The sequence below is a fragment of the Daucus carota genome, chromosome 5 (genome assembly GCF_001625215.2).
Source record: "Daucus carota subsp. sativus chromosome 5, DH1 v3.0, whole genome shotgun sequence".
Lineage (NCBI taxonomy): Eukaryota > Viridiplantae > Streptophyta > Magnoliopsida > Apiales > Apiaceae > Daucus > Daucus carota.
In genome coordinates, this window is record NC_030385.2 from 28,513,123 (window position 1) to 28,619,689 (window position 106,567).

General features: G+C 34.6%; 15 protein-coding genes across 23 annotated transcripts; 6 read left to right on the forward strand and 9 right to left on the reverse strand.

The window, feature by feature from the left end:
- Positions 1–4,250: 4,250 nt before the first annotated feature.
- LOC108219901 (uncharacterized) lies at positions 4,251–8,790 on the reverse strand. The gene is made up of 6 exons (XM_017393485.2): positions 8,541–8,790; positions 8,092–8,227; positions 7,851–7,935; positions 7,717–7,764; positions 4,657–4,757; positions 4,251–4,564 (listed from the first exon to the last, which is right to left on the reverse strand). Exons 1-6 carry the CDS (start codon positions 8,719–8,721, stop codon positions 4,432–4,434), a joined length of 684 nt encoding a protein of 227 aa, XP_017248974.2. The 5' UTR covers positions 8,722–8,790; the 3' UTR covers positions 4,251–4,431.
- Positions 8,791–11,562: 2,772 nt separating this feature from the next.
- LOC108222603 (pathogenesis-related protein 1) lies at positions 11,563–12,117 on the reverse strand. Its single transcript, XM_017396499.2, has one exon. It carries the CDS (start codon positions 12,115–12,117, stop codon positions 11,563–11,565), a length of 555 nt encoding a protein of 184 aa, XP_017251988.1.
- Positions 12,118–26,359: 14,242 nt separating this feature from the next.
- Positions 26,360–29,010, forward strand: LOC108220778 (uncharacterized). Its single transcript, XM_017394635.2, has 4 exons — positions 26,360–26,677; positions 27,069–27,244; positions 27,813–28,017; positions 28,664–29,010. The coding sequence occupies exons 1-4, from the start codon at positions 26,611–26,613 to the stop codon at positions 28,894–28,896; spliced, it is 681 nt and encodes a 226-aa protein (XP_017250124.1). The 5' UTR covers positions 26,360–26,610; the 3' UTR covers positions 28,897–29,010.
- A 1,049-nt stretch (positions 29,011–30,059) lies between these two features.
- LOC108220993 (uncharacterized) lies at positions 30,060–31,850 on the reverse strand. Its single transcript, XM_017394897.2, has 5 exons — positions 31,471–31,850; positions 31,220–31,298; positions 31,048–31,135; positions 30,369–30,500; positions 30,060–30,289 (listed from the first exon to the last, which is right to left on the reverse strand). Exons 1-4 carry the CDS (start codon positions 31,768–31,770, stop codon positions 30,407–30,409), a joined length of 561 nt encoding a protein of 186 aa, XP_017250386.1. The 5' UTR covers positions 31,771–31,850; the 3' UTR covers positions 30,060–30,289; positions 30,369–30,406.
- Positions 31,851–34,334: 2,484 nt separating this feature from the next.
- On the reverse strand, positions 34,335–38,069 carry LOC108223632 (serine/arginine-rich splicing factor RS2Z32). Of its 3 annotated transcripts, none has more exons than XM_017397976.2 (7): positions 37,940–38,069; positions 37,369–37,500; positions 36,325–36,364; positions 36,099–36,194; positions 35,361–35,557; positions 35,153–35,257; positions 34,335–34,921 (listed from the first exon to the last, which is right to left on the reverse strand). In XM_017397976.2, exons 2-7 carry the CDS (start codon positions 37,491–37,493, stop codon positions 34,489–34,491), a joined length of 996 nt encoding a protein of 331 aa, XP_017253465.1. In that variant the 5' UTR covers positions 37,494–37,500; positions 37,940–38,069; the 3' UTR covers positions 34,335–34,488. The 3 variants fall into 3 exon arrangements, with proteins under 3 accessions (XP_017253465.1, XP_017253466.1, XP_017253467.1); XM_017397977.2 differs by having other exon boundaries at positions 36,325–36,597; positions 37,940–37,978; XM_017397978.2 differs by lacking the exons at positions 37,369–37,500; positions 37,940–38,069 and adding an exon at positions 36,458–36,585.
- A 2,540-nt stretch (positions 38,070–40,609) lies between these two features.
- Positions 40,610–41,094, forward strand: LOC108222519 (uncharacterized). The gene is made up of 2 exons (XM_064093967.1): positions 40,610–40,940; positions 41,057–41,094. Exons 1-2 carry the CDS (start codon positions 40,610–40,612, stop codon positions 41,092–41,094), a joined length of 369 nt encoding a protein of 122 aa, XP_063950037.1.
- A 96-nt stretch (positions 41,095–41,190) lies between these two features.
- On the reverse strand, positions 41,191–50,518 carry LOC108220899 (probable leucine-rich repeat receptor-like serine/threonine-protein kinase At3g14840). 2 transcript variants are annotated; one of them, XM_017394783.2, is made up of 25 exons: positions 50,417–50,518; positions 49,124–49,177; positions 48,696–48,861; positions 48,023–48,094; positions 47,855–47,923; positions 47,670–47,741; positions 47,516–47,587; positions 47,307–47,378; positions 47,129–47,197; positions 46,937–47,008; positions 46,766–46,837; positions 46,607–46,678; positions 46,429–46,500; positions 46,166–46,231; positions 45,140–45,199; positions 45,021–45,056; positions 44,878–44,912; positions 44,197–44,573; positions 43,918–44,113; positions 43,612–43,761; positions 43,226–43,344; positions 42,881–43,091; positions 42,498–42,735; positions 42,058–42,208; positions 41,191–41,942 (listed from the first exon to the last, which is right to left on the reverse strand). In XM_017394783.2, exons 1-25 carry the CDS (start codon positions 50,457–50,459, stop codon positions 41,562–41,564), a joined length of 2,997 nt encoding a protein of 998 aa, XP_017250272.1. In that variant the 5' UTR covers positions 50,460–50,518; the 3' UTR covers positions 41,191–41,561. The 2 variants fall into 2 exon arrangements, with proteins under 2 accessions (XP_017250272.1, XP_017250274.1); XM_017394785.2 differs by lacking the exons at positions 46,607–46,678; positions 46,766–46,837; positions 46,937–47,008.
- A 3,649-nt stretch (positions 50,519–54,167) lies between these two features.
- Positions 54,168–55,562, forward strand: LOC108222314 (probable membrane-associated kinase regulator 4). The gene has a single exon (XM_017396232.2). The coding sequence runs from the start codon at positions 54,244–54,246 to the stop codon at positions 55,279–55,281; it is 1,038 nt and encodes a 345-aa protein (XP_017251721.1). The 5' UTR covers positions 54,168–54,243; the 3' UTR covers positions 55,282–55,562.
- A 1,542-nt stretch (positions 55,563–57,104) lies between these two features.
- Positions 57,105–59,838, reverse strand: LOC108223465 (ankyrin repeat-containing protein At5g02620). Of its 5 annotated transcripts, none has more exons than XM_064093502.1 (4): positions 59,647–59,838; positions 58,897–59,235; positions 58,252–58,661; positions 57,105–58,136 (listed from the first exon to the last, which is right to left on the reverse strand). In XM_064093502.1, the coding sequence occupies exons 2-4, from the start codon at positions 59,195–59,197 to the stop codon at positions 57,249–57,251; spliced, it is 1,599 nt and encodes a 532-aa protein (XP_063949572.1). In that variant the 5' UTR covers positions 59,198–59,235; positions 59,647–59,838; the 3' UTR covers positions 57,105–57,248. The 5 variants fall into 5 exon arrangements, with proteins under 5 accessions (XP_063949572.1, XP_063949571.1, XP_063949570.1 ...); XM_064093501.1 differs by having other exon boundaries at positions 58,897–59,287; XM_064093500.1 differs by having other exon boundaries at positions 58,897–59,271; positions 59,647–59,837.
- Positions 59,839–60,028: 190 nt separating this feature from the next.
- Positions 60,029–63,549, reverse strand: LOC108223468 (ankyrin repeat-containing protein ITN1). Its single transcript, XM_017397753.2, has 3 exons — positions 62,409–63,549; positions 61,749–62,158; positions 60,029–61,662 (listed from the first exon to the last, which is right to left on the reverse strand). The coding sequence occupies exons 1-3, from the start codon at positions 63,184–63,186 to the stop codon at positions 60,835–60,837; spliced, it is 2,016 nt and encodes a 671-aa protein (XP_017253242.1). The 5' UTR covers positions 63,187–63,549; the 3' UTR covers positions 60,029–60,834.
- Positions 63,550–64,605: 1,056 nt separating this feature from the next.
- On the forward strand, positions 64,606–68,071 carry LOC108223466 (probable pectate lyase 4). The gene is made up of 5 exons (XM_017397752.2): positions 64,606–64,808; positions 65,165–65,516; positions 65,601–65,811; positions 65,901–65,969; positions 67,608–68,071. The coding sequence occupies exons 1-5, from the start codon at positions 64,646–64,648 to the stop codon at positions 67,851–67,853; spliced, it is 1,041 nt and encodes a 346-aa protein (XP_017253241.2). The 5' UTR covers positions 64,606–64,645; the 3' UTR covers positions 67,854–68,071.
- A 7,464-nt stretch (positions 68,072–75,535) lies between these two features.
- On the forward strand, positions 75,536–76,259 carry LOC108222174 (multiprotein-bridging factor 1c). The gene has a single exon (XM_017396078.2). It carries the CDS (start codon positions 75,674–75,676, stop codon positions 76,112–76,114), a length of 441 nt encoding a protein of 146 aa, XP_017251567.1. The 5' UTR covers positions 75,536–75,673; the 3' UTR covers positions 76,115–76,259.
- A 1,407-nt stretch (positions 76,260–77,666) lies between these two features.
- On the reverse strand, positions 77,667–84,030 carry LOC108221076 (probable LRR receptor-like serine/threonine-protein kinase At1g05700). 2 transcript variants are annotated; one of them, XM_017394976.2, is made up of 13 exons: positions 83,851–84,029; positions 83,091–83,643; positions 82,523–83,001; positions 81,329–81,470; positions 81,167–81,238; positions 81,023–81,094; positions 80,694–80,774; positions 80,333–80,496; positions 80,056–80,258; positions 79,632–79,758; positions 78,896–78,958; positions 78,592–78,781; positions 77,667–78,399 (listed from the first exon to the last, which is right to left on the reverse strand). In XM_017394976.2, the coding sequence occupies exons 1-13, from the start codon at positions 84,002–84,004 to the stop codon at positions 78,000–78,002; spliced, it is 2,700 nt and encodes an 899-aa protein (XP_017250465.2). In that variant the 5' UTR covers positions 84,005–84,029; the 3' UTR covers positions 77,667–77,999. The 2 variants fall into 2 exon arrangements, with proteins under 2 accessions (XP_017250465.2, XP_063950713.1); XM_064094643.1 differs by lacking the exon at positions 80,694–80,774 and having other exon boundaries at positions 83,851–84,030.
- Positions 84,031–92,444: 8,414 nt separating this feature from the next.
- LOC108223029 (protein SODIUM POTASSIUM ROOT DEFECTIVE 1) lies at positions 92,445–94,227 on the forward strand. The gene is made up of 3 exons (XM_017397074.2): positions 92,445–93,256; positions 93,728–93,806; positions 93,922–94,227. Exons 1-3 carry the CDS (start codon positions 92,639–92,641, stop codon positions 94,104–94,106), a joined length of 882 nt encoding a protein of 293 aa, XP_017252563.1. The 5' UTR covers positions 92,445–92,638; the 3' UTR covers positions 94,107–94,227.
- Positions 94,228–94,441: 214 nt separating this feature from the next.
- On the reverse strand, positions 94,442–102,633 carry LOC108223028 (uncharacterized). Its single transcript, XM_017397073.2, has 8 exons — positions 102,380–102,633; positions 102,015–102,187; positions 98,744–99,677; positions 98,266–98,357; positions 97,017–97,091; positions 96,008–96,069; positions 95,548–95,617; positions 94,442–95,395 (listed from the first exon to the last, which is right to left on the reverse strand). Exons 1-8 carry the CDS (start codon positions 102,492–102,494, stop codon positions 94,637–94,639), a joined length of 2,280 nt encoding a protein of 759 aa, XP_017252562.1. The 5' UTR covers positions 102,495–102,633; the 3' UTR covers positions 94,442–94,636.
- Positions 102,634–106,567: the final 3,934 nt, after the last annotated feature.

Sequence of the window (106,567 nt, forward strand, 5' to 3'; positions counted from 1 at the left end):
CGTAATAAATGAACCCTTGTATTAAAAATAAAACTTAACTCTCTTAAATTAAGCAGCTTAAAAGATGAAAGGAACGTGTAATAAATGTCTCAAAATGTGAACTATGGGACCCTTTAAGAAAATTTGAAACCTAAACTGCGGTAACATTAACTTAAAAATAAACTTAAAAATTCAATGAAATATTATCACGTTTGACATGAGTTTCAACCCTTGTATTGAAATTTGGAACTTAAATTCCTGGTAAAATCAACTTAAAAATTGCAAGACATATGTTCATGTTTCACCTTAAAAAATCATTTTATTAGAGAACTAATTATTAACTGGAAATTATATAAATACTCACACATCAATATAGGACATGATAAAGTATTGGTGTTTCCTAGAATCCGTGAATCATGTAACTAGTGCACGCGACCTCTTCGTTGCATTACCACATACAATGGAACCAATTATGCTCGGATTTTGTGAAAGATGTTAGTCAACTTATTATTTTCATAATCATCTAAGAAACTACGTTTAAGCAGTATTGAGTAAATATTCTCATTTCAATTCCACGACTATCTACGCAAAAATAAAAAAAAAAGATTTGGTTAAATTTAACTTACTGAATATAAAGGCAAATGGCTGACCCTGCCATTTCCTCATCAGAGCGGCTGCATGTGTATTTGATAAGAAGATTATTTTCTTCTAGTAAAGCCAAAGGCTTCTTTGCTCAAAACAAATAAAATTAGCTGACAATTAGTAAGGGGATCATTTGCCCATGTCCACAAACGATTCAATGCAGATAAATAATATGCACCCATCTTATCAACAAGCTCTTGTTCAACACTTCAATTACTTTAAATGTCTTTTTTTTTTCTTGGCAGAAGCTTTTTTGGCTCTCTAAACAAATGCACATACTAAACACATACTAGATATACTGAACATAGGGAGAACCCTTCTAAACCTTTGGAGCAAACAAAACCTGGATAGTTTCAGCAATCATAGTCCTTGCAGCTTCAATCAGTGTACGATTCTTTCTTTTGACGACTATATTCTGCTGAGGAGTCCTTGGTGCTGAATACTGCCTTCGAATTCCCTTTTCAGAGTAAAAGTTGATTAGAGTTTGATTCTTGAATTCCGTGCCATTATCTGACCTTACTGCTTTCACTGGCACACCCTTATCCAATTCAACTATATTTATATGATCAATCACTGTCATCGGGGTCTCATCCTTAGAAGCCAGGAAGTAAACCCAAGAAAATTTCGAGAAGTCATCCACAATTACCAAGGCATATCTTCCTCCATCAATTGATGCAACATTCACAGGGCCAAACAAATCCATATGCAGTAAATGAAGTGGATTTGTAATGGTACCATTGTTTCCTACATCGATCAAGTCTCTTGGCCATGTAATAATGTTCCCAAGTCTTGTTGCATAGTCACAATCTCATCACCGATTGGAAATAAAATATTTGCATTCATTACAAGAAAATTGAATAAAAGCCATCGACTAAATATGGCGTTTAGATAGCTAATTATAAGAGGGTCACTTTTATTAATTTTGGTGGCTTTTATATAAAAGCGACCGTCTTGTTGGTCTCAAATTTTATAATTCTTCAATTTACTTCACATTTTTGGTGAAATTTTGAATATCCTGCCAAGACTGAATAAATTCTACCAAAATCAGTGGAATTTAATAAGTCACCATAATTTCTTTCGGTCACTTTTATATGGTAAATTCATAACAAAAGCCTGCCTATTTTTTGTTCTACCCTGTTTAAGAACAATTCACATAGTACATCACCAACATCAACATACCAGGGAGGATGAGGTATGGACAAAATCTAAAATGGTAAATATGCTACCGCAAAAATATGTTAACATAGAACATAAGTTCAAGTCTATCCCTTGTTTGATTTCATATAGTTAATAAAAAATTATTAAATAAGATTTATGCTAATATATAATTATCCAAGAGATTATAACTAGTACCAAATACTACATCATATTGTAATGGATCAAAAAGAATGGGGGTGAGCATCATACTTTTGTCTACTCACGTGCTTCAAAACTCAACAATCCTTACGAGATACTTTAGTATTTTTCGGTAGGAGCATCTAGGACACATAGAGATAGAATTCTACAAGTTTCTTGAGGTTGTATAGTAGTTTTGTGCTACCCTAAATGGGTTGTCCACAATCATATATAGGTTTTGGACGTCCATGATGCACGATACCGGATCGTGGATCTTGTCATTCTATCAAACTCAATACTTGAAAATATAAACAAGTGTTTTTTATATAAAATGGTATGAATTCAACCTCGTTTGAGGTCGAATTAAACCTCGAAGTTTCGTCCAAGTCAATCCAATTTTGACTGAGACCTGGATTTGTTATCGACTTGAATTAAGATCATTTGATCCTCAGGGGTTTTTAAAATTATTCAAATAAATTTTATTATACGAACTCATTTGATGTCGAATAAAACTTCAAAGCTTTGTTCAAGTAAAATAACTTTCGACTTTGACCTGGCTTGTAGTCTCGACTTGAAATGAAGTCGAATGAATCCATCGAGATTTATTTTAATATTCATATTTTTGTTTAAGTTTAATTCGAATCGACTGGTGGAATAAAAATATTTATTTAATGAGATTTTAAGGCCCAACTTATAGATTTGTGAATAAAACTGGGACCATAGACCTTTTTGTAGAGGAAACTCCACTACAAAACAGATTGACGATGCAAAAAGCACCTTTGACGAACTAGAACAAAGACCGAAAATATCACTGACGGTTGTAGGATGCAAAATCAACGAGTATCTCGTAAGGATCGTAAGATCAACGAGTGGAACACTACTCCCGAGGAAGATAGTGGGAAGCTCAAGAGAGCGAGGACTGAGACTGAATCCTGGGGACAACAACAGCTCCCTGAGTTTTTTCATCACCGTGTCTCGGAGGACGGTTCAAGTTTCGGAGAGGTCCTGAATAGTCCTAAGACAAGCTCCTTCAAGCTTGGTTGGCCCTGAAAGGTCCTAAGACAAACTCCTTCAAGCATTGACTCTTCGACCCGGCTACAAACTTTTCTTATTCGAGTCTTTCAGACTTGGAGATGGATGTTCCTATCGAGGAGGAGGCCCTTTGTTGAAGAAGAGAGGATCTTTGACCGTCCTAACTCTCCTTTACGTTGTCTAAGTGATGAGTCTTCCTCGACTAATGAGATGGAGGAGGAGGATTCTTTTATGAAATCAAGCAGTATAAATAAAAGTAATAAGTAATCTTTGAGATTTTATTGAAACTATAAAAAAAGGATAAATATCGATCAAAATCAACTAAGTTTAAAAATGACTATAACGAAGTGGTTGTAGTATGTCAAATCTTATTCAGTGATCAACTAGTAGCTAAGATACTTAATAAATTTTTAAGTTAGTGACGTGCCAACTTTTTAGAACTTCAACTCCCTCCACGGTCTGGAATTTGTACGATCCATGTTATATAACATTTTTCACTTGATACAATCATTCCCTGATAAGGGTCATCTTGCCTTTAGGAGCAATTCCCGATATTTCAGCTTTAATAGATACCGAATCTCCTTCTATAAAAATCTTTCATTTATTCAGAAATTTTAGTAATAGAAAGCTCGTTTTTGGTTTTCCACGAGCTTGTGGTTGTCCTCATCTCGGACTCATCTATTATTAATAATTCATAATTGGATTATATCCGCAGTAAAAAAATATCTATAAACAGAGAACTTGTCCAGTTAGCAAATATTGTTGTTCAATAAAAATCAATTCATTTTTTCTTTCCTCTTCACTTTACAAAAATTTACAAAAATCATAAGCTCCTTCTATTAATAATACATAACTAGAATATTACTAACATTCTCAATATCTAGTATATTTACTTGCGAGTATATCTAAATATACTGAACGAAAATGCTTCTAGGATTCACTGTAATCATTGATTTTTCACCTTTTTCAGAGATTTCGTTTTCTTTGTAGCTCTGTCCTTGGGTCCTGCGTAATTGACTATATTATTCCCAGTTAAACAGACCGACTACATCTGACGAACAAAAAAAATTACTTCATATTGAACCATGCAATACATCGCCACCACATGAAATTAATTCAAATTCAATCCATGCATTATATAGCCACAGCTAAGACGCCTCTAACACTATCCATTATCCAATAATGGAGGCGACTACAATTTCTTTTTCCTTTTTTATGAACAATCACATCTAGAAAGGTGCTGAGAATTTATGACAAAAGCAGAAAACAAACATCAATCTGCATTTTGGTAAAAAGTAAATTCAAAATATGATAAGTTGAAATGTGACAATCAATGCAGCTAGAATGGTTATTGAATGAATAGCAACACCATTTCAAATCCTTAAGCAGAACCCTTGCTGAGATACACTTCAAGTCCAAAGGAAACAAAGTGCAACCAAGATATTAGTAAAGAACCTGGGCCAAAACTTGATTGTTGAGACAAAATTTTCTAATTGTTGTAAGGAATGCAAGTCTTGCCAAAATTGCTGATGGAAACTCAACAATTGCCATTCTAGTGGGTACCTTTTCAATTACCCTAAAACAGTTTGCAAGAAAAAAAAATCAGGATTCAATGGTACAATAGACAATAACAGCAGTACAAAGAGTTGCACTCATTTCAGTATTGACCTGGTAAATAATTTCACAGAGGTTCCATCTTGGTGACAACCTGAGATAAAACGGTCTATATCATCTTGAAGTGCGTTGCGAGGGATATCTTGGAGTAGCAACTACAAACGAAGCAGGTATTACCACTGTAATTAGCCCCAGAAATTCAGCAACAAAGAGCAAATGGGTTTTCTTTCAAATCATGCCTTGGTTTCAGCTTTTAATAACTAAACTCTTGGTATCTGGTTGGGACAGCTGGAGCACCATTCATCTTGGCTTTGAATTAATCCCATCTCCCCATCTATACTCACTACAAATCAATACTTCTATACTATACTACATAATCAAAGTCAAGGTATTAAATTTTTTGGACGGTCAGTATTTAGGTCATTGAGCTTGTTTCCTTAAATAATAATATAGATTATTCACGTTTCAAACCAGATCATTATAACAAGTATAAGAGCTTGTTCACATAATACTATGAACTGTTATCTTATAATATTTATATTTTATCATATATATTTTAATATTTTTTTTAGGATAAACTATTTCAAACTAATATGCATTTTTGAATTAAAATTTATTATTTAATAATTAATAAATGTGTTTGAGTTAATCTATTTTTATCGAGTATATTATATAAGTCTATTTATTGACATGTTATATAAGTAGTTCTTAGTAGTTACTTCCATCAAAAAGGCTAATTAAATATTGGCCCGAAGCCATATATTTTAATAAAAAAAGGAGGCTCATTGGCCCAAATACCGACCAAAACTTTTAATGTTTCGACTTTAATTGTATAGGTAACATAAATTATACATATATCATTTATATGTACGACTTAATTAGTTAATCATATTAAAATGAAACCAAGATAAATTATTAACTCAAAATAATTTAATATGGGTCCAGGCCCCAGCATGGGGAGTCCTTATCCAACTCCCACTTCTCTGGCCGTTCGATCAGATTACGGACAGTCCAGATTTAAAATTTTCCCACACATACAGCAATTTTAACCGCTGTACGTGTAATTTTTAGCGCTTAAAAACCGTTGGACGTCTAGCATACAGCGTTTTCTAAGCATTGTAAGCACATGTGCTGAAATACATATAGAGTTCGGTAAAATGAGAATAGTGAGGCGGTCATAGTCAGCGTGGGGCTTTGTGTGTTCCAAAGTGTTTAAAAGTACGAAGAAGTTGTAAGAGAAACCAAACCCACAATCCGATGTCACCGTCCTCTCCGTATAGCACATAGCAAAGGCACAACACGCCCTATTTTGAGAGAGTGAGAGAGAGAGAGAGATATGGCAGTGAACTTGGAAGACGTGGCTACTGGAGATCTCTTGACTGAGACTCTTCGTCGCTTCAGGTGCTCTACCAAAACTGACAAGCACCTCATTCTTGTTGGTGCTAACCCCCCGCCATCTCTTTCTCTCTGTATATACATGTATCTGTTTTCTCTATTTCAGCACATGTGCTTACAGCACTTAAAAAGCAATGTACGCTAAGCGTACAGTGGTTTTTAAGAGCTATACGCGTAAAAAATATTTACATATACAGCGGTTAAAAAGCATTATACACTAGACTTATAGTGGTTTTTAAGCGTTGTACGTGTGGGAAAAATTTTAAATCTGGACCGTCCGTGATCTGATCGAACGGCCAGAAAAGTGGGAGTTGGATAAGGGCTCCCCAGCACTGGGGGCCTGGACCCATTTAATATTTCTCATTTGTTTTTTGTGGACCAACATAACAGAGATAGTCAGTTTTTAAACTCATAGAACCTCAATTAAATTAATAATCAATAGTTCAATAATCTCAATCTATTTTTACGTAACAGAGATTATGTATCCGTGATCTCAATACATTAAAAAAATTTCCAATCCCAATGTTACTTTTTATAGAGGTATAACTCTATAAAATTCAAAATTTATATATGTTATTTTTATTTAATCATCAGTAAATGGGTCTTACAATATAAGTATTTTCATTATTCAGTTATCTAATATATCTTGATTTTAAAATGAATTGGCTATTTAATATATAAATCTCTGCTAGAATTGTAAACTATAACTCATAAAAGAATCCTATAAGAATTAGTTGGTCGATACTATGATCTCACAAACTTTAAATTAATAGCATACATATATATTACTAATGTAAAATATTTCAAACTTCTATATTAATGGGATTGTCGATATTCAGTTCAATCTCTGTTAGGATTACAAACTATCACTAAGATAAAGTTTTATTAGAATTATAATATATAAAAGAGGATCTCATTATAATTTGTTCTTTAATCTGTAGTTATTAATCACAGTATTACTGGAACTACAAAGAATATATAACTTCAATAATTATCAGGGAACAATGTCATCAAATAACATAATTTAATTATTCATGTCCATGCTTTGCACAGGCCTACATGTGCTTGTATAATACTCCCTCTGTCCCCCTCATTTGTTTACAGTGTGAACTGCTCGACACGCATTTTAAGGCGCATATAAAACATAGTTCTAGAGCTTATTTTTAATTTTTTGTATAAAAATTTAAACATCAAATTTTTATTCAGAAGAAAAAAAAATTCAAAATAAATTATCAAACTACGTTTTACGATAGCATTAGAATGCGTGCCGAGCCCCCGTCCCCCAATGTAAACAAATGAGGGGGACGGAGGGAGTACTATAATATAATATCTAATAGTTAAAATAATCATCCTTCTCTCATTAAGACCATTATATATGCAAGTATGAATAGAATAATATTACTTTCTCTACTCTTGAAATGAAGAAACTCATTAGATTAAGTGAAAATAATCATTTATTCCCTCCATTCCAGTTTTCAAATCCCCAGTTCCTTGTTTATTTGTCCCAAATATTTGTCCATATTAAGTCAATATGGTAAATTATATGTTTAGTTTGTTAATTTTTCTAAAAAACAATACAAATTTTTCATAACATACAGCTTATTTATTATGATTGAATAAAAGATGGATTTTAACAGGGGGACAAGAAAAACAGGACTGAGGGAGTAAAATGATTTAACTGAAACTGAAGCAAAAAAAAAAAAAAAAACTTTTACTTACAGCCTTTCCATTGTAAGATGTTATGTTTTCCCAAATTTCAGGTCTTGTCTGCAAATACATAAAATACACATGAGCTTTTTCCCAGAGTAATAGATCTATAGCCACTATCCCGTATTTGTACAATAATGCCTTACCATGGACAGTCTATACCCGCGACCCTTCCTACCAAGTGTCTTTGCAGCAGTATCAAAGACATTCATAGAAGGAAACTGGATCAGCCTGCTTAACAAAAGGTAACTGGTAAAATATCACACAGATAACTATGCATCACATAAGCCATAAAGCGTGCAGAAAGGACCACCAGAAGGAAAAAAACGTAACAATATTAACATAGTAGAGGCTTAAAACAAAGTATTAAAAGAGAACATTTATTACATTCCAATTGGGGAAAAAAAAGGAGTGTATCGAACTTTAAGATCTTCAGGAGTCAAATTACAGTCCTCTAGCAAATTAAGTATATCATTCTTGGTCGTATGCTTTGTAATGCCAATCACCGTGCCATACATTAAACCTGAAAAATCACAACACAGACCAGCTGTCAAAAAGAGTTTCTTTATATTTGTTTAACAGACATTTTTTTTCCAAAACTTATTTTTTTCCAATGTTTATATACAAAAGGGATATAACTAAATTAAAAGAATTTTCGAAACCCTATAATCACAAACAAAATAACATAACAGAAGTGACATCTAAACCCTAGCACATTATAAACAGGGCTTTTGTGGAGATTCATATATATTCATATCGGAAAAGACACAATTATTTATATATATACACACACATACAAACACAAAAATTACATATTTATATATGTATGAACGGACCTGTATTGGGATTGCGAATAAATGGGTCAAGTGAAGGAGAGTTCTGAGTTGTGGTTCCTCCAGCAGTTGAGAAAGCCCTTGGAGAATCGCCAAGGAGTGAGCTGATTCGTGGGTTTTGATACCCGACCCGAATGAGATGACCCGATTTCAGAACGTTTCGGAGCAGACCTAGTTTCTGCATTTCGAATGTGTGTGAGTAAGAAGAGCAGAAATCGATTTCGTTAGTGTGAGTCGATGGTAAAATATGAAGTAGCTACTGTAAGCTGAGTGATGTCGTTTTGATGTACGGACTAAGTTTGGGATAATTGAATTGGGCTTGGACTTGGGTTTAGTAGTTTAGTGGTCTTCAGCTAGGCTGAGGCCCAACAGTAGATAAGAATCGTTGCGCGTGTTTAAATTTTTGAAATCTCAAAATTATGTTCCAACGACGGTTGAGCATGTTGGACAAGTTCTTAAATCATTTTCTAAAACATATATAAAACAAGCTTTTAAATTATTATTTAATAAAGCACGATTGGATAGTCCAATGAGCTTATTCTCTGTTGTCTCGAGATATCCGGGTTCGACTATGACTCACCCCCAGAATATACTAATATTTGTAAGGTATATAAGTCTGCATTGTCAAAAAAAAAAAAAATCATTACTTACTACAATAGTATTATAGTATTATATATTGATTATTAGCGAGTTAATATATTGAATAACATGATAATTCTGACACTATCTTTATACTTACACTTCATCTATATTTTATTGTTGTTTGAAGAAAAAGTTGGAAATAACTTGGAATTGAGTGGAGAAAATTAGAGCCAAGTAAATATTATATTCATGGATAAAAGTTAAGAGCACCTAACTACTCTTTAAAAGAGATGTTTCAATATCTGTTTACAAATAATGAGGATGTCGATGCTGGAATGCACTAGCACTTGATATTGAATCTGTAGACAATTTATAAACCCTGAAACATCTTGAACTATATTCTTCACTGAGGCACAAGAATTAATGAGTTTCTTTCAGTGGTCTTGTGATTATTGCTTCTGTTTACTTGATTCTCTAATTCTGTATATATTAATTCTTCAATCTGTTGATTCATGTATCATATTTATATATTATTTCCTATCTTTTCACTATGTTGAGTGATAACTAATTCACTATTACATTTGAAATTACATTATGCCTTACAACTCCCTCTTTATATTATAATTTTTACTTAATTGAACTCCACTATAACACAAATTTAAATTCAAAATGGAGGGGGGGAATATTTTATTATAAAAAATAAGTTAAAATACATGTTGTGGCTCTTAAAATAGATGAGAGTTGTAAAAGCCACTTAGATTCTCTTGGAGCTTAATTTTTTCTCATACTCTTTATTTTTAGATATAAGAGCTTGTTTAAGAGTCACTTGGAGATGCTCTTTTGCCCTAAACTTCCTACCACCAATTATTGCCAAACAATTAAGAGTCACTTGGAGATGCTCTTTTGCCCTAAACTTCCTACCACCAATTATTGCCAAACAATTTATAGAAGACGCGAAGCTTATTATACAATTATTTGGGTCTCATAATCATTGAATATTAGGTGCTTGAAAAGCTGATGAGTCAACTTAGTCGTGTAGGAAAATAATTTTATACCGGAGGCGTTATTAAATTCTAATCAGGAAATTGAAAAAAAAAAATTAGTAGTTCATGCAATAGTGATACAAGTTGTTGTGAGTGATAACAGAAAACGATCCATAAATCTATGTGGGGATTGTTTCATGTCTCTGGGCACTTGAAATTGTAAACAAAATATTTTTATAATCATATTATTGTCATTTGAATAAGTATGCATTTGGTGGAAGGAGAGAATGTCCACAATTTTTTTTTTTTGGGAGTATTTAGGGAAAAAAAGAACTCAATATAGCCTAAACAAGCAACTTTATAAATATTTTATTGTCAAGAATTTGTTATGAATTGCGGACTTGATCGTTGTAACCAACAATTGCAATATAATCTGAATTTTATTATGGAAGATGAATTTAATAAATATATGACATGTATATTATTATTGTTGATTAGGAGATGATTTGTGTTAACTCTTAATTATATTTATATAATTGATCATGAATTTAGATCCATTTATTCTTTCAATTATGTCTTTGTCAATGTTGCAGGATCTAAATTATAAAAGTTTAGAGTGTGAAATAGACAAAAATATATTTTGTGAACGTGCATAATAATATACATATGCATAATGGTCAAATCATCATACACCTCCTAATATATGTCAATTATATAACATATAGTCCAGGCTTGACAATTGGCAACATTAAAACATTATAATTATGTCATGTTACACGCTTACACTTGTTAATTGATCAGCTAAATGTGAAATATGAATATGAATGCAAAGATCTACATGTTCTTAAACCTACAACATTTTCTCTAGAGGATCGTAAAAACAGACAATATATGCATGTCATGGCTCAGCTGACATGTCATGTCGAATTCCTTTTTGTTGAAATTGTACATGTATAAAAATTTTATATACATTTTTTGTCAAGTGTGTGAAATCAATTACCAACTTGATACTTGTAACCCGTTCCTGCAATATTTGAAATATATAGATAGAAAATGTACTAGAATACTATGAGCCATGCATATTATTTTAATTGGGACACAATTTATTTGTCGTCTGAAGACTCTATTGTTCATTGTGAATTTGAATTTGAATCTGGTCATTCTATTAAGACATGCCCTTGCAAAATTTGAAAGTATGAAATAAATCAAAATATTTTAGAAAATGTGCATAATAGTATACATATGCACACATGGCCAGAGATCAACATACATATCCTGTAATATGTAATTTATATAGTATATAGTGGACTTGGCACCATCAAGAAGTTTTGATGATGCTATGTTACACTTTTTAATTCTTTAATTACATAGACACGAACAAATATGAATGTATTGACCCACAAAAACCTTCCTTCAGAATACCAATCATTATTCCCTAAGAAAATTTTTCAGCTGAGTCCTTAAACAAGGGGATTAAGAGGGTTTTCTCCTACGACATTGCCTCGTGGATCATAAGAACAAACAACAAGTCTTCCCAAATCACCCTTGCAGGCAACATCCGCACACCCAACCTTCTCAGTAGTCTTCCAAATGACTTGAGTAAAATGGCCACACATGCAATCGGGTTCAGTAGGCGGGCAATTGCAAACACCTGTAGAAAGATCATAATTTGCTTGCTCATCGATAAATTTTTGCACAATATCATGTGGTGAAGCTTCATCGTATAGTTCCCATAAAAGATTTTCTCCAAAGGGACCATGAGAATGTATTAAATGGCAAATATGAGCTTGGCTGTTTGCATATTTTCTTGAACGTCTTTCAAGGGACTTATCCCATCGTAAGGGAGGCACACCCATTACTAATCTGATTGCATTATGAGCATCTAGATATTGTTGAGGCTTAGCGTTATTTATGTCTGCATACATCTCTTTCAGGGTTTTAGGATGCTTGTGAGCATCCACGTAAAATGCATCAAGAAATGCGAAGATGATAAGTGCTCTTATCATCTTCGCCATTGTGATGGACCTACGTGGTGGAGGTGTTTCCTGAATGGATTCCTAGGGGTAACTCTTGTTTCTGAGAGCCTAATGCTTGATATTTGAAAGATAATGTGTGATAGGAATGAAACTTTTCATTACGTTTGTCTTAAAATATCATCTTCATTGCTTAAATTTAGAATGTACCAACAAAAAAAATAGTAAATAATTTGATATAATTCTAAATACAACCAAACTTCTTAACAAAATTTAAGGAAAGAAGGAATGATCCTGATGTCATATCTAAGATATTTTGTTTCCACAATAATTTTACAAATATTGGTGGTGGAGGATTAAAAACACAATATTTCTTCTTAATCATAATTAATATTAAATATATGTACCTTGTAAGATACGTTGTTGCTTGCAATTTTTTATCAGTAGAATTAGCTTCTCTCTTTTTTCTAAAAATAAAGAATGTGAATTGTCTTACGAAAATCTACACACACACACACACACAAAGAAGTTTCTCGAAGAGTTAATGTTTTTCTTCTGCAATTTGTTATTTTCGAGTTTTCAAATTTTTAGCTCGTCTTTTCTTTTGATATCTTGTATTATTTTTCGCTTCGGGTAGGTATATGAGAAACACGAAAAGCCACTACATAAGAAATGCCAAAAGCCACTTCACTTGGGAGTAAAATGCATGGATTATACTATATATTGTATATGCAGATATAAGAATCGTTGGGTGAGAATGATTCTCGTCAAATTTACAACAAAAGTATGATTAACTTCAATCTAGGTTTCAATGTTTATTTCTGCTCTTGACTCACAATATTTTTAATTAATCATTTAAATTTTCTATTAATCTTTTTATTTTGCAGACATTGTCATACTCGACACTCTCCCTCACCGACATATTGTATCACTTTTAATTTTTCATTGAAATTTGACTCGTGTTTGATTGTGGGCTATCTGTCCCGTAATTGTGTTTACTTTGAAAATTTTTGATCCGGGAGGATTCAGATGTATTTTTTTATTCAGACCTTAAAGTTTGTCTATGTAATATGTATCGATATTATTAATGTGTACTTTCTACTTTTTTTAAAGGTACATACAGTAGAAACTCTTTAAATTAATACTCGGTAAATTAATAAACTCTCTAAAATAATAAATTTGTCCGGTCCCGACTTGGGCCAATGTAAAAAATTGAAAAACTCGATAAAATAATAAGATAATAATTTTTCGGGAGATCCCTTTATAATTTTCGGTCCCAATAAAATCATAAATTAATAATTCACAGAAACTGAAAAAAATATATTATACTCTATTAAAATATATTACATTTACTATACAGTACTTCAAAAGTCATTATTGATTTTTTATACATTTGAACACAGTAGTTGCTAATTTAAGTTGTCATTATTGATTTCCAATAAATATGAACAGAGTAGTTACTAATTTACATTGAGTCTCAAGGTTCGCTGTAAGTTACTCCCTCCGTCCCATTTTATGTGACCCTTATTCCTTTTTGGGACGTCCCAAAAAGAATGAACCTACTATACTTACTATTTTTGAACACTACTTTTTACTATTACACCCACTACATTCTTCCACTATCTCCATTCTATAATAATATAAACACTATTACACCCACTATCTTCCTCCACTATCTCAAATCTATTATTAAATATTGGTAGGTCCCACCACTTTACCCACTTTTCAACTAAACTTACTACATTTTTCTTAATCTCCGTGAAAGTCAAACCAGCTCACTCTTTTTGGGACGGAGGGAGTAATTCTAAGAGGTATAGACTAATTTGTCTTTTTGTTTGGTATGTGCGGTGTAATCGGTTAAAAACTCTTTAAATTAATAATTATTAATTTATCGATAAATTAATAACTCTCTAAATTAATAAATTTTTCCGGTCCCGACATTATTAATTTATAGAGTTTTTACTGTAATATGTTTTGAATGCTTTTCTACTAAAAAATATGCAAGATCAATGCAACAATTAAAGAAGCACTTAAATGTTTAGATACCAAATCAAAGTGTCGAGGAGAATGATGTGGTGAATGTTATACAAAAAGTCAAGAGCCCTAGTACAACATATCAAGAAGGTCATTTCTTCGATCAACTGTTAAGTTATAAATTGATCTTGCAATTATTTTGCTAGCTATAAACTATGTTCAATGTTTACTTATGTATGCTGCTTTATTCATTGCATTTTTCGCCAGGCACGAAAATAGATGTTTGCATGTGTATGCCTCATTCAGACTCTCATGAATACTGTTATGCCCAAAATTCAACATGAACTTCATTGATGGGCTAGGCCCGTATAAAAGATGAAGATATGGACTTACACACTGAAGATTGGGCTCTACAATATGTAGGCGCGCCCACATATCTGACCACGTCCAGAAGAATCTCTAATAAGGGCGCGCATTAGGTGGAAAACTATTTTGGGCCGACATATTCAAGATTGGGCTGGATCACATGATAGGCCGCGCCCACTTGCTAGGGCGCGTCCACATGCTAGGCTGCGCCCACTTGCCAGGGCGCGTCCACATGCTAGGCCGCTTTAATGCCAGGGCGCGTCTACATGCCAGGTCGCGCCCACATGCCAGGCCGCGACCACTTGCCAGGCCGCGACCACATGTCATGCCGCTCCCACATGTCTGGCTACGCCCATATCCCAGGCCGCGGTCACATATCAGGCCGCGCCCACATGTTTGGCTGCGCCCACATCCCAGGCCGCGTCCACATGATGTCAGGCCGCGCCCACATGCCAGGCCGTGGCCACATGCCAGGCCGCGTCCACATGATGTCAAGCCGCGCCCACATGCCACGCCGCGTCCACATGCCAGGCCGCGTCCACATATCAGGCCGTGTCCACATATTTGACAGCAACTACATATCTGACCGTACCCAGAAAGACCTCCATGAGGGCGCGCCCTGATTGGAGGGAGAAAACACATCTCAGCTTTATAAGAAAATGATTTATATGAAGACCGACTTCATGGGCCAGGCCCACAAAAGAAGACTTGGTTGGGCCAGAAGAATCAAGATCAACCCGATTTAGAAGTGACCCTGCCGAAGACAGTTCAGTTAGCAATGGTTCAGAAGGACAGAAGGAGATGCTTTTGTTTAGGGGGACGCCCTTAAACATAAGTAAATCCAACTGTTGAATTGTAGAAGCCTACCTTGTAGTCTGAGGAGTTGTCCTCCTTGGGAGGTGGAGGTAGAATAGAAGACGCGCCCTGAAAGGCTCTACCTCTGTAGTCTGGCGGGTTGTCCCTGTCGGGGAGTGGAGTAGTGTCCATGCATTTGGGGTAAGCCTTGGGTGCTCGAGAGTCTACAAGGCCCAAGGCTAGGCCTCATCGTATTGGGCCCCTTTCGGGAGGAAGATTCTAGAAGGGGAGGCCCAGTCCACATAGGTCTCTTAGAAGAAAGAAATACGTGCCGGCTTGATCCTCTATAAATAGGGGTACGTAGGCAGATTGTAAGCATCGATCATTCTTGAGAGCTATTCCAGTTAGCAATCTCGAACCCTTTGCTTACAATTGCAGCCGCCTCCATAACAAACAACCAACCACTTCCTACATTCTCGCCAACAAGAATCTTGATCCACGCTGCGAACCTCATCTTTGTTAACCTACCAGTTTTCTCCGTTAACAAATTGGCGGTAGAAGGAGGGGTAGTTCAAGATTTTCCATCAAGGAGAAAGATGTCGAACCACGGCGAGAGAACGCCCGACGGGAACCAGCACCCCGATCCTAGATCCAGTGGAGACAACATTGAAAAGACAAGCAACACCGATGGACGGACGACATCACGGTCGGGGACACCTCCCAGGAACAGGCAATTGTGATAACAGATGGAGACAACGTCAGTCTACGACCGCCGATCGCCTGGTCGCCGCCAATCATGGTGAGTACCGATGAATTATCTAAGAAGTCTGTTCGGAAGGGATAGATAATGGGATCGAAGGAGAAGTACGTTATGAAGGAGAAGAAGACAAGATCGAAGGAGAATTCCGTTATGAAGGAGAAGAAGACGGGATCGAAGGAGAAGTCCGTCTTGAAGGAGAAGAAGACGGGATCGAAAGAGAAGCCTGTTATGAAGGAAAAGAAGACGGGTTCGATGGAGAAGCATGTTCAGAAGGGGAAGACAACGGTAAGCATTGTTGTTTGTTATCGATATTGAACAAGGCACGGTTGTGAGGGCGAAAGATGAAGGCAAGATCGGAGTGAAGGTTCCAGAAGCCAACACATGAGGGAAGCGTGATTCTCGGATCTGGAGACTTTCTCAGGGTTTCGGAAGGAAGCAAGTCCCACGGCTGGCACAATGTATCGATGAGCGCGCCTCCCCCTGACTGGGCGCGCCTAAGGTAAATATTCTTCTTGTACTTGTGTACGGTATATTGTGTTAGTCGGGTCCTTTGCAAGGAGGAAGAATGTTAGTTTAGGCGCGCCTTCCCCTGACTGGGAGCGCCCTGAGGTAAATACTCTTCCTAACACTTGTATACGATATGTTGTATTGGTTGTATCCCTTGCAGGGAAAAAGTATGTTGGAAGGTGCACCTCCTTCTAACATGGCACACCTTAGGCACAGACACACTCCACTTCAATCTCATAGATGCTCAAGTCAACCACATAACTCGACAACAGACATCGGCAATCTTCTCGTTCCACCATCAACTCATCATCAAATCTCCTTGCTCCATCAAATCTTGCCATGTCATCGAATCTCCTTGCTCCGCCGCCAAGCGACCTCATAGCTACAGGGAGAATCCCATCTACGACGCGTGTCCAACCTAATGTCCAGAACATTCCAGGGATCGAGGCTATCAGCATCAACACCCTCAGGATTATCTCGACACCACTTTGATGGAGGAAAAACGTCACTTCTAGTCAAGAATCACTCTTTGCCGAAGTCATCAAGGATCCTTCGCCCGTCAACTACAAGAACACAACCTCGGGAGACGAGAACAATCTTCCAGCCCGGAACATAGAAGCATACGTCAATATCCAAGCAGAGACAATATCACCTATAGAAGAAACTACACACCACCTCGGGACTATGATGAAAGATCTAATCATTAGACACATTTGGTTGCGTCAATAGAACGCATCTTTAAAGCCAACCAACAAAGGACTCTTCCGAAGCCCAGCTCCATTATCATCCTGGTAGATGATGGAAGTTCATGAAGAAATGTGTGACAATCACTCGGGGGGTAGTTCACTTGCTCTAAAGATCCTGAGGCAATGGTTCCAGTCAAGGTTGAAGCAGGTTCTTTAAGGAGAGACAACTTCGAGTAGGAGGCAAACGAAGTTAATCAGAGGCTTCACCCCGAATACGATGGAAGAAGTCAGAAGCGAGTCACAGCTCAGGAAGCGGCATATTAACAGAGAACAACTCGATTCTACAATAGCAAGGTCAAGGCCAGTCCTTTGAATAGGGGAGACCTAGTGCAGGATGATGTCAGGGATGAAAGTGCCAAAATCATGGAGTGTTCGATGCTAACTAGGAAGGACCCTATCGAATCAGATGTGGACTCTTTGTAGAGACACATTGCTTGGAGCACTTACAGGGAAAGCTCGTCTTGGAGGTATATATTGTGGAGGATTGTGAGAAAAGACTTAGGGCAAGCTCCATGTTACAGGTTGAAGGCTGAAGTCCCCGAACACACTCCGGGGTATAGGTCGGAGACTCAGGACAAGCTCCGAGTATAGGCAAGAGATCCAGGACAGGCTCCGAGTGCAGGTCGGAGACACAAGATAAGTTCCGAGTTCGGGTCGGAAACCCTGGACATGCTCTTAGATACAGGTTGAAGTTGCAAGACAAGCCCAAGGATACAGGTCGAAGACCGAAGATTTAGAACAAGACCGAGAATGCAAGCCGAAGCCCAAAGACCTAGAACAAAACGCAGGATGTAAGTTGAAGACCGAGGACAAATACCAACATATAAGTTGTTGACCTGGACAAAACTATGAAACCTGAGACGAGCTATGAGTAAAATATTGGAGGCCAGAGGTATAATTTGAGCTTAATATCTTGGAGACGACATTTGTTCTAGGCGCGCCTTCAGAAATGATCAAAACTTCAAAATACCATTACAAGGCATTCAACTAGCCGGGAGAGAAAGTTACCAAAAAATCAACAAGCACTTGATGGAGGCCGCTTAGAATGTGGTCGCGCCCACTTATTTGGCTCCTCCAAGAAGACCCAAAATCTGGGAGCGCCTTGATGGAAGGAAGACATGAGATTGCCTAATGAGACAAATCCACTAGAAAACCGGAGATATGTTGTTTGGGCCCTGACATGGTCAGAATTAGGCTGCTCAGTAAGTGGGCGCGCCCACTTAACTGGCGCCGCCAACTTAACAGGCGCCTCCATGAAAGACCTCCAATCACTCGGTTGTTAGGCCTCCAATCATATGTAGGCGCGCCCACATATCTGGCCACGTCCAGAAGAACCTCTAGTAAGGGCGCGCTTTAGGTGGAAAACTATTTTGGGCTGACATTTTCAAGATTGGGCTGGATCACATGACAGGCCGCGCCCACTTGCCAGGGCGCGCCCACATTACATGCCGCGTCCACTTGATGTCAGGCCATGCCCACTTGTCAGGGTGCGTCCACATTACATGCCGCGTCCACTTGATGTCAGGCCATGGCCACATGCCAGGCCGCGTCCACATGTCAGGCCTCGGTCACCTGTCAAGTCACGCCCGCATGTCAGGCCGCGCCCACATGTCAGGCCTCGGTCACCTGTCAGGCCTCGGCCACCTGTCAGGCTGCGCCCACATTTCAAGCCTCGGCCACCTGTCAGGCCGCGCCCATCTGTCCGACCGCGTCCAGAGGGACCCTTGTTGAGGGCGCGCCCTGTTGTAGGAAGAAGACATATTTGACTGATTCTACATAAATATGGTTTACATGAAGATTAGAAGAGCGGGAGGGAACATGAGGCGCCCCCAATTAGCCTATAACTCAAACGTCTGCAGAGTTGAGATCCTTGTTCAACAACAATTGGAAGAATTATCTTCACCATCAGGGTGCGCCTCATCCTCATCTAAGGCGTGGTAGAAGGTACGAGCATCAGCTTCAGCAGCATCATCTTCCTCGACTCAACCACTTCAGCATCGGCTTTACCATCATCGTCTTCCTCGACTCAGCCTCTTCGACATCATCTTCCGCGACTCAGCCTCTTCAGCATCGGCTTCGGCAGAATCTTCTTCGTCAACTTAACTCATTCTTCTCAGTGGAATCTTACTCAATTTGACTCGGCTACATTACTCAAAACTCAGTCATACTACATCAAGAAAGTTCTAACAGTCGGCGCCACACGGCGCGCCGAGTAAGGAAACTTCTACGTCTTTTACACATGCGAAGGACAGTCGTAACAGAGGAATAAACAAGATGGAACGTCGTAGGGAGTAAAGATTATTAAGATCTCATCGACATCTTCAATGCCACCAAGATCTGGGGGGTAGTTGTTATGCCCAAAATTCAACATGAACTTCATTGATGAGCTAGGCCCGTATAAAAGATGAAGATATGGACTTACGCACTGAAGATTGGGCTCGACAATATGTAGGCGCGCCCACATATCTGACCACGTCCAGAAGAATCTCTAATAAGGGCGCGCTTTAGGTGGAAAACTATTTTGGGCCGACATATTCAAGATTGGGTTGGATCACATGATAGGCCGCGCCCACTTGCTAGGGTGCGTCCACATGCTAGGCCGCGCCCACTTGCCAGGGCGCGTCCACATGCTAGGCCGCGCCCACTTGCTAGGGCGCGTCCACATGCCAGGTCGCGCCCACTTGCCAGGGCGCGTCCACATGCCAGGCCGCGCCCACTTGCCAGGCCGCGACCACATGTCATGCCGCGACCACATGTCTAGCTACGCCCATATCCCAGGCCGCGGTCACATACCAGGCCGCGCCCACATGTCTGGCTGCGCCCACATCCCAGGCCGCGTCCACATGATGTCAGCCGCGCCCACATGCCAGGCCGTGGCCACATGCCAGGCCGCGTCCACATGATGTCAGGCCGCGCCCACATGCCAAGCCGCGTCCACATGCCAGGCCGCGTCCACATATCAGGCTGTGTCCACATATCTGACAGCAACTACATATCTGACCGTACCCAGAAGGACCTCCATGAGGGCGCGCCCTGATTGGAGGGAGAAGACACATCTCAGCTTTATAAGAAAATGATTTATATGAAGACCGACTTCATGGGTCAGGCCCACAAAAGAAGACTTGGTTGGGCCAGAAGAATCAAGATCAACCCGATTTAGAAGTGACCCTGTATAAAGATAGGGCGCGCCCTATCTTTGGGCGCGCCATCTTGCCGAAGACAGTTCAGTTAGCAATGGTTCAGATTGACAGAAGGAGATGCTTTTATTTAGGGGGACGCCCTTAAACATAAGTAAATCCAACTGTTGAATTGTAGAAGGCCCTACCTTGTAGTCTGAGGAGTTGTCCTCCTTGGGAGGTGGAGGTAGAATAGACGACGCGCCCTGAAAGGCTCTACCTCTGTAGTCTGGCGGGTTGTCCCTGTCGGGGAGTGGAGTAGTGTCCATGCATTTGGGGTAAGCCTTGGGTGTTCGAGAGTCTGCAAGGCCCAAGGGTAGGCCTCATCGTATTGGGCCCCTTTCAATGAGATTATGATCATCAAGTGGTCAAGAGTCGCCTCTGGCAATATTTAAAGAAGTCTACATATAATTTGATCCTGAATTTGGTTTTTGATTTTAATTTTTAATTGATTCCATGTTATAGTTTAATATTGTTAGCCAATCTGTAAAAAACAAGTAATTAAACGATAGTCGTGTTCATCTGTGTGTGTCCGTAATAACAGAATAAATTTTAGTAGACTAGAAAATAAAAGATATGAATAAATCCAAGTCGAGTATAAAAATGTTTTCTTAAAGTGTATTTGGTATGTGTAGAACGATCATTCTCGTTATAAAATATTATAAATTGAATTATGATATCGTTGTAGAGGATCGACACCACCAGGCACCAGCTATCTAGAAACCAGAAACCAAACAACGAATCAATCAATCAATATATATATATATATATATAGGAGGATGCAGGAGGATGCGAGCGTCTCCAGAATTGTTCGATTCAGTATTCTGATTTTCTTAAATTTCGGAAGGAAGATAAATATAATTATAATTCAAAAAATCAGGTTCAAGAATTCTAAAGGTAATACAATTCTTTTTTTATCGGATTCTAAAGGTAATACAATTCTTTTCTTATTTAGTATTTTTTTTATTCAATTCTAATGATGATACAATTCTTTTCTTATTTAGTAATCCTAAAAGAAATAGGATTATATTCCTATTCCTAACGGTTAAGGAAAAGGAATTTTAAAAGAAATATAATAGCTAAAATCTATGAAATTCTAAGTAGTTAAGAAAAAGAAATTTTTTAAAAAAAGAAGACAATTCTCAACAATTAAAAAATAGGAATCTTAAAAGAAAATATAATAGCTAAAATCGATAATTCTCAACAATTAAAAAATAGGAATCTTGAAGAAAAATATAATAGCTAAAATGTATAAATTGAATATATTTATCAAATTATAATTATAATTATATCATAATGTCAATGATTCTTGATTAGTATTGTGTTTGAGGGAGGGCGGCCCAAATTAATTTTTATCTAAATAATAATAATTTTTCTATGAGTATTATGTTTGACGGGAAAATAACTAAAATAATATTTTATCTAAGTTATAATATATATTTTTTATTAAAACGGGACCATAGCTCAAAATAATTTTTATCCAATTATATTTTTTAACTTTATCATAATTATAATAATTTTTATTAGTATTGTGTTTGACGATAGGGCGACTCAAACTAATATCTATATTATAATATTTTGTTATTAGTATTGTGTTTGACAAGAGAGTGGCTCAAACTAATTTTTATCTGTATTATTATATTTAATTTTATCATAATTATAATAATTATTGATTAATATTGTCTTTTATGGGAGGGGGGCAAAAAAAATTTTAATTTCTTTTCTTAAATTTTTTTAATATTGTCTTTAATGATTTTTCTTAAATTTCGGGTAGAAATCTACTTATATATATAGTAGCCCAACAGGTTCGTGTCAAGCCTCCCTCCTGAGCAAATAAATTACCTAGCTCCGAACCCGAGCCTAACTCCGAACCTAACTCTTTCTCATACATATAAAAAAAATGTTATTAATGGGACTTGAACCCAAGACCTCTTCATTACAAGTACACCTTTCAAACCACTTGAGCTACACAGACAATTAATTTTTTTGTTCAAAAGCATTAAACTCATACATTAAAACTGTTGTATTTATATTTTTTTCAATATCTTATTTATTTGAAATAAGTTATTATTTCAGGTAAGTCTCATATGTTTTTTACATGATAGATTAATATCCATAAATTAATTACTTACGTAATGAATTTAAATTTGAAATTTTTTTTGAACAATTGGGCTCGAGCCATGTTTCAGACTTCAAATAATGGATATAATTCATATTTGAATAAAATTGGACGAATTCAAATCTAACTTAATACTTTAAACGAGTACTGATACAATATTAGAAAATTTTAAGCCATGAATGTGAGAAATAAGCACAAAAACTAAGATTTCGGTGAGCATCTTTGAAAGGAAAAATTGATGGACTTTCAACATGGATTATGTCATATTTTTCTTTTAATTATAAAAAGTGACTTATAAAAAAATTACAATATTTTGAAGAACATAAAATAAGATAACTGAGAGAATATTTTTATTTGGATTACTTTTTTATTTTAAACTTATGATGAATCCAGAATTCGACGTGTAACCAAATCTTTTCAAATTTTTTTTTTATAGATATAAGAATACTGACAAATACATCAAATTTGGTGTTAGAAAATACGTCTAAATGATGTGATTTTGGTGATATATGAATTTGAAATATTATAACTTGTGATACAAAGGTGAATTTAGGGAATTTCTATATTGTTAATCAAAAGTCAACCAAATAATAATAAAACGCGTTTACGAGACCTACTAAAAAGAGTTGAGTTATAAATTTTACTTGCTTAAAATAAAATAATACAGAGAAATAAGTTATATATATATATATATATTAAAGTCTTAAAACTATAATTTTAATATGCCATCCATCAATGTATAACATACGAGTTAAATAAAATGATTCGAAGTATAATTAAATTAATTAATCAACTACAAATTAAACTAATAAAATATAATTAATTCTGAAATGGATAATCCGACGCGATAAGGTGAAAACTAATATCTGATTAAACGGGAATAGAACAAGAATAGTTTTTCATAAGCCATAATATCGAACACCTGATTTGATCTTTATGATATGCTACATTGCTCACCCCTAAGAAATAAGAGTATCAAAATATTTAAAAATATGAGTTTGCACAAAGCTAAAAAAGTAACTATACGGCTAATTAAACTAAATATTTTTTATTTTTATGAACTTCATGGTGCCTAACTGACATCTACTCTATTTTTGCTATTTGAGATCTGGTTTATAACAATTACATGAAAAATCATTAAAAGCCTAAATCAACAAGCTCAGAAAACTAATGATAAAAAACAAAATTTTATAGCAAGACAATATTATAACACGCGGTATTAAAGTAATAATCATCTAATATTTTAAATTAACAAAAAAATATAAGACATTGAAATACTATATAATTGATATGAAAATTAAAAGGGTAAGTCAAATCAAACGTGTCGAAATATTTCGGGTACAATTATAAGGTTAGTAGTTCAATGGATGCTTTTATAATAAAGTAAGGTAGGGTCTTTTACATACAATATATGTTTCAATTATTATTTATACAAGGTGTGTGCAACATATGATAAAAAGAATGTGTTGATGGTATGTCCATCATATATCACTTAACTATTACACAAACGTACGCTCAAAAAAAGAGAAATAAATATAAAACAACGCGGACCACACATCTTCATCTAATCATGATTTAAGATATCGTAATTCACATATCAAGAACAAGTTTTCATATTGGATGAAATAATTTGATAATTTTCAACAATAAATTACAGATCTTTTTAATGAGGTATAATATATTTAGATTCTAAAAGTTTCAGTATTAGTTTCGAGTATAATTTTGAACATGTTGCTAATATGGTAGTGGCCTCTATATCCTAACAAAATTGAATATAGAAAAATCAGTTCAAATGTTGTTTTTGATCCATAATTTTTTACTATCAATGCTATTAGATTGCAAATGTTACATTTCATATTTACATATTCTGTTAAAAAATATGACGTAATAGTTATGCTCGAAATAATATGATGACACACGAATATTATTTAAAGTACAACAAAATCTAGAGTCCCGTGCCTCGCACGGGTTTTTATGCTAGTTATAATTATAATCCAAAAAATCAGGTTCAAGAATTCTAAAAATAATACAATTCTTTTCTTATTGAATTCTAAAGATGATACAACTCTAATAATCTTAATTAAGATTCCGATAAAGAATATGTTAATATTTATTTTATTTCTTCTTAATTTGACTATGACTATTACACGGGTAATTTGCCATCAATTCTTTTAACAGCAAGAAAGTCTTAAGTCGAAGCAGGAGGACTCAAATATATTTTTCTTTCATAATTGTCGGTTACAAAAACGCATATATAATAGGAATTATGTATTGATTTTATGATAATATAAATGATTCTTGAGTAATATTGTGTTTGACGGGCACAGGAAGCGGCCTAAACTAATTTTAATCTAAATAATAATAATTTATTTATTAGTATTATGTTTGACGGGAAAGTGGCTAAAATAATTTTTTATCTATGTTATAATATATATTTTTGTTAAAACGGACTTTGGTTCAAAATAATTTTTATCCAATTATAATCTTTAATTTTATCATAATGAGAATAATTTTTGTTAGTATTGTGTTTGACCGGAAAACGACTCAAACTAATATCTAAATTATAATGTTTTGTTATTAGTATTGTGTTTGGCAAGAGAGTGGCTCAAACTAATTTTGATCTAAATTATAATATTTAATTTTATCATAAAAATAATAATCATGGATTAATATTGTCTTTGACGGGGGCGGTTCGAACAAATTTTATTGATCTTAAAAGTAATACAATTTTTCTTATTGGATTGTAAAAATAATAAAAAAAAATTCTTATAATTTTCTTAAATTTCAGATAGAAAATATATTTATAATTCAAAAAATCAGGTTCAAGAATTCCAAAAATTAATACAATATTTTCTTTTGGAACTCTAAACGTAATACAATTAGTTTCTTATTTAGGAATTCTAAAAGGAATGAGATTATATTTATTTAAACTAATAATCATAGATAAAATATAATTTATATTTAATATTTGTAAGGTAGTATGTACAATTTTTATCTTCGATTTAGTCTTATAATTTTATTAAATTTCGAATAAAAAAATAAAGGATTGTAAAGATATCAATCATTAAAAAAAGTAATAGTAAAAAAATTAGAACCATAAAATAATAATAAATTTTAACTAATGAATAGGAATCATAAAATAAAAATAATTAATAAATAAAATAAGATATATAAAATAGGAATCATATATTGATTTTATGATAATGTAAATTATTCTTGATTAGTATTGTGTTTGACGGGCACGGGAGGCGGCCCAAACTAATTTTTATCTAAATAATAATAATTTTTCTATTAGTATTATGTTTGACGGGAAAGTGGCTAAAATAAATTTTTGACTATGTTATAATATTTTTTTTGTTAAAATGGGACCACGGTTCAAAATATTTTTTATCCAATTATAATCTTTAATTTTATCATAATTAGAATAATTTTCATTAGTATTGTGTTTGACAGTAAGGCAACACAAACTAATATCTAAATTATAATGTTTTCTTATTAGTATTATGTTTGACAAGATAGCGGCTCAAACTAATTTTGATCTAAATTATAATATTTAATTCTATCATAAAAATTATAATTATGGATTAATATTGTTTTTACAGGAGGGCGGTTCGAACTAATTTTATTATTAGTATTGTGTTTGACAAGATGTCCACCCAAACAAATTTTTATACTAATTATAATATTTTTTTTATTAGTGATATGTTTAACGGGAATATGACTTAAAATAATTTTTATACTATTACAAATTTACAATATTAATTTGTATCAAAATAAAATTTATTTTCACTTATTATAAGAGGAAAGAGTACAGAATGAGCGTAACGACTCTGTACATGGAAGACCCCAAAGATCTACGGGAGAGATTGGTGCGCTAATCTTTTCCATAATATCATAATCAACTGGACTGGACGACTGGTTAGCAAAACTTAGTAGCTGCTCAAATTTATTACACGTTTTCTTCCTTGTCCGACCAAGAAACGACAGCTGGTCCACCTTTGATCTCCCCCGATCAAACACTTGGCGAGTCTCGACGAGATCGCTGCTTCTTCTCTATCTCCAAGGATCTGCAATCAGACATACATATATTCGATGCGGCGTGGATTCAATTATAGGGTTTCACTTTTGTTATTTCTCTCTTACATCACCTGCTTTCGTGGTAATTTCTCATTTCCTTTAACACTTTTATTTTTTATCTTCTGGTTTCTCTAATATAATGCATTTCTTGATTACCATTCTTGTAATTGCAGAATTATATGCAGATTTAGATGATAATTGTGTTACTATTTGATCAATATAATTAGTCACACACCTCAATGTTTAAACAAAATTTTTTAAGATGGTTTTGACTTCGCCGAGACTCGATCACTTAACCACTTTGCTGGACATGATTTCTTAGATTCTGATATTTATGTTTTGGATATCAAAAATTACTGTGGGCACAACATGTGCTGCTTAACAACTAAGGATAAATGTTTTCGCTGCTTATGATTTTGATCTATTGATGATATGCTTGTGTTTTCACTTTTTTTGCTATACTATATTGGCAGAAGTTGTGTCGACAGCGGTTGTTACACTTCAGTCAGTCGAAATTTTTACCACACATGAGTTTATAGGATCAGACCCGACAGTTTACTTTAATTGTAAAGGGGAGGAGAAGATAATTTTGCCTGATTTGAAGAAAGCACATGTCTTATATGCTTATAAGGGTCAGGAATCTTGGCAGGTTTGTTAATTTTTCTTTTTTCATTTATGTATAGAGAGAGAGTAGACATTTCTGCTTGGTTCTTGATTCTCGATTGTAATTCCTCTTATGTTATTTCCTTGGTCATTTTAATTTATATCAACTCTCTAATGGTTTGCTTTAAAGTTAATCATTACCCTTCATCCTGTGTCTTAAGTGATTATGGTGACTTCTCAAATCTTATTTTAATGGTTTGCAGCATCATGTAAAATAATTTTCCAAACTACTATTTGATGTTACATGTCAGCAACAAGGTTGAATGCTTGTTAACCATTTGACAGGAATTTAGCTATGATTCCGTCAAGTATTTTGGAACCTTTTTTCACATGATGCGCAGTGAAATACTTCATGTGCACTGTTTAGTGTTTGTATGATTTTCCTCAAGAATAAGTTCTGGCATGTCTAAAATATTTCAAAAGCAGGCAGCAACCTCTGTGCATTAATTCCACAGCTCATTTTATGGAAAATTAACTAAAACTTAGATGTTGTGAGAACTGAGAGACGTATACCTTTCTGAACTAATGTTTAGTTTGCCTGTCACATTTTTCAGCCACTGACAGAATTTCCAAGTAATAAATGCAAGCGATGTGGATTTTATGCAAAGCACACCATAAAATCTGATGATGTGTTTAGTGAGTGGGAATTCTGTCCTAGTGACTTTACAAGACCTGATGGCAAGTATATCTACTCGATTGACAATGAAGTGAATGCCACATTCATATGCGAAGAATGTGTGCCACATCCACATATAGCTGGTGAGTTCTTTTATAGTCTATCCTTGGTAAATAATGCTTTCATCAAAAAGCGTCAGCTTAAGCTTCTTTTTTTTTGCTGCCTCAGAGAGTAGCAAAATTTCCCATTTTGGTGGATTTATGCATATGCAAAACTGTTAGATGGCTGTTCTTTGTTCTTTGATTTCCTCAGCTTTCACAGTGATTTCTTACCTCTAACTTAGGTGTAGTTGATCTCTTTGCCTACCATTCATAGACCCTGCACAAATCTGTGTCAGTCTGTTGGACCATTTGACAGGGACATCGAGATGTTTTTTTTGGATATATTGTTGCATTAAGGGGAAAAAACACTATAGAAGTGTGGAACCAGCCCCAGAGATAGCGAGAGGATTCCTTAGTCAAACTATTTGCAAAAATCCAAACCTATATCATATCAAAAGTATCTAACTGCTGAAGGGCCCTTGTCCAGCATGAAAGAGACTCAACCATTTTGCATCCTTCACTAAACCGATTAACGAAACGACACTAATTGTTTTGCATGCCTGTGTTGTGTATGTGACCATCATGTCTATCTATGCAACATCAGTACCTACTATCATTTGTAATAATGTAAATTTGGCTTTAGTTGACCAATACTTGGTAATTAGTCTTTGTTTGTACCATGTTCTAGATCCAGACCAAGCTTCAAAATCAAAGGATGGAGGACATGGACTGCACTGGGTCATCGTGGCACTGATTAGTATTTTAGCATCAATACTCGTGATTTTTGGGCTAGCTGCGGCATACAAATTTTGGCAGAAAAAGAAGAGGCAAAAAGAGCAGGCACGATTTCTCAAATTGTTTGAAGATACTGATGATATTGAAGACGAATTAGGCATTGGGCCCCTTGGTGGCTCTGTTTGATAATTTTTTCTGTCATCATTAACATCAACAATCTAACAAAACAACTACATATGGTACATTTATATGTGTAACTTCTTGTTTGAAAGAGATAAATATATAAAGGTTTTCATGGAAGCTTTCTCTTGTTTCTGCTCATTATGTAGTGCCACTTAGCAAGCTATCGTGAGACTTAACACTATCTATATGTTGAGCTCTTTATGAAGAATGTATTTAGAAATTACATTAAAACTTTTCTGGTACCAGTAGCTAGAGTTATTCTTTGGCCTTTCTAAAGTGTTAAATCCTGCTGAATTTTGCTTAGGTTCAGTGACGCACAACATCTTTACCCTGAAGTTACTGAAGCTCATTTTTTTCAGTTTAAAGATAGATTTTCTCTCGAAGTTCCATCTCTTCACATTCATGGCTACATGTTGACTTCTCAAATTTATAATCACCAGAAAGCCAATAATCATGGCCACTAACATACTGCAATTCTATAACATGTCTAAACTCTTCTCAAATCTGAAGTCACAAGTCGAATCCCCCCCTCCCCCTGATATGAACTCACTGTTATTCCAACCGGTCTTATAACCATAGTTTATCAGGCAAACCCTGGCAAGTATGATCAGTTGATTCATGTCTTTTTCTCAGCTAAAACTTTCAGAATTTTACTCATGAAAGAACCAGTCTTAATTTCAATTGTACTAACTACATGCATTGATATGAAGTGAGATGTGTTTCTTAATTTCAATTGTACTAACTACATGCATTGATATGAAGTGAGATGTGTTTTAACGTCAGATATTTGAATTGCAATTCGAAGTGAGAGTATGAAGCCCTCAGAAGTTAATATACCCGATGCAAATTCTCTCCCAGACCTTTTATATGAACCTGGCTGAATGCAGCATGTCAACCCAAATCCGTACATCATGGTGCTAATGATGTGTTAATTCAAACTATATAGTAAGGGGATATAAGTTCATTCAGCATAATCTGCAGAGGCAAATTGGGGTCTTATAGAGTACAACTTTGGTGTCATGGCTTATCTACAATAGCAAACGTATCCCAACTCTTGAGTTACTTTGATTAGGAAGGAAATACCACTTGATGAGGAATCAATTTGTTCCAGGAAAAAAAAATCTCAGTTACTTACCCATAATATGAGAAATATAGACGTATGAGAATGAGATAATGGACCAAAGCTCTTGATAAATTTGATACCATTCACATAAGTACATTAAGCGCAGAGCAATACAGCGGCCATTACATTCTGCTTCTATAATCTCACGAATGAAAATACACAGTTATGTGCGTATAGCACTATAGCTTATACACTTTTTCCGTTTTCTTACAGCTCAGTTGTGCCTAGAATTCTGATAGCACAAGGATGCAAATTTGTCGACACATTTATATCCTGCAACAAAATTTAATTTCTCATTTCATTCTAGCTCACAAATCAAGATGAGAGGACACATTGAATAGAAAAGGATAACCTTTGTACTTCACATCAGACTTGATTAAGCCCGGTGAATCATCCTTCAGGTTTGCCTCTTATTGCATGATTAAAGTTGTCCAACTCTTTAGATTGAGAACCATAAATAGCTTTGATTGTATCTACACAGGAACTGCAAGGAAATGCAACTATGCATAAAATCAATCCAATAGCTAGGCACTGACCAAATGTTGGCTTCTCTATTACTCCCTCCGTCTCAATTTATAGGTCCCTTTTAGGAAAAAAATTTGTCCCAAAATATTTGTCCCTCTCTTCTTTCAATACAAATTTATCTAGATATTAATTGTGATTTTTTTGAAACTCAACATTATTCTCATTTCTCAATGCACTAAATCGCTATATTTATTGTGATTTTTTTGAAACTCAACTATATTCACACTTATCAATCCACTAAATAATGATACATGAGATAAGATTCTATCTAACCAACTTTTTTCTTAATATATGTGTTTATTCCAAAATGGACCTATAAATTGAGACGTAGGGAGTAACAATTAATCATAGACAAGAACAAAACCTAGTAATCTACAATTATGCTAGTGCACAAGCCCCTTCAATCAAGATAATGTATACACAGTTACGCTTGCATAATTGTTTTATATTGACCATCAAGTTAACTATAGAATAGTTGAGGCCAAAATAATGAATGTAGTAAGGACCTGCAAGCTTCCTTGTTGAATTTCTTCTTCTCAATACCGTATAATTGTTCAAAAATATCTGGCTCCACCCGACAGAAATACGGACGATCTACAACAACAAAGAAAAACAAATCAAACTACCCACCAAGTAAAAAAAAAAAATGTTCCCACATTAATCCAAATTAAAGCTCACCCTCATAGATCGAGCAGGTTCTTGTACTTGTCTCGAAATGCACACACCATCCTTCCGGACCTATCAAACTTTTAAATAACTAAAATATAATCAACAATCAATTCGTGCAACAATCCTCACCATCACAAAATAAAATTAACAACATCCAAAAGAGCCTAAAGCAATGGAAAACAACACAATTTTAAAATACAGTACAAGAAAAAGAAAACGCAAGACTTTAAAAAAAGAGCAGAAATGGTGGGGAAATAAACCTCGAGATCAGAAGGGTCATCAAAAATCTCATCAGGGGAAGGAAAAGAAGGGCCTTTATCGAGTTTACAGCATGCTCCGCAACTCTTTACACATTGCCAAACAGGTTCTTTCTTCACAGTGGTGAAGCCGAGGCTACTGCTGCTGCTGCTTTTGTTTCTAGTGCTGGCTTTACTCTTTTTGCTTTGCTTTTTATTTAACTGGGGGCTTAAGTTGGACCTGAGTTTCAGCTGCCGCTGATTTTCCGGCGAGCGCACGGTAAAACCTGGCGGAGACACCGCCAGGAAGTGGGATAATATCATAGCTCTTTCTTATTAGGCCGGGAATGAAGAAGAAGATAAAGAATGAATTTACAATATCGGCCCAAAATGCCTCAATTTTTTTGACTCCTTTGTGATTAGAAATGTTACATTTCTATTCTAATTTTTATTTTAGGGTCCAATATTTTTTTAAATTTTCTCATATTTTAATAATATTTTTACCTATATTTTCTTATTTTCTAATATTTTTCTTTAAAATCGAATTTTTTTTATTTCTTCACTAAATTTATTACAAAATTTTTGATAACATTTTTTTCTAATTTCTTGTCTAAATTTGATTATTCTTTTTCTCCTTAATTCTAATTTTCAACGTTTTGAGAATTGGATTGTCTAATTTCCTACATTATAAACAAAAAATTTCTTTAATATGAATATTCTAATTTTTGGTAGTTCAAAAAATCATGATATAACAGTAGTCAACAGATATATGTTGAAGAAAATTTAGTCAATTTTATCATAAAAATTTAAAAAAAACAAAAAAATTAGGACGGAAGAAATATAATATTATCACTAAATGTAGTCTTCGTCCCACTCATTTTTTTATGGTTTTCTCCCATTACGTGACACGCGTTTTAAACCTTTTGTAAAGTATAATTCAATAATTTATTTCTAAAATTTTCTTTTTTTGTAAAAATTGAAATATTTTACTTTTATTCAGAAGAAAAAAATTATAATTCATGAACTTATACTTTATAAGAATTTTAAAATACATATGAAACCCTCCATCTCCCGTATAAAGAAAGGATGGAAGCAGTATAGTATAAAATAAAATCATAAATAATCATTTTAATCGATCACTTCAATTATTAGCATCGAAAATGCTCTTAGTTTGGAGTTTTGTCCGGCTCCTAATCAGTTGGTGTTAACCGATTAAGCAAAATGCACTATTCGTCGCGTCTTAAGTTTGATTTTTTACAAGGGCACCTGAACCTTCAAAAACAGATTGTCTTTCAAGTTTTGAATTGTGCAAGGTTAATTACGTGGCCCCAGTAATTGGTTACTTCTGCTACTGGTGAGAGGTTCTAAATGGAATGATAGAATAAAACATAAGTGGATGATCTGAATCCGATAAAATTAAACGGATTAGGATATGGATTTATGTTGGGTCCGTTTCACTTTGTGAGCTTGGGCCAGTAAACGGGTAATAAGCCCAGTTTAAGAGTAATAAACAAAAGGCATAAGACGGTTCATTTTCTCTCATTCGACTGAGAAAGAAAATATACACAAGCAGAAGGAAAGTAAAGTGAGACTAGCAGCTAGAGAAAGAGGTAGAGTTCTTGGTTCCGGTTGTCTTCTCTAAAGTACACTCTCATTACACTTCCATTTGGTGAGTTCTCTGATTTTATTTTGTGTAACCATCTTGATAGATGATGAGCTTCATATTGTATATCCAAGAGTGTACTCTTGATGATGTTGTGAGCCTCTAGATAAGTAGAGAAGATCATTGTAATCCCATTTATAAACGTTGATTATAGTGGAGATTTAAGAGGACTAAGGTCCCCGTGGTTTTTCCCGATTTGGGTTTTCCACGCAAAAATTCTTGTGTCTGCTATATTTCTTGTTATTAGTTTTTATATTGTTTCTGTGCTTAGTGATACTTGGCCAGATTTATTGTTGCATTGTAGTGCTTGTTAAATAACTCTGTTTTTGACACACATAGAGGGAAAGTACTGGAGATTGCTGCAGAAAGGTAGATTTCCCTACAATTTAGATAGATCCGATCAAAATCGGATCCGTTTAAAAGCCTAAGTGGGTCTAATCAAAACAATGTGTTTGATTGCAGAGCTTTAGGAATTTTTGACAACCTGTAACATACTCAGAAAAGATAAGTCGATTGTGAATGCAGCGGTGCAACAAACATCTCCCATGTCCTCGACAAGGATGTCATCTCACCTTTCTAATAGCTTAGTTTTGAAATATAAGTTTGATCTGTTTTGAAATATAAGTTTGATCTTTTAGCATACACTTCTAAATCTTTTGACCGCATAGTTAAAATCATTATTTTTGAAATTTTATTTTTTTGAATAAAAATATATGATTAACACTATAATACAAAAAAAGAAAATTTGAAAAATAATAATTTTAGCTATGCGGTCAAAAGACCTAGAAGTGTGTGTCAAAAAATCAAGCGACTTATATTTCAAAATGAAAGGAGTATTTCCCTTTGTAAAGACATGTTATTCAAGTTGATCACAGTGGCCAACTAAAGGTAGTCTTTAAAAACTTGAGTTGCACAAATGCTTTCTTCATGTTCATGACATACTTCATAGAGAAGTCAAGTACTGTATATGGTACCTCGTAACTTCCACAATTCCTACCATTTTCCTTCTCTATGTATATACTGCAGTACATTGTATTCAAGAAAATAGATGATATAAATTACAAACATAATATATTTTGATCTTTAAAATCTCTCCAAAATGCAATAACAGCGGAGGTACTTTATTTTCCCATATGCAACTCCAACTATAAGTTAGCAGGGCGCCAGGGCCTCAGGGACATCCAACTGACAAATTAAACTAGCTTTTAAATAAGTAACACGATAATTAAATAGTAAAAATATTCAGCATTACCAAACTGCCACGGCACAGGTAGAACATCTAACAATATCACAGGAAAAAGTTCTTAAATCTCGAAAAAAAAGTACACAGTTTAAGATTTGCCAACGGAACAGACATGCGAAGACAAAGCAAAGCAAATCTAGGATGACTCGCTGCCGCCTCTGAATGATTGAGGCTTTTCATCATCAACATCATCCATTGGACTTCTGTCCTCTCTAGGACTAGGACTGCGACTCATCCCATTGGCTCCTCCATTAGCTTCCAACGGACTCTCATCCCTGTTGGCAACAGGACTCCCTCTAATGGGACTCACAGGACTCGCACTTCTAGGAGTCCTAGCTCTAGGACTTTCACCATAGTCAGACCCATCTTGTTCAGTAGCTATTTTATCCATCCCTGGGGAAAGGCTACCTCTCCCAAATGGGCTGGCATCTTCTGGAGTTGGGCTCCGCTTCCTGGCCTTGGGGGGTGGAGAGTTTTTTATATCAGGGCTCCTGCTGCTATAGCGAGGACTCCTGGATCCCTTCACACGGTCTGTCTTCCTTTCCCTCTTTTGGGGAGACCTTGATCGACTGTCAGAACATATTATTTCAGTTAGCCCAAAATTTAACATGCTAATTAATATCCAGAAGAAAAAACAAAATTATAAGTTTAGAAAATACGGGAATATATATGGAATATTTATTCTGACAAGGACAAGAATGTCCTGATCTATAAGATATGGGAAAGCTACAAAATCTCCAGTAGTATCAAAACTTCAAAGTGGGCCGGCCATCAGTAATAATAGATATTAAAGACCTAACCTGTAGCTGCGACTCCGGCTGAAACTTCTACTACGGCTTCTTCCACGGCGAGGTGAACGTGATCTTGATCTCACCGGTGACCTTGAGTAACTTCTACCACGTCGACTGCAAATAAATAGGAAGTAAATTCATGACACCTCAGACAAAGCACTGATAAAGGACGTGATTTATTAGCAAGTTAACTAGAGAAACCTCGACAGTAAATTACCTTAGCTTTTTAGGACTGTTAGTACAGTTCCTTTCTATATGACCTCTCTCACCACAACGGTAGCATTTGTTCTTCCAGTCACCTGATTTGCAATCCCTAGCCCAGTGACCATCAAGGCCACAATTGAAGCAGCGTCCAGATCCAGGAGGAGGACCTCTGCCCATATATTCTCTGGTACCACCTGGCCCACGGGGCACCTGTTCCAACCCATTCATAAGATATATGTTAAATTGTCCATTTGCTAAGAACACATGGCCAGAATCAAACCTGAGAATATAGAAAACTCAGATTCGCTAGACCGAAGTATTAAAGTACAAAGATGCGACAATTATCAAAAAAAAAAAGACTCAGGTGCCATTGAATTTCTATTGTATACTTGAATAGGGAAGCAAAGAAAAGATGTGAATTATTTTCTTCTCTCTTCTAATCTTTCCAGAGGTGGGAACAAAATTTTGGGAACAATTATTTGAAGATTTTCTTTCCTATTGTCCAGTTCTCTTTTCCAGAACAAGCAGCAGAAAATAATTCTTTCACTTTCTTCTCGTTCACATAAAACTTTCGGTAACACAGTGCTACAGGCTTTAATGAAATTGGAAATGACATTCGAAAGATAAAAATGTACTCCCTCCATCCCAACTAGTATAAATACTACATAATTAAGTACTCTAGAAACAGCCTACTTCATCTCTGAAATCTCTGCACCATCTAGTATAGCAACTCATGCACTAAGAAACATACCCCTTTAGCAAACTCCACTATAAGACGACTGCCATCAATGTCACGACCATTGAGGCTATATCTTGCATCATCAGCATCTCTCGGATCACTGAACTCCTGCCAATTGTTGTTCAAAACAAAAAACCAAAAGGGAAACCATAGTGACTCATATAATAAGCACATCTACTAATAATCCAAGCAACGATGATGTGAAGAGAAAAATGAGGCAAAGGAAAGTAATACATACAACAAAGGCATAGTCGTGCTTCATATCCACATCCCGTACTCTGCGCAAACGGTTTCCAGAAACAGTAAGGCCATCATAACTTTACGTACTGGGAGTGCATCATACATCGTCCCACAAATCGAACTAAACACACCAGTATGAGATTGTTGCTTGGATTAAAAACGCAATACAACTACAGATAGAATCGCCAAAGTCTCCTAACACTCGTCAAGACACTCCACCATGGTCACACACCCACCTTTGACCTCCAGGACAGGCAAAAATCCCAGAAACCTTCAATGATATTATTAAGTCAAATAGACAGACACCTAGGGTAAAAAGTTCCTCAAGATATTAACAATAGGTTAATTACCACATATGCTGCTTCTCATTCTGTTTGTTTCATTTACACAAACCCTGATTTCTTTGGCAGGACCATGAAAGTGTTGCAGTAAACTCTAAAAGTAAGTATGTTACATACAACAAACAAAATCCCTTGACAAGATGGAGCCAGCCAGGGACAACCTTCAAATGTTAATTCAAATTTCCTATATGAACCTAGATAACATACCACAGAACCCACATTTATGGATCTGTGCTTTAGATATTGTTAAGCTACACCCAAGATGATAAGACTGTATGACTTTAAATTTTAATAAGATCAAATTCTCAGCCTCCAAAGTCCAAAAAGATACACATCTTCTCTAAAAATAACATAAATAAATTACTGTCCTACATTCCTATAGGACCTCACACATGTCCATTACATGTTATCTTAAAGAAACTTAACATGGCATTATTCATAAAAGAGAACAAAAGAGCATAGACAACTCGCACGAGGTGAACAATAAAGATAAGACGGCATCATAATTCATAATAAGGAAATCACATTTCTGGTTGGCTAAAGAAAATCTTTAACCCCCATATAATTCTCAAAAATTTTCAATCAAACAACAAAAGGGTAAACAAAACCAAATCAAACACAAGATAAAGTTTCAACATAAATATGATGTTCCGCTGTGAAACAAACCAGAAAGGTAAACAAAAGCCAATATCAATATTTACCTCCCATATCTGCTAAAGATGTGCTCCAGATCACGTGATCGTGTCCGTGAGGACAAATGGCCAACATACAGCCGTGTTGTTGTACCATATCGGTCACCCCCATATCGATCATCATATCGAGGCATCTTCCAGCTGGACAAAAATAACAAATCAACAATTACCAACTTTTACATAGCAAAACCATCTAACTGCTCTTTGATTCACAAAGTCTATAGCCACACTCCAATAACAAAACATAGTTTTTGAATTAAAGATCATATCATACAATTCAACCATCCATATAATTGATGCAAACGAAATAATTGTTTAAATCATCCATATAATCGTAAAGAACACCACAAAACTTGTTTTTATGATGCATAAATTGTCTAAAATCGTGAATTTGAGTGTGTATGATATAAGAATTATCTAAATTGTTTCTTGCAGTCTTGGTAATTTATCAATTATCAACATATGTGTAGTCTTTTAATCAAAACCGCACTGTATGTATAGATTTGTTAATGTAATTAACAAATAGATCGAAATTAATATGAGAGCAAGAAAACCAAATCCACAGCGAGAAAGAGCGTACCTTGCAAGTGAAACCCTAATTTCTGATGTTGCAGAAAATGGGTATAATTTGGTTGGGCTTCGTTTTAAGATAAACACCGACGTTTTTGGACGGTGGAGATGTGCTTAATATATTTAACGGCTACGATTTGATTAACATGGACTTTTGTGTACAATAACGGGCCTCCATTGGTAACAAGCCCAAATATATCTTCTTCTTTTTTAGCACTAAATTTTAGATTAATAATATTCATTTTTCAACTTTTCTTCTTTTAATTTTAATCAAGTTATTAATCATATAAAATTAATCATGAATCAATCAATATAATTTTTAATATATGATGTAGTTAATCTATTAATATAATTTAATTATTATATCATGTAATATTCAAACATTATTCAACTAATAAATTATGAAAGTAATATTCAAACAATGAATCATCAATCACTTCTGTTTTTCCTTGAAATTATGTGTTTGTATAATTTTATTTGAATATATTTTTTATATCACTAATAAATTTTTATTATCGCAATTTATACTTATATTCATTTTTTAAAACTCAACTATAATTTAATTAAAAAATTATTACTCATATTGCAATATCTACCGGGTGATTCTAAGCCTGACAATTAAACGTCCCATATTTTCAATTTCACATCACAATACAGGGTTAGATTCAGATTGAACCGCTTAGACTTAGAATTTTAGAACCATATTTAATAATCATTAAATGAAAGTAATTTGAATGTGTGAAATTAATTAACGTATGAATGTGTTTTAATATAATACATATTTAAATATACATGTCTCAATCAATGCACATTCTTAATTTATATTTGATCATTTAACCAATAAAAATACCTTTTATATTTAATTCAAATATCTCCGTAGTGTGATTTAACAAAACTCCAAAATACGAAGAACTGGAGTGTGTTTGTTTTGATATTTTATTATTGTCTATATGTACTTCAACAGAATTTCGTGTTTTTTAATATTATATGAGCTAGATATCTACTGCATCAGAATCTCGTGTTGTATAATATTATATGAGCTAGATATGTACTGCAGTAGAATCTCGTGTTTTGTATTATTATATGAGATAGATATGTACTGCAGCAGAATCTCGTGTTTTGTAATATTATATGAGCTAGATATGTACTGCACATAATCTCATTTTTTGTAATATTTATATGCACTGCAGCAGAATATCGTATTTTGTAATATTATATTATTAAAATTGATTGAGATTCACATGTTGTAAGTTTGATTTGCATTTATAACAAAGTGCATATATATTAACTTATTATTATGATGATTAGGTAGTAGTTAATGATTATTATGATTTGTATTAATTAATGATTTACATATAAAGATAAGGTATTTTAAATAGCTTTAAGTTGTAATTTATATTAATATAGCTAGGCAGATCATGACCATTGAATTCAAATTCATCTGATGGATGTGTGTAGTCTTAAGTTCTAATTTTAATATTGGTTCTAATCTGAATCTCACCCTCATAGTATATACAATAGTTGAGATACTTGGATATCATAAAGATTGTTAATAGTATTACATGAATCATGTTGTAATAGGCAATGGTTGATGGTACAAAATTTTTTTATTATATTGACATCCAAAATTTTTATCATTTGTTTTAGGATAATAAGTCTTAAAGAGTATGTTATGTATGAATGGTGTTCCGAAATTTAGTGTTTCTTTGAGATATTTAGGATCACATATCTTAATCCGTATTCAGGTTAATTATCCTCACCGAGTAAGGATGATCATGTGTTTTGATAGTCCAAATGGGATATGATAGATTATTCTCACTCGAGATAAGAACTTGTCCATATATATTAGAGGACGATCGCGGCTATATCATATGTCTTCCTTCGAAATACACTTAGCAGTGGTCAGTGACTCAGTGTTATTTGTGATGATTAACAATAATGTTGTATCCGTGACGTTATTGGGCACTTCTTAAAATTTCAAAAGACTCTCCACAAGAACCTAAGTCTAATATATTTAGGTTTCTCAACCTTTAAGAATATGTATAGATTGATTCTTATAAATTTATAGGATATTTAGCCACATTTTAAGAGATTGAAAGTTAAGAAGAAGGAAGTAACTTACAAATTACAATCACTTTGATCTCATACATCCCTAAACTTATAATCACTTTGATCTCAGACCCCCTTAAACACACGGTGATCATATTTGGACGGAAATCAACCATTATAATACACATTAGTCTTCATAACGAACCTCATCTTTATTGATTATAAAATTTCTCTATCAATATTATACTCCTCAACAAAATGGCCAGACCGGTCTCCAAAGACACCCATTTCATGTTCGTTGCTGGTGCACGTACCAAAAAAGTTTGGAGTCGATTATATTCCACTACAACGGTTTGGACTGTGTCTTGACAAAACAAAAAATTAAGTTATGTTAAATTGCAGTCCTAGTTAATGATGCAAAATTATGCCTCACACCACATAATAATCATGAAGACAAGTCCCAGTCCCCACGCACTTGATACCTATTATGTCTTTCTGTTAGTGTGCTTTCTTGCGATCTAAGCGTTACCTTCTTTCCTTCTTCTTTTACTATGCCTTGGAAACCTATCACATATTCACATTAGACAAATCAACTTTGATCTGACCAACTAAAATCCACTCTCATTTAAAAATGAGCTCAGTTTGCATATCAAACTGTGTGGATGACACCAGAGTTCCAGTGAGAGCCACTTATGTCAACCTCTACAAGTGGCCCGAATCCGACGCAGAGTTTGTCAAGACGGTGAAAACGAGCAGGGGTGATCAAGGGCGGCGACACCCTCATCTGCCTCATCCCAGGGTGGTGGACAGTGTGTCATGCAGACAAATGTACCTTAGAAGCTACACATTTTCTAGAAAAGAGAGTGTGCCAGAGATGACTAAGAAATGTTTTGCAAAAGTGAGAGATAGAGTAGCAGTTGGAGGGAGTGGATCGGAGAAAGCATCAAAAGGTGGCCGTGGAGGTAAGAAGAGACGTACCATGTGTTCAGTTTTCCGACGGCTTCTGTCTTGCACAACCAGTATAGATGTGGTTGCTAACTAAGACCAGTGAGTTTCCTCAGTTTATTATTTGTTGTAGCTTATATCTTAGACTTCTGCACTGAATTTCCACAATAATGATTTACGAGACTTATTATGCATAAACACATTACAAGCCATGGACAATAGTACATATAATAGTTTGTTTTTATTTTTGTTAATGGGAGTTACATATAATTAAGGCTGGGATTCTTTACACTCTACAGTGGAACTAATGATACTTTTGCCAGATATATGTTGTATATTTGCAAGCAAAGGAGAGAGCAAAGTGAAAGTAAAAGTAGAGGGCTGTAGTAATAGCGGTTAGCATAATCAATGGGACACGTTAAACCTACAGGTGTTATTCTTTAGGTAAAATCATAATTTAGGACTATTACAGCTGAACTTTTGGTATCAAGCATTAACACCAAGTTTAAATTCATAAGATAGATATGGCCACTATATGAGGTTATAGAGATTACAAATCTATAGTACATAATACTCCAACTAGAAAACAGAAAACGTTGACAAGCTCTGAAATACGCAAAAGTTTAGGACTTTCCTTGTTACTCGGATTGAAGGCTTACTGTATTGAGGTCATAAGCAGATGTGGATGAACCATTATTGATAACATCAGATACATCACCAAAGGTTTCTGAGTAATTTCCCGAGCTTCTGCTTTTGGTCTGGCTATACTTGTCTCTCAGCCCTCTGAACTTGCAAAAATCATCCCCATACATATCCGAATTGAGGTTTAGCTCATGTATACTGATATCACCTTTTAGCATGCTCACTACAGAAGACATAGTTGGCCTAAGTGCTGGAGATGAATTAGTGCACAGTAGAGCTACTCTAATCATTCTCATTGCCTCTTCCTTGTTGTAATTTGAACACAACTGTGGGTCGACTAGCTCCATCAAATTCCCATTTTGATGAACATTAAGAGCCTGAAAAACATGTAAGTGGTTGGAGAGAGGAATTTATGTATAGAACATTTTATAGTAAAATTAGTTCACTGCAAATTAGAAGTTCAAGGCATGCTATGAATGTATAGAGTATTACCCAATCAAGAAGACAGACGTAATTTTCGTTTGGACGATATCTCATGTTGTTCTTTCCAGCAACAATTTCAAGTGCAACAATCCCAAAACTGTAAACATCTGCTTTGTCTGTCAAATAACCCCACAGTGCATATTCCGGTGCCATATACCCGCTGAGAAACAAAATCAATTATCAGAAATTCTTTACTTTCTTTATTGGCAAATTTCTCACTAGATCTTTCGTCATCTCTGAACACTTTATCTATCTTGGAGATCTAGTTATAATTAGTAGTACTTAACCATAAACATAGAAAAGAGTAAAATAAGCCAGACCCATAAAAACTCAACTAGTTGGAGCTAGACTATACGAGTAATTACACAGAGAACTCAATTTGACAGTATAGCATCTAATTTTTTCGTTTTACTCCTAAATTACTTTTAGAACTGAAAAGGCGCTCTCACATAGTTCCAGCAACTCTAGTTGTAATATGGGTGTTTTCCTCTTCATCAAGCTTGGCCAGACCAAAGTCCGAGATTTTCGGGTTCAGATCATTGTCCAGAAGAATGTTATTAGCTTTGATGTCTCTATGGACAATTTTAAGAATCGACTCCTCATGCAGATACACCAGGCCCTTTGCTATACCAATGCAAATCTTTTGTCTAGTAGGCCAGTCCAGATTCAGTCGTAATTCCTCTGGACCTGCAAGTAACATTGTTAGACCACTTAATTTGAGAGAAACTGCATATGAAATAGAGATAAGATGGAAAAATATGATACAGACAGAAATAATGTACAATAAGAGTGATCAACATATTTAAGTACCATATTTATATATTGAACTCACCAAATAGAGCCCTGGCTAGACTGTTATTTTCCATGAACTCATACACTAGCAGCATTTGTTTACGCTCAGTACAACATCCATGCAGTTTTACTAGATTTGAGTGTCTTAAACCAGAAATCATGCCTATTTCATTTACAAATTCACGAGACCCTTGATTTGATTTCGATGAAAGCTGCTTGACAGCAATTGTAGTACCATCCAATAGAATTCCCTGCAAGGTAGTAATATTAAACAATAGATAGCCATTGTACGAGTTGAAAGCCAAAAGCAAATGAGATAGAAAAAACATCTAATTCAATTCTCGGAAAGTACAATTTGGGTGTGAGAAGTTATATTGCTGGTCACCTTGTAAACAGATCCAAAACCACCCTCTCCAATCTTGTTTGCAGCAGCAAAATCATCAGTGGCAGCTTTAATTTGTTGAAAGGTAAATACTCCAGTCTGCAGATCCAATCCTTTCAACACTGCAGTAACACATTGTTGAAAATGTTAACTGAATCTTGCGAATCAAGTAGATATTCTACATATTTTAGAGTTCATCCCCATCTGTATAAAGTTCTTTCTTTGAGTTGGAGAATTTTTTCCTAATTGACATCGTTGTTGCATGACTAAATTTAATACCATGCAACACACAACAATTACTTCTCAACTCATGACCATATATTTATATCATAAAATAATAACATTTGGTTCCTTGATTGATGAAAAAAGACCATATTGAACTACACCACCTTCTTCCCGTGATGTTCGATATCCCAGATTGCCCTTCCACCAAGAAATACCAAAAAAGGTAAGAAAAATCCATAAACCTAAAGCCACAACTACAACCGCAATGATAATCTTTCCTTTCCAATTAGGACTTGAATCTTGCGGAGGATTATCTGAAAAACAAGAGAAGTATGGAAAAGTTGTGGAAAAGCACTGCACAAGATATTCAGCAGCAGAACTGCCTGTTCACCTAAATTTATCAGAAATATTTTAATTTCGTATACTGGCTCAGAAAATATATTAAGGATTTTAAGCTGACTAAAACTTACCAGATTCCATAGAAATAGCTGATATTAAAGGGCCATATATTCCTCTAACAGGTACACCTGTTGTCCCTTTCCCTGTGTAAACAAAGCGAATTTGTAAAGTTTTATCCTTAACAAATGCTTTCAGTTCAGGTTTTACTGCCTTGTCAACTCCTAGTGCTTCATGTTCAATATCATAATCCTTGAGTTTCAATTCATCCTGTAACAAGGTGATTAGATTAATGCAACACAGTACTTCACTATGTATGAATCTATATAGCTGTATACAATGTTATAGAGAACCTGGACATAAACGTCAAAAATTCGTCTTCCAAGACTCTGATAAGAACGATTGTCTCTGAACATTATCTCAGCAAAATAAAGTGTTACAGTATAGTTTCCATTTGCCAAACAGCGGGCATAGTAAGTGAGTGACAAAGGAGACAGACGAGCAGTCGTGTACAATTCGGAGTCATTCATTCTAAGAATAGATGTATTGTGTGCTGTATAGTTATATCTCGAAAACCTTCTAGGATTAAAGACTCCTGTAATACTACTTCCCCAGTATCCTGTTATAATATGATAATTTTCTGGATCTGCTGATTCTTCATCGTCTTCAAAAGTTCTATCACCAATTGTAACTTGTTTCCCCCCACAATTAATATGCAGCGAATACCGATCTATAAAATACCAGCATATTGTCAGATGTGACAATTTATATGTTAAATTACATTTATTTATTTTCGGCAGCCTCAAGTGCATGCAGTACCGTCGGAAAATGTGTTGGAGGAAAAAGAAATTGAGAACAATGTTTAGCCTACATTAATTTTTTAAAAGAAAAGATGATGAGAAATCACAATAATAGTTTGGATTTAGGCATAATTGTACTCTACGGGGGTGAGGGGTGGGGAGTCATGTAAATTTGGTAAAAGTTGGAGAACGAAAGGTTAAGCACTAAAAGTAAATTCTTAATGAGATACTTACCCTTAGGACATGAAAAGCTACTGCTGCGGCAATTGCTGGTGTAAATCATATGAAGCAGATTATCAAAAGTCTCAGTACAACATGAAAACCGAAACTTATATGTCATTATCTCATACACAATACCAATTAATGTAAAAGCTTACAAATTTCTCCCAAAGCTCCTAAACAAGTTGAAGGTTCTATTTAGAAGAAAACAATGAAGTCTTAGCATTTGATTGCGATGTTAATGAAGGAAATAAAATATGTGGACTTCGAAGCTTACAATGAATTCCAGCAAGTTCCTGAATCATTAGAAAATTCATTGTATGATAGATCTATATGACTGCATAAGAGCGTGCATATGAAATCAATTTGAGGTCATAGTATATCTTTGCAGATACTAATGTAAAAATAAGATGCGAACTAATATTAAAAAACCCAAACATAATGCAGCAAGAAACACTAGTATATGCGAATTTGCAGCAGGAAAAACTACCATATGCGAATTTGCAGCCTACCAGATCAGACATGTAAGCAGTTTTCAGTGCCTCTATGCTACGGGAAAGAAATATTGCATCCCAACATTACATGTGCATATTACATTAACATTAACAGGGCCTATTGTTAAATCTGGCACTTGTAGAATAAAACCTACCCATCATATTACGATGTTTTCTCCCCTTTCAAGCTAAGGTAAGTAATTTTTAAGCCCAATGAGCATGAAGCAGCTAGCACTTATTCTTTACAAGTCAATGTTCAGATCCAAACTTCTCACAATTATTTATTATCCATCATTCTAACCAACAATTCACTAGAATTTTCTAAGAAATAGAACTACTGTCTCCTATTTTCCAGTACAGAAATTTATAACCCTTAAGGTAAATTTGACTAGAAAACTCAGTGTAACCTTCTTTGTAGGCAAGCTTTTAGAAACTACCATGTTATACTGCAAGTCTATCAGTCACATAAAGAGAATTCTCGGTCAGTAAAATATTATATCCTATGATTGCTTAACACTATCGTAGTCCATAAGAAATGACAATTTTATGCTTATACTTTATTTAAGCATGCAAGAATTTTCTTGTGGTTGATATAGCCACAGCTCATCATGTACAAACATCTTCTTACATTTATACAATATATTTACCCTTTTCGAACAACAATTTTCTACAGTAAAGGCAAGGAAATCCTCTTGTGCAAAATGTTACAAGGGATCATTTTTGAGTTTATACTTTATAGTATCAATATGCTAGAACATCAACAGTAAGTATGAACATGATAAGAACTAAAGCAGTACTAAAATGCATACCCATTGGAACTAATTTTTTTCATCCACTCCGGTATATGTCCAGTAAGAGAATTGTTTGTGAGAAACCTAAGAAGCACATAATTATATAAACAGTAACATGCATTTGTAATCATTGTCAAAAATAATTTACAAGAGTAAATACATGCATTGTGCCATGAAACTATTCGCCAAGTTCAACATGGACTCCACCTCAAACACTTAATTCTGTTAACTATTCATATTAATTATTACTGTACTCCTTTTAGCTGAAGTTGATTGCTTACATTTGCTGGAGCCCTGTTAGGGCACTAAAATTGCTGGGTATTTCTCCTTTCAACTTGTTGAAGCTTAGGTCTCTGCAACAAACGGAATACAGTGACGCTTCAAGGGAGGACTAACAGAGTTAGTAAAATACACATTTATGTATCAAATGACAGGAAAACTGAATGGGAGTAGTATTACAGTTTGTTTAAATTTGTTAATTTGGAAAGATACTTGGGTATTTCCCCAGATATATTACAGCTCCTCAACATTCTGTAACACATCAAATAGTACCAATGTTATTTCTGAAGCATGGAGTGCAAATATATATTAAATCAAATCTTAGTATGTCTGACTCACAAATTATTCAGTTGTGTCATGTTTTCTAGTTGAGGAAACTCTGTGGCTCCTCCATTTAAATTGCTGATCAATCTACATAGAGGCAAGAAATCATTTGAACAGTATCTAGATTGATCGGAAAGTATAACGTGTCCGACAACCTTTAAAAAGAATAGTTAAGTAGTTTCTCACAGCTCAGTTAAATTTTTCAGGATAGAAATGCTAGAAGGTATAGGTCCCTCAAAACCACTAGCTTGAATATCTCTGTCATTGACATATCCAATGGATTTAGCTTTCATTTGAAGTGTGACATGATTGACTATCATTTTGGATATAAATAAAAAATAAATAAATATAAAATGTTAAAAGAAAAACCAAGCTTACAATTTAGATAGTTGCTTCCAACTTTGGAAATCTGGAAGTTTTCCAGTAAAGTTGTTGCTACCTAGTCGACTGCATTACCCAAACAAACAGTAAATTATTTTCAAAAGAAAAGGAAGGACATGAAGAATACGGAATCCAAATTAGACAATAGGACTGAAATTATCCACTGTATACTCACATATCTGTCAAGTGGATTAGGTGATTAAGCTCCAGAGGTAATTGTCCAGTTAGATAGTTAGCATCGATATGGCTTCATCGACAAATGTTGAAGAAGAAATTCTGAGTGTAAGTCATTTTTAATTTTTATACAGTAACATATATTTATAATTGAATCAAAATGTAAATTAAAAAAGTTTATCATATAAAAAGACATGAAGGTGGTCTGACAGTGTCTGTAAGTTTACTAGTTTCCCAAGCTCTGGTGGAACACTTCCAGTAAACATGTTGCTGTCAAGACTCCTGAAAGTATTTATTCTTATCCAAGTTATATATGTAAGAGGAATGTGGTATGCATGTGCGTTTGAGAGAAAAGAAAGCATACAAATTTCTGAGAGTGGAAATGTTTCCCAAGTAATCTGGAATCGGCCCCGATAAATTATTTACTGTGACAGCCCTGGAACGTATTATATCGTCACACTGTTAATTCTAGTAACTGAATTTAGTATTACTGATTATAAAAGATTCGTAATAATGTAAATTGTAAGGTAATAACTGCTATATACTCACATATGTTCCAACTTTGTTGAAGTCCATTCACGGGGTATCGTGCCACCAAGGTAGTTGCGAGTAAAATCACTGTAAAACTAGTATTGACTTAGGGATGGAAGCATTGAAAATCAAATTGAAATTTTTAGGAACTAAAAACCAAGTGTAATTAAGCACAAATATTCTCACATCTGTTTTATGAATGGCAACTTTGCCAAGGATGGTGGAAGTATACCATCAAAATCCTGCCCTTTGAGAGACCTATTATATGAAGAATTAAAAGTTGCTCATTGTCACAATATATATGGTCTCCGCATAAGGGTTTAAGAGCAAGGCCAATCGTGATGTAAAATTTGTTCTATAGCTATATTCTAGAACAATAATAAAAAAACCCAATTCCAGTTGTGATGTATAATTTGCTCTAAAGTAGAGTAATGCTATACTTTGTTCTATATTAGGAGCAAGATATAGAGTGCTCTATGATTGCCACATCATCAATAAGTTAAAAAGAGAGGAAAATGGGAGTGTGCTATTTTAGAGCTAGTGAAAAATTGATCAAGTTAGGTATGAAAACTAAAGAGTTAAAGTTTAAACAAAGTTAGGTAAATATAGAACAAATCATTGGAGGGGTGTGCTATTTTAGAACCAAAACCACTTTTTTGTTCTAAATTATAGAGATAGCCACACTTATTTTAACATCACGATTTGCCTTGCTCTAACATGTAGCAGTTAAATACTGTAATAAACAGATGGTAGTATATTGCCACCGCTAATCATACCATGGGCGTTTAGTTAGTAAAACAAGATTTAATGGGATTTAAACCTAAATAGTGCAGAAACACTTAACAAGTCAAAGACATACATGGCTTGAACGCGGCATATGTCACCAGGGAAGGAGCAATTGTAGAAGACATAATTAGCATACTCTGGCTTCCGTGTAGTGTCCCAGTTTGTCAAGTTTAGCTCAATATAATTGAACTTGTGGTTCTTTCTTCCCAGTTGATCAGCTATCTCACGAAGTGCACTTACTGCATACATCAAACTCATCATGTCTCAGTAAACCAGTTGGGTTTAAGTCAAACTCATACGTTAAAAGCATAAAATAACTTGTTAATCATTTAGTATACAAATACTAAAACAGAATATATATGCCAATCAATTGGTGCCTTGAACGGTTAATTTTAAACTGGAGGAGCAACTTAAAGGTTAACGGTTTTGAGAAAGAATTATAAGAGACCACAGATTATCAACTTGATGTGTCAAGAAACTCATTCAGTAGACGTTGTTTACCATCCTCTGGTGCAAGATTCACACACTGTACTTCAACAAAACCTGCTACCAGCCCTGCCAAGACAACAAATGCAAGCGTTAAAATATTAGGAGACATCGAAGTATCAAAATATTTTGCCATCTCTTTGCACTGACAATCCTTGAGCTAACGCAGGCCAATCTTATACAGGAGTACCATTATATATATCAAAAAATGAACAGTATGAAGTTCCAAACAAGGGGTAAAGTTCCTTCATTTGGTGAGTACCCCCATGTGATATAGATGACTGCATCAAGTTATTATAGAAGGCCAGTTTAGAGATGCAGAAGTTCTTAACTAGTATGGAGCTATGTTCCCTTTTCTAGAATGTGAGATGTTGAGACATGATATATGTCCACACATTGAACATGAACTTCATCAAACAGCACTAATCTTGATTTTGTTGTAAAAGAAATCGGATCAAAACTAGATATTACTCCTGTATATAATCTAGGTAAGGACAATCCTTGACTTTTGTATGCATATCTTTTCGATTTGGTTTATGTTTTCTGGTATAAAGCAATCATACCAACCCAGAATAATATCAGACTTTTGGACACTCTCAAGTAATAACTTTAAAGGGGCAAGCAACATCCAAAATTAGCAAATACTCAAATCTCTTGTCAAATAATGTTGGATGAAAATTAATTTGCTCACATGTTGCCTTGAATTGTTAACATACCAAGTTAGGTCCATTAGCCAGCCTAGGCTTACTAACTGGATTTCGAGACCTCAACCTCAAGATTATGTATTTTTCTTAACGAATTGTGTAAGTTGTACGACGGCACAAATTTTACAATGTTCACGAACACGAAAAACATTCAAAATTCAAATTGCTGCCCCTAATTTTAAGAAAAAGTTGCAAAGATCGTCATCCTCTTACAATAACTCAAGTAATTCTGGTAAAATTAAAAAGCCAAACATAAGTAAATATATGAGTAATTCACCCTCAACTTATTTCTTGCATGAATAGTAAAATAATAGCAAGTCAGCTAACAAGGACTCTTCACAAAATAAAGACAATTCTTCTTCTTCACGAGAATCAATTGTTGCTAGTTAAATCAATTACCGGAACAAATTTTTAACTTTATTTATGACTTGTTTGCGCCGTTCCGTAAATATATCTCTAAATTGAAAAGATGCACAACCAGATGGCCAAAATATTTTTATTACAATTCACATGCAAATCTAGACTATAATCAAAATACAAAAATTTGATTAATTCAAAGAAGAATAGTTTATATAGGTGTAAATAATATAGGCTTGTTAGGTACCTGCTGCGAGAGGGCAGGGCTTTACTTCTTCCTGCTTCTCCATAGCTCTTTGCTGGATAGTAAGCCAAGAATGTACTAGTTGGAGCCCTAAATATAATATAAAAAATTATGTATTAGTAGTTTAGGACATATTCAACTACCTTCAACTCCAACAATGTGTCTTATTTTCACTATATGTTTAATATTTTATTATTAAAAGTTCACTTTCATCATTAAAACATAATATAAAATAAAGAAAGAAAGAGAGTATCAGTAAGAATTTATTATAAAATCATCAATATACTTATATAAAGGAGAAGCGAGGGGCGTGTAGGTGGCGCCTCTCAGATAGCTCCGTTCTATTTTTCTAATTTTCTGGAATTTTTGGGTGAATGATATAAAAAAAATTGTTTCAGATTCATTGATATGGTATATATCTTGGCATAAATTAATCTGATTCTGTTTCAGATTATTTATGGAATATAATAAATTGAAAGTATTAGTCTGATTTTATTTCAGATTATTTATGTAATATAGTAACTTGCAAGTTTTTTAATCTGATTCTATTTCAGATTATTTGGTATATATCTTGGCATAAATTAATCTGATTCTGTTTCAGATTATTTATGGAATATAATAAATTGAAAGTATTAGTCTGATTTTATTTCAGATTATTTATGGAATATAGTAACTTGCAAGTTTTTTAATCTGGTTCTATTTCAGATTATTTAATTATGGAAAAGAGTAGCGCACAAGTTTCTCGGCACCTATAAATACCCTTATAGGTTGTACGGTTTTGGATCATCTAAACACAACCTACACTGTCTCTCAATATCACAGTTAAGGGTGTGCATTCGGTTCAGTTAACCGAAAACCGAACCGAATAACCAAAATAATTTCGGTTCGGTTAATCGAAATTTATATTTCGGTTTTCGGTAGCCAAATTTTCATTTTTCGGTTATCCGGTTTTTTAACCGCGGTTTCATAGAATTTCAGTTTCGGTTAACCGAAATAAATTTCGGTTTCGGTTAACCGAATGCACACCCCTAATTACAATGATATATTTTTGTTGGTGATTCTTTTATAATATTTGTTTTGATCGTCGGACGTATTTGTTGTTGTTTGCAAGCTTACAGTATGTTTTATTGATGTCATCAGTCAGTATAGTCGTATGCTTTTTATATGCAGGTAGTGGTGTATGTGTCTAAGAAGTAGTGTTTGGAAAAGTTAATGACAATGTTAGTCAAGAACATGATTATTTTTCAAAAAGAAAAACACAATTAAAATTAAGATTCGTCGTACTTTAAATCGTTAATTACATGTAGAAACTTATTATCATTTTTTCACATATGAATTATAGTCCAATTTTTCAATTTTAAAAATTAATATTGGTATTGCATCGAGATGTTTATAATATAAAATTTATTTTATTTTATAAATATTAATTTTGAATCATTAATATAATTTTTATAAGTCGCCGCAAATTGATTTTATTCTATAAATATTAATTTTGAATCATTAATGTAATTTTTATAGGCCGCCGCAACGCGCGGATTCTCAACTAGTATGAGATAATGTCAGGAGAGAGAGCCTCAAAAATAGTGCTCGAATGGGTTGTCTTAATGTTATAGGGCATCACTAGGAGGAGCAAATTTTTTCATCAAATGCTCTATATTATGACCTAGACACTAAATAGGACAGCTGTTGGACTTGCTCTAATGCACCCATATTTGCACTACTTCGGGTTAAGATTTATTTAATTAAATATCAAATTAGGGTTGTGAATTATGAAGTAGCTAATAAATCATCGACGACAATAGGAATGCTCACGGCCTTCCAACGATCGGCAACAATATTTATGCTTGGACTTTTAGAATTTGAACGATCATTGATCATAGGAAATAATCTCTTTGTTTTTTTTGCCATATAGCCTTTTTGCGCATAACTTTATGAGTTTAATTGTCTACGATTATCATTTTGTGAATAAAAATAGATAATTAATATTATAATTCACATCAGAGTAATTATTAGCTGAAAAATCAAATGATTATTAACAATTAAAAAATGGAGGAGTATTGTTCATCACAACAAAAAAGGTCATTTTTAAGGTTGCATTTATTTGGACGAGATGGAAAGAGAGGAGAATGAAATGAAAAATTGAAAGAAAAAAAATTATGAAAAAAAAAAATGTATAAAAAAATAGTGACAATATATGACTAAAATTGCAAAGAAACATGATCAAGAATTAAAATGATCATTCATTTCAAATCATGTGGGTTGGATTTATAATTTAAATTATTTGGAATTGATTGATTGAAAGAATCAAAATTATGTTCACGTACTTCAAATTATTTTCCCAAAAAATGTTGTCAGATACAATTCTACAAACAAGATAATTTATTACATAAAAATGTCTATATATATGTTAATCAAACTACTCAGTACTCAGTAGTCACACATATTTTCCATGATCGTCTATTGAATGTGTATAAACTTCTTCTGCGACTGGTGAATCTGATGCAGCATTCCCAGTTCTAACCAATAAAGTATACATTAGTAATTATTTTAGGATAAAAAAATGAGATACCCTCTCGGAAACCAAAAGGATAGAGGGGAGGGGAGACAATCTTGATATTGTTTCCAAGAAGCAGGCAAAGCATGGGCATGCAGATAAAATATGTTAAGTTTTGTTACACTGCTAGGGGAAAATGGAAGCTTACATTTGAAAAGAGGCTCTCTTAATGCGCAAGTCAAGCGTGGAGACCCATACCAGATTAAGCATCCTTTTTCGGTTACAGAGCTTAGAATGGGAAGGGTGCGAAATTTCAGGGTACCGGGAATGGGCTGTTTTGAAGCTTACATTCTTCTGCAGAGAAGAATGGGTGTTGCAGTCATGTATTTCACTTATACTTTAGATCATGTCGGTACTAAAGAAACTTCATTACTACCAGAAGCCGATTATTTCATCTATACTTCACCAATTAGGAGACGTTTGGTTCATGGTTAATGAGTTGGTTAACGGGAATGGGAACCTGAAACCCATGTGTACTAGTGTTTGGATTAGCCATTTTGTGGTATGGAATGGAAAACTCGTAACCACTTGGTGGGTAAATCATTTCTTCTGTACCCCTTGGGATAACCATTCTCATACCCCCCGTTCCCATTCCCGACTCTCATTCCAATCTACCATCCAAACACCCTTTTAATTCTTCTCGGGATGTTTGACAGTGAGAGTTCAATGCTGAATCATAAACAGACTACTGATGTTTCTGGTTAAGTCCGAATTGTTAGATCTATTAGGTGGAAGAAACATTTGTTGAGCGAGATAGGGAGAGAATGAATATAAATTTCACTTGCATTTCATAGTAAGAGTAACTTTTAAGGTAGCATCTACCGGCCATTCATGCAACACTGTTGTCACATTCTGATACACCAATAACATACACAATCATTCAAATATGCATTATTGAATAATTTGAACTCACTCCTTTTCTGGAAAATTATGATAATTTTTTGATATAGTAATTTGGGAGGACTGGAGAATAGCTAGAAAATAAATAAGTAAATTGGATAATGCAAAATAATACTCTTAGCAATTGAGTCATCAGGTTTTAAGAAGATGGATAGAAACCACATGAAACTCCCTATCCATGAACAGCATTATGTTATTATTTGGTACCTCGAGATATTTTGAATTTTTTTGAAAAAAGAGATATTTTTAAAAAATTTAAATGCTTTTGTCCCTTAGCAGCATCTCTGCTTTAAAGGATGCCCTGCCCAGTGCCCTCCCTCCATCTCCACTTACTACTCTAAGCTCAGCCCCCCATAAGCATCTCTGAAAAAGAAAGATGAAGCTAATGGCCTCGAGTAATCTTCCATTTTATAATCATGCAGAAGATATGTACATAGATATGGAACTAAGCTGTTCTTCCACCAGTGTGTTCTTTTCTTGCCCACAAGCCAGAGATTTTGAATTTCAAATGTGTGATTCTACTCATCTTGAAAAAGAAACTATCAGCTCTCCTGCTGATGAACTCTTCTACAAAGGAAACCTCCTTCCTCTTCACCTTCCACCGCGCTTAGAAATGGTCGAAAAGCTTCTCCAAAACTCAACCACCAAAAATTTTAGTGATGATCAAGAATGCAGCATTGTACTTCCTTCTACCACCGATACCACTCCACTGGATCAATCGTGCAACATTTCTCCATCGGAGTCTTATCGTGTCAGTTGTGAACTTAATCCAGCTGACTACATTGAATGGTCCAGTGAATTGAGTGGTTTTATAAGCGGGACTGATCAGCCTAAAAAATCCTGGTCCAGGTATAAGCTCAAGCTCATTAAGAAATCTTGTTTAGGCCAAAAGCTTAAGGCCTCGCGAGCGTATTTGAAATCTTTATTTTCAAAATCTGGTTCTGATGAACCATCTGCCAAAACAACATGCAAAGATGAAGAATCTGAAGGTAACAAAGATTATTTCAGCAGGTACATTAAGGTTGCTAAAAAGACCCCCTATGGGCAACTTATGAAAGGAATGAAAATTCCAACATTAGTGTCTGTCATGAGTAGTATTGAGAAAAATGGCTTTGATCAGGATAACAATATTACTTCTCACAGAAAATCATTTTCTGCAACAAAACAGCGACCATCCACCATAAAATCCTCAACTTCATGTTCATCAGGCTCTTCATCTTTATCATCTTCATTTTCGTTATACTCGAATGGGGTATATGATCCACAGCTACTCAAGAGAAGCAACAGTGCAACTTCAGAGATAGAGAGTTCTATTGAAGCAGCCATTGCATACTGTAAAAAATCTCAGCAACTCTTTACCACAAGAAACACAGCAAGTGAAGCTGGTTTTTGCTCATTTTCTGTTGTAGCTTAAAGTATCCAATGTTTCATTTTTACCCATTTCCATTGTATTTACTGATTTCTTTCAGTTCCCATGTGATCTTCAGGCATTTGATCATAATTCACCTGTACAAATATGTGTATTTACCCTGCAGACAAAACTACTACTGTAACATTCTGGTTTTTTACTGTGTGGACATGAGTATTATTGCTACATTGTCAGAGTAGGTTAAATAATTTCAAAGACATTTCAGCAGAGATTTCTGACTTGCATTCTGCACTCAGTAGTCTGTTCTTCCCTGCTGTTTCCTTGCACTTCATCCATATGGTAATTTCTTAATTTCAACAACATGGTATAATATACAGCAACTTACAGTCTTTTTAAGTAATAATCATATAAGACATGAATGCATTTGAAGATTGCATTTCCTAACCTTAGTAAACTTTTATTGGACATCATGCTGTATCACCCCTCTGAGTAAACCATGAGTCAGCCCCCCACTTGTAAATTTCAGTGAGGGGTCTGCTAAACAGTTAAAAGGCATTCTCTTTTCAGAAACGTGGGAGTCACAGATTCATTTATAGGCATATAATTACACTAGCTTTATTGCAATTTTCATGAGTAAGGACAACCGAAAAAACAAGTCATCCCGGTGCACAAGACCCCGCATCAGTAGACACTTGACTGGTGTTAGAAATGGCATTTGGCAACTCTAACAAGTTCAAACCATTTAAAAGCTTCTGCTTCAGGAACTATAATCACTAGTAATATCCATTATTCTGTAACTATAACTTGGAAGAGAATATAGAAATGTACTAGCAACAATGAAAGTCTCTTTTCAAATAAGGAAAAGGTAAGAAAGAAGAAGAGCTCAAGGGTTACACACATACCAAGTTTAACTTGACAATATGTTAAAAGTTACCTCAAAGTCCCAAACTTCTGTTCTTTAGGATCACTGCAAGGACAAACAGCCTTTTCCTCAGTCCTCACTAACTAGATTCCAGAGCCACTACTTGAGGCTTCCATCTTCAAATTTAAAAGCAACAAGTTTTAAAGTACTGCATGAAAGTAATGTATAGTCTTTTCCCAGAATAAAAGCAACGGCAGAGCTTTATTCTTAAACCTTTTCTCTTCTTTTATGTTATGAGTGAAATTTTCCACTATTGACAGTTAGCACCATAGCTTTGACAAATAAGAAATATTGGAATTTTTGAAAAGACTTGTGGAAGAGCCAAAGTTTAAACACCTGAAGTCAAAGAGTAAGCTGTTGATAATAGTAGTATCACCTTACCTAACAGATTTACACGAGTAATTATTTAATAGTATAGTTGATATTTCAGTTCTATAGTTCTGTTTCGACCTTTTTCTGGTGATATATCAACTGTTATTGCACGAAAACTAGAGTTAGTATATATAACTTATATCAGAGAGATTTTTGCCATCGCAAGAGGGCTGTGTCGGTAGCTAAATGCAGCATCACACTCAACAAAATGTATAACGAGAAGATCCCCAATGCATAAGAAGGGGGAAAGAAAGAGAATTTGAATATGATCCAATTAATCCCATGCACTCTTTACTTCTGATATCGACGTGAAAGGATTTATCAATAAAGTCTAAATAAAAAGGAAAAGAGAAACACATGTACATTATCAAACATATTATGCTAAGCAAGTGCAACTAGACAAAAATCAAGGTCCACCTTATAATTCATGTAAACACAAATGGAGATATGTTGCTAGTTCAAATATCTACTTGCTCTTTAGATTGAGTTTGCCTACAAAGATTCAGAGTGGACCACGCGAAACCTCTTGCTTCCACGTTACACCTCACCTCATAAACCAGTAAACTCAATGGTGTAAAGCCAAATGCCGATTCCATAAAATTGATATACAAAAGCTAAATGACAATTTCAGTACAAAAATTTCCAGCAATCTTCGTCAAGATATGCATGTATGATTTTGCAAAAGAAAAACGGAACTGGCCTGTAAGCTGTGGCATAATTATATTGCATAAAGATTCTTGTAATCGTTGTTTTCTGAATCCGATAGAGTGTAATGTTGTGAAAATGATTGAGACTTGCTACTCCTTGCAGATCTGCGAATACTCCTCAAGTTGGAAGCCTCAATGCGATTTAAAATAACCCAGTAAATCATCGTCCCCAGCGTTGTGGCCAGGATCAATGTGCCTATTACTGTTACTGCCACTGCTAGCCACCGTTGATCCTCTCCTACAACAATAAAAGAAAGCGCAAGAAATGCCACTGATATAGAGACACAAGCCAACCACATGAGCTTGTTGATAATTGCCATCATTTGCTTTTTCCCCTTCTTTTCGACGACTACAATGGAAGTCTGAACCACCACAACAGCCAAGGATATAAATAGTGCAAGGGAGTCGGATATAAGGAAAATTGTGAACTGGGGTTTTGGAGCAATATTCGCCTCCCCAAGAATTTTTTCTTGAGTGGCTTCTTTAGGGTCATCAACATACTGGCCAGGGACCGTAAATATAGCAGCAAATGCAACAGTGGCTATTAAAACAGCAACAACTGTGGTGGAGTTTATCGCGTTGTTGAGCCCTTCTAACTGCATTTTGTTGATCTGCTTGCCGATTCCTTTCATCTGTTTCCTTGTTTGTCGCGTGTGCTCAATCTGATAGTGAACCTCATGTTTAATATCACTTACTGTTTGTTTCAATTCCTTGGCAGTAGTTGGTGCTGGTGCTGGTTTTAACTTCATAGTTTTCGCACTTTGGACCCCATACTCTCGTAGGATACTTGCAATCTCTGAATTACTGGTTTTTTCAGCAGTATCAAAAGCACTTTCTCCAGATTTATTCAAGGCTTTTTTGTCCAAGATTTCTTTGTGACTTAATAGTGCGCGGATAATCTGCACAACAAGATGAGCCTGTTAATCATTTAATCAACAGTTTTTTACTTTAAAGCAAATATCTATATGCTAAACACAACTACCTGCAACTGAGACAAATCAAATATAAATTTACCTTTGTCCGACCTTTCCGGGTTGCCATATGCAATGGGGTGTTTCCCTTGTTATCAGCCATATTGATCAGATCAGGTTTCGAAGATATAAGCTCATTAACCACCTCAACACTCTGTCCCTTGACAGCCATATGTAAAGCTGTCTGTCCCTTCTTGTCAGTCATCAAAGCAATCTCAGTTTCTTTGCTCAGCAGGACTTTTACTACCTCCAAGTGTTCATTTCTCGCGGCTGAATGCAAGGCTGTCTTCTTGTTGCTTTTTCCTACGGTGACCAAGTTGCTATTTTTCTCCATAAGAAATTTAACAACTTCAGTGTGACCTTGTGCTGCAGCACTGTGCAGTGCGGTGGTGTTGGATTGATCAAAAGTCATAGAAAGCTCCGGAAGAGCGTCCATCAGAATCTTTACCACCTCTACAAGTAAAAATCAAATTACAAAATTTGTAAAAAAAAAACTAACATCCATGTTTGGAAGATTGCACATAGTAAATATTGATCCAAGAGTCGACGATTTCATATAACTTTGACAGATCATAAAATCAGTAATTATGTCTGTTATTATCTGATTTCATAAGATAAACAAGCTCTATATAACCAATAGTATGAGTTCATCAATTAAAAAAAGAAAATTATACTGCAGAAGAAATACCTAGATTTCCTTGTTTAGCAGCTATATGGAAAGCGTCAGAGCCATTCCTAGCTTTGATACTGGCATCCGCAATATCATAATACTTGATCATCTCTTTCACAAAATCGACATATCCATACTCAGCGGCAACATAAAGGGCAGTTTCACCGGAATAATTTTGCTTGCACATCAACTCCTTCAATTCTATATCTTCACTCTTAGCCAGTATCTCCAAAGCCAATTCCAGATTTTGAGTCCTAACCGCAAAATGCAAAGGCGTGTCATCTCGTTTCTGTATCGACTGCTTCATAGTCCTATTCATTAGCTTAGCTGATTTTCTGGAGTGCCCATCCAACAGAACTACAGGCAAAAGAACAAAATCTCATAAAAAGATACCTGAAAACCATAAACCCTGAATCAAAAGTCAATCATCACACAAACAAATTGTGATTTAAAAAATCATTTCATTGTAAATAACTAACATGAGAAACATGCTGGTGGCTAATTCAATTATGACAGATAACGCATGGACGTGCATATTCTTTTCACATTAACACGCTCAGGATTTTATTTTATTCTTTTTCAAAAAGTAAAATAAAATATATCTTTTGGGAATTTTAAACAGTATCTAGAAATAAATGTCAGCATATAACAGATTTGCATAAATATCAGTAGGAACCACAAAAAGATCCCAAGTGGCCAATCTGTTATGTAGCTTTTATTCATTAAGCAAACAAATGATACAATGCTTCTACTTTCATCATTCTTTACCTGGGATCCGAGATGCATTGGCTTTTTAATCAACCAAACCAAATATACGCGGTATATCCAGCTTGTAGACCAGAGTCCAACGAGGGTAACACGAACAAGAAGCTAAATTATTCAGCAATATTGGAAGAAAGCGGATGAAAACAGTTAGTTAGTTTCAGGTTTCAGTTTTGCAGAAGTGAATAAAAGTACATGTTTTATTATGAAAAGTAGAAGAAAATAGGAACTTATAGTAGCATTTGTCAATTAGTATGTGCAGAAGAAGATCAGAAGTCATGTTATGATGTTCTGTATTATTGGCCACAAGGCCAATGAGACAAGGACCACTTGCATCAATCAATCATACAATACATTTGTGTAATGCTGCTGCTCTCTTTTCTGGTCTTCCATTACTAGTCAACTTATAACTCCACACAAATTTTCACTAAAAATTAAAGAAAAACTTCAAGAAAAGCTCGGGATTCTTCAAGAAAACACACGCGTTTGAGGAAATCATTAGACCAGCTCGGGATCAAAATCAGTTGCATTTTTAATCTGTAAAATTATAGCTCAAGAACACTTCTTTTGAAGAAGAGAATGATGTTTAGTGAAAAAACAAGCGAATATTTCTTAAACGACTAAAATTTGAAAAGAGAAGGAGTAACAAAATTCTGTTTGACGGAGAGAAATTTGCTGTCTTAAAATTTTTAAAGCAAAGTCAAGCCGCCCCTAGTCTAACTGCAAAGCCCTCCCCTCCTTTCCACCGTTTATTGTGAAACATGTGTCTGTTCTCATTGCTTAAATACAAGAGAAATAACATATATGTAACTAACTACACTTTGTCTTCACCCCAGCTTCAGATTTGATCAAGAGTTGCCAGACTAACTAATTTTATACGGGAGACAAAAAAATGTTAGTGATCTTCTTGTAAACTCACGGGCACCACCATATATATTAAGAGATGAGATCAATATTTGTCCAGTCCATGTATTTTCGACATCCTATGTCAGAATCTGTAATTTTTATGCAGTATTACACCGTTTCAGTGTGATTGCGCTCTTGTGCAAGAATATGCTTGCCTTTCAAGGCGATCTTTCCAGCTCCGCGGAGTTCAGTTGTGGCTTTTGCACCATGTTGCACTTCAATTTTGACCCGTCCTGCTCCGTGTTTGCATAGTTGCTTGTAAACAATAAACAATCTCTCCTGGAGACATCAAATTGCATAAATTGGATTTATATCAGAATCAGACAAGTCGTCGTGCCAGTAGTTTGAACGATTCCTATAGACCTTTGCTCTCTTTCTCACTCTCCGCAACCTTTTATACTTCACCACATAATATGTCATCCCTCCCAAGACTCCTATCATTGTGACGCTCCCTATGACTGTCACAAGGATTGCAGCCCATTGATTGCGCCGCCCCACAACTATGTAGGACGAAGAAATAAATGACACGGAGGTGCACACAGAGGCTAACCACATCAACTTATTGATCACCTCAATAACTCGTCTCTCAGATTTTATCTCGCCTCTGACAACCGTTATCTGCACCACCACCACGGCTAATGATGTAAAGAGGGCAATTGCATTAGAGATAAAGAATATCTTGAAGGGCGTAGAGTGAACCATGACAGCCATTCCAGAATCATAATTACCACCAGGAACTGTGAAAATAGCTGCAAATGCAACGGTTGCAAACAGGACTGCAACGACAGTGACTGAGTTAGCAGCATTGAGGATCCCTGCTCTGTGCAGCTTCTGGAGCTCCTTGGCAATGCCAGTCATATTTCTGTTGGTCTTTCGTGCTTGTTCAAGTTGTGAGTGCACTTCTTTTCTGATTTCTGTTACAGTTTGCCTAAGTTCATCTCGCGGTTGGTTGTTCAGATCACTGGCTGTCATACCCCCAAAACGCATCAAGCAGTCCTTCATTTCCGCGGCTTCTTCAGACAGAGGGAGTGCTATTACAATGTCAAGGGCTGTTTTGTTGTCTCTTGTCAATGCATTGACATCAGTATCTCTGATGATTAAAAGCTCATTGACTATCTGCAACAAATTGATACAATTTTTAATCCCTTAAATTCAGCCCAAGAATATGTTTTAGGAGATTGACAGGGAAAATTCAGAAATACCTCAGTTCGCTTTTTTCTGGCAGCAACGTGTAAAGCTATGTTGCCGAATTTGTCTGGTAGCATCACGATAGCTGGATCTGCCTGTAGAAGCAACCTGACTACTTCAGAGCTAACACCTTTGACAGCCATATGTAATGGAGTTTGCCCTTTTTTATCCGTTCTTCTTGGCAACTGCCGTTCTGTCTGAAGCAATGCCTCAACAATTTCTACATAACCCTGACGTGCTGCTAAATGCAGCGCATTCTTCCCATTAGACCTCGGGATATCTATCAAACTCGGATCCTTTTCTAGCAGCACTTTGACAACAGCTGTATGCCCTCTCGAAGCTGCAGACACAAGAGGAGTCGAATTTGATTGGGCAATTGTTTTGCTTAGCTCCGGGTCACATTCCAACAACATCCGCACAATGGCTGCATTCAGGAATACCCTAAATTAGCTTATAAAGAAGTGATTTCTTACTTAAATTAAAGAAGTGGAGTAGATGTGAAAAGTAAATAAGTTAATAAAGTGTTTAGAAAAGAAGTAGAAGCTCCGAGAGAAAAGTTAGCATTCTCAGCTTCCTAGCTAAGAATGTTTCTGCTTATTTACACAAACGGGTCAAGAAAAGCAGAAACCAGAAGTAAACCAAACAGCCACAATTTTCATTAAATTTGACATTACCTTCGTGACCTTGCCTCGCGGCAATATGCAATGCATCAAAACCAGTCTTGTTCTTCATAGCAAGGCCTTCCTTTGTCATGTACGGCAACAGCTCCTTGACCACATTCATATGCCCTCTTTCCGCAGCAGTAAACATCGCAGTCTCCCCCAACTCATTCACTTCATGCACCACTGCAGACCTAATCTCCGCCACCTCCTCATCAAACTCCGCCCCACTCGACGTCTGCAGCATCTGCGCATCAATCTCCCCTAAAATCTCCTTCACAGCACTCGCTTCCCCACGCTGCGCTGCCAAATGCAGCTCCGTGTCATTATTCTTCCCAGTCACCTGTTTCACATACTTCTTCTTCTGGTCCATCCTCTTCCCTGAACTCGACATGCCTAATGCCTTACCCGAATTGGAAACCGCCAATGACTTGCTCGAATTCGAGCCCAACAAGGACTTGCTAGAACTCGAAACCACCAATGACTTGCTCGAACTCGAACCCCCCAACAACGACTTGCTCGAATTCGAACCCAACAAGGCCTTCCCCGAGGCAGAGCACGCCAAGGCCTTGCTCGAATTCGACACCACCACAGCTGGCGCTCTCGGAGTCACGGAAGGCGAACCAGGCTGCTCATGCAAATCATTGAAAGAATTCGAGGGCCTCATTTTTAAATTACTTTTCAACTTGGGTGAATTAGCATTCTGATCATGCAGATCATTATAAGAATTCACGGCCTTCATTTTCAACTGATCCATTTTCAAACCCCCCGAACCTTCTTCAGAACTTTTCATTTTCCCTCACCAAAAATGACTCCCAACTCATTATAATTTCACAAACTCTAGCTTTTCTCAAATTTACTAAAACCAACACAGATAATTATACGTAGACACAAAAAATGTACATTAATATATTATGTACTTGTGAATATTACGAGGCACGTCTATGTATAATTACCTGCATCATAGCATCATCTTTTGACTGATTGGATGGGCATGCATGCATGCAAGCATGCATGTGCAGAGAGAATAGAAGGATTTGTATGTATAGGTGGAGGAATAGGGTTTTTCTTTTTCGGTGGCGTAAGAGGGCGACGTCGGGGGGAAATGGCGATCGGTGGTTTAATCGCGGAGATTTTATAAATGCGAGCTTGTCATAAATAGACGCGCGGACCTTCCACTTGTATAATATATTTAGATATATATTTTTTTGCTTTATTAGTGTTAGATATCACCATGTCCTCTTCCTTCTTTTTCTATTTAATATTTATTAAATTTATTAAAATACTAGTTATAATAATAGACCTATATAATTAATTATTTTCTCATATATATTTTAATATTTAGGCTGTGAGAATTCGAATAGTGCTATAGAAGTATTAAGGAGAAAAAAGAAAGTATGAGATAATCGTGAGAAAATATAAATGTATTTAAATTTGTTGTGAGAAATATTGTAACGAAACATGACGTAGAAATAGATAGAGCATTCTTTTCGAACATGTGGGTTAGAATTGTAGTTTAAATAGTGGGAATGAAATGATTAAAGGAATGAAAATATATACATTTTCTTTGATTAACATCATTTTTAGAGTACAAAATTCATTTTATTCTCCCACCATTCCATTCAATAAGTTAACACAACAGAGTTTTAGTAAATGTGTTTTCACTTTGCAAATATTCCCTCGCCCTCATTTCTTTACCCACGCTTTTTAAATTTTAAAATTTTGTTTTTCCCGATTAAAAGTTTGATGTTTAAACTTTTACTTAAAAAAATTTAAAAAAAATTATGGAACTATATTTTATAGGAGCCTCAAAATGCGTGCAAACAGTGAGCGTAAACAACCTGGAGGGATGGTGGGAGTAATTCCCATCAAATTTTATTTTATTTTTATAATATTTATTTTAGTTTATAATATAATTATAAATATCTTATTATTATTTAACTTAAACAAAAATATTCTTATGAAAACATATTTCTTCATACTAATTTATAATAAATTTATTGATAAATTTAATTATTAAAAATTTATTTAAAATATTAATTAAACATATACTAATTTGTAAGGCAGGCCTCGTGAAGAAGAAAAAAGCCAATTTAAATGGACTTGGGCTCTCCTGATGCTCTAAGCCCACTGTCGGCCAGTTTCGTTCTTTAATGTGTACCCCATAAATGTGTCGGTTGAATAAAAGGTGAATTTATTTGGGGATGATCAGTTTCGACTTGTTTCATATAAATATCACTGCATTTCCTGTTATGTCTGAACCCACTTTACCACTATCTCAGTTGGCAATGTTGTCTCTCCCATATGCTCAAGTTGACTCCACCTTACGAGCTCTTGCCGGCCAAGCTGAAGGCTTTGGTCGCTGCGCCATCGGTGGCCTTCATGGTCCCCTTTATCACGTTACCACCCTCGCAGGTATCATCTCTGTTCCGTGTTAGATAACCAAGAACCAACTCTTTGAATAAAGATCCTCTTATACTCATTTGTGCTCTGCAACTTCCTTATTTTGCTAATATATAAACATTTTCCATTTTTTGTTTACAGCGTCAATTTGTTCTGCATTTTGTGTAATGCTTGATTAATCTTTAATCCTGTCTTTCCTTCAATTCATATTTTGGGAGAAGATTGAGTGGTACTAATTCGGATAAATATATAGGAATTGATGCAAACCATCACTAGAATTTGGTGCTTGGTAAATTGGTGATACTTTTTGCAGTCAATTACCCCAACAGCAGTTATATGATCAGAACTTGTTATGTATTCTGTGTCAGATGATGGGCCCGGATCACTTCGTTATGGTTGCCGCAAAGAAGATCCTCTCTGGATTGTTTTCGAAGTTTCAGGCACCATTGAACTCTCCTCTTACTTGAATGTGTCATCACATAAGACCATAGATGGGCGGGGCCAAAGGATCAAGCTCACTGGAAAGGGCTTGAGGCTAAAGGAATGTGAACATGTCATCATATGCAACCTAGAGTTTGAAGGGGGTAGAGGACACGATGTGGATGCTATTCAAATTAAACCTCACTCAAAGCATATATGGATTGATCGCTGCAGCCTTCGTGATTATGCAGATGCCCTGATTGATATCACACGAGAAAGCACAGATATTACTATTTCACGGTGAACTGATCAAAACTATGAAGTTAATCTCACCTTTTTCCTTGTGTATATAAATTTAACCATCTGTCTATACATTGCTTTCAGATGTCACTTCTCACAGCACGACAAGACAATGCTCATTGGAGCAGACGCTTCTCATACTGGTGACAGATGCATTCGTATTACCATACACCACTGTTTCTTTGATGGGACTAGACAGCGGCATCCTCGTGTCAGATTTGCGAAAGTACATCTGTACAATAATTACACAAGAAACTGGGGAATCTATGCCATTTGTGCTAGTGTAGAATCACAGGTTCTACTCCCTGCAGGATCTGAATTTTTCTTCTTCAACGTTCAGTCACTAAATTTGACTTACAACTTACAAGATATATTTTGCTTCAGATATACTCGCAATGCAATATTTATGAAGCAGGACAGAAGAAGGTAGCATTTAAATATCTTACAGAGAAGGTAAACGATTTCGCACTTGCTTCTGTAGCAATCACTATTGGATAATCTGACTATTTATGTAATTTATTTTACCAGCTTTTAATAATAAGAAGCAGTTCACGCTGAGAATAAAATAATTGTGCCCCCTAAAATTCAGTTAGGAATATAATATGTATTTTTTAATTGGCGCATTGTATTATGTGCTTTGATAGTTCTCTTCATGGGAGTCACTGCAATCTGTATTAGATTTAGAGAGAATAATAGCATGCATGGTTCATTTCGTTAAATTTTGGTCATATGGATCTGATGAGAATATGTAGGAGATGAATTGGAAGGTAATATAAGAAATAATTACCATTTTAATTTTGGTGAGAAGCCTAGGAAAATAACTTAAATTTAGGCTTATTAACACTTTGACTCTTCAAGTATGTCTATTGTATACATCCTATATAAACCCTTATGTGGTGTTTGGTTGGGGTGAATGAATATGAGACGAATGAAATGAAATTTGCATTATGTGATGGGCAAAAATTTCATTCCTTCCTCCATTCAATTCCTTACACCCTATGCTAAAGATCACGCCCCCAATTTGAGGAATGCTCCATTCCTTCTTACACACATTTTCTTCTCAAATCTCATCATAACAATTTTGTAGTCACTCAATTTATTTTTAAACTCCCAATTTGAGGAATGCTCCATTCCTTCTTACACACATTTTCTTCTCAAATCTCATCATAACAATTTTGTAGTCACTCAATTTATTTTTAAACTTTCCTCGTCCTCCTACCTCTGCTATTTTTATTTGTTTTTAGTCATTCCATTCCATTCTCCCCAACGAAACACAACATTAGGTTCCGTTTACTTGGATAGTATGGAATGAGGAGAGAATGGTATGTAAAATTATAAAGAGTTTTTATGGATAAAAAAGAAAGTATGAGACAATAGTGACTAAATATGAGTGAGTCTAAATTTCTAATGATGAAGATTGTAGGGAAATATGATGAAGAAGTGGAATGAGCATTCCTTCTGAAACATATGATTTAGATTTCTATTCCGAATAGTTGGAATGGAATAATTAAAGGATTGAAAATTATAGACATTTTCTATAATCATTCCCAATTTAGAGTACAAATTTCATTCTATTATCCCTCCATTCCATTACATGCAAGTAAACGTAACCTTAGAGACTTAAGAGTAAAAATTAAAAGTGTACTATTTTATACCCTACCCTTTATACAATTCAGTCCTTTGTACAATTCAGTCCTTTATGTTGGTACTTTGTGCAATCCAACCATTTTTTAAAGACTAATACCCATTATAGCTTCACCAGATTTACGAATTTCGGTTGAATTTGTAATCATTGTGTTGGAAACCACTGAGAAATTTTATTAATTCGGATTGACAATTGTGTGAAGCCACTGTAAAACATATAAACTGAAAATTTTCTCAGTTTTCCAACCAAATTCAACTGGATTTCTTCACTCTGGTGAGGTCAAAACTGGAATAAACTGAAAAAAGGGTCCATAAAATAAGGACAAACTTAACAGGCTCAAAGGTAAGAAATTCTCAAAGAGTAACCCTCTGCATTTGGGTTTATTATTAATGCTTGTATATTAGGTTTGGATTTCTCTTTCACTCTTCTTGTTGGTTGCTTTCTAGGCTGGTGACAAGGAAGAAGCAAGTTCTGGCTGCATCATATCGGAAGGAGACTTGTTCATCACAGGAACCCAGGCCGGCCTATTAAACATTGCAGACCAGCAGACCACATTTCATCCATCAGAATTTTATAAAATCTGTACAGTGGAACCTTCAAATGATTCTCTCAAGCAAGTTCTTCAGCACTGCACTGGATGGCAATCTGTACCGCGACCAGCTGATCAGTTACCAGCTGCTGTACAATCCTAAAAAGACAGCCCTCCTAAATTCAGACGCCTTAATTGTGTCCCTTTCAAACCAATTTTCAAGTTCTATAGTACTGTTTTAAGAATACACATGTATGATTTTATCTTCAGTAGTAAAAGGATCCTGAGTCAGCTTTTCATTGTGTTAAGAGGCAAAGTTGCTATTGTTAACATATAAAAAGTTATTATATCAGTATTATATTATGAGTTAGTTTATTATTATATCAGTTGTTGGTTTTTCTTAAATGTTGGTTACACTGGACTCTATTTTTTGTGATCATAACAGTGAACAAGTTGATTATAATAAAATTTTATTTTATATTATTTCTTTATATGATTGTTCAATCCTGAAAACGTGCACAAGATTGCTGTTGGGTCTTCTAGACTTAATATTTTTTTAGAATTTTTATTTGTTCTTTTTTTCTAAACATTAAAGTGGTTTGGGTTTTGGTTCTAATTGTGATTAGAATGTTTTTCCTTTGAAATACTTACTTTTTGGTTTGATTGTATTTCATTTGGAATTGTCAATTTTTCTCGGCCTCTTCAATGAGATCGGCTCCTTGCCTAGTTTTTATTTTATTTTCAGGTGCCAAGCATATTGATATATTGTTAGGCACATGGATCTTTTGTGATATTGTTTGTTTTTCTTTGGACACAATAGACAAATTGACTCTTCATGGGATTTTATCTTTTCTTTCTTTTATGTTCTCAAATTGGCCTTTCATGGTATTATTTCCTTTTTTCTCCAGAGTGCTCTAGCCAGATTGACATGTTTCTTTCCTAACTTTAGCTACATTGGTCCTTCATGGGTTTGTTTGGAATTATTTCTTTTCTCTTTAGATCCAGTTATATTTGAATTCAGATTTCATTTGATTTAGGATTGGATTCAATTTGATTTTGAGGGCGATTTTGTTTTAATTAATGTTTAGTTTGTAGTTTTGAAATTCATTCGGATTCGGTTTTAGTTGAATTTTGTTTGCATGTTTGTTGGTTGAAGATTTTTATAATTGTTTTAATTGTTTCATGAATGAAAAGGTTGCATATTTTTCTCTAAACATGACTATTTAGTTATTGACCTAATGATTAAAAATCAGATGATTGTTTATAATGGCCCGAGACTTGTTTGCAATGGCCCGAGATTGAGACCATTTTTGATATTGACATTTTAAACCGTATGCACATTATAAATCGACTATTGTTATATTATTCGTATAAAGTTCTAACATATGGAGATTCACATCAAGTAAAAATTATCTTACACAAACCGCATGAATGACAACCATACTACATACTACACACTTAACTTATTCTAAAATATTGTAACACACTTTTTACGAGTATAGTTGCGCTTTTGTAAATGTTAGTTTATAAGTCTCTTTTCTATTATAATCGAGAATAAGTTGATTATAATAAAATCTTATTTTATATAGTTTCTCTCTACTATATTATTGATCAAATTTTAACTTTCAACTTCTCTTAATACTGGTAATTTTTTCATCTAAACATGATTATTCAATTGTTTATCCATAAATTAAAAATTGATTGTTGTCTAAATACTCCTTAGTCATGGCCCAGAAACATGACCTTTCTGTATATTGGCATTTCACGCTATTTACACATTATAATTCACCTTGATTATTGTCATATTACCCACATAAATTTGACGAAATCATTGATGATATTGCAAAGGGATATTGTTTATCTGGTGGAAGTTGGACACACGATAGAAGTCTGCAAAGAGAAGCTTGGTCAGAGAACTGATATTGCTGTAGGTCATGTCAAAAAGCAAGCAAATAGGCTGCGCATTTACTAGCCAGAATTCCTTGTTTGTTAAATAGCTTTAATCATTTTGCGTCTCCTCCAAATGTATTGTTGGAGATGTTATCTTCTGAATTTAATTAATGAGAAGTCTCAATCTCAAAAAAAAAAAAAAAAAGATCACATCAAGTGCAGTATGATGATTCCCTTTTTTGGATAGGTATCGAGATTATAATTTAAACATAGAGTTCGCATAAATATAAAAGACTAGGATAAATAAAAGGACAATGCAAATAACAGTAACTATGTTGGGGTCCAAGTTTACAGTTTCCATATCTAGTAACCAACAAATATATTTTTCAATATATATATATATATATATATATATCTGTGTGTGTGTGTGTGTGTGAATCTATAAAGACCAGTTCTAAGTCAAATAAAAATTAATATCTTGTTCAGTCAAAAAATAAATAAATTAATATCTTGTTAGTTGGTTGTTGCAATAAATTTTATAATATTTAATAACATCATTGAGATATATGTTTATGATTAAACTTATATCTAGGAAGTTGTACAGCTATATTCAATTCTAGAGATAAGTTGTACAGCTATATTCAGTTCTAGAGATAGGTCTAACTATGAGCATATCTTTCAAGTCAATCCTAGAGATAAGTTTAACTATAAAAAAATATATATATCACAATGATATTATTAAATATATTCAATTTATTGCAACGGCCAACTAATAAGATATTATTTTTTATTTGGCTGAAAACAGGTCTTTATGAATTCATCTACATATCACAGCATCTATAAATAGGTGATGAATCTTATAAGAAACACACTCATAAGCATTTCATAATATAGTTCATAGATATACAATTACAGGCCATCTTTCAGCAACTATTGAAATGGCACAACCCAACCATAAGAAATCTTCCTCAAATGTTGAACATGAGCCTTATACTGAAGATGGTTGGTCCTTTGAAGATGTTAAGAAATTCGAAACTATTTTATATAAGTTTGATACCCCTCCACCTCCAGCATTCTTTGAAGAAGTTGCTCATGAGATGCCTTGGAAGACCATGAAAGCCATCAAACTTCATTATGAACTTTTGCTTAAAGATTTAGGAAAAATAAAAAATTTAGAGTTTGAAATGATATGTGTTGAGGATGAAGGTCAGGCTTGTTCAATTTGTGGTGAACAGTCTGCTGATTCACAATCTGACTAAGGAAATGAGTATGTACTTGAGTGAGGAAAAGAAGTAATGCATGATCCTTGTGCTCTGGCTTCTAAATAATATATATTTTCATTTGAACTTTCTAAAATTCAATGTATGCATGTTTGTGGTACTCAAGTTTAAGCATAAACTAAAATTTCATTTAATTTGTTAATTTTATATCTAATTTTATAAATAATTTTTCTCAGAATTTTCATGACCTATAAAGATACATGTATAATAGTGATTGTCGTGTATATTTTCATTTAACAAAAAAGTATATGGACTATTTAATTACTTTCACGATGGAAAAATTTAATAAGCACTAAAAACGTCCCTTCACAGAAACAAAAATGCCGAACACAACAAGTTGCTTAATTTTTTTTACTAAATAAGATCATATCCTTTTGATGGATAAGAATTCTTTATGCCTCACATAACCAACATCATATACCCAAACCCACTCCATTCAAAATGAGAAACATTTGAGATTTTAAAAAAAAACATATCAAGGATTATGTTGATTCATGAAATTTATTTTTATTTTTTCTTCCCCGATTCCTGTAAAGAACAATAATATATTTGTATATAATTGTTAAAAAATTATTAAAAATCAATACAAGTAACTATAATATATTTATATATAATTATTAAAAAAATTATTGAAAATTTATACAACTAATAAGTATCGTAATCTTATGATAATAAATTGATTTTTTTACGTATCAAATTTAATTTTATATGAAACTTAATTTGGATATGTGCCGGAACAAGTACAAGATATACCTTATATCATTTCCTAAGTTATAATTTAGTAAAAAGGTTGATCCAATTTTAGTGATGACTTATATAACTAGGACAACTTTTTCAAGACGCTCTCCTTTCCGGTCTTATATCTTATAATAAATTTTTATTAACAATCTCTTACTCACTATATATTTTCCTTTGATGATTAAAGAGAACCTTTAATATCTTATATTTTATAATAAATTCTTATTAAGATTCTCTTTCTCTCTCCTTTATATTTTCCTTTAATGATTAAAGAGAACTCTTAATAATAAATAGTAAACATATAATGAGACTAAAACATCAACGGTTAGAGTCGAAGTTAGTAAAACAGGTCCTAACTTTCAGGGACATAACATTTTAAATTATACTAGTCTTTAACCTTGCGGGCGGTTATATAATTCGTAATTTATTTTTTATAATTTAAATTTTAACATCATTTTATTAGTATCTTAATATTAATGAACTGAATTTTAATTAAATTAAATTAACCAACAGATTACATTTTGTCACGAAAATTTAGTTTTTACAATTTATTATCTATTTAAAGATATTTTTTGTTATTTATATGGGATTATTTATTATTCAGTTAATTTTAAATTATATTTTTCAGATTTCGTATATTTTCTTTTTTTTAACGTCGGAACCCGCAGCCGCTACCCTTTTGGTGCGCACTGGGTAAACCCACGAGCTCACGTAATAGTCTATATCTTCATATGTATGAAAAAAAGATATTTACCATGTAACAGATTAGAGTTAGAAAAAATTATGTAATTATTTGTGTTTGTATTGATATAAAACATGTTAGAATTCGAAAGAGTTATATGAAGGTTCTTGTTTTAAAAAATATTCAAAATTATATATTTATAATTTCATTTTAGCGTCATTATAATTTTTTTAATGAAATAATAAAGCAAGTCGAAGGTTCGAAAGTTATATGTATGTGGTAAGCCGAAGGCTCGGAAGTTATATGCGTGTGGTGTTTTGGATCGGTTTAAGACTTGTATTTATTATGAGATAGATTTTAAGTGTTGTAATTTATTTAAAACTTGTACTCAATTTCAAAAAAAAAACTTGTACTTATAAGAGATAGATTTTTAGTCTTATAATTGTTTAAGGAGCTATTAACCAAAAAACCCAACTAACTTGTCATTTTTTTTACCAAAAAACCTTTAAACCTTTTTTTCACTAATAACCTCAATAAACTTTACTAAATCTTTGAAAAAAATTAACTAGAGTTACTTACAGCTGACGTGGACTAACCATGATCATATTATATCTTGCGTGAAAAATTAATTACAATTAATCAAAAAATAATAAAAAAAATTAAAAAAATATATCAGCACCACTAAAATCAGCTTTAAGATGGGTTGATCAGCATCAGTGCTACCTTTCCCCTTCTTGTTACAGCAAGCATTGCTCTGGTAATTCACTATGATGCAGTTCCTTAATACACACAGTAACTTCACTGTTATGCACTACTATAGTGAATGCTTAAAATTTGACTGGATAAATGAATTCAAGAATAACAAAGTTCAAGAAAAATTATGATAATACTGGCTTGCGTTGTAAGTTCAACATGTCAAATTTTTATATCTATTGATTTTCAATCTTTAAAATCTAATTTCAGAACGTTCTCACTAAAAGACATGATTAAATACAAAGGTCTACTCTAATTCTCTGTGAATACTATCTCCAGTACGCGTGCATAACTCTTTCAAAATCACATACATGCCTTGCAGATTGCTCGTGACTATAATCTTGAACATCAAAGTCACCGAGAAGTTCTAATCATTTCCGGGATTTAGCAATTATATAAAATCAAATTTGTTTGTATAAGCGTAATTTTGATAAAGATGATGAAACTCAGATATTCAATGGGTTTATGAAATTAGAATATAATGGGGCCGTTTGGGTGAGTTTAAAATAAGTGCTTCTTGCTTAAAATAAAAAAGTGGAGTAGAAGTTAGAAGCAAGTTAAAACTTATAAGTGATTAAAGTGTTTGGGAAATAAGTAGAAGTCCTGAAACAAAAGCTAGCATTCTGTTAGAATATAAGATCCTGGAAAAGCCCTCCTCCTAACACCTTGAGATTTTAGGAGAATTGGTCACTTAACATGGTATCAGAGCTTGGTCTCGCGGGAGACTCGAGTTCGACTCCCTGTGACCTCCAATATTCTCAGAATTTATTAAGGACACGAAGGCAAGTTATGCCCCAAAAAGATGGGCGCCCGTGATCCACTCTCGACCCATAAATGGGCTTTCGAGTGAGAGGGAATGTTAGAATATGATCCTGGTAAGCCCTCCTCCTAACACCTTGAGGTTTTAGGAGAATTGGTCACTTAACACATTCCTAGCTTTTTATAAGTGCTTCTTGACTTTTTACACAAACGGTACGAATTAAGTGCTTCTAACTTATAAACTAGAAGCTGTGCTTTTAAGCCCTACACAAACACCCACATTATAAATTATTAAAGGATAAATTATTATTATTAATGAATAGACACGACATGGCACACACATGTATAAAAAGATATAAATCTGGGAAAGATATTTGACAAGTCAGATCGGCAGATTTAACCATGGTTTATTTTGTATTTTTTTAATATATTTTAATAAAGTTTATTGGGGGTTGTTAATGAAAAAAGAAGTTTAAAGGTTTTTTGGCAAAAAAATGACAAGTTGATTGGCTTTTTTGGTCAATAGCTCTTGTTTAAGACTTGTATCTATTAAGAGATAAATTTCTAGTGTGATTCTTTTTATTTTTAGCAAGATAATAATATAAGAATGACTAAAGGAACATTACCAAACCAAAAAACATTAACAAAATTTAGGACTAAAAATTATACCCATGTTTGGCTTATTATAGTACAGTACTCCCTCCGTCCCATCCAATTCTTTACATTTGGTTTGGGCACGGAGGTTAAGAAATATGTATAAAATAGTGAAAAAGATAAAAAAAAAAGTGGGGGAAATGGTGGAACCCATTAATTTTTAATGTATAATAAAAAGGAGATAGTAGAGTAAAAGTAGTGTGAAAAGAAAGTAAAAGTAATGTGGAAAGGAGGAAAAGTTGGGTAATGATGGGACCCATCAACTATTTAGTAAATTTTGAAATGTAAAAAATTGAATTGGATATTTGAAAAAGGAAACTGTGTGATGCGATGGAGGGAGTATAGATTTAGTAGGGCGGTGAAGTTTGGATACTACCGCTATTCTGGTAAGAGCAAGTCCAAGAAGCACTCTATTAGTGCTCTTAAGTCAAATATTAAGGAAGTTGTACTATAATCACACTCCAACAGGCTCCTTGCTCCTCCCCACAAGTTTAGGAGTGTTAAATGTTTCCTCAGTAGTGAGGAGGATATGTAGCCTCCTAAACGAATTTTATATTATTAAATATAGTGTTGCTGTGAAGGACAGCTACATTCATTACAATATTAAGTAAATTAAAAAGTAAAGAGATGACATTGAGGAGAGTTGTTGGAGATTGGCTAAATGTTTACCTTTCAAATGACTTAAGAGTTAATATACTCCTTCTGTCCCATTTTAACTGATGTTTGACTTTTTAACACGTATATTGAGGTGTAAAAAAACAATATCTACATTCAATAAAAAATTTCAATTCTTATATCAAATAAAAGTTTACACTCTAAACTTTTATTTGATATAAATTTATAAAAAATAATCATGTTTAGATGTAATTTTTTTAACATCTTAAAATACGTATAAAAAAGTCAAAAGCAGTTAAAATGGGACGGAGGGAGTAATAATCATTTTAATAGAGAGGGTGTCAAACAACTCTTGGAGTTGCTCTAAGTGGGCTCTGCTTGGGTCTTCAGCAACAAGTATTCTTGGACAGCAATCCAAAGAACTTTCCAGATACCCAGACTATTGAAATTCCCCCTCAGAACTGTGTGGAACTTTCCAGGTCCCTCACCTTCTATATAAATCCTCCCATCCCCTTCCTTTCTCCTCACTTTACTTTCGCATTTTACATTTCGCTTAAATATAAATCATTTCACGATCAAACACAGTCGACCTTTTTGATCACTTTTCCGATAATGCCGAACCGATTCACTGGACTAGCCACACAAGACTGGGACCCAATCGTCCTCAACAAGCCAAAGCCAAAAGCTCAGGACCTTAAGGACCCGAAAGCTGTGAACAAGGCGCTCCGCACCGGCGGTCAGGTGGAGACGGTGAAGAAACACACCGCCGGTCAGAACAAGAAGACGGCGGCGGCGCCAGTAGTGGACGCTCGGAAGCTGGACGCGGCGGCGGAACCGGCGGCGCTGGAGAGAGTGGCGACGGAGGTGAGACAGGCGATCCAGAAAGCGAGGATCGAGAAAAAGATGAGTCAGGCGGAGTTGGCGAAACAGATTAATGAGAGGACGCAGGTTGTTCAGGAGTATGAGAATGGGAAAGCGGTGCCGAATCAAATGGTGTTGGCGAAGATGGAGAAAGTTCTTGGTGTTAAACTGAGAGGCAAAAATCACAAGTGAAATGTTGTTAAAATTGTGATGCTTGATTGATGAGAATTGATGTAATTAAATAAAAATCTGTGATCGTAAATTCGTAATGCGGATTATATCTGATGTATATTTGCTTTTTTATTCCAAATATAATCGGGTCAAAATTTACATTGAATCGCTGTATAATAAGCGTAAAATTGGAAATCCTATGCTATCTAGCTCTTGATCTGGGAGCAGAGTTATTGATCTTGGCTATTATATGAGTGTCTCTAGTTTTATTTTGGGGCTCAGATCCTTTTCCGCTGTATATAATTTGAATGCTGCTTTCAGTTAAATTGTTCATAATGGAGCTCGGTATCCCCCAATGTCAAAAATGTCTAGTTACAGAATTGAGAAGGCTGATTTTAAATGTATAATTAATTTTTGTGGCAAAAGATGCTGTTCTCAGGGGTAGTCATTAGCATGTCTCTCTTTTGGTTTGGAATCTGTAACGGCTCAGTCAGCGTGGATTAGTATGCAGTTCCATGGAATAATATCAGGTTTTCAATTTTCCATTCTTGCATATTATCTAACAGGTTAAGAAGATCTGGAATGCAAGTTAAACTTGGTGCATGTTACATAGTACCATTGATGAGCGTCATGATCATCTCACTTGTCAGGACAGCTGGTTGTTAAGGGAAGAAAACTCCACGCCTGGAGGCTGAATTTGGTTTTTAGGGTGCAATATCTTCTAAATCCTTATAATTTGGTAAAAGATTTCGGTAGAAGGCACAGCAGAGACCACAGCCAACTACTTGAGCAAATTAAAAGGTAATGCTCGAATTAGAAGGTCCCATAGGCAGATTAACAAGATTCATCTCATTTGTTGTTGATTTATTAGGTTGGTATCTTATGTAATCTGCTAGGAGGATATACAAACAATTCAACATTCGAAGCAGAAGCATTGCATGCAGATGTTTCTCGGTGACACCATGAAGGTTATGGTTATTCCTTACTCACCTTTTTCTTACCCTTTTAATACTTGTATTGTTGTATTCCATAATAACACAATATCGAGTTATATAGTCGCTAAAGATTCCCAAATCGGCTAATGACCTCCAACTAATCTAATAAGAAGACAGATGCGTTCTACCCTGCACAATCACGAGTAACATGAAAACGAATTTGATACGGATGTAGTTGTTTGAGCAATGTTTTTCATCATGATGATCACTGGTTACAACTTTGGATAATGAGACTGGGCTTAAGATGAACCTTTCTAGACATTAACTTTTTAATATCTAGTAAAGTGTATACAGAGATTAATTAAAGAATCTATTAGAATGTGATTCAAATAAAAAAAATTCTGAAGATTTTATGAATACAGGAAACCATATAATATTGTGTTACAATATGAAGAAGAAAACATGTGTTGCAGTCTTGCAGAGCCTTTGCTTTTTTGGAAGAAGATTAATTAATTTGATAAAGCTTATAATATATATTACTCGTATTTGATTTTGTTTTATATATATGATAATAAAATGCTTGTCATCGACTGCAGCAGTAATCAAAATCAATATGCTTGCACCAACAAAAGAACCAGTACAAGATAACAGAATATTCATTGCTCAAACCAGTAGCTAAACGCATAATATAACTGACTAATTAATAGTTCAATTATGTAAGCGGTAGCCATATATATACAAGCAAATGCTATTAACACGAAAGCTACATATGTATAAGCACAGGCTAGGTGATTCAAACATAAAAACAGAGTAATGAAACCTTAACAAAGGTAGTGAATGGCACAAACTGAACTGTAAAGCAGACAAATCCAAAACAGCAAAGACCACACTAATGAAACTGAGCCCTCGTCCATATTTTCCTGGAAGAAACAAACAAGCACCAGCACTGAGGGTGAGAAATGAAGGCCTGATCATTCTTGTGAATCTATTCCATTGCTTTCTAAAGTAAGAGACATTTCTCCAATTAATTCTTCTCTTCTTGTCTCATTCCAAATGAAATCTGTTTCTAAGCACTCTTTCAAGTGAGTTGCCACAAAATTCATAGGCGGTCTGTTGTCGGAAGCAATAGATACACACAACATTGCTATTTCCACAGCTTTCTGGACAGAATTAATGTCAGCAGTTTCCCTTATCCTTGAATCAACAACAACTTTAATGTCCCCTTGTTGAATTCTAGAGCTAACCCACCTAACTATGTGTTCACTGTCATCATCGATCCCTCTAGCTGGTCGGCCTGTGATTATTTCCAAGAGGACAATTCCAAAACTATAAACATCACTTTTCTTAGTCAGTCGATTTGATGCGTAATACCTGTGAGTTGGAAATATGTTAAATCCAAATATATAAACACTTGATTGAATTGATTCATTAAATAAGGCTTAGCTTTTCCTTTTTTGTTAGGGCTTAGCTTTCTTACAAAAGTGCCTACTTTTAAAAATAATTAATGTGTTAGAAGCAAGACCAGATATGTATGTAAACTCATCTTATATTGCTAACACGTACTCTGGATCAAGGTAGCCAAGAGTTCTAGCAACTTCTGTAATTATGTGACTTCCAGCTTCAGAAGGGATGACTCTGGACAAGCCAAAATCTGCAAGTTTACCTTGAAAATTCTCTGAAAGTAAGATATTTGTCGATTTTACATCTCTGTGGATTATTGTTGGCCTGCAACCATGATGCAGATACTCGAAGCCTGATATAATTTGTGTACTAGTGTCAACATCTCTTGTAATACTAAACAAAATTAACTTAAAAGACTAAAAAATCCACAGTCAAGAGGGAGGATGATATCAGCTCATCAGCTAACCTTCTGCAGCATCGATTGCAATCCGAATTCTCTGTTCCCAACTCAAAACATATGGCTTTCTACCTGTATCCAAGTGCTACCAGTTATCGCAGGCTCAAAAGTAAACCTTTTCAAGGTATTTTTATACTTCAAATTTGTAAGAGTATTATTTGTTTGTCCAACTACTTAGACAATAATTACTTAAATATTGCTAGTTGCTACTCAGCTTTGAGTCTTTGACAATTTGAACCTAACTAGGGCTGCTTCTGGGGAGGAATTAGATGAATATGAAGAAGATAGAAAGGGAAATAGCAATGCAGTTCTCCACTACTAAAGGAAGTTGGAAGGCATCTTACCTGGGGTTGGAATGATTTTAACTGTTGACTCTTGTAGTGTGAAATCTTATTTGGTTGGATCGGTACTTGAGGTAAGAACGACGGTTAGTTATATTAATTTTGTTCAATTCACATTCATATGGTGTGATATGAACGATGTGAACTAGGTCTCAGTATCATCCAATCTTTCTTTTTTTTAGGTTTTTATTATCCGTATTGTGAGTTATAATTTAAATATTTTCGAATGTTTAGGGTGGAATTTATAAGTGTGATTACTTGTCATGTAAATTATACCTGGTCTCGGTATTATATAATCTCAGCTTTTTCTTAGGTTTTAATTGTCCATATTGCAAATTATAGTTTATATATTTTTGTCTATATCAGATGGAATTTATAAGTGATTATTCATGTGTACCAAATACCTGCTAGATACCCGTCCAGATCTCCATTGGCCATGTATTCGTAGATAATTCCCAAGTGGTTGTCTTCCATACAGTAGCCAACAAGAGCTGTTAAATTTTTGTGATGAATTCTCATCAGAAGCTTAGCCTGCAATTTAGAGTCACGTGTTAATCAGTAAAGGGCATTATGTTAATAAAAAGATAAATACAACTGGTACAACTAATTTATTTTTCTGAAAATCTATTTTGAAAATTCTGGACTGGCTTGATTATGCAAATATGAGTAATGATTACATCTTTTTGCAGAAACTGTATGGTATTATTTCATTTATGTGTAAATTAGTATATAAAACTAAAAACTAATCGCAAAAGAATAGCTCGTGCAGATATGGGGGGAAGGTTATATATATATATATACATATATATAGATATAGATTTAACTTGCCTCAGTTTCGAACTCCCTGTACCCTTGAGCTGATGTTGCTGAGAGCATTTTGACAGCAACTTGGGTATCACCAATATGACCATGGTATACTTTGCCAAATCCTCCTTCTCCGACAGATTTCTCCAAATTGTTAGTGATTCTTAGAATTTCAGAGTATGTGAACTGACGGTTTAAGGTCTCCAAGGAGGTAATCTTTATACGTTCTGCAAAATTTACTTTCTAATCACACTGAATATTTCATTTATCTGAAAAATGGTAGCATTAGTAATTGCTATACCTTTTCTGTTTCTTACTACCAACGTGAGAATTATTACTGCAATAATGATTAGCACAAACGCTGAAACAAGTGAAGCCATCTGAATTGTAGATTTGTTACTGCTCTTCTTGCATGAAGATGATGTGCATCGATTTGTATCTCCACCTCCCAGACTTGCATCCATGCTATGTATTAAATCAAACAGTAAGACCTATTATATATATATACATTTAATTTGCTCTGTTTTACCAATAATTTTAGCATATATGCTATTAGGTTTCAGGCTTTCAGCAGAGGGGATCTGTCTAGTTTCTTTCAGTAAAGACACAACTGGGATACAATTTTTTTCGTATATTGTTAATATGATGGTGGTAAAGCACACCTTAGTAACAAATGTCCACTTTTTGACTTTGATAGGAGGTCCGAAGGAACTGAACCTATGAAATTGTTCCCTTTTATGTTTCTGCATAATTAACACAACTGTTAGTAGTATTATTGCACTCATAACGCCACAAAATTGATCCGCCTCTTCTTTTTAGTTTTTTTTACTGCTCTCACAATTGTATTTGTACAAGGTATTTATATCAGGCAAGTCGAAACATTATGTTGAACTGAGACGAGGTATATAAATGGTAGCATTAAAGTGAGGACAACATTGAAATGCTTAAAGTGAAGGTGAACAATTAACAGCACCCTTCAAGTTACACTTACAGGATCCTCAAGAAGATGAGTTGTGATAAGAAATCAGGTACTTCTCCAGACAAGTTATTGTTTGACAAATCCCTGAGAATTTATATGTGTTTTAGCTGCATTTACACAAGTTAGTTTAACTAGTTTATATGCACGAGTTCTTACAGAGATCTTATCATTGTGAGGTTGGCAATAGAAGAAGCAATTTTTCCACTCAATCTGCTTGAGGACAGGTTTCTGAGTAAAAGTTGGATTTTAAATTCAGTAAATATGTACTGTAGATAGGAAGTTAATGATATATAAGTTAAAATAGAAGCAAGTGCTTACAAGGTTGTAATCCTAGGAAAATTATAATCATTATAGCTGCATCCAACACCGTCCCATGCATACGCCTGTGGGACACACGGATCTCCTTGCCAGTTTTCTATTTGAATTTTATAAGCCGACTTGATGTCCATAATCGAACCAGCTAAATGGGCACAAAAGGATAAATTGCATTATTTACTCTAAAATTAAAATCTAGTTTGTTTACTTTGACTCCTTTGTCTGTTTTTCGTTTTACTTGGTTATAAAAAATAAAAAGAACTTTTAACATGAAGAAAACAATTTTGTTTTGTTAACAAAAATGAGTGTATTGTTGGAATTAAGAAAGATATCGAATTTAGTGTAAAATTTATATATCAAATGTATTTTTGACAACAAATTTGACGTGGCACTATCCTTTTGATGTAAATTTTACATCATTTTAGTATTACATCGGAATTCAACTTATACGTTTGAAATTGCACGTGCTTTATTTTCCAAGTTTAAATAGTTACCGATGTTATATATATATGATGTTGTCTTTTAAAATAAATTTTACAACTTAGGTATTTTTAAGAAAGACTTTAAGTTTTTGTTGGCGGGAATTTGTGTCAGATCAAAATTTTAAAACCATGTAAGAAGAATTTACGTGACCTAAATTCATCCGAGAAGGTGAATAATTATTAGGTACCTAACCTTCACATTTTTTATCGGGCCAAAATCCATGCATAAAGAAATACACAACTAGATAAGGTTAATTATTTAGTTCGTCACTGAAGTCTTGTATGAAGTTGGTCACTGAACCGAAAACAGGATCAAAGATAGTCATTAAAATCATCATAAATATCAAACAAGCAACTCGAAATATGAACTACGAACTTAAGCAGTAAAAATATTACTTAAAAAATTATACACATTATTTTTAAATGTTATCACAACCAACTAAAAGGTTATGATTTCCCGTATTTATGATAATATATTAAGATGTTATCAAGTTTATTTATTATTTATTATTTAATATATATATATATTTTCTTTGTTTTAATTATAAATAAATATTAAATAAACTTAATAAAATTTAAATATATTATCATAAATATTAGAAGTCACATGATCTTTTACTTGATTATGACCAACTAAATAATTAACCTGTAATACATGTGTTCGAAAAGAACAATTTAAAATTGAAGTGTTAAAATAAAAGCATAGATAGCTTACCATCTTGACTATGAGTTTGTGATTGCAGAAATTTTTTAACACTATAAACCTCCAAGGCGTTTATGATAGGGGGTAGAGTTGACCTTTCGGTTTTCTGCATCACGATCTCATGCTTAGACGCTGGTAACTCAGGTGCGGAACTGCGTACTACACTAGTCTGATTAGTAGGAATTACAGGCTCGTTGTTTGGAGTCCAGAGGTTTCCGTTCAAATACAGGTTGAATTCTCTGATCTGGTTGCTTTGTAAAGTCTGCACCTCAGCAAGGTGCAAGTAGATGAGAAACTGATCAGATACATTTAAAGGCTCCCATGTGATTGTCAACGGATTGCTTGTGTTGTCCGGTGCAATAGCTGTCCTCATGACCTTATATGGTACATAAAAATCTAGTTCTGTCAACGTCTCCTCCGGATTATATACTATTGAACTATTACTGTAATCAATTGAATCCCATATTCTATCATGTCTGTCATCTTTGTACCTGTTAGTTGTACATAAGATTCAATACATGTACATCACCTGGTAAAAAATAAACAGTAGATGTTACTCATTGAAACATAGATGGCGTACCTGCATGATTCAAGTGGTTGACCAAAATCTACCCGTCCAAAAAGCTGCAGTGATACGAAATCATCTGTATACAAGTTACTGATCTCAGTATTGAAGTACCTTAACTCCAGTGCTGATATGAAAGGCGTTCCAAGTCCTGTGTTTACCAGGCATCCATAAATATATTCCGATGTTTGGACATGGATGATCTCTTTTCTTTCTAGAGAAGTTGTTTTGCTGAATGAGATTGTATCCCATTTCTCAACTCCAAGATGAATATCAAATTGCGGGAGCACGTCTTTAGAGTCATAGTTTCCGTACATAAACCATGCGCGAATCAAGTACCTATTACTTGGTCCTTGAACAGGTTTTAGGGTGTAACAGTTTCTAATTCCCTGAGGAAAGCTTCTTAGTGCCACCAGCTGTTGTGGAAGGCCTGAAGTATTGTAATATGGTAGTATGGTCTTGCTTTCACCCGCATCAGTGAAGCCGGAATCTGACACGTAGTTTAAGTTGGTTGCGCTGTCTGTGTAGCTGGCATCTGCTGGAATTCCACAGTCTATGCTTATAAAACCTAAGACCATGACCATGATATATGTGTTAGTTTTGGTGTTTTTTGTAAAAATAATCACAGATGAATCTACAAGTTTACCACGTGAAATGTCAATTTGTTTTTTTTCCCCTGATTGATCATTTTACGTGTGAACTTTAAGTGCAAGATAGAATAGTAGAAGTTTAATTTGAATAGATAAAGATATAGCAGAGAGACTGTTTATTTTACCTGATTGATCATCTTGCGAGTGAACTTCAAGTGCTAGATAGAGTAGCAGAGAGACAAAATATAAAACAGGAAACAACCTCATCCTTTTGCTGCTCTGCAGAAAATATTTGATGAAGAATACTCGTATGTAATATTTATAGAGGCATACTGGCATAGCCTAGCTACTCTATTTCCGACAATTTATTTTCAAGTATATTATAAAACACTTCATGCTTATGTTCCGAGAGTCGACTCCCGTAATTAGAGTTCCAGTCATCATTTTTCCACTTTTCACATCCTTTTATCTCCCTCACCAATTAACCCCTTCGTTCTCTCATCCCGTCTTTTATTTTATTAGTTTTTTTTTTTGCCAGAATTTTATTTGTTTTTTTTAATAAAACTCAGATCTAATTTATTTTGGATTAGATGTTGTTAAGTACCTTGTTATCAAGGTTGTGCCCAATTTTTTTGGGATGTTAGTGTATGTCTATCTTTTTGGGATGTTTTAATCTTGTGTGCCTCTATATGTGTTTCGATTATCATTCTAAAAAAATTTATACGATATTTTGAGAGATCCATAAGACTCGCATTGATTTTGGGACGATGGATACCGCAAGAGCTCACCTTTCACAATAAAAAGTTGTTCATATTTTGTGGACTTTTGGTGCTCCCGTATCAATTGATTTGACTGATGATTCTGAACATTGGGCTACAAATGATGCTTATGTGAAAGTAAATTGTGATGCTACAAGTTTCATAATTGACGTAGGTTGGATTACTTGAGATATTAATGTAATATCTTTTTGATAAAAGATACGAATATTTTACTGTGTTAAGAAATCTGAAAACAAATGACTATTTGTTTAGTTCATTCTTTGTTTCACAATTAGATTGTAGTTGACAGTTCGAGGATCTATCTCGACTGGGTTTCAATATTTGTCTTGTTAAGCGTTTTGTTTTAATAAATTCATTTTTATGTCAAAAAAACAAGTATATTATTGAATAATTTGTGAAGAGTGTTTGTATTTCAAAATTTATAATAAATAATAAAAAAATTATAATATAAAAATTTAGTACATAAACTATTTATTTTTACTATATTCACTTTTCATACTCCCTCCGTCCCATTTGATTGTATACATTCACAATTTTCAATTCGTAAAAGCAATCAGAAGTAGAACGCTGCCTCAGTCCAACCGTTTACGATGCAGTAACTTGCAGGAGACATTACATTAATATGGAAGAATATGTAAGTGTACTGTTGCTGAGCTAAGTTCATGATAATTGTAAGTTTCTTGTTTATTTGTAAAATCCTGCATACATATTTAAAATATACAGTGTAGAAATCATGCAAGTTGAGAAAGTAAAAAGAATCATATAAGCAGAACAAAACGTTACATCAATTACGTGACATTAGGCAATAAATAAAATATAGCAAACTCTTACGTACAGATTTATATCTGCGAGTAACTATATAATTAATAAATGTAATGATAGCTTATTAGCTAGACAATAACTGTCAAACAGAATAAAAAAAATTTATATGGCATCACACTAAGTTTCAGGTATAATTTATTGTGATTTGTATTATTTTCTTCCTCATTTATTAATTTAGTTTACTTAGGGGTCATTTGGCAAATCTGAATATAAATACCTGAATGATTAATATTTTTGAATGATTAATAATCTGAATGAGTAATGAATAATATCATTTGATAAGAGAAGCTTGTAATATTTTCTGAACATGATATATATTTATTGAATAATTTATATTAGAAATATATTTTTAAGTTCTATCATAACAATCACATATATAACAATTAAAATAAATAAATTTTAAATTATATTTATTTAATATTAAATAATGATCTTTACTTATTTATTATTAAATTTGTTTTCAACTATGAGAATATATAATATAATTTATTGTAATATGATTTTATAAATTATGTGTAATAAAATCCTAGGTAAAATATATAAAATAAAGAAATATGTCCGAAAAATAAAATAAGAAGAAATATTACTACAAAACACAGTAGCACTCCACTGGAATGCACGCAATTAACATGCAGGTGAATGATTAAGCCAGAATTTTTCACCCGAATCGGTCAGAAGAAAATGAAGCGCTCAGAAGCAAAATTTTTTCAAACAAACAAGCTGAACGAATTAGCAAGCTTCCATTCAGCCTCATTAAGCCCATTAAGCTATAAACAAATGACTTCTTAGTCTTATTTATTTATGTGTATATAGTGTCCTCAACAAATAGGATAGAATGTGAAAGTATTTGTTATGAACGTATGACATAGACATGAACTCTCAAATTTTTTTAACATAAATTAGAAAGTGATAAGAGAAATAACTCAAACACTATTTTACAAGTTTGAAATTCAAGTTTTTACTTTTAAAATATGTTATCTTTCATATTTCGCAGGATCTTGATCTAGAACTTATGACAAAAAAGGAATCATCAATAAGATTCTCAAACAGGATAACTTTTTTAAGTACATGTAACGAATATGGAATTAATTCATGTTCGCAATTCATATTTTCTGAAAGAGTGGTTTCATATATAATTTATGTACTAGTTTAAATTATTTTTATCTAGGGGACATGACAATTGCGAAATGTTAAAAACGGAGGTAGTGCATAAACATCAAAACGACGAGGTCCAGACTTTAAAAAAACGGTCTTTCTAATGTGTGCCCAAGGGCACACAATAGTCACTAAATTCTATAAAAATAGCTTATTCTGATTGGTGGAGTTGATGTGAATGCAGGGGGATCCATTATCATTTATTATTCATCCACCAATCAAAAGGGGCTATTTTTATTGGAGTTAGGGACTATTGTGTGCCCTTGGGCACACCATAGAAAATTCCTATGACGGAAGATGCTTGGTGTAACTTATTTAATTTTGTGAGGAAATTATTATTCAAAAACAATTTTTACGAAAATTGTATTTTATGTTGTACTTTTTTCTAATGTAAGCAATCTTTTAAGTTTACTGTATTATAATTTTTGAGAAATTTTAATTTTTAGATGTATTGTATTTAGGGAAATTCTCTATGGTACACTCGTATTATTGATTGGCTTTTCTCGTTGGTGCAACTACATTTTTTCTACGCATGGTACCTCCTAGGTATAAAAACTTTCCTAGCGATACACTTCTGTTAAGTTAAATGTTAGTTGACTGTTAATTTTCAGATCAGGCTCGCTTTTAGCCTGATATCACAAGATCAGCTTATTTTTTTTAGCTGCCTCTGCCGCTGCTAGAACTATACCATTGTCATTTGATATGGATCACAAGCTTGAGGTCTGATGCAAGAATCACCTGGAATCTTTGTCGGCGAACCAATGCTTGATTCCACTTTCAAGACCGTAGAATGTGTTATATTCATCACTTCCTAAAGTTGCAGTCCATGTGGCATTTGTAACACTATTTCACCACATCGACTAACAAAAGCAATTATATCCTTCTGCCATATATCAAAGTTGTCCAAGAAACCAAGTTTGGTTGAGGCAATTTGTCGAACACCTTGATTGCATAGTCCAAATTGTCACATTTGGAGTACAATGTGAGAATATGATTGCTGAGGAATGGGTATAGTGACCCTAGGCTATTAATTGGGTGTGAAGTTGGTTGCCTTTGCGGATTTGTTTGGTTTTAGCGTATGTTTGTATAATGGGAGCTAAATTTTTTGGATCCTTGACAAGATGCTTGCTTCGATATTGAAATGAGGGATTGTTTAAATATTGAAGTTTCATAACAAACGCAAACGGAGCAGCAGAGACGCGTGTTTCGCCGGAGAAAAAGTAGAATCCGAGGTGAGGAAACACATGAGAAAGGAGAGTAAAAAAGCGAAGGGGAGAAGAAACCGGGATGGATGTATATAATAAAAGAAAAGGGGAAAGTAGTAGTTTAACAACTCCAAAAACTAATTTCTTTAAGAAACTCTATTATAATAATTATAAAAATTACGATGAAAATCAGTAAACTTAACGTTTTCTTAACGTTTTATTAACAGAATTGTATAGCTGAGAATAAAATATTACTACGAGGGTACTATGCATAGAAGTTAGAAATGTAGTTGTACCAACGGGAAAAGCCAATTATACGAGTGTACCATAGAGAATTTCTCTTGTATTTATTATAATTTGTGAGCAATGTTTATATTTGGGTGCATTGTCTTTATAATGAAATAGGTTTAAAAAGAATCTCAAAACAATTAAAAAAATTAAAAAAATATTTTAAACGTCGGTTAAATAAAGAATCTAGCAAAGGCTTTAGTACTAGTTCAAAAATCGAAACATTTAATGAATATTTATAGTGTCCATTCCAGAACAACGAAATATTTGGTCATAACCTCTGGCATTGACATCTGTGAGTGTTTGGCTACTGCACTTTTAGGACTTAAAAGTACTCCCTCCGTCCCCCTCAATTGTTTACATTGGAGGGGGACACGGAGACCAAGACAATGTACGAAAAATGAGTAAAGTTAGATGAAAAGTGGGTAAAGTGGTGGGACCCATCAATATTTAATAATAGATTTGAGATAGTGGAGGAAGGTAGTGGGTGTAATAGTAGTTTTTATTGTTAAATATGAGATAGTGGAGGAAGATAGTGGGTGTAATGATTGAAAAAACTTACTATTTATGGTAATGTAAAGAAATGAGAGGGACATCCCAAAATAGTAACTGTAAAGAAATGAGAGGGACAGAGGGAGTACTAAAAAGCCCACTTCACTTATTTCAAGTTTGTTTGACAAATCTTAAGAGTACTTAATTAAAGGGAGAGAAGTCGGGGAAAAAACCTACCAAAGTTGGCTTCTTTTTTTTTTTCCGCTCAGCTTCTCTTCTTATTGTTGCTTGGCGGACTCACATGTAGTGTGTGTTTGGGGTTGCAGTTGTCAACCACAACAGCAACTTTTTGTCAAACAGCTGGTACAAAACTGTTTGGTAAAATTTAAATCAGTTTTTTCTAACCGTGCTTTTTGTCCAAAAGCTGCTTTTGCAGAAAGCTGGTATACCCCTGCTTTTCACAAAAGCGGCTGTTGCGCCCAGCTGTTATGCCATCGAACCCCCGCACATGTAATTATTTTTGTATAACTATACCCTAATTGTTACACTTTAAACAAAATAATACAATATGTATAAAACATTTTTTTTTATTATAACTTGGATTATTGGGAGGTGAAATTTTTTGTAATAAATTTAAAAGGAAAACTCAAAATGAATTATTAAAATATATTTGGTTGTTTTTTAAATGAATTTTAAGGTTATATTTTTTGGTTTTAATAAATTTGTTATTTAAAAAAATAAATTATAATATAGTGGTAAAAATTAAATATGGTGAGTAATATACATTAAATGAATAAGAAAATTATATCAGTTTATAAAAAATAAGTTTAAGTAGTATATTTTTGTAAAATGTAAATTATATGATTTTATTTATATTTATATTTGAATATAAAATGTAAATGATGCGTTTCTGTTGAAAATATCTTACAAAAATTATATAATTTTGCAAATATATTATTACAAATTATGAAATATATATATTATTACAAATTATACATATATTAATAACATATTTTTCTGAAAAAACACATACATAAAACAAAATAATGAAGTTAAATTTTAAAGAAAAGTTTGCATCTGTTACTCTTCAGATTGAAGTAAACTTGCAATACACACGTAAAAAAATACTTTATCTTAATAACGTATTATAGTAAATAACAATGACTTACCTTTTTATTAAGATAAGATCAAGGTAAATACTTTATCTTAATAATTTATTATAGTAAATAACAATGACTTACTTTTTATTAAGATAAGATCAAGGCATCCTACAGCTACAGGATTCTGTTTGTTTTCGAAATAGGGCAAGAAACAGAGACGTTTTATTTTCTAATTTTACACAATTATATTTGTTGTTCAATATTTGTCTATGAAATAATGAATAAAAGAATATTTTATTTATAATTATAACTCTAAACAGCACTTTAACAAAAAAATTACCAAATAGTTTGTTTTCAGCTTTTACTCAAACAGCACATTTGAAATCAAGTTTACCAGCGTTGGTTCAGCTGGTTAAAGGGAGGACATGTATCCTCTTGGTCACAGGTTCGACTCCCGAAGGGAGCAGAATTTGTGATTATGCCTCCTGGATCAGAGCATGTCGTACTTAGGTGCGGTTTATCTTGTTTATGCCTCCTGGATCAGAGCATGTCGTACTTAGGTGCGGTTTATCTTGTTTCACGGCTATTGCGTGAGCTCGTGCGGTTTACCTAGTGCGAACCCGAAGGGTAGCGGCTGCGGGTTCCTACGTTAAAAAAAAAAAAATAAAGTTTACCAAACAGTCTCAGCTTTTACAAACAACACTTTTTTTACAGCAACAACAATTTTTAACAGCACTCTCAAACAGACCGCAGAGTACTGGGACCGGTGCCCCACTCAACTTTCAACCAAACTGATATTTATACATGTTCTTCAAATTGTTTTTCTTCTATATGTACAAATACTCGATAAAAATCTGTGGCCATAATTGAATTCCAACTTAGTTTAGTAATTATATTTATAATTTATTCATTAATTCTATTAAAATTTATTAGTCAAATTAATATAAAACACAAAAATGGTTTAAATCGTCCAAATAATGTTTTTAGTGCCATTTAAATTATCAAAAGATGGATGCGGTTAGTCGGAGCTATAGCATTGGCTTTATAAAAACCCGACGCTATTACGGAACCAATAACGTCGGTTAAGTTCCTTTGTGTGTGTTTTGAACCGACGCATTTTAAGATTTTGTGTCGCTATATTAACCGAAACAGTAGGTGTGCACGATGTCTCCTATATTTACTATGCCCGTCAACTGACGCTATACACCTTTTTTGACGGACACTGAGAGTCACTTTTTTACTGTGGTTAATTTATGGCTAGGGTTGGACGCTGAGATTCACAAGATTCTGTATGAGAATGAAATTGATGGAGATGATTGTTTTGTTGTTGACGCCCAGCAGATTGCAGATTTTGTCCATTTCAGATTCTAGCATGGAGTCCGATGCAGGTTATGTATGTATCGGTTTTTCAATTCTCGAGCAGTCTTCGATAATATGCTAAGCTTTTGATGTACCTTACATTTTCAAATACTGCATATGTAAGGGTTTTTTTGTTCTATTAAATCTACTAATTATCAAAAAGAAGTGTTAATTATGAGACGTTATCTAGATGAGCTCTTAAACTCTGACGTAAGGATTTAGAAAAAAAACTTGCTCAACACCCTCTCATTGAAAGCTTTCAAAAATTAGGAGCTGCCCTTACTTATTTTGTAGAGATCATGATCATTCCTTATATTATTATTTTTGTGAATTATATATTCATTTTCCTCCAATTATAATCTTATTATCTTTCTCTTTCACTTAAATTTAATATTATAATATTAATGAACTGTATATCTAAGAAGTGTTGTTAAGATTGCAATTATTTTTAATAACTTAAAAGTTTGATGATTTACTTAATTTATGAGAAATGTGAAAGGTGTCCGAGTTTGCTCTTACTGTTACTGAAGAAGCGTCCTTTTTTGTTGCATGCTCCCATACATAGCTGGTATGCGCCTAACTTACTTATATTACCTGAAATTTATCGTCTCGAATTGTGATTTTCCTCCATTACTTAAATTATAAAATGAGATTTTTAACTAGAACCGAATTGGGAGTTTTAAAGCGTAACGGTTTCGGTTTCAGTTTTATTCTTAAACTCATATGCTCATATGGCTCCCCCCTCTCGTTTAAGTATATGATATCATATCCTTGGGGAAGAAATCAGTAACATATATGGATAGAGTTTCAGAGTATGAGCCCAGTAGCTCTCAATTCTCATGTCATCCTAACCATATATCTATAATTTACAACTATTAAACCCTTTTTATTTTAAAGGAACAAAACCTGAACAGGTCCTCGGCTATATGCAGCAACAACAAAACCAAACCATGTGCTCTCAACAAAGCTCCACAGAGTTTTAATATTTAACCGTTGCTTTGTCTTTTACTCTTGAAAAACTTAAAAAGCCAGGGCCATGCTCAGCAATGCCAATAAATATTTCATCTGAGCCAACTCAGTGATAAACAAGAGTTTTGCTCTTTCTGAATTCTACAGAGATTCCAGCGCACACCCCCACCCCACTATTTTAATATCACTCTCGTCGCATGGACTGTATCATTCTGTTTTTTTTATCTATGTTTACGAACAAAATACTTCTTTAGTCTGTCAATTTTATTTTATGCGAGATCTCAAAAGGGGCTATTTGGTGTTACAGTTGCAGACTCTGTCGATGATGGCTTAATATAACATTACCTCGTGAATCTGTCTGTTTTAGGACTAAAACCGAACCCAAACGTTACTGTAATATAACGTAACCTTATGAATCTGTCGATGAAGGGTTAAAACAGAACCCGAACGTTATCCGTGATTCCGTGAATGCATAACGTTCAAGCACAGTATTTGAAGTTAAATATATTTTATCTTGGTAATGAAATGAAAACTGACCATGTCTTTGTCATGTACAAAAATTGTCATTCTCATTTCTGAAACAAATTTATGGCCCTGTCACGTACGTACTGTGCCAAATGCCAATTACAACAGTTATGTTGTATATCAATTATAATCATATCTTTCTCTCTTGTGGTTTATAGATAAGGACTTTTTCCCCCTTCTAATTCTATAGAGCTAAAATACAGCTACTCACTTTCCCATTAGTCTAAACTCATATTCTCTCCTTCTACTCGTCAAATTTCCTGTCCTGGTTTCGACGATATGGATGCAGGCTCCTCTTCCTCCTCCATCACCGCTGTCCGTCTTGGCAGCCGAGCAATAGACAGGTATAACCCCATAATACGAGACTCATCTAGACTCAAGAAACCGAGTGAAAACACCGACATTCCCTCTTCTAATGAACAACCAGGACGCGAAAGGGACTCGGATATCTTTGCCTTGCCCCTGCCAGCACGTGCAAAGAATAGCGCTACTCGCAAGAAGCACCACATTTTCTCTAAATCTAAAGAAAACAATCCTGAGATTTTTACTGGCTGTGTATCATTCTCTACAAAGCTAAGCAGCACAGATGACAAGAGAAAGAATGTTGCTGCCACCAAGACAAGTGAGATTGTGGAAGATACTTGTAAGAAGAACATCAACAACCGCGTGATAAAGAAAAAGAGCTCATGGAGCTGTACTAATCCTGGTGAATTTTTTAGCCCTCCTGGTTCTTCTAGGTACTTGCTCACATCAACTTATCAAAAATCTAGTGTTAATTTACCCGATTTCGATCCACTTCTTCCCCCGCCTTCTCCGTTCTTGCTTCCCACCAGCTGTACACCCAAACATAATGATGAACTTTCAGCAGCTTCACCTCCAACTCCCCCTTCTAACCCGGTAAGCATTCTTTACTAGACTTCTATATAATTTCTCTCATATTACTCATTCATTTCCATAATTCACTTCATTTTGTGGTAGATGATAAATCACTAGTTTACCTGTACCTTATTCATGTTTAGGCTTCAATAGTAATATGTACCATAATCTGATAGGGATGGGCATCGGGTCACTCTGGGGTCGGGATGGTTGATAATAGTTGATGCACCCGTTAATAGTAACTACTATAGCTTTCATATACAATGCAATAGAGTTGCTAGAATTCTGTTTGGAACCCATCTGACTGCGAGTAAACGCCAAGACCTCCATGTGAAATCATCCAATGCATTACAAGTGAAGGGGAAAGCCCATAAGGACAAAGCACATTATGCAGTACATAGTGGTCCTATCTTGCTTCGTACAAGTGGTGGGTATAGTTTGGATTACTATTAACTGATTTATAATAAAAGGTGGGTCTCTCTTTATTTGCAGGTAGTTGTGGTCTTAAGAGTGTCCCTCCACTGCAGAGGATGTGAGAAAAAGATGAGGAAACATCTCTCCAGAATGGAAGGTTGGTACACTGCATACATTCATATACCTATTTATGTCCCAACTCCTTTTCATGTATCCTATTCAGTATTTACACTACATATACCACAAGCTTATATTTCCTCAACTTCATACAGGGGTGACATCATTCGACATAGACTTTGCGGCAAAGAAGTTAACAGTGGTAGGAAATGTGACGCCGTTAGCGGTGCTGGCTAGTGTGTCCAAGGTGAAGAATGCACAACTTTTGACACTTCCACCGTCTTCTGCTCCTACAGCAACTACTTGCTCCGAAACTAAGGGAAATGTAGGCGTTGTATGAATATCAGGATTAGAGAACAGTTTCAATTATACCAAGAATTATTGGCATGCTTGAGTTTTCGGTAGTAAGTTTGGACGGTAACTAGAGAACTGCCAATAACAACATTTTTACCTTTCCTGAATTGCACTAAACTTGTTAATTTGTAATTATATTCAAATGAAACTAACCTCAACCGCAGCATTTATAATTCTTCAAAATTGTCACAACCCATAACAAAAGCTATTTCCCAAACTTCAGTTGACACGAGATCTTTCATATCCTTGCTTCCCTTAAACCACAAAAGGGCTGATGCTCTGTTCAAACTTGTAACCACTGTGAATGATACTTTATTAGTATATCATAAAAAATATAATATAATATACAGCAAGTCGAACATCTTCAGATAATATTTTGATGACTTACAAAGATGTCTAGGAATAACTTACAACCGGAATTTTTAATGAAACTAACTAATCAAACTTTGAGTTAAAAGTAAATGCAACTGCTCAAGCTTGTTGTCGACAACCATTCTGTAATCAGTTAGGGATTATCTATCCTTTAGCACCCAATCCTCGGGATTTGGGTAGTCTGGATGCGAGCAGAGGATTAACTATTCCTTGAGAATCTCTTCCCAGCCCTGTGCCCTCAACAAAACCCATTTTGGCCATCAATTTAGAACCAAATCCCTTGGTATGCTTCTCAAAAGCTGCGAATTGTTGGGACTCAATTCCGGGCATTTTATTTCTTGTTTTAGGACCCTTCACACCTGGACCGCTTGACTTCTTTGGAAGTTGGGCCCCTTTAACGGAACTTTCTATACTCAGCTCAGGAACATTGGCCCCAAGCCCAAGTGATTTAGGTCGCTGGACCACTTCTATAACTTCGGCCCTGCCTTGTCGATCCTTTCCAAGACCTTCGCCCTCTACATACCCCATCCTTGCCATCATCTTTGACCCAAACCCTGTAGTGTGCAACTCAAAGGCACCATAGCTGGAAGAGACATCTTTCTTGTCATGAATAGTGTTGTCTGTCTCTGCCGTATCAAGTGTTTTGATCTCTGATTCCGAATGCATAACACCACTGGAGACAAAAGACATGGGCTGTGCAGCGTAAGAGAGCTTGTCCTCGTTCTTTTTCTTTCTTCTTACATCTTTAGTGCCAAAACGATCAGCTGAGCTCTTGAATGAATTCTTAGGAGCAGAACCCTGAGTAAACCCTTTTGATCCCCTTTTACCTGTTCTCCTATCTCCCTTGGTTGATATAATATCATTATTTGTATAATCAGCATCTTCATCACCAGCTCCAATTAGCTAGACAAAACAACCAACCACCAAGGTGAGCAAGATGCACACAAGAGAATAACCAAACCAATTAGGGGAGATCCAAAGTAATAGATACAGACAAAAAAACAGGGAAACTAATTCAGCATCCTCTTAAAAAGCCATTAGTTGGCTTCAGTTACCTTCTCAAGGCGAACTCTACCACTTGAAGATGGCATACATGTGCGCTCGGTTCGAATTACAGTGACAAATCTGAAACCCAAAAAAATAAATAAAATCCAACTTGTTTAGACATTCACAAGGTCAAAATACCAATTACACAGCATCTGAGAAACATCTGGGCAACAAAGATTAGCACAAAACTTAATATGGTATTGGCTGTGATATTGTAATGTTTGTTACTCTCTTCACCTGCCAACTCCAGAACAGATCGCAGAGTACATGGAGAAAATTCACCACATGGTATCAATCATAAAAAAATTTATTAAGGAAACAGCAGCAAAATAAAAAATTGCAGTATTATCAGGAAATCTCCACCTTGCCCTGTAAACTCTGTGCATATTTATCTATTCACCTGTTTCTTGTTCATTATTTTGTCTAAAAGAGTTTATGTTGAAACTGCCCACTAGGATCACGAATTACCTCTTCTTGCCTGAATTTTGACATCCACTATTTAAGCAATATATTGCTGCCAATCTGCGAACCTGAATTTCATGTAAACAAGATGAAGTAAACAAAAATATTTTGAGTGTAAAAGTTAATTTTCAAGAACTATAAGACAACCTCTGTACATAGATACATAATTTCTACAATCAAGCTTCCAGAATGTGCATATGTTGTCAGATCAAATATAGTAGGAAAGCTGAATAAAAGGCAACAATTAAGGATCGGAAGGTTTCTGTTGCCTCGGAGGAGAATTGCATTCTAAGGATGGTTTTACGACACATAATTTCGTGTGTAATATTCAACTGTAGACAATACTAAATAACTGATAGCAGCTACAATAGTCAATGACGTGTAAATCACATATGTAAATTTTATCAGCAATCTATTCAGAACGGAAACACACACACACACACACAAGATGTTTCTCTATGAAAGAATGGCGTATAAATATATATATATAGGGTTGCGCTCAAGAGAGAACCCATCCTTAAAATAGAACCTTAGAACCACCAAGGTTCTGCTGCAGAACCCTTAATTTTTAATAGATTTCTAGGATCTAAATCTAAATACATGTTTTTTGCATCGTTGTATGTGTTCAAAAATAATTTTAAAATATAATACATAAACACTACACATTTTACATGTGCAGTTCTGCTGCAGAACCCCAATTAATACTAGAAGGCTCTTAGGCTAGTGGTTCTAAGAGAAACGTGACACACACACACACACACACACACACACACAGTCAGTCTTATTCCAGTAGAAACCACTTAATAGCAACTAAAATACACACACACACAAACACACTATAATAGCAGATAAGCAGCCATATCACGACACAATAATCACCAAGATTATATGGGCAGACAATAATGAAATCTATAAGATCACCGAGATAGGCAATACATATGTCAAGGTGGCGCTCGCGTTGACAAAACAAAGAATGTAGCATTTACAATTTTACGGAGGCAAGTCAATCCCTCACCTGGGAACAGTCTCGGGAGTGCATAGGCTGGAACGATAATATATCATCTCCATCCAAAACCATCTTCTGTAATTTCTACAGTTCAGAAAGAAAAAAAAACTCATTACCATGATAAAATTACCTGTTTCATAAGAACTCAAATTCATGGTGCAAATAGCCATGACTAGAAAGCAGGCAGAACAATAATTACTTACTATACTAATTACTAATTTAGACTTGGAACATTTAGTATACAGCATGTACTATGAACCACTACATTATCGAAGGAATTTTACTAAAGATTAAGGTACACAAGGATACTATTGAGCACGGGATGGAAAGGATTTTCAGAAACAAATTTATCATGTCGCCGCTGACTATTCAGGTTTGATTGTTCATCATTAACATAATTAAATAGGGAGAGGAAACAGATGTGCTGCGTAAAGATAGTGTTGTTTCAGGCGAGAGACACATTAAGGTGCAAAGGTTCCTATGAAGCCTTGAGCCTAGGAGAAAAGCCCAAGGATTACAGTACTGAGTATACAAAAAGTGTATTTATATACGGCTGTGAATATAATAAGAAAAATACAAATACATGAAGAGACTAACAGTTTACCTAGGAACCCAAAACAACACAAATGAAAGTGGGGTGTATATAAACATGATTGGACATACAAAATTAACTATTAATTACTTTAATCAACGAAAGAGGCCAACAGTTATAACATATGTGATATTCTACCAAAAAGTAAAATGTAATATAAAGTGTTTAACACACAAAATCTAATAGTATGATAATTACCTTCTGCAACATATTCAAAATGTATGAGTACACTCTGCAGTGCTATTTTTTTATTGTATTTCTAGGTCGAAGGCACCTAGAAGTGCCTTTAACAGCATTACTTGTTCTTTATGTTAATTTTCAGCTACTGTCTAGTTCAAGTTAGACTGCATATTTAGGTCGGGATTGTGGTCTGTATGATTGCTTCAAGATGGGACGGAACCATTTCATGCATTGCTGCTATGGTAAACTTAATCTGACATTAAGACGCTTTTGTTTTGAAGGTAAAAGAGAGAATCTAATGCAGTGGCCTGTTCCAGGATGTTCCCATTTAGCCACTGTTTACATGCCTACAAGTCTAATGTATATTTGTCTCAATGCAAGCTCGCAAGATCCAAAAGTTGGACCTGGAAATTAACACGGGTTGTGAAATAGAGCAATCATGTCCAACTCGATGAATTAAAAATAAAAATCAAGCCTGATGCTTACCAAGTTAATATCCTGAAGATCGACACCACGATTAATCATTCTCTCCCGACGCTTATGAGCAATTGTTTCTTTACGGAGTTTCTTTTTTTCACCTGAAATGACATGCTATAGGCATAAATGATGAGATTAACACATGTTAATGATGATTTAAACAATATTAATGATGCAAAGCTTTGAAATGGGTAACATGGTAACACACCTTTCCTCTTTGAGAAATTTGATGAAATGAAGTCGATATAGATTATTTTAGATATTAAAAAAAACATTCAAGAGTGTACACTTAGATCAGAACTGTTATAGGCTAATAGCCCCTTCAACAGTGCAGAAGTTGAATTGATTAGCTTATGGATACAGCACTGCGATTATTGAAAATAGAGAAGACAATGGCAGGGAAGAATAGGAGAAGAACTTAGCTGTCCAGCCACAAAATCATCACACCATAGTCCACAAATCATGTATATTAACTTCTAATAATTACCTGGGAATCGCCTCAAATGTTTGCTCTTCTGAGCATCAGAAGGCCAGGATTGAGGAAACCTAGAAACATGCTTCTTTTTCCCAAAACTTGTTCTGGGATCCTTTACCTCCATTAGGTCATCCAAAGCAGATGACCAAGCAAATCCACTGGTTCCAGAGGTACCAGGTTTAAAACGCTGTTTGTTCCCTGATTGAGATTTCTTCAACCCATACTCCCTCGATGCATCTTGGAGATCAATCCCACCAAACTTCTGTATAGTGTCAACATAATTACCACCAGAGACACCATCATTATTGATCTTACGAACTTTTCCCACCAAAAGATCAGCATCTACAACTTTTTCACTCCCCCCAATACCCTCAAAGTAATCTTCTGCCACCTCTTCATCGATACTTGAATCACTATCTGACGAGCCGTCACTTTCAGATGATCCACATGACTCCTCTGATTCAGAAGACTCCTCCCCATAGGACAGCTCATTGTCATCCTCACTTTCACCGCATGAGATATCTTGGGTATATAGCTTCATACCTCCAATAGACAGATAACCAGAATTTTTTTCTCCAGATGGTGTCGTAGCCAGCAGGTCATCACCCTCACTTAGCTCATTGACATGAGTAACATCGGTTTCCATTTCATCAGAGGATGGTGAATCCAGACAAGAATCTTCCTGCTGTTCTAAATTCAAAGATGACAAAGGGACATTAGGGGTTGTCTCTAATTCTTCTGAGAATCCTAATCCTCTATGTGGGGTATCGTCCAACCCAAGCCCTGCACTGTATTCATAAGTATATTTCACCCTCTGTGGTTCCATGAGTGGTTTTTCATCAACATAAGCAAATATTTGAGCATTCCCTGAACTAACTAGCACAATAGGATCAGACACATCCATGTTTTTTTCTCCATCTTTGCCAGCGTCTACAAGTGTAGCCTCCTACAATTACATAACTGCACATCAGATCTTCATGTGCAGTTCCTCTTTTATATATCACATAATTCCTTTTCATTCTATCAATTGAAAAGGATACAAACAACTAATCTCCATCTCCAATCAAGGCGGTTTTAAAATGACTTAAAGTTGATGTATTAGATTCATAATCCCACCAAAAACATTGTGTAGTGCAGGTATTGTAAATAATATTATTGTTTCAGGTACTGTATAGTTGTAACAGAAAAAGATTAGCTGTTCCTGCTCATAATATATATTGTTGCATATTTATGCACAACCTGATCCTCGATTAGATTAGTGCAATTAAAAATACCAATTGTTACCAAGATCTGTAAAGTCTAAAATTATATGAATATTAGTTTAATATTATTCAAATTAATTTTCTGGTGCATTGCACTAAGCTCAGACTCAAAGTCACACATTCTTTCTAAACAAATTAGAAGCGAAGGCAAAGAAATCTTACATTCATTCAAAGCAACTGATGCAAATCAACAGTTGCAATTCAGGACTATCAATCTGTTTGTTAAGTCAAAGGCTCAAAGCAATATAACTGAAGCAATCATATGACCAAGGTTATTACGGCGCCAAGTCGAGCCACGGCGCCAAGTCGAGCCTCGGAATCGACTAGTCGACAAGTCGCCCGACTAGTCGTAAAGAGTCGACAAGTCATTCTTATGCATATTTTTACTAGATTTAATATATAAGATATAGTTGAACGCACATCAGTGTATAGTTTGAATTAAAAGTAAAAGATAATAAGCAACAGTGAGATGTAAACGACGTAGCAGATTGTTAGTTCACATATAAAGTGAAGGCAGAAAGTAGTGATAGGAAAGAAATAATAATGTGAAGTTGAAATGATACAAAGAATAGGGATATATATATATGTTGAAAATGATACAAAGATTACATAGCCTAAAGCCAAAAAGTAGTGACAGGAAGGAAATAATAATGTGAAGTTGAAATGATACAAAGATTAGGGAGACACTGATATGTTGAAAATAAGTCGCCAGACCAAATAAGTCGTTGCTTGACTTTTTCTATAAAACGACTTGTCGACTAGTCGTCGACTTGATAACAATGCATATAACAAACAAGGACTGCAGATTGATTACATAGATAAGGAACTTTAAAATCACAACTGAGTATCTGCTACCAAATATCGTAAAGAAACAACAAGATTTACATAATCCAAGTCATAACATATTACTGCTTTGTAGGTCAATCTCCAGAATTTTTCACACCTTAATGGTGTGTTAAGAAACTTGAATTTCATTTGAAACTCTGGTTTTGATCAGAGTACATGTTTGGATAGGCAAAAAAAAATTGGATTTCAATTTCATTTCTAATCCAAAACATTGAATTACTAATATAAACTTGAGAATTTGAAATGACAACTCAAATGATGTCTTTCCAAATCTAGAATTTAAAATAAATTACATGTTCCCAAACACTAAAAGAATTAAATGCATACATACACAAATATATATATGCACAGACACACACACACAATGAGTTCGGCGGGGTGAGACTACTTTATTGGAATGCAAATTTGGAATGTACAAGTAATGACTCAAAAAAATTTATCAACTCCCAAGTACATAAACTACATTTTTTTAAGCTAAAAAACATGTTAATCATGCTTTATCTCTTACTCTTTCCAAAAACTATCACATTAACTTCCACATGCAAGAAAACTGGATGTCACAAGAAACGGCAAATAGAATAAGATTCTGATAAAGAAAAAAAATTTATGATTCTCCAAGTCTGGATACCAAAAAGAAAAGGTAAAGATTCACTAATAACAGTCATCATACTTCAACAGACAATCCTTGTTACACAGTTAAGAATAACACCCTGCTCCCGAGTTATAAATGAGGAAAGCAAGTGAAAAGGAAGTAAGGTTATAGAACTTTCACTCCTATTTGTGCTCCCGAGTCCCGAGTTTTTTAGGAAGACGAAAGCAAGTGCAAATAAATGCATTTTTAGTATATTTTCGCTCCAAAAATGGGATGCAAGTGAAAGCACCTTTACATCACTTTACTTGCCTCCTTAAAAAACTCAGGAGCAGGCCCTTAGAAAAAAAGATATGACTTTGTTCCAAGCACATAAATAGACTTCGATAGAATCTCTTGTTTAGTGTTTAGATATAGACATACAAGTGGCCTCTCCAATGCCACTATGTGTATCACTTCATTGAAATCTTTAGCTATTTCAGATAAATAAGGACTATACCATAATAAACACTTAATTTCCTGTTTGATCCTTCATGATCTTAATACAGAGAACAAATAAAGCTTTATCATCATGAAACAAATTAACCTGCTGGTCGAGCTTAGGATAATCATAAGCAAACATGCTTCCTTTCTTCGGCTTCTGAGATTCCACTTTTGTACCGGAAGATGATGCAACCCCTACTTTCTGTCGAGGTCCTGAATTCGCAGATCTCGAGGCTGAATTCGACAGATTTCCTTTTCCATTACTCGAACTCTTACCTACGATATAACAAAACTCAAATCCCTGATTAAAATTGAACAAAACAGAACAATGCTTATACAACACAACGTCACAAGGACACACATCAATCAAAGTAAGTGTAGACCAAATCCAAGTCTATTCAAACGTATTAGATGTGGGGAAAGAGAGAGAGAGGGGGGGGAGGGAGAGAGAGAGAGAGAGAGACTTGCCTTTAGAAGGAGGGGAGGCAAGTGTATTCCAATCGGATAAGATGCCGCCTTGAACGAATAGAGATGAAGTGTTTTTGCGTTTAGATTTGTTCAATCTTCTTTTTCCACCGCCCATAGTCGTACTATTTAATGATCGTCGGAAATTTTATTCCGGTGAAAGATATGAAGAGGAGCAGGACGCGATTCTGTGTGATGCAGGTGTGGGGTGTTTGCGTGCACCACTCTGTTTTGTGGAAAGGCGAGGAAATGGGATCAGGTATATTCGGTTTCTGTTGGGCCGTAGGGCTCTGTTGTTTTTGTCATTTATTGGGCTCAGCTGGCCATTCGGGATTTTTGTATCGTTGTTCTTGGTGACTCTGGGTGAAATTATTTTATTAGATATTATAATTATAATTACATAATTTTATACAGATTAAATAAACCCCGAAGTTATGGAAAGTTAGAGCATCTCCAACGGTGTTGGCTATAATCGTTGGCTAAATGGGATCTGTAAGACATTACGTAAAATTTGCTGAACCTGTAAGACATTTTGCTTCAATGGTATTGACTATATTGGTTGGCTATAATTTAAAAATAGGATGTTATTAATATTTTAGATTGTTAAAATAGAATATATCAGTTCAATATGGTAATAAATGATGTGCAATCTTCCTACAGATTTTCTTACAGACCTGTAAAGGTTCAACAAATTTAGCCATCCATAGGAGGTTGGCTAAATTTATAGACAACAGCGGAGCATGGTTGGAGTTGAGTTTTTCGAGCTGTTGGCTAAATTTTTTTATTTTAAGTATGCCAACTGACTTTTTAGCCAAGGGCTTTCAATGGTTGGAGATGCTCTTAGGTTCAAACCGATGCTTTTTTCCAAAACAAAATTAAAGCGAATTCAGTTACTTTTTTTAAAAAAAGAAGCAAATTCAATTACTTGAAAATGACCTTGGGACAAATTCCAACCAACAATGCAAGAAAAATAAATAAATGAGATAAAATAAAAAATCGACTGCGGTTTTCAATATAGCCTATATAATCCAACAATTTTTTCCTGCAAATGCATGCACATATTATATTTTTTTCTTTGAAGATAAATGCATGCACATATTGAAAGTGATCACTTTCAATATGCATCTTCACAAGTTTGGTGGCAGTTTACCTGAATAACAACACGCCACACACTCACAGCATGCTCTATTTCTTATGACCAAAATGTAATGAAATTCTGTTACGGGTGTATACTCATTCCGTTTTGAAATATAGATCGCTTGATTTTTTGGCATACATTTTTAAGTCGTTTGATCGTTTAGTTAAAATTGTTATTTTTAAAAGTTTCTTTTTCTGAATCATAAAATTAATCATATATTTTAATTGAAAAATAATGATTTTAATTATACAGCCAAAGAACTTCAAATATGCAAAAAAGTCAAATCACCTGTATTTCAAAACTACTCCGTGTATATTAAATGAATACCGTATGCAACTTGTAGGCTTTGTTGATCAAGTCCTGCTCCAACACCCCACCACACCACCCATTGTTGTGTTTCTGTTCGCAGGTATGGTAGTTAAGAAAGGAGTCCATTAATCAACTTACCAAAAAGTTTCGGATTTTTTCAAGTTTCATCTTCTCGTCACCACAATTTTCCACCGCCCTTTATCCAACTTTCAGGTTACTGCACAACTACATTTAGATCAGTTCTCTTAACTAAAAGGAGGCAATTAGTAGCCACATATATTTTAATGACTCTCAAATCTCAATGATGGCCACTTAGGTTTGTGAATTCAAACAGAATTTTAATTGCTATTTACTCCTACAATTTTAATTTATGACTTGGAAAAGTGCCGAGAGCAATTAAATCAATATTAATGAAAATCCATTAACAAATTGTCATGAGCATTAGCATGGTACCAGTCTCGCTCTAGCAATCTTTAATATTCCTTTGATGGTTAACTATGGATGTTTTTTTATGAATATTACGTTGCAAAACGTGATTATTCTAATAGTGTTTAAATAACCCGTATGAGTCACAATTAAATTACATAGCTACATTACTACATACAAGTAAATATCTTGCGCTTTAATGTTTTGTTGTCTGTGCTGTCCAAAGCTTGCCAGGAGGACTTGTTTATAATCTGAACTGATTATTACAAGAAAATTCTTCCTCAGGCTTTCCGTACTCTTCCGAGTGCAAATTTACAACATGGTCAGTCAAAATTACCAACATGTAAAAAATCTTATACATAGGCCAAAACATTTAGGACCTAATAGTACTGCTAATACTAAAAATTCTAATTTACCAAAAAACTAAAGCATGTGTAGACAATAATCATAACGATATTTATTTATTTTACTTAAAAAGCGTCCATAGTCACATATGCGAAGACAGCTGCATAGTTCTAGTTCTAGGATTTGTATCATCAAAGTGTGCGTTGCAAACGACAACGAAGTGCGACGCATATGCCCGTACCACATTCACCAATACTTCCGCCTTCATTTTATTTCTTAAATAAAAAATAAAATTAAATAGAAAGAATGAGTATCGAGTCAAATAAAAAACTCAAAAAGTAAAAACAAGCGTGTATCGCAACAGCAGCAACTAGACTCGCATATGCCCCTATATATAAGTTAAGTTAATAAACAAGTCGTGTACATGCACTTTATAACCACAATGTCTACGGGAGCTGCCGGGGACGGATTTTTCAAGGGAATTTACGACAGTTGCATTCCCGGCCATGACATGAGCGTTCAGAACCGTCCGTATCATCGCAACTGCGGCTGCGCGTTGCACAAGGCGCGCGGTGATTGCTCGCATTCGCTTCTCAAATCGAGGGTGTCGTATCCGATACTTCGAGCTTGGGGCAAGAGCAAGGCCTTGATGACTTGCGCTCAGTCGTCTCAGGGGAAAAATGAAGAGATCAGGAAAACTGAGTCTGATAATAATTTGGTGGCGTTGTACGGAGAAGATCCTGAGGATCAGCACTGTTTTATATCTAGTTCCAGTAAGTCGGTGAATTTGTTGAAATATTTATTTTCTTTTGCCTTTCTAAATCTGTAATAAGCTTGGAAAAGAGATGATATATGTGTAATCTAATTTGTTACTTTTGATGCTTGTGGAAATAAGAAACCAAAAAGAAGCTTTGCATCTGCAGTGTGTTCATAGATGAAATAATTAGTTGCAAATTGTTGGCTTGTTGCATGCAATTATAGATCCTGATTCCTGGTCTATCCACTGCGGTAACATTCATCGTTTACTTTTGTTACGCCAGATTTGTTGAAAACTACAATATTGCATTTATTTTCTCTTTTATCTGGTAAATTTTAAACACACTCGTGTGTATGAGTATGAGTGTATCAATCTTGATCAATAGATCGAGTTTAGGGTAGCAACACAAATTCACTGTGATAAAAACGACAGCATCCGTTTAGTTCTGCTTTTTTGCATATAGCATATCCATAATATCATTTAGTTGGACTCGATATTTTACATAGATGATATATAGATCCTTTTTATCTTTAGAACATGAAAATAGTAGCTGTTTTCTGGTTAACTGAAAAGATAAACACACGGGTATTGCACACTTATTTCATATAATTTTCTTACAAGATTTTGTAGCATATATTTCTTTTTAACTTACTACTTGCGAGTTATGGAATATATTACGTGTTTATCTTGTAAATAATTATTAATTAGAAATGTTAGTGTTTTCTACGTTGTTATTAATTAGAAATGTTAGTGTTTTTTATGTTATTGTCAATTAAATATTTACTAAAAAAATGCATATAACAAATATATGCAGTAAGATGTGAGTTCTTACTTTAGTTTGAATAGCCAACAACGTTGTGACGTCATAAAGACTTCAAGTTTTTTTAAACTTTACTTTTAAAAAACACGTGTGTGTGTGTATATATCTAAGTGGATGCACCACCTGGAGTCCAAAATGGCGTGCACATTTTGTTTGCAGTTGTTATTACTACTTGTTAATGTGTATAATATAATTCAAATTTACTATGCGAAAGCTACTTAAAATTGGGTAGCGCCTAGAAGTACATGTAGAAAATGGAATTTAGAATAAAGACAAACTGCAAATTCAGTTTTACAAAGTGGTGGAGGCCAGAGGGGGTCAACTTCCAAGTTTTCAAGCCTCTTACGTTTCAGCAATGGCGCGCAGTGGGAAAGTCCACAAAAGCCTGCTCGATGT

What these genes read in the sequence shown, in the direction of transcription:
- LOC108223028 (XM_017397073.2), bottom strand. Translation starts at nt 102,494, where the DNA reads ATGGGCGGTGGAAAAAGAAGATTGAACAAATCTAAACGCAAAAACACT. An exon ending in ATCCTAAGCTCGACCAGCAG is followed by an intron (nt 99,678 to 102,014) that starts GTTAATTTGTTT and finishes ATGTAATTGTAG; the next exon opens with GAGGCTACACTTGTAGACGC. An exon ending in ATCTTCAGGATATTAACTTG is followed by an intron (nt 97,092 to 98,265) that starts GTAAGCATCAGG and finishes TCTGAACTGTAG; the next exon opens with AAATTACAGAAGATGGTTTT.
- LOC108223468 (XM_017397753.2), bottom strand. Translation starts at nt 63,186, where the DNA reads ATGAAAAGTTCTGAAGAAGGTTCGGGGGGTTTGAAAATGGATCAGTTG. An exon ending in CGCGAGGCAAGGTCACGAAG is followed by an intron (nt 62,159 to 62,408) that starts GTAATGTCAAAT and finishes TCCTGAATGCAG; the next exon opens with CCATTGTGCGGATGTTGTTG. An exon ending in CCAGAAAAAAGCGAACTGAG is followed by an intron (nt 61,663 to 61,748) that starts GTATTTCTGAAT and finishes AATTTGTTGCAG; the next exon opens with ATAGTCAATGAGCTTTTAAT.
- LOC108223029 (XM_017397074.2), top strand. Translation starts at nt 92,639, where the DNA reads ATGGATGCAGGCTCCTCTTCCTCCTCCATCACCGCTGTCCGTCTTGGC. An exon ending in CAACTCCCCCTTCTAACCCG is followed by an intron (nt 93,257 to 93,727) that starts GTAAGCATTCTT and finishes CTTTATTTGCAG; the next exon opens with GTAGTTGTGGTCTTAAGAGT. An exon ending in ACATCTCTCCAGAATGGAAG is followed by an intron (nt 93,807 to 93,921) that starts GTTGGTACACTG and finishes AACTTCATACAG; the next exon opens with GGGTGACATCATTCGACATA.
- LOC108221076 (XM_017394976.2), bottom strand. Translation starts at nt 84,004, where the DNA reads ATGCCAGTATGCCTCTATAAATATTACATACGAGTATTCTTCATCAAA. An exon ending in TCTGGACGGGTATCTAGCAG is followed by an intron (nt 78,959 to 79,631) that starts GTATTTGGTACA and finishes ACTTGGATACAG; the next exon opens with GTAGAAAGCCATATGTTTTG. An exon ending in CTTGGCTACCTTGATCCAGA is followed by an intron (nt 78,400 to 78,591) that starts GTACGTGTTAGC and finishes TCCAACTCACAG; the next exon opens with GTATTACGCATCAAATCGAC.
- LOC108220899 (XM_017394783.2), bottom strand. Translation starts at nt 50,459, where the DNA reads ATGGAGAAGCAGGAAGAAGTAAAGCCCTGCCCTCTCGCAGCAG. An exon ending in TTGCCATTCATAAAACAGAT is followed by an intron (nt 47,924 to 48,022) that starts GTGAGAATATTT and finishes CTAGTTTTACAG; the next exon opens with TGATTTTACTCGCAACTACC. An exon ending in GGAACTTGCTGGAATTCATT is followed by an intron (nt 45,057 to 45,139) that starts GTAAGCTTCGAA and finishes TCTTCTAAATAG; the next exon opens with AACCTTCAACTTGTTTAGGA.
- LOC108220993 (XM_017394897.2), bottom strand. Translation starts at nt 31,770, where the DNA reads ATGATATTATCCCACTTCCTGGCGGTGTCTCCGCCAGGTTTTACCGTG. An exon ending in AACCTGCTCGATCTATGAGG is followed by an intron (nt 31,136 to 31,219) that starts GTGAGCTTTAAT and finishes TTGTTGTTGTAG; the next exon opens with ATCGTCCGTATTTCTGTCGG. An exon ending in TTCAACAAGGAAGCTTGCAG is followed by an intron (nt 30,501 to 31,047) that starts GTCCTTACTACA and finishes ATTTCCTTGCAG; the next exon opens with TTCCTGTGTAGATACAATCA.
- LOC108222314 (XM_017396232.2), top strand. Translation starts at nt 54,244, where the DNA reads ATGAAGCTAATGGCCTCGAGTAATCTTCCATTTTATAATCATGCAGAA.
- LOC108220778 (XM_017394635.2), top strand. Translation starts at nt 26,611, where the DNA reads ATGCGGCGTGGATTCAATTATAGGGTTTCACTTTTGTTATTTCTCTCT. An exon ending in TTACATCACCTGCTTTCGTG is followed by an intron (nt 26,678 to 27,068) that starts GTAATTTCTCAT and finishes CTATATTGGCAG; the next exon opens with AAGTTGTGTCGACAGCGGTT. An exon ending in AGGGTCAGGAATCTTGGCAG is followed by an intron (nt 27,245 to 27,812) that starts GTTTGTTAATTT and finishes CACATTTTTCAG; the next exon opens with CCACTGACAGAATTTCCAAG.
- LOC108223632 (XM_017397976.2), bottom strand. Translation starts at nt 37,493, where the DNA reads ATGCCTCGATATGATGATCGATATGGGGGTGACCGATATGGTACAACA. An exon ending in ATCTTTAGCAGATATGGGAG is followed by an intron (nt 36,365 to 37,368) that starts GTAAATATTGAT and finishes CCGTTTGCGCAG; the next exon opens with AGTACGGGATGTGGATATGA. An exon ending in AACAGTCCTAAAAAGCTAAG is followed by an intron (nt 35,258 to 35,360) that starts GTAATTTACTGT and finishes ATTTATTTGCAG; the next exon opens with TCGACGTGGTAGAAGTTACT.
- LOC108222519 (XM_064093967.1), top strand. Translation starts at nt 40,610, where the DNA reads ATGAGCTCAGTTTGCATATCAAACTGTGTGGATGACACCAGAGTTCCA. An exon ending in ATCAAAAGGTGGCCGTGGAG is followed by an intron (nt 40,941 to 41,056) that starts GTAAGAAGAGAC and finishes TATTTGTTGTAG; the next exon opens with CTTATATCTTAGACTTCTGC.
- LOC108222174 (XM_017396078.2), top strand. Translation starts at nt 75,674, where the DNA reads ATGCCGAACCGATTCACTGGACTAGCCACACAAGACTGGGACCCAATC.
- LOC108223466 (XM_017397752.2), top strand. Translation starts at nt 64,646, where the DNA reads ATGTCTGAACCCACTTTACCACTATCTCAGTTGGCAATGTTGTCTCTC. An exon ending in GTGCTAGTGTAGAATCACAG is followed by an intron (nt 65,812 to 65,900) that starts GTTCTACTCCCT and finishes ATTTTGCTTCAG; the next exon opens with ATATACTCGCAATGCAATAT. An exon ending in TTAAATATCTTACAGAGAAG is followed by an intron (nt 65,970 to 67,607) that starts GTAAACGATTTC and finishes GTTGCTTTCTAG; the next exon opens with GCTGGTGACAAGGAAGAAGC.
- LOC108223465 (XM_064093502.1), bottom strand. Translation starts at nt 59,197, where the DNA reads ATGAATAGGACTATGAAGCAGTCGATACAGAAACGAGATGACACGCCT. An exon ending in TGCTAAACAAGGAAATCTAG is followed by an intron (nt 58,662 to 58,896) that starts GTATTTCTTCTG and finishes TTTTACTTGTAG; the next exon opens with AGGTGGTAAAGATTCTGATG. An exon ending in CCCGGAAAGGTCGGACAAAG is followed by an intron (nt 58,137 to 58,251) that starts GTAAATTTATAT and finishes CTTGTTGTGCAG; the next exon opens with ATTATCCGCGCACTATTAAG.
- LOC108222603 (XM_017396499.2), bottom strand. Translation starts at nt 12,117, where the DNA reads ATGGCGAAGATGATAAGAGCACTTATCATCTTCGCATTTCTTGATGCA.
- LOC108219901 (XM_017393485.2), bottom strand. Translation starts at nt 8,721, where the DNA reads ATGCAGAAACTAGGTCTGCTCCGAAACGTTCTGAAATCGGGTCATCTC. An exon ending in TATTCGCAATCCCAATACAG is followed by an intron (nt 8,228 to 8,540) that starts GTCCGTTCATAC and finishes GTGATTTTTCAG; the next exon opens with GTTTAATGTATGGCACGGTG. An exon ending in TTTTTTTCCCCAATTGGAAT is followed by an intron (nt 7,936 to 8,091) that starts GTAATAAATGTT and finishes TTTGTTAAGCAG; the next exon opens with GCTGATCCAGTTTCCTTCTA.